The sequence below is a fragment of the Procambarus clarkii genome, chromosome 86 (assembly GCF_040958095.1).
Source record: "Procambarus clarkii isolate CNS0578487 chromosome 86, FALCON_Pclarkii_2.0, whole genome shotgun sequence".
In the NCBI taxonomy this organism is placed as follows: Eukaryota; Metazoa; Arthropoda; class Malacostraca; order Decapoda; family Cambaridae; genus Procambarus; species Procambarus clarkii.
The window spans coordinates 21168026-21310076 of NC_091235.1; the positions used below are offsets into that span (position 1 = coordinate 21168026).

General features: G+C 42.5%; 5 protein-coding genes and 1 long non-coding RNA gene across 13 annotated transcripts; 2 read left to right on the plus strand and 4 right to left on the minus strand.

Annotated features, from left to right (window-relative positions):
• Positions 1-21181: 21181 nt before the first annotated feature.
• On the minus strand, positions 21182-29740 carry LOC123761682 (folate receptor gamma-like). The gene is made up of 5 exons (XM_069317181.1): positions 29583-29740; positions 28385-28520; positions 27991-28182; positions 27423-27671; positions 21182-26727 (listed from the first exon to the last, which is right to left on the minus strand). Exons 1-5 carry the CDS (start codon positions 29621-29623, stop codon positions 26515-26517), a joined length of 831 nt encoding a protein of 276 aa, XP_069173282.1. The 5' UTR covers positions 29624-29740; the 3' UTR covers positions 21182-26514.
• Positions 29741-31262: 1522 nt separating this feature from the next.
• On the plus strand, positions 31263-53430 carry LOC123754012 (protein Asterix-like). The gene is made up of 5 exons (XM_069317183.1): positions 31263-31385; positions 43068-43234; positions 47076-47184; positions 49848-49945; positions 52195-53430. The coding sequence occupies exons 2-5, from the start codon at positions 43182-43184 to the stop codon at positions 52268-52270; spliced, it is 336 nt and encodes a 111-aa protein (XP_069173284.1). The 5' UTR covers positions 31263-31385; positions 43068-43181; the 3' UTR covers positions 52271-53430.
• LOC123754013 (uncharacterized) lies at positions 46921-49975 on the minus strand. Its single transcript, XR_006772344.2, has 2 exons — positions 49842-49975; positions 46921-49540 (listed from the first exon to the last, which is right to left on the minus strand). It is a non-coding gene; the product is annotated as an uncharacterized lncRNA (long non-coding RNA).
• A 3847-nt stretch (positions 53431-57277) lies between the features above and the next one.
• Positions 57278-85251, minus strand: LOC123768181 (ras-related protein Rab-9A). Of its 4 annotated transcripts, XM_045758590.2 has the most exons (8): positions 84971-85230; positions 84061-84125; positions 83090-83149; positions 82615-82764; positions 79487-79678; positions 78527-78685; positions 76664-76748; positions 75373-75627 (listed from the first exon to the last, which is right to left on the minus strand). In XM_045758590.2, exons 3-7 carry the CDS (start codon positions 83141-83143, stop codon positions 76671-76673), a joined length of 633 nt encoding a protein of 210 aa, XP_045614546.1. In that variant the 5' UTR covers positions 83144-83149; positions 84061-84125; positions 84971-85230; the 3' UTR covers positions 75373-75627; positions 76664-76670. The 4 variants fall into 4 exon arrangements, with proteins under 4 accessions (XP_069173283.1, XP_045614546.1, XP_045614555.1 ...); XM_069317182.1 differs by lacking the exons at positions 75373-75627; positions 84061-84125 and adding an exon at positions 57278-62468; XM_045758599.2 differs by lacking the exon at positions 84061-84125 and having other exon boundaries at positions 85168-85251.
• An 8392-nt stretch (positions 85252-93643) lies between these two features.
• Positions 93644-106718, minus strand: Scp1 (Sarcoplasmic calcium-binding protein 1). Of its 5 annotated transcripts, none has more exons than XM_045758647.2 (6): positions 106562-106718; positions 103733-103788; positions 100070-100236; positions 97206-97335; positions 94414-94517; positions 93644-94140 (listed from the first exon to the last, which is right to left on the minus strand). In XM_045758647.2, exons 2-6 carry the CDS (start codon positions 103782-103784, stop codon positions 94012-94014), a joined length of 582 nt encoding a protein of 193 aa, XP_045614603.1. In that variant the 5' UTR covers positions 103785-103788; positions 106562-106718; the 3' UTR covers positions 93644-94011. The 5 variants fall into 5 exon arrangements, with proteins under 5 accessions (XP_045614603.1, XP_045614596.1, XP_045614569.1 ...); XM_045758640.2 differs by lacking the exon at positions 97206-97335 and adding an exon at positions 97499-97628; XM_045758613.2 differs by lacking the exon at positions 97206-97335 and adding an exon at positions 96784-96913 and having other exon boundaries at positions 106562-106717.
• A 21777-nt stretch (positions 106719-128495) lies between these two features.
• Positions 128496-128894, plus strand: LOC138358815 (cuticle collagen 2-like). The gene has a single exon (XM_069316992.1). The coding sequence runs from the start codon at positions 128496-128498 to the stop codon at positions 128892-128894; it is 399 nt and encodes a 132-aa protein (XP_069173093.1).
• The last annotated feature ends 13157 nt before the right edge of the window (positions 128895-142051 follow it).

Genomic DNA, 142051 nt, shown 5'->3' on the forward strand with positions numbered 1-142051 from the left:
ATCGGGCGATTTTCGCCGCTACCGGCCAAAAATCGCGCGATTTTCGCCGCTACCGGCTAAAAATCGCGCGATTTTCTCCGCTAGCGGCAAAAAACCGCGCGATTTTCGCCGGTAGCGGCCAAAAACCGCGCTATTTTCGCCGGTAGCGGCCAAAAATCTGGCGATTTTTTCCGCTACCGGCGAAGATCGCCCGATTTTTGCCCGGTACCGGCGAAAATCGCGCGGTTTTTGGCCGCTAGCAGCGAAAATCGCGTGGTTTTTGGCCGCTAGCAGCGAAAATCTTCCGATTTTGGGCCGCTAGCGGAAAAAATAGCCCCTTTTTTGGCCGCTAGCGGCGAAAATCGGTCGATTTTTGCCGTTAGCGGCCAAAAACCGCGCGATTTTCGCTGCTAGCGGCCAAAAATCGTGAAAATTTCGCCGCTAGCGGCCAAAAGTCGTGCGAATTTCGCCGCTAACGACCAAATATAGAGCGATTTTCGCCGCTAGCGGCAAAAAACCGTACGATTTTCGCCGGTAGCGGGCAAAAATCGGGCGAATTTCGCCGCTGGAGGGCATAAATCGGGCGATTTTCGCTGCTAGCGGCCATAAACCGTGCGATTTTCGCCAGTAGCGGGCAAAAATCGCGCGATTTTCGCCGGTACCGGGCAAAATTCGCGTGATTTTCGCAGCTAGCGGCCAAAAATCGGGCGAATTTCGCCGCTGGAGGACAAAAATCGGGCGAATTTCGCCGCTGGAGTGCAAAAATCGGGCGATTTTCGCCGCTAGCAGCAAAAATCGCCAGATTTTTGGCCGCTAGCGGCGAAAATCGCGCGGTTTTTGGCCGCTAGCGGTGAAAATCGCCCGATTTTTGCACTCCAGCGGCGAAATTCGCCCGATTTTTGTCCTCCAGCGGCGAAATTCGCCCGATTTTTGGCCGCTAGCGGCGAAAATCACGCGAATTTTGCCCGGTACCGGCGAAAATCGCGCGATTTTTCTCCGCTACCGGCAAAAAATCGCGCGATTTTTGCCAGCCAGCTAAGAAATTCGCACGGTTTTTGGCCGCTAGCGGCGAAAATCGCCCTATTCTTGGTCGCTAGCGGCGAAAATAGCCCGTTTTTTGGCCGCTAGCGGCGAAAATCGGTCGATTTTTACCGGTAGCGGCCAAAAACCGCGCGATTTTCGCTGTGATAGGCAAAAAACCGTGCGATTTTCGCCGCTAGTGGCCAAAAATCGGGCGAATTTCGCCGCTGGAGGTCAGAAATCGGGCGAATTTCGCCGCTGGATGGCAAAAATCGGGCGATTTTTGCCGCTAACAGCAAAAATCGCCAGATTTTTGGCCACTAGCGTCGAAAATCACGCGGTTTTTGGCTGCTAGCGGTGAAAATCCCGCGATTTTTGGCCGGTAGCGGCGAAAATCGCGCGATTTTTGCCAGCCAGCTTCGAAAATCGCACGGTTTTTTGCCGCTAGCGGCGAAAATCGCTCTATATTTGGTCGTTATCGGCGAAATTCGCACGACTTTTGGCCGCTAGCGGCGAAATTTTCACGATTTTTGGCCGCTAGCAGCGAAAATCGCGCGGTTTTTGGCCGCTAACGGCAAAAATCGACCGATTTTCGGTGCTAGCGGCCAAAAAAGGGGCTATTTTTTCCGCTAGCGGCCGAAAATCGGACGATTTTCGCTGCTAGCGGCCAAAAACCGCGCGATTTTCGCTGCTAGCGGCCAAAAACCGCGCGATTTTCGCCGGTAGCGGGCAAAAATAGGGCGAATTTCGCCGCTGGAGGGCATAAATCGGGCGATTTTCGCTGCTTGCGGCCATAAACCGTGCGATTTTCGCCAGTAGCGGGCAAAAATCGCGCGATTTTCGCCGGTACCGGGCAAAATTCGCGTGATTTTCGCAGCTAGCGGCCAAAAATCGGGCGAATTTCGCCGCTGGAGGACAAAAATCGGGCGAATTTCGCCGCTGGAGTGCAAAAATCGGGCGATTTTCGCCGCTAGCAGCAAAAATCGCCAGATTTTTGGCCGCTAGCGGCGAAAATCGCGCGGTTTTTGGCCGCTAGCGGTGAAAATCGCCCGATTTTTGCACTCCAGCGGCGAAATTCGCCCGATTTTTGTCCTCCAGCGGCGAAATTCGCCCGATTTTTGGCCGCTAGCGGCGAAAATCACGCGAATTTTGCCCGGTACCGGCGAAAATCGCGCGATTTTTCTCCGCTACCGGCAAAAAATCGCGCGATTTTTGCCAGCCAGCTAAGAAATTCGCACGGTTTTTGGCCGCTAGCGGCGAAAATCGCCCTATTCTTGGTCGCTAGCGGCGAAAATAGCCCGTTTTTAGGCCGCTAGCGGCGAAAATCGGTCGATTTTTACCGGTAGCGGCCAAAAACCGCGCGATTTTCGCTGTGATAGGCAAAAAAACGTGCGATTTTCGCCGCTAGTGGCCAAAAATCGGGCGAATTTCGCCGCTGGAGGTCAGAAATCGGGTGAATTTCGCCGCTGCATGGCAAAAATCGGGCGATTTTCGCCGCTAACAGCAAAAATCGCCAGATTTTTGGCCGCTACCGGCGAAAATCGCGCGGTTTTTGGCCGCTACCGGCGAAAATCCCGCGGTTTTTTGCCGCTAGCGGAGAAAATCGCGCGATTTTTAGCCGGTAGCGGCGAAAATCGCGCGATTTTTGGCCGGTAGCGGCGAAAATCGCCCGATTTTTGCCCGCTACGTGCGAAAATCGCACGGTTTTTGGCCGCTAGCGGCGAAAATCGGTCGATTTTTACCGGTAGCGCCCAAAAACCGCACGATTTTCGCTGTGATAGGCAAAAAACCGTGCGATTTTCGCCGCTAGTGGCCAAAAATCGGGCGAATTTCGCCGCTGGAGGTCAGAAATCGGGTGAATTTCGCCGCTGCATGGCAAAAATCGGGCGATTTTCGCCGCTAACAGCAAAAATCGCCAGATTTTTGGCCACTAGCGGCGAAAATCACGCGGTTTTTGGCTGCTAGCGGTGAAAATCCCGCGATTTTTGGCCGGTAGCGGCGAAAATCGCGCGATTTTTGCCAGCCAGCTTCGAAAATCGCACGGTTTTTTGCCGCTAGCGGCGAAAATCGCTCTATATTTGGTCGTTAGCGGCGAAATTCGCACGACTTTTGGCCGCTAGCGGCGAAATTTTCACGATTTTTGGCCGCTAGCAGCGAAAATCGCGCGGTTTTTGGCCGCTAACGGCAAAAATCGACCGATTTTCGCCGCTAGCGGCCAAAAAAGGGGCTATTTTTTCCGCTAGCGGCCCAAAATCGGACGATTTTCGCTGCTAGCGGCCAAAAACCACGCGATTTTCGCTGCTAGCGGCCAAAAACCGCGCGATTTTCGCCGGTACCGGGCTAAAATCGGGCGATCTTCGCCGCTAGCGGAAAAAATCGCCAGATTTTTGGCCGCTACCGGCGAAAATCGCGCGGTTTTTGGCCACTAACGGCGAAAATCGCGCGTTTTTTTGCCGCTAGCGGCGAAAATCGCTCTATATTTGGTCGTTAGCGGCGAAATTCGCACGACTTTTAGCCGCTAGCGGCGAAATTTTCACGATTTTTGGCCGCTAGCAGCGAAAATCGCGCGGTTTTTGGCCGCTAACGGCAAAAATCGACCGATTTTCGCCGCTAGCGGCCAAAAAAGGGGCTATTTTTTCCGCTAGCGGCCGAAAATCGGACGATTTTCGCTGCTAGCGGCCAAAAACCGCGCGATTTTCGCTGCTAGCGGCCAAAAACCGCGCGATTTTCGCCGGTACCGGGCAAAAATCGGGCGATCTTCGCCGCTAGCGGAAAAAATCGCCCGATTTTTGGCCGCTACCGGCGAAAATCGCGCGGTTTTTGGCCGCTACCGGCGAAAATCGCGCGGTTTTTTGCCGCTAGCGGAGAAAATCGCGCGATTTTTAGCCGGTAGCGGCGAAAATCGCGCGATTTTTGGCCGGTAGCGGCGAAAATCGCCCGATTTTTGCCTGCCACGTGCGAAAATCGCACGGTTTTTGGCCGCTAGCGGCGAAAATCGGTCGATTTTTACCGGTAGCGGCCAAAAACCGCGCGATTTTCGCTGTGATAGGCAAAAAACTGTGCGATTTTCGCCGCTAGTGGCCAAAAATCGGGCGAATTTCGCCGCTGGAGTCTCAGAAATCGGGTGAATTTCGCCGCTGCATGGCAAAAATCGGGCGATTTTCGCCGCTAACAGCAAAAATCGCCAGATTTTTGGCCACTAGCGGCGAAAATCACGCGGTTTTTGGCTGCTAGCGGTGAAAATCCCGCGATTTTTGGCCGGTAGCGGCGAAAATCGCGCGATTTTTGCCAGCCAGCTTCGAAAATCGCACGGTTTTTTGCCGCTAGCGGCGAAAATCGCTCTATATTTGGTCGTTAGCGGCGAAATTCGCACGACTTTTGGCCGATAGCGGCGAAATTTTCACGATTTTTGGCCGCTAGCAGCGAAAATCGCGCGGTTTTTGGCCGCTAACGGCAAAAATCGACCGATTTTCGCCGCTAGCGGCCAAAAAAGGGGCTATTTTTTCCGCTAGCGGCCGAAAATCGGACGATTTTCGCTGCTAGCGGCCAAAAACCGCGCGATTTTCGCTGCTAGCGGCCAAAAACCGCGCGATTTTCGCCGGTAGCGGGCAAAAATCGGGCGAATTTCGCCGCTGGAGGGCATAAATCGGGCGATTTTCGCTGCTAGCGGCCATAAACCGTGCGATTTTCGCCAGTAGCGGGCAAAAATCGCGCGATTTTCGCCGGTACCGGGCAAAATTCGCGTGATTTTCGCAGCTAGCGGCCAAAAATCGGGCGAATTTCGCCGCTGGAGGACAAAAATCGGGCGAATTTCGCCGCTGGAGTGCAAAAATCGGGCGATTTTCGCCGCTAGCAGCAAAAATCGCCAGATTTTTGGCCGCTAGCGGCGAAAATCGCGCGGTTTTTGGCCGCTAGCGGTGAAAATCGCCCGATTTTTGCACTCCAGCGGCGAAATTCGCCCGATTTTTGTCCTCCAGCGGCGAAATTCGCCCGATTTTTGGCCGGTAGCGGCGAAAATCACGCGAATTTTGCCCGGTACCGGCGAAAATCGCGCGATTTTTCTCCGCTACCGGCAAAAAATCGCGCGATTTTTGCCAGCCAGCTAAGAAATTCGCACGGTTTTTGGCCGATAGCGGCGAAAATCGCCCTATTCTTGGTCGCTAGCGGCGAAAATAGCCCGTTTTTTGGCCGCTAGCGGCGAAAATCGGTCGATTTTTACCGGTAGCGGCCAAAAACCGCGCGATTTTCGCTGTGATAGGCAAAAAACCGTGCGATTTTCGCCGCTAGTGGCCAAAAATCGGGCGAATTTCGCCGCTGGAGGTCAGAAATCGGGCGTATTTCGCCGCTGGATGGCAAAAATCGGGCGATTTTCGCCGCTAACAGCAAAAATCGCCAGATTTTTGGCCACTAGCGGCGAAAATCACGCGGTTTTTGGCTGCTAGCGGTGAAAATCCCGCGATTTTTGGCCGGTAGCGGCGAAAATCGCGCGATTTTTGCCAGCCAGCTTCGAAAATCGCACGGTTTTTTGCCGCTAGCGGCGAAAATCGCTCTATATTTGGTCGTTAGCGGCGAAATTCGCACGACTTTTGGCCGCTAGCGGCGAAATTTTCACGATTTTTGGCCGCTAGCAGCGAAAATCGCGCGGTTTTTGGCCGCTAACGGCAAAAATCGACCGATTTTCGCCGCTAGCGGCCAAAAAAGGGGCTATTTTTTCCGCTAGCGGCCCAAAATCGGACGATTTTCGCTGCTAGCGGCCAAAAACCACGCGATTTTCGCTGCTAGCGGCCAAAAACCGCGCGATTTTCGCCGGTACCGGGCAAAAATCGGGCGATCTTCGCCGCTAGCGGAAAAAATCGCCCGATTTTTGGCCGCTACCGGCGAAAATCGCGCGGTTTTTGGCCGCTACCGGCGAAGATCACGCGGTTTTTTGCCGCTAGCGGAGAAAATCGCGCGATTTTTAGCCGGTAGCGGCGAAAATCGCGCGATTTTTGGCCGGTAGCGGCGAAAATCGCCCGATTTTTGCCCGTTATGTGCGAAAATCGCACGGTTTTTGGCCGGTAGCTGCGAAAATCGCACGGTTTTTTGCCGCTAGCGGCGAAAATCGCGCTGTTTTTGGCTGGTAGCGTCGAAAATAGCGCGGTTTTTGGCCGCTAGCGGCAAAAATCGCCACATTTCGGCCTCTAGCGTCAAAAATCGCCCGATTTTTTGGCCGATAGGGTAAAAAATCGCCCAATTTTTGGCCGCTAGCGGCGAAAATCGCCTGATTTTTGGCCGCTAGCTGCGAAAATCGGTCGATTTTTGGCCGCTAGCGACAGAAATCACGCGAATTTTGCCCCCTACCGGCGAAAATCGCGCGATTTTCGAAAATCGCATGGTTTTTGGCCGCTAGCAGCGAAAATCGCACGGTTTTCGGCCGATAGCGGCGAAAATCGCGCGATTTTCGCTGCTAGCGGCCCAAAACCGCGCAATTTTCGCTGCTAGCGGCCAAAAACCGTGCGATTTTCGTCGCTAGCGGCCAAAAATCGCGCGATTTTCGCCGGTAGCGGGCAAAAATCGGGCGAATTTCGCCGGTGGAGGGCATAAATCGGGCGATTTTCGCTGCTAGCGGCCAAAAACCGTGTGATTTTCGCCGGTAGCGGGCAAAAATCGCGCTATTTTCGCCGGTACCGGGCAAAATTCGCTTGATTTTCGCCGCTAGCGGCAAAAAATCGGGCGAATTTCGCCGCTAGCAGCAAAAATCGCCAGATTTTTGGCCGCTAGCGGCGAAAATCGCGTGGTTTTTGGCCGCTAGCGGTGAAAATCGCGCGATTTTTTGCCGGTAGCGGCGAAAATCGCGCGATTTTTGCCAGCCAGCTGCGAAAATCGCACGGTTTTTAGCCGCTAGCGGCGAAAATCGCCCTATTTTTGGTCGCTAGCGGCGAAAATAGCCCGTTTTTTGGCCGCTAGCGACGAAAATCAGTCGATTTTTGCCAGTAGCGGCCAAAAACCGCGCAATTTTCGCTGCTAGCGGCCAAAAACCGTGCGATTTTCGTCGCTAGCGGCCAAAAATCACGCGATTTTCGCCGGTAGCGGGCAAAAATCGGGCGAATTTCGCCGCTGGAGGGCATAAATCGGGCGATTTTCGCTGCTAGCGGCCAAAAACCGTGCGATTTTCGCCGGTAGCGGGCAAAAATCGCGCGATTTTCGCCGGTACCGGGCAAAATTCGCGTGATTTTCGCCGCTAGCGGCCAAAAATCGGGCGAATTTCGCCGCTAGCAGCAAAAATCGCCAGATTTTTGGCAGCTAGCGGCGAAAATCGCGTGGTTTTTGGCCGCTAGCGGTGAAAATCGCGCGATTTTTTGCCGGTAGCGGCGAAAATCGCGCGATTTTTGCCAGCCAGCTGCGAAAATCGCACGGTTTTTAGCCGCTAGCGGCGAAAATCGCCCTATTTTTGGTCGCTAGCGGCGAAAATAGCCCGTTTTTTTGGCCGCTAGCGGCGAAAATCAGTCGATTTTTGCCAGTAGCGGCCAAAAACCGCGCGATTTTCGCTGCTAGCGGCCAAAAACCGTGCGATTTTCGTCGCTAGCGGCCAAAAATCGGGCGAATTTCGCCGCTGGAGGACAAAAATCGGGCGAATTTCGCCGCTGGAGGGCAAAAATCGGGCGATTTTCGCCGCTAACAGCAAAAATCGCCAGATTTTTGGCCACTAGCAGCGAAAATCGCGCGGTTTTTGGCCGCTAGCGGTGAAAATCGCGCGATTTTTGGCCGGTAGCGGCGAAAATCGCGCGATTTTTGCCAGCCAGCTTCGAAAATCGCACGGTTTTTGGCCGCTAGCGGCGAAAATCGCTTTATATTTGGTCGCTAGCGGCGAAATTCGCACGATTTTTGGCCGCTAGCAGCGAAAATCGCGCGGTTTTTGGCCGCTAACGGCAAAAATCAACTGATTTTTGCTGCTAGCGGCCAAAAAAGGGGCTATTTTTTCCGCTAGCGGCCCAAAATCGGGCGATTTTCGCCGGTAGCGAGCAATAATCGGGCGAATTTCGCCGCTAGCGTCCAAAAATCGGGCGATTTTCGCCGCTAGTGGCAAAAATCGCCAGATTTTTGCCCCGGTAGTGGCGAAAATCGCCCGATTTTTGGACGCTAGCGGCGAAATTCGCACGATTTTTGGCCGCTAGCGGCGAAATTAGCCCGATTATTGCTCGCTACCGGCGAAAATCACCCGATTTTGGGCCGCTAGCGGAAAAAGTAACCCCTTTTTTGGCCGCTAGCGGCGAAAATGGGTCGATTTTTGCCGCTAGCGGCCAAAAACCGCGCGATTTTCGCCGGTACCGGGCAAAAATCGGGCGATCTTCGCCGCTAGCGGGAAAAATCGCCCGATTTTTGGCCGCTACCGGCGAAAATCGCGCGGTTTTTTGCCGCTAGCGGAGAAAATCGCGCGATTTTTAGCCGGTAGCGGCGAAAATCGCGCGATTTTTGGCCGGTGTAACGCTGTAAAAGTGTTTGGTTTAGGTTAATACATACATAGAGTACATGAGTCACAGACAAGGATCTGAGAGGCGCCAGTTTGTCGGCCTGAGATCTCACACCTCAAAGCGTTAATGACCTCAAGTGACCTGAGGTCAGATCATGAGAATTTCACCTTGCTTCCGCTAAGCTTATAATTGTAGTCTGGTAGCCTTCAAACATGCCGACGTTTAAGGAGTGGCTTGGTAGTGCCGGAGGCTATCTACTTGTGGGCGGAGTTAGTTCTAGGGTCCCCAATATATACTCGGAGAGCATTAGCATTAAGAGAACAGCAGACGAGCCAGCAGAGCAGACGGCCCTAGCAGGGAGGCTGTCGGCCGGCAGGGCGGGAGTCTCCGTCAACTACAGACCCCCCCCCTCTCTCTATCCAGCTATAGGCACACACTTGGTGAGTTGAGCAGTAAGGTGACTTGGTCGTGTTTTACAAGTGTTGTGTGAAGATCAGGGGCAGTCAATTGTAGTGTTCTCAGATTCTTGGAGGATGACTCACTTTGAATATTAATCTTTAACATTTTAAGTGGATTGCTTATATTATGATACTTAGTATGTGAAATATATGAACTTATTATTTAAATCGTCTTTGTTCCCTAGAGCTTTGAGTTGAGGTGAGAAAGCCTCGGTGGTTACTAGATTCAAGATATTAATGAGTACATGTTTGGAGTTGATACATGGTACAGAGGGAACATACTAATAATGAACTCATGATAACATCCTTTGAGAATTTTGTGATACAGGCAAGTTCCATTCCTTGTCTTGTATGTAATGATCATGAATGGATGGTGGCAGCATTTCGTCTTCTACTATCTACTCTTCTACTTCTACTATCTACTCTTCTCCTTCTACCTATCTACTCCTCTCCCTCCACCCCTCTCTAAACTCTCACTTTCAACTAATGACCCTCCTCGCTCCTCCCACCTCCCTACCTCTCACCCCAAACCCTCACTAATTACTTCACTATTCATTTCTTTCCTCTCGTTTTCTCTTATACGTTTGTGGCAATGATTCTGTATTCTAGAGTTCTCTCTAGAGTTTCGGGTAGCTGATCCAGTTACGGCGCCTTGTAGTCTTAGCACCTAGGTAGTCAAATACCTAGGTTACAAGGTGTTGAACGAGAGAGGCTGCCTTAGGAACTCTGGAGGTGCTCTAGAATAGTTAGCTAACTGAGGACGGAATAACGGACTAGAGAGAGCTGTTTCCCCCGGCCTCGTTACTTAACTGGGGGGTGGAATAATGGACAAGATAGAGTTATTTCCCCCACCCCCCGTTACACCGGTAGCGGCGAAAATCGCCCGATTTTTGTCCGCCACCTGCGAAAATCGCACGGTTTTTGGCCGCTAGCGGCGAAAATCGCACGGTTTTTGGCCGGTAGCGGCGAAAATCGTGCGATTTTTGCCCGCCAGCTGCGAAAATCGCACGGTTTTTGGCCGCTAGCGGCGAAAATCGCGCGGTTTTTGGCCGGTAGCGTCGAAAATAGCGCGGTTTTTGGCCGCTAGCGGCAAAAATCGCCACATTTCGGCCTCTAGCGTCGAAAATCGCCCGATTTTTTGGCCGATAGGGTCAAAAATCGCCCGATTTTTGGCCGCTAGCGGCGAAAATCGCCTGATTTTTGGCCGCTAGCTGCGAAAATCAGTCGATTTTTGGCCGCAGGCGACAAAAATCACGCGAATTTTGCCCCCTATCGGCGAAAATCGCGTGATTTTCGAAAATCGCATGGTTTTTGGCCGCTAGCAGCGAAAATCGCACGGTTTTTGGCCGATAGCGGCAAAAATCGCGCGATTTTCGCTGCTAGCGGCCCAAAACCGCGCAATTTTCGCTGCTAGCGGCCAAAAACCGTGCGATTTTCGTCGCTAGCGGCCAAAAATCGGGCGATTTTCGCCGGTAGCTGGCAAAAATCGGGCGAATTTCGCCGCTGGAGGGCATAAATCGGGCGATTTTCGCTGCTAGCGGCCAAAAACCGTGTGATTTTCGTCGGTAGCGGGCAAAAATCGCGCGATTTTCGCCGGTACCGGGCAAAATTCGTGTGATTTTCGCCGCTAGCGGCCAAAAATCGGGCGAATTTCGCCGCTGTGGCAGTAGGGAAGACCCCCTCAATTATAGACCTGTATCATTGACAAGTGTAATAGTCAAAATATTGGAAAAAATAAATAAAACTAAATGGGTAGAACACCTGGAGAAAACGATATAACATCAGACAGACAGTATGGTTTTCGATCTGGAAGATCCTGTGTAACGAATTTACTCAGTTTCTATGATCGAGCCACAGAGATTTTACAGGAAAGAGATGGTTGCCTTGACTGCATCTATCTTGACCTAAAAAAGGCTTTTGACAGAGTTCCACATAAGAGATTCTGGAAACTGGAACATATTGGAGGGATGACAGGTAAGTTTCTAACATGGATGAAAAATTTCCTAACTGATAGAAAAATGAGGGCCGTAATCAGAGGCAAAGTATCGGACTGGAGGAATGTCAAAAGTGGAGTACCACAGGGTTTAGTTCTTGCACCGGTAATGTTCATTGTCTACATAAACGATCTACCAGTTGAAATACAGAATTATATGAACATGTTTGCTGATGATACTAAGATAATAGGGAAGATAAGAAACCTAGATGATTGTCATGCCCTTCAAGAAGACCTGGACAAAATAAGTATATGGAGCACCACTTGGCAAATGGAATATAATGTGAATAGATGCCATATTATGGAATGTGGAATTGGAGAACATAGACCCCCACACAACCTATAAATTATGTGAGAAATCTTTAAAGAATTCTGACTAAGAAAGGGATCTAGTGGGGGTTCTAGATAGAAAACTGTCACCTGCGGACCACATTAAAAACATTGTGCGAGGACCCTATGCTTCACTTTTTAACTTCAGAAATGCTTTTAAATACATGGATGGAGAAATACTAAAGAAATTGTTCACGACTTTTGTTAGATCAAAGCTGGAATATGCTGCGGATGTATGGTGCCCATATCTTAAGAAGCACATCAACAAACTGGAATAGGTGCAAAGACATGCCACTAAGTGGCTCCCAGAACTGAAGGACAAGAGCTACGAGGAGAGGTTAGAGGCATTAAATATGCAAAAACTAGAAGATAGAAGAAAAAAAAGAGGCGATATGATCACTATGTAGAAAATAGTAACAGGAATTAATAATTGATAGGGAAGAATTCCTGAAACCCAGAACTTCAAGAACAAGAGGTCATAGATTTAAACCAACAAAACAAAGCTGCCAGAGAAATATAAGAAAATTCACTTTTGTAAACAGTGATAGACGGCTGGAACAAGTTTGGTGAGGTGGTGGTGGAGGCCAAAACCGTCAATAATTTCAAAGCGTTATATGACAAAGAATGCTGGGAAGATGGGACACCACAAGCGTAGTTCTCATCTTGTAATTAAAAAATAGGTAATTACACTTGGGTAATTACTAGGGGTATGCGTAGGTGCAGCATAGTGACGCCACAAGGGGTATGCGTAGGTGCAGCATAGTGACGCCACAAGGGGTATTCGTAGGTGCAGTATAGTGACGCCACAAGGGGTATTCGTAGGTGCAGTATAGTGATGCCACAAGGGGTATGCGTAGGTGCAGCATAGTGACGCCACAAGGGGTATGTGTAGGTGCAGCATAGTGATGCCACAAGGGGTATGTGTAGGTGCAGCATAGTGACACCACAAGGGGTATGCGTAGGTGCAGCATAGTGATGCCACAAGGGGTGTGTGTAGGTGCAGCATAGTGACACCACTATTGTATGTGTAGGTGCAGCATAGTGACGCCACTAGGGGTATGCGTAGGTGCAGCATAGTGACGCCACAAGGGGTATGCGTAGGTGCAGCATAGTGACGCCACAAGGGGTATTCGTAGGTGCAGTATAGTGACGCCACAAGGGGTATTCGTAGGTGCAGTATAGTGATGCCACAAGGGGTATGCGTAGGTGCAGCATAGTGACGCCACAAGGGGTATGTGTAGGTGCAGCATAGTGATGCCACAAGGGGTATGTGTAGGTGCAGCATAGTGACACCACTATTGTATGTGTAGGTGCAGCATAGTGACGCCACTAGGGGTATGCGTAGGTGCAGCATAGTGACACCACAAGGGGTATGCGTAGGTGCAGCATAGTGACGCCACTAGGGGTATGCGTAGGTGCAGCATAGTGACGCCATTAGGGGTATGCATAGGTGCAGCATAGTGACGCCACAAGGGGTATGCGTAGGTGCAGCATAGTGACGCCATTAGGGGTATGCATAGGTGCAGCATAGTGACGCCACAAGGGGTATGTGTAGGTGCAGCATAGTGATGCTATTAGGGGTATGCGTAGGTGCAGCATAGTGACACCACTACGGGTATGCGTAGGTGCAGCATAGTGACACCACTACGGGTATGCGTAGGTGCAGCATAGTGACACCACTACGGGTATGCGTAGGTGCAGCATAGTGACACCACTACGGGTATGCGTAGGTGCAGCATAGTGACACCACTACGGGTATGCGTAGGTGCAGCATAGTGAGGCCACACTCTCATGATGAAGTAAAACTGAATGTGACAGGCTGTAAGAACATAGCAAGATATAATTTAAATAATGCTGTGTTCCATAATGGATGACATTATGGACATAGTGTGATTTAAAAGTATAATGTGTTAAACTGTTGCAGAAGGAAATGAGGCCGACGACAGTTGGTGCAGTTTTGGCCCAGAATTGTGCGACTGGTGGCGGGAAATGACAGCCAAGCAGAGTCGCCGACTGAGGCAAGAAGCACACTGATCAATTTGGGCGTAGTCAGTGTTTCGCTCAGTCCAGCGACATAAACATCAAGTGCTCGGCTCGTGGTCCAGAGACAAATGGCAGAAAGGTGCTCCACTGCATCAAGCAGTGTATTAGCTCGACGTTTGGACAAGTCTCCTGAGGGGAATCTTGGAGAATTTGTTAACCTTGGATAGGTTGTCGCCTCGAAATTCGCTACTTAGGCGAATGGTGGATGGTGCGGAAATATGGTGTGAGTCAGTGTTGGAGTGTTATAGAAGACTGACTGGTGAAGACAGTCTTCACCAGTGAAGAAGATTGACCTGTGCATACATTGTCCTATGTTGGCTTCATTGTTTTCCCTGGTTAGACCTGTTTGTGCTGTTATCTCCAGCATATGAGGCAGCTGAATTTAGCTGGGTTCCCACACATTGTGATTCCCTCAAATGAACTCGCTCATTGAGACTGTCGAACGTGTCTACTTGTGTATAGATTCTCGATCCTTTCGGGCTTTATTATACAGTATCTTCATTTTGAAACTGTATGGCATCTGCCTACACCACATCACTGCCTAGCACATTCCATTTAACTATGCCAGACACATTAAAATAACCGTTTTAACGTTTGTGGCTCATTTGGGTACTTGGTTTCCAACTGTTCCCCGTGTGTGTGTGTACCTACCGCCTGTGTTAAATAAGATGTCTTAATCTGCACTATCAATTCCTCAGAATCTTGTATGTGGTAATCATGTCTCTTCCAACTCTTCTATCTTCCACCAATGTGAGGTTTAGTTCACGTAATCTCTCCTCGTATAGCTCATACCCCTCAACTCTGGTACTAGTTTGGTGGCATACCTTTGTCTCATTTCTAACTTGTCCTTGACTAAATACTGACTGCGTGTGTGCTTTTCAACTATTATGATAGTTTAGCTTAAAACGAGAATAACATAGTAGGATATTTAGGGGGGAAAAGGGCATTTTAAATTACATCTTAAACTAATTTCCTTCTCTCTCCTACAGGACAAATTCCCCCGATGATGCAAACCGTTTGCAATGGAACCTGTTGAAGCTGTAGCACATTCAGTGCTGAAGAGCCCCTCTAGAACTACAACATTGAAAACTTCAGTCTCAACACTCTTAACTTAAAACTGTGTTCACATCACTGTATTAAAACTCTGCTTCACCACAGATTTATAATGTTTCTGTAACCTTCGCTCTCTGGGCACCTATCTCCAATTCCAGGAATACTTCCTTCACTACACAACGATATGCTAATGAATTCCTGCAATGGACACGGGTCTTCGTGTATCCCAGTCCTTTCTACTTAAAATGACAAGTTCCAGGGGGCCGGATTTAGGAAGGTACTTACGAAGGTTTTTCCTCTTAGCTAAGAGCGTTTTCCGTCTTAGCGCCTTCGTGGCGGCTACGTCCGTATTCAATTAACTACCCTAAGTGGGAAAAACCTTCGTAAGTTCATTCCGGGATTTAAGTGTGGTTTCGACCACTCGTAGTTTTACGTAAACTGGATAAGTCATTTTTTCTCTACTACATAACACTGGGATCGATTTATGATATTGGAACATGACCAAAATATTATAGCTGGTGAATCTAGTGGAGAAGAGTCCTTCGTGTTAGTTATATATGCATTCTCTGCTTGAAACTTGAAGTAAATATGTGTTTGATAGTAGAATTAGTTTAATAATAGCAAGATATTATACCAGTAGTTATTAAGTAAATAAACACTGGTGAACATGAAATATGAGAGAAGGTGATGAGCCATGCCTGATGGGATCATTTACTATCACCAAATGCCCCTGTTCACCTAGTAGTAAGGGTGTACCTTAGCTATACATACCATTTCTAATTTATTTAGTTTGGTTTTATTTTGAAATTAAATCTGGGTGAGACATAAAATAAAAATATGCTGCACAAATGATGTTAGGTAAGGAAAAGGGTAAAAATGTCACAAACTTTATTCATTGAATACTTAAAGCTATAATTATGACTATATAGATTATTAAAAAAAGAGAGGGAAGTAGGGGTCCAAGACCTCTTCCTGTTATACAATTTGGGTGTGGAACAAGTAATTATCAAAAGAAGGCACCATGCCGGGAAGGCTATGTAGCAGTAAGGCAGTGAGGCGAGGCAGCTACTTATTTGAGAAATGCTTATTTTATTTACCTTATAAGCTGAGGCAACTTATTTTATTTGAGGAATACTCAGCTGATTCCTCTACATTTAGCATGGAACAAATTTGTGTCAAAGACCTCTTCCTGTTACCCAATTTGGCTGTGTGTAACCAAACTAGAAGTGCTCTACAAATCAAGGGACCCAGAATGTGGAATGACCTCCCGAATCATGTCAAAGGCTGTACCTCTCTCAACCAGTTTGAGTTAAACCAAGTACTGCCTAATTAACTCCATGTAACCTAACTTACCTTCTAAATGTCAACCCATGTCGTGCTATTTTTTAAACAACGCTGTTTACCAACATGTGCAATTGCTGATTTATGCTATGTTAACTCCCTTTTTGTATTTTTTATTCCTTCTTTCAACACAATTTATACCTAATCCCGATTACTATTAAGTTTTAGTCTGTTTTTTTCCCCCCACACCTTGCCCGAAATGCTATGAGTATTAGTGGCTTTAGGTATTGTATGTACTAGCTCTGCCTATAAATCCAACATTATGTTTGTAAATCAACTGTATGTACTTTTCCTGAATAAAATGTATTTATTATTTATTTTTTAATCAGTAAGTATTAAAAGAAGGCACCAAGCTGGGAAGGCTATGTAGCACCATTGTGTGTAACAATAAACCAAATTTTTGTTAACAAATAATGCACCTGTATGGGAAAACAAATCCTGTCGGCTGTAAAAATATTGCAGTTATTTAAATGAAAAATATAATGAAAGAAATATTACTGGTTTATTTTTATCCTATCTTTTTGTACTGTACAGTATATCCAAGGAAGTGAAAAATTGAGACATAATGCACAATTTAATGAATGATTAGCATGGATTAGCAGTTCAAAAGAAATGACTTGTATTACATATCAACATGACATCTTAATGATCCATGGTCAACATGGATCACAAAATACAGTACTGTATTTGTAATAATACAAACTATAATTTAAAATCTTTATTACTGATTTTTTTTATTAAGAAGATTAGGTATACACAGCAATGTGCTGCTACCCTATTCTATATGGAATATTAGTGTAGATAAAAAACTAGCTATAAGTTTATCTAATACTCCCATCTCACAGGATGGTTAGACATACTGTACATGGAATCAATTTAGAAAATACCAGCTTCAATACAAAAGACAAATCAACTCTGACTAAACAACTCTAAGCAATTTTCACAAGAGGTAAGCACTGAATCATGGAAACATTTTATTATAATTACTCTTACCAGTTTCTACAAAACTCCTCTCAAACAATGTATTTTTAAACATGTTTAGGTATACACAGCAATGTGCTGCTTCCCTATTCTGTATAAAGGACCACACAGTGTAGATCAAAAACCAGCTACAAGCTCACCAAACATCCTCACCTCACAGGATGGCCAGTCATACATGGAATTAGGAGAGAACAAAATACTTAATGCTGATCTATTAGCCTCCACTGGCAAAATCTGGGTGCAGCACAAGAATATCTTCCAATATTCCTGAGTGTATGAAGTAATTACAGAGCTCAAAATACCTCATACCATTTGGTATGAAGTCACTGATAACAGGACAATCACAGATATAGTGTTGGAGAGTATGTTCTCTCAAGTAGGACTGAAAACAGATGTTTTTTTTTCCACCAAGAGGGCTATAAACCCATGGAACCGCCTACCCGCTGAAGCCGTAAATGCCAAATTCCAGCTAAAAAATATCATTAAGACAATTGGCGGGCCCTTTAAAAAGCCGCCGGCTTTCTGTCCTCTTCGAGGTCACTAGATAGTTAGTAGCCCTTGGGTAAATTCAGTTAATATATACAATAATTGTCAGCGCATCTTCCGAGCAACAAAGACAGCTACGCAGTATCTCTTAGAATTACGTAGGTAAACAACAAATGTAACATATTTGTTTACTACAATGTCGGTGCTGGCTGTAGAAATTGTAAAAACACTGTTTTACTTCGAAATATACTAATTTTATAAGAAAATTCGACGTAAATAGGAGGCAGTAGAGCTCCGATAAGCCAGCGCTAAATCTTCAATATGAAGAATGTTGCTCTCTCTCTGATTTCAAAATGATCTGCTACCAGAAATTTTAGCCAAATATCCCCAGTTTGCTAACTGTAGGTAGTAACTAAGTGATTGTAACCTATCCACCGCTGCCCACTGAATGGGGGGCGGTGTGCAGGACAAACATAAATTTTGACACTAGCTCTCCACATATGTCAGTTGCTTAATTTAGAACCTGTACTTGAGGTCGATCTCGAACCCATTGTTGATGTGATGACTTATATTGAATTTTGTAACTAGCTCATCAAGATTGTAACTTGCTTAGCTAATGAATTGTGGGGTTCAGTCCCTGAGCCCATTATGTGCCTCTGTAATGCTTTCCACTACCGCCCACAAGATGGGTATGGGGTGCATAATAAATGAACTAAACTAAAAAAAAAACTCTCTGATTGGCCAAACGAAACACAGTAGTGACCTCTATCGGCACGCAGGTCAACCAACAATTTTCTTCCTAAGTATACCTTATTGAATCGCACCTAAGCATCTTCTTAGGGCGCACTTAGGAACCTTCGTAGCAAACCCACTTACGAAGAAATACACAGAGCTACCTGAATCTAGGTCCTGGTCGACGACCGGGCCGCGGGGACGCTAAGCCCCGGAAGCACCTCAAGGTAACCTCAAGGTAAGGTCCTTTTATCCGACAATCTGCTGCAAGGTTGATGATGAATAATGAATTCTGTTAATTTGCTAGTTGTGACGTGGATTGTTATGCCCCACATATGCAAGGTCTTGCATTTATCGATATTAAAACGAATTTGCCGTTCTTATGACCATTTGTGGAGTTCATGTAGATCTCTTTGTAAAGTCTCAATCTCATTTTCACTTCCCACTTTACCATAAGTCTTAGTGTCATCTGCAAATTTGATTATGTGGTGAGTAATATTTTCTGTCATTGATGTATAATGACAAAAGTACCCCACTTACCACATTTCTCCAGTCAGATTTATTCTAATTTAGCACGACTCGGGTTTTCATTGTTTTAACCATTGTTTTATCCATTCCAGTATTCTCCCATTTATTGCAAGTGCCTGTAGTTTCCTTCCTAGTCTTTCATGTGGTACCTTGCCAAAAGTTTCAACAAAGTCCATGTGATTAGTCCATAATCATATACTAATCATTATATGATTACATGTTGTTATTATGATTTTATATTATGCAAAGATAGGGTACCTGGGTGCACCTAGGTTTTTCCTCTCTCTCAACTTTCAAATCCCCCTCTCCTTAACTCTCCACCCTCTTTTCTAATCTCCGTTCTCCACCTTTCTCCCCCTTCCCTCTATTCAAACATTTTTCGCCTCCCCCTCCCCCACTTTCTTTCTCGGAAAATGTAATATTTCGAACCACTGACACTGCTAAATATATCTACGGTAAACACAATCTCTATTTCAGATTTGACTTTATGAAAATTGCAGGGGGGTGGGGTTAAGGGGCGCTATAGACGCCGATTTGTAGCACTGGGGCCGCCCCCGTCTGGCCTGGGGGGCGACCAGACGGAGGCGGCCCATAACCCCCCGAAAATTTTCTGGCCAGACGGAAAATGCAGCACATGTAAGGTGCTGCATTTTCCATATCAAAAATCATTTGCCAGTCTTCCGACTATTTGAGAAGTTCATGTTCATCTCTTTGTAAAGTCTGGATATAATTTTCGCTTCTTACTTTATCAGAGATCTTTATCAGATTTATCAGATTTCTGGAGATCTTAGTGTCTTGTGCAAATTTGATGGTGTGGATTGCAATATTCCCATATATGTCATTGATGTTTATGACAAAAATGGATTGGCCCCAAGATGGAAGCTTGCGGTACTCCACTCATCAAATTTCTCCAGTCAGATTCATTTCCATTTTGAACGACCATTTAACCTTTGCTTTGTCCATTCTAGTATTCTACCATTTCACAGGATGCAACTCACAACAGTTAACTAACTCCCAAGTACCTGTTTACTGTTAGGTATACAGAAGCATTAGATGAAAGGAAACATGCCGAGTCATTTCTACCCTGCACGAGATTCGAACCCAGGACTCCCGACTGAGTCGAGAAAGAACCCAACTGTACTACAGAGATCCTTTGATTACTGTTGCCCTTTTCTGATGTTGGCACAAGATCCTGAGTAATCTCATACAAGATCCCATACATGCAAGCTTCACTAAAATTGCAATTGCTTGTTGTATTAAAAGTTCCTTTGATGTACTTGTTTGTCATTAGCTAAATAATTATCTATACAGTTGTCAGTGCTATATATCCATTAACAAATCTATTAAGGGTATTGACTAATAATAATTGATCGTATATTAAAAAAAACATACAAAACATAGTACAGTTGTGGACTTTTACTTTACTTTAACTTTAATTACGTGCAATGGCAAGTTACCACGTCAAAGTGGTGACGTGCAATGTCACTACTTTGATGTTGATGGCTTAATAATTATCAGTTTGAGTTTAGCAATACAGGAACAATGTGTGCAAGCCCAGAGAGTACTTGGTCGAGTAAGGGTCCTTTTATTTATATTTATATACAAGAAGGTACATTGGGTTTTTGAGGATACATAGCATGGTAATTACATTCTTGTAAAGCCACTAGTACGCGCAGCATTTTGGGCAGGTCCTTAATCTAACAGATAATTTTAAGTAGGTAAATTCTAGAGGAATTAATAAAATGATAACAGATACATTGCAAGAAAAAAATGAGATGAGAGAGATTAGTAGGTATATTAAAGCACATCGGTAGCTCTGATTGATTGTATTGATAGCTTGATAGTAATTTAACAAAGATTAATAGGCACAAAACAGCATATTGATAGCACATATAAGAAGACAGCAATGATCATAATGGTAAAGTTGTTTGGATTAGGTACATAAAGATTGGGTAGCACTAGATACAGTGCAATTTTAAGGCACAAGGTAGGAAACTATGAAGATGAAATTAGGTAATTTTTAGTTTTTTTTTTTTTTTGAATGAGGCAAAAGTTGGACAGCTTTTCAATTCATTAGGGAGTGAGTTCCATAGACCAGGTCCCTTTATTTTTGGGGATTGACTCTGGGGATATCAAAGAGATATTTATTTCTGGTGTGGTGATAAAGGGTCCTATTACATGTGTCCAGGGAGAGTTTCAGAGCAGGGTTTGCATTTAAGAACAGGGTTTTGTAAATATAAGTGACACAAGAGAATGTGTGGAGTGAGTTTGTTTAGCATGTTGAGGGATTTAAACAAGGGGCTGAGTGTTGTCTGAAAGCAGAGTTTGTTATTATTCTGACAGCAGATTTTTGCTGAGTGATGATGGATTTGAGGTGGTTTGCAGTGGTTGAACCCCATGCACAGATACCATAATTAAGATAGATATAGATTAGTGCATAATATAGTGAGATGAGAGCAGAGTTAGGTATATAATATCTGATTTTGGAGAGTATACCAACTGTTTTAGAGACTTTCTTAGCTATGTGTTGTATGTGGGTGCTGAAGTTGAGTCTCTTGTCTAGGAATAGGCCAAGAAACTGACCCTTCTGTTGGGTAATCCTTATTGACAGGCTTCACCTGATTCCAAATTACTTTGGTCGTGAGAATCACTCCAATGCAAGAAATGGGTCCTCACCAAAATTTGTATGGCTGAAGGTTTGAAGGCGTTTGGGCTTGGGGCTGTATGTGCCGAGGGCACTTTAGTTGGGTGGCATTATATAATAAGGTTTTACACAAACACCGTCATAAAACCTAATGTTTATTTACAGAACTTACTTACTAATATATAGGTTGCTTACATTATTCTATGATTGATGTTAGAAAAGCTAATATCACATTAGAGAGACATCGGGATGCCTTAATTGACCGATCACATGGTTCACTTGTGGCCAATCCTGTATTAACACTTTCTTAGACAGTAAATGACAAACGGCTTTCCTAACACTGCTGGTTTCAAGGAAAATACAAGAGTTCCTTCTGAATACTTAGAGAGTCAATATAATGGCATGCACAATCACCACAGTAATGACCTGTCAAGCTGACAGTCAACATAACATATACATATATCTAAATGTGTTGTGTGCATAACACACATTCACTGACAGGATGAACAATCATGAGTTTAGTTAATTTATTATATGCCCCATACCCATCCTGTGGGCAGTAGTGGAAAGGGTTACAGAGGCACATAATAATAATACAGTAATAATAATAATAATAATAATCTAAATGCAAGAAGGTACAATGTGTTGGTGAGATTACATAAGATTGGTATTTTTACATTCATGCAAAGCCACTAACACGCATAGTGTTTTGGGCAGATCCTTAATCAGTCCTTTTCGATCCAGGTCCTTATTAGGCAAGATGAAAAAAGGTACTGTACATTGTAGCATGGTTATATATATCAACAAATAAGTACAATATAAGTTGACAGCAATGATTACACTGGTAAGGATATATGTATTAAGTACTAATATTGGGGAAGTGGGTACTGTAGTACAAGATGAAGTTTGAGTTTGAAGCATGAGGTAGGAAACTATGAGGATGAAATTAGATACTCTTTGGTTTTACTTTTGAATAGGGAATAGGTTGGACAATTTTTTAATTCATCAGGGGGTGAGTTCCAAAGACTGGGTCCTTTTATTTCCATGGAGTGTTTGCACAGATTTAGTTTGACTTTTGGGATATCAAAGATATATTTATTTCTGGTGTTGTGCTCATGGGTTCTATTACACTTGCCAAGGAAACATTTCAGATCAAGATTAGCATTTAGGAACAAGGTTTTGTACATGTAAATAGCACATGAGAATGTGTGGAGTGAGTATGTTTAGCATGTTAAGGGGCCCAGTAATCAAAAAATATTAAAATTGTGAAAACTACTAATAAATGTTTAACAAAATTCCAACTTATTGGCTTCAGCATCATGAAAGTTTCATCCCAATATTGATTTTATTGATTTTAGACATGTTTTTAAAAAAGAACAGCTTCTATTAATTGGAACTGATGGATAATGCAGTAATAAAGAGATGCACCTGTCCGACACTCAAAGAAGAAGTTAGTAGTAAGAAGTGTTCACAAAGTGGATATGCAGTTGGTGCCTTTATAGCATTGCTGAGTAATACATAATAAAACAAATAATAATAAGTATGTTATTATGCTCTGTTTTGTTATATATATCATATAAATACAATGCCCAATGTTAATATCTGTTATTTTCACCAGTGTCCACAAATGTATTTTTTTTTAATTTTTTTTTGTCTTCCTTTGTGTATTATCTGATTTTGTTGCAATTTTTACATCCTGTAGAGTGCATACCGTCCTTAACTATGTCAAGATACTAGAATTTAATTGGTCAACAAATACATCAGCCACAACTGGCAAAACTTGGTACTTGGACATTTTTTTTTGGGGGGGGGGGGAGAGGTGATATTTCAGATTTCAAACCATTTTCTTTGTCTCTTTAGGGTTTTTTTGATAATTAGGGACCAGATTACGGCTTTATCACTTATATAAAGTATACATACATCCCCTAAATCATTATAATTATCCCTATATCTGTTTTTCTTCATTTTTTCTTTACTTCATTTCAACACATTGATCTACAACTCACATATTCAAGTACGAATAAAAAACCATGTTTATTAAAACATACAAGTAAATTAATGAATTAGAACTACCTTATTCATTGTCATTAACTTCAAATTCAATTATCTTTACAACTAGAGTTTCCACTTTGAGTCGGCATCAAAAATCCAGTTTGACCGATTCTCACCATTTTTACATAAAATGGGCACAGTCGTCTGTTCTACAATCCTATTTCATTGTTTTTTCATAAACCTTAAATGTCGAGTTATAAATTTTTTGGTATACAATTTGGCGCATATATCAAATGCCATATTTGACTTTTTTTTACAGTAAACTATACTGAACCCTATAATAATAACTAATAAGAATGAAGATTATATGCTCTTCTGAGAGCCTAATAACACCAAATGAACAATTTGTGATATTTAATATTTGATGCTCATTTAAAAATCTTAAATTTTTAATACTTCTACAAATATTTTTCATTTTTTGTTTTTCCACGTTACGTTGGCGATTATTTAGATAAAGTTGGAGCATGTGCCTAGTAGATTATGTACAAATAATTTGAAAGCGTTTGAGCAAGGTGCAAAATTTCATTTCCTGGCCCCCTTATGGGACTTAAACAATAGTGAAGCGTGTTGTCTGAAGAGTTATAGTTCCGATAGATTTTTGTAGAGTGATGATGGGCTCTACATAATTTGCAGTGGTCGAATCCCATGCACAGATACCGTATGCAAGAGGTATAAATTACCCCAGTGCAATGCGAAGAGCAGAATGAGGGAACAATCTATGTTGGAAAATATACCAACCATTTAAGACTTTTGGCTGCGTTATGTGGGTGCTGAAGTTGAGTCGTGTCTATGTATAGGCTATGTATAACTTTTCCCCCTTATTTTTTTTGACAATGTTAACATTGTCTACCTGAAGTTGAATTTCATTTGGCAATTTACTACCAAATAAAATATAGTACATTTGGCCTTATCTATGTTCAGCGAGTTTGTTGGTAGACATCCACGATTGGATTAATTCATTATCGACAATATTTGGCAAGTTTGGGTCAGAATAGAGGAAAGGTAGTATTGTCAGCAAATAGTATAGGGTTAAGAATGTTACAAACATTTAGCAAATCATTGATATAAGAAATAAAGGGCCCCAAGATGCTGCCCTGTGGCATTCCTACTGTCAATGGTAGATAGGGGGGGGGGGGTCAAGTTATTGATGGCTACATAATGGTGCATCACCAAGAAAGGAACTAATAATCCAGAGCTAGGCCTCTGATACAATGGTAAAGTTTAAGAGGTAGTTATGATTTACAATACCAAAGGCTTTTCACAGGTCAATAAAGAGGCCAATTGGGAACTTTATTCTGACAAGGGCTTTATGGATTATATTGAGCAGCCTAATAATGGCATTGGCATCCATTCCCAAAAGAGTATCAAACTGGTAGGGATTTAATAATGTAAAGTTTTTCAAAGTAGAAATAGAGCAGTCAGTAAGCGATTTTTCAAATATTTTTGAAAATAAGTATCAAAAAGAAGGCACCAAACAAGGAAGGTTATGTAGCACCATCAAATGAAAATTTTTGAAAGCATCAGTAGATTTGATATTGGTCTGTAATTTAGGTCAGCTGTCTTGCCCCTTTTGAAATGGCCTCACTCTTGCTTTGAGGATATCAGTAAAAATAAGACAGATTTGTTGAATAGCAGCACTATGGGTAGAGCAGGGGGAGGGCCCCCCCAACACTCATACCAAAGACTATTTCACTAATATGATCCCAGCTGTGGTTTGAATTAGTGATTGCGATTGATTGTGAATGATTGTGATTGAAATGATTGAATTACGAATGTCTGTCGGGCTGACTGGCAAGATGAGTAGTGATAGGATAGCTGCTGATGCGACTTGGTGACATCTGTCTGGGTCTTTAGTAATTTTCTGGCAAGGTCGACACCAATTTACAGAAAGCAGATATTGAATTCGGTTGCAAGTGTGTAACCATCTTTGGAGATTTTTATCCATTTGTAATAATTATTATCCAGGTATCCAAGGATAGATCACCTTCAGTGTTCACCTGACTCAATACAAGATTTCAGACTTGGGCAAAAATTTTATCGAATTAATTCAGTCAAAATCTACACGCGTGCTGGGACTTCCAGGCTATGCACTAGGAGTAAGCACAGTCAGAACCTAAAGAAAAGCATTCTCTGCCACATGTGGGATAGTACGAGATGGAGCAAAGAATGGCATTGAGCAGGGCAAGTTTATAGCAGTAAAAGGACAAATTTAACATGAAAGCAAGAGAGACAAAGGTAGTAGCAAGTTTCCAGTAAGGTCTTAAAATGAAACTTGCCCCATTTTTTTCCCCGATAAGGCAATTCTTGAAGTTTTAGAGGTAAAGGTCACCCTTTCCCCACCAACCCAGGTATATTAAAGTGCAGAAAGATCACCTTTTAGTATGGCAAGTGAATGCAAGTCAGTCTACCAGAATTTAACAACAAAAAATTGTGCACTTTGTGGATGCATTTGGTCCAAGGAGAATATGGAGGAGGAATTTACAAGGACATGCCAGAAGAGTAGTCTTCTGGCCTATATGCAAGGAGAATTGGCCAATTCTGGGTGGATGATTGATGTACACACTTTAAATTCTGTATCCACTCTACAATTGTTAAATATTGGGCAGCAAGGAGAAGGGTGTACAGCAGCTGTGGCCACAAAATTACCAAGATGTAGATGGCAGAATTTAAGAAAGAAAAAATTGCCTAGAGGGTCTTCCTAGTTTGGTAAGGAGGGAGAGATGGTGGCAGGGACAGGACAATGCATGGGACATGTAATGAGGAAGCGAGAGATTTTTAGTCCAGAGAAAGAATCTCTCCAATCTGTGGCAGTCATCAAAAGGTAGCACCAAGCTGGGAAGACTAGCACCATCTGTCCATTATCTTGAATAATCTAAATATTAAAGACTATACTAAAGAATAGAAGAAGAATAAAGAAGAATACTAAAATACTAAAGAATAAAGAAGACTATATTAAAGAATATTAAAGACTATACAAGAAAAAGAGATGGTGTGCAGTTTGTTAGTTTTAACAAAGCCCACGACCTTGCCAACATTCACAGAACATGACTGGGCAGATTTCCAAACTAACTTTTTTTTAAGGGGGAGAGGGGACGTGTGAAACAGAACAAGTAAAATGGCCTTGGCTGCAAGTTTGACAACTCCAATCTGGTTGAGAATCTACCAAAATTTCATTGGGTGATGTCTGATAGAAATAAAGAAGCATTTTATTTCTGGCACATTTCAGATAATTTAATAGAGGTAGACAAGGCACAAGGGCAGAACCAGAATACAGCACACTATTACTCATGTGATCAGGATATTACACTCCGAATTTTTTTTTTTTATTTGTAAACATTTTAATAGAATCGTTTCCCCTCAGCAAGGGCAAGTTTATAGTCAAAAGTAAAGAGTTAATTAATGAACTATGGCAACAAGCCAAGTCTAGGATGCAACTGTCAATATTCTATTGATAAATGCCCAAACAGCAAGTTGTATACTAAACCACATTAGGTTGCAGCTGTGCATCTGGGAACCAGCTATAATCTGTGCATAATGTAGAGCAACAGCATCATTTGGATTGATGGCAGATTGGTTGAACTGTAGGTGCATACATGGTGTTGTCGGTTCAGCATATTTCCAAGCATTGTCCCACACCTAGAATGAAGAGTCAACTTTGTATAAAAATGCAGGTATTAAAGTACAGGTATATTTTAAACTTCACTAAAGGGAATGGTTTATGCAAGACTTTAGGAACTTTTATGAACTCATTTCTTGATTGAGAAAAAATGCACTTGTACAGTGGTAATTTTGAAGCACACCATTTAACCTTACCAGGTACTGGGTGTGTCAGTGTTTAAGGAGAAGGCTGGAAAAAAAGTTGCATAGTTAAGCGTAAACAACTTTAGTAATAATTAAGCCAGTCTGGCAAGTCATATGGAAGGGATACTACCTTTACTGGGTATCAATAGACATGTACACAGGAGGCAGAGTCTTATAGCAGGTACTATTAAGAAAATAGCATCAAAATATTTTAACAATTAAAGTTGCCAAACTGAAATTTGGAAACAATCAAGCCACATCAATCTTTGTGATATTTGTAGATGTTCAGTAACCCCTTTCCCATCTTGGTAGGAAAAATATTAAGAGGGCAGTCTACTCTCTAGGCCTATGAATTTAAACCAACATTGAATAGCCAATTTTAGGGCATTTGGAAAATATAAAATTGGCAAGTCACATGGACAATAATACACTGAACTTTGAATCAAGAAAGGTGGGGAGGGAAGAAGAAGAAGAAGAAGAAAAAAAAAAAAAAAAAAAAAAAAAAAAAAAAAAAGTTGTGTTCAACATACCTTTTCACAGAAGTTCCGGGCAGTCCTATAGATTTCTTTAAATGTTTGACAGGTAGAATTTACGGGGCAGTAATTTGTCAAGCAGCTTCCTTTTGTTGGGCAATCACCCGTCATATTCAACCACCTGAAATTGTTGGTCCAATTGTCTGTGCAAGTGACATCGTTGGCACACGCAGTAAACCAAAGCTCACAATCAATGGCACACAGAGGGACTCCCCAGTATCTTTCCCGCCGCCACGAGCGATTTTCCTGCAGGGAAAATTTATTTAACGTTGCAAAAGGAACTAGCGAGCCAAATCTCTTACATGTCTAGACAAATTTATTTTTTGGTAAAAAAAAAAAAAAAAAAAACCCAAGCCACTATGCCATTTAAATGCTTAGGGGAAGTCACTTTCAGAATACCAAAATAAAAACTTTATAAAATAGCCTTTTAAGTTTTGCACAATGTTAAATTTTTAATGATTAAAAATAATTGTTTAAACATGTTTAAGTTATTAAAACAATGCAGAAACCTTAGTTAAATAAAAGTCTTTTAAAATATAGAATTTAGACGTTCTGCAATACTTACCGACACGACCCATGGGCCAACATTGGGTGAACATTCGTAAAAGCAGTGATCGAGCATGAAATGCCGTTTACATTCCGAGGACATGGACTCTACTCGAGAACAGTGGTCATAATTGAAGTTGTAAGGACTAGACTCGTGAATAAGTCTAGTAGTATTCTCTGTACAGCAGGACCTATTCTTCCACTGATGACACTAAAAAAAAATCAAATATAAAAAGAGGTACTTTCTGTTGAGCAATTTATCATTTAGGTAGAAAGGATATCAAGTTTGACTACTGTCAAAAGCTCTTTACAGCTAAAAGCATATTTTTGAAGGCTTCAGATTTTTTTTTTAATCTACTGTAGTGACAATATTGTACATTAAAAAGCAAGACGTTAAAAGAAATTATCCATACCGTAGTAAACAGACTGCCTTCTGGTCCTGGTGCACTTTTGTGATGTTTAGAATCTATACAAGTGTTTATTAGAGTATCCACATCTCTCGACTTCTGAGCCATGGTCATGGTCACGACCAACGTTAAGCAGAACATTCTAGGACAAAGATAAAAAACTAGGTAAAAGTCATCTATTGAAGTTTCTGGACTAGCTTGTCAAGGACAAACTAGTATGTCTATAGACCTTACACAGTGTACAAAATCAACCAAAATAAACTTTAGTATAGCAAATGACTAAGTACAGTACATGTCTCGCACTCTCCGGAGCACATTATTAAGGTTCGAGCACATGCCAAGGACTTTACTTTCAAGTAGACGACATACCAGATTTAAGTAAATTCAAGTTGTCCTAACTAGTGTATATTCAAGACCTTTGTTTACACACTAAGTGCAAAAGTTCAATTAGTTTTAAGTTTTTTTTAACCTAGTAATAGTTATGGACTTCTAGGTAGTATAGCAAACTTTTACACTTTCAGGTTATAAAAAGGTAATTTTGCTTTCAAATTAAAGTAAACAAAATGTTATTTTCAACAGCAACAATCTAGGGTTTATACTTTACCATTGGACCATTTGTTAGTCAAAGTTACGAAATTCACATCAATTTTGAGACATTAAAGATTTTTTGGTAGAGAAATAGTTTAATCAATAGTTCACAGCATCAATATTTTGCTAGCATTCTCTGGGGAGGAATAAGACAACTTAATAAATAATGGCCAATCGAGGTTTAGACCATAGATGCACAGATTCAAGAAGTGGATTAAAAGGTAGTCAATGATTAGGAACATCACGATTTAATTAACAATAGAACGCTTCACTCAATTTCTCATTGTACTTTATTTGAAGTCTGAAAATTATATGAGAAAGCTGTGGCAGTGTGAGGTGCAAAGTTTGATGGCAATACTTTGGCCATGTTTGAGAACAGATTTTCAAAGTCTGGAGAAAAAGAGTAACTCCAGACAAGCCGCCGGCTTCTGGGCCATGTCGAGACTACTAGAGATGGTGGCTCCCTTGGGGAAGTCCTTTCTACACCAATACCACAAAGTTTCCCCCAAACGAATATAAAACCCAATTGTATCGCCAAGACACCGCGGACACCATACAACGAATCTCAAAGACATCAAGCAGTTTGAAACCACACCTCCCCGCCGCCTTTCATTACCTGACGAAGGTCAAGGGAGTGTGACGGAAAGCTGCCATCATGGACACCGGTGGTGTAGAGGTGGAGAGGAGAGTGATGGTGTGATCGTGGTGGGGAGCCCCTCGTCGCCTCGCTCACTCGAGCTTCGAACACACTATGGTCGGCCTCGAGGGGGACTGGTCAAGTCGTCTGAATTTTGCAACTAGCTCATCAAGATTGTAACTTGCTTAGCTAAATGAATTGTGGGGTTTAGTCCCTGAGTCCATTATGTGCCTCTGTAACCCTTTTCACTACCGCCCACAAGATGGGTATGGGGTGCATAATAAATGAACTAAACTAAACAAGTCGTCTACTGTAATTTCGGATACCGGGCTAGAAACAACTTCGTTCACTGAGAAATTTGTACTTCCAAACCAATTTGTTCGTATATGCGCTGGTTTGTGTTCGCTGCTGTTCTCGTCTGAATAAATACATAACACTTCATCATATAATTATTAGCGCTTCCATTAACAATGCTTAGCGCACTATTTGTATTACTTTGTTTGTTAACAAAGCGCTCTCGTATCAGAGAAGGGAAGGGAAGAGAACTCTCAGGGGGGAAAGCGCTGTAACGTACGGTTATGTTACGTTGTTGGGTACATTAGATACAGTGTTTAGTTAGTTTCATATTTATTTAGTAGTCCTAGATACAGCAGTGTCGTAGACGTTGAGACGGGGCTTGGAGCAGAGCAGAGAGCTGAGTGTGGCCGGAGTCGCGGAGCTCTATGTGGGAGAGCGTTGTAGCTCGATGAGGTCGTAGTCTGCTGTCTGCTCTGTGTCGAGGCTGTAGCATCTTGGGTCGATTAGAACTGTACACGTCGAGTGCTACATTGTTGACTTGAAATTGTACTGCTTTGCTATTCGATTGATTGATTGATGATAAAGATTAAGCCACCCAAGAAGTGGCACGAGTATGAATAGCCTGTAAGTGGTGACCCTTTTGAGCCATTACCAGTATTAAGAGCTGATACTGGAGATCTGTGGAGGTGCGACTGCACCCTGCGTGACGGGAGATGTCTCCCGAGGTTTGCTATTCTCAAATCGCTTGCTTATATACGGTGACTACACCTCACAATAAGATAGGAGGGCAGAAACCGTTACCTGTAAATAGGGATAGGATTATAGCTTGTGTAGTTAGTGCTAATTAGTTATGCCATTAAGATGATGAGATAATGGAGCAAGTATAAGGCTTACTCGCAACAGTGGTGAAGCCTCACTTTGATTATTGACTCCAAGCATTGAAACCTCATTATCATAAGATACCCCCTCGGTACCCCTACTCAAATCTCTGAATATGTTAGACATTAAGTCACTGCACATTCTCTCATGTGTATTATACATATATAAAACGCAAAACTATAATGCCAATCCTGATCTCAAAAGCTTCATAGAAGGATGTAACAGAACCCATGAGCACCACACCAGAAATAAATACAGTTTTGATATTCCTAGAGTACGACTTAATCAAACTAGAAATGCTCTACAAATCAAGGGGCCCAGAATGTGGAATGACCTTCCCAACCATGTTAAAGACTGTACCTCTCTCAACCAGTTTAAGTTAAAAACGAAGCTATACCTAATAAATTCCTGTAAATAAGGTTTCTTGGAATGGCCTATAATGCACGCAAATACTAGTTTACGCACTTTTCGGGTAGTACGCCTGGAATTTCAAAATGGCGTTCAAACGGCGGTTGGTTGTTGAAGGCTCAGCGCGTTCAGTACTGTCGCTGCCGCCAACGCGACAACATGTATCGCTGATTTCCGACATCAGCAACATTGCTCCAGGTAAGAGTGATAATTCTTTTTGACATGTTTATATCTTATATATACACAGTATATAGAATTATATAATATAATGGGGTTTTGCGTATGGAGTTTGCTTCGAACAATGCCTATCAATGTTAGTTTAGTTCGTTTATTATGCACCCCATACCAATCTTGTGGGCCCTTGAGGTGCTTCCGGGGCTTAGTGTCCCCGCGGCCCGGTCGTTGACCAGGCCTCCTGGTTGCTGGACTGATCAACCAGGCTGTTGGACGCGGCTGCTCGCAGCCTGACGTATGCGTCACAGCCTGGTTGATCAGGTATCCTTTGGAGGTGCTTATCCAGTTCTCTCTTGAACACTGTGAGGGGTCGGCCAGTTATGCCCCTTATGTGTAGTGGAAGCGTGTTGAACAGTCTCGGGCCTCTGATGTTGATAGTTCTCTCTGAGTACCTGTTGTACCTCTGCTGGGCGGTAGTGGAAAGGGTTACAGAGGCACATAATGGGCTCAGGGACTGAACCCCACAATTCATTTAGCTAAGCAAGTTACAATCTTGATGAGCTAGTTACAAAATTCAGTATAAGTCGTCACATCAACAATGGGTTCGAGATCGACCTCAAGTACAGGTTCTAAATTAAGCACCTGACATATGTGGAGAGCTAGTGTCACAATTTATGTTTGTCCTGCACACCGCCCCCCATCCAGTGGGCAGCGGTGGATAGGTTACAATCACTCGGTTACTACCTACAGTTAGCAGACTGGGGATATTTGGCTAAAATTTCTGGTAGCAGATCAGGTCCCCCATTTGTTCCGATTTTTTTTCAAATTGGATTTTACAATTCAAGTGTTATGTTATTTACTGCTTTAGCAGATAGGCGGTTCCATGGGTTTATAACCCTGTGGGTGAAAATATAGGTTATGTTTTCAGTCCTACACTGCGGCTTGTTGGACTTGAAACCGTTGTTCCTTGTTTGTGTTCCATATCTGACCATTTGAAGTTGTTCTCTGGATCCATATCTTCGAAACTGTTCAATATTTTAATAGGCAGGCGATGAGTCACAATAACGTGGCTGAAGTATGTTGACCAGACCACACACTAGAAGTTGAAGGGACGACGAGTTTCGGTCCGTCCTGGACCATTCTCAAGTCGATTCAAGTCGATATTTTAATAGTTTCGGTGAGATCCATCCTGGCATGCCTAGTTTGCAGTGTTAGCCCTGTGACCCTCAACCGTTCATGGTATGAAACTAGACCTCATTCTGCAATTATTTTTGTCGCCTGGTGTTCAATTTTCTCCATGAAAGGTTGGGCGCGGGGTGGGTTCTCTGTCGGGCTCCAAGTGGGTTCTCTGTCGGGCTCCAAGTGGGTTCTCTGTCGGGCTCCAAGTGGGTTCTCTGTCGGGCTCCAAGTGGGTTCTCTGTCGGGCTCCAAGTGGGTTCTCTGTCGGGCCCCAAGTGGGTTCTCTGTCGGGCCCCAAGTGGGTTCTCTGTCGGGCCCCAAGTGGGTTCTCTGTCGGGCCCCAAGTGGGTTCTCTGTCGGGCTCCAAGTGGGTTCTCTGTCGGGTCCCAAGTGGGTTCTCTGTCGGGTCCCAAGTGGGTTCTCTGTCGGGCCCCAAGTGGGTTCTCTGTCGGGGCTCCGGGGTGGGTTCTCTGTCGGGGCTCCGGGGTGGGTTCTCTGTCGGGGCTCCGGGGTGGGTTGTCGGTCAGGGCTCCGGGGTGGGTTCTCTGTCGGGGCTCCGGGGTGGGTTGTCGGTCGGGGCTCCGGGGTGGGTTGTCGGTCGGGGCTCCGGGGTGGGTTGTCGGTCGGGGCTCCGGGGTGGGTTGTCGGTCGGGGCTCCGGGGTGGGTTGTCGGTCGGGGCTCCGGGGTGGGTTGTCGGTCGGGGCTCCGGGGTGGGTTGTCGGTCGGGGCTCCGGGGTGGGTTGTCGGTCGGGGCTCCGGGGTGGGTTGTCGGTCGGGGCTCCGGGGTGGGTTGTCGGTCGGGGCTCCGGGGTGGGTTGTCGGTCGGGGCTCCGGGGTGGGTTGTCGGTCGGGGCTCCGGGGTGGGTTGTCGGTCGGGGCTCCGGGGTGGGTTGTCGGTCGGGGCTCCGGGGTGGGTTGTCGGTCGGGGCTCCGGGGTGGGTTGTCGGTCGGGGCTCCGGGGTGGGTTGTCGGTCGGGGCTCCGGGGTGGGTTGTCGGTCGGGGCTCCGGGGTGGGTTGTCGGTCGGGGCTCCGGGGTGGGTTGTCGGTCGGGGCTCCGGGGTGGGTTGTCGGTCGGGGCTCCGGGGTGGGTTGTCGGTCGGGGCTCCGGGCAGGCTTTAGGTACTCAACTGGCGGGCTCTGGGTGGGTGACTGTTCGGGCTCCAGGTGGGTGTCTGCCCGGCTTCGGGTGGGTTCTTGGTAGGGCTTGGGGGGTGTGGGTTCTTGGTAGGGCTTGGGGGGGTGTGGGTACTTGGTAGGGCTTGGGGGGGGTGTGGGTACTTGGTAGGGCTTGGGGGGGTGTGGGTACTTGGTAGGGCTTGGGGGGGGTGTGGGTACTTGGTAGGGCATGGGGGGGGGGTGTGGGTACTTGGTAGGGCTTGGGGGGGGTGTGGGTTCTTGGTTGGGCTTGGGGGGGGTGTGGGTTCTTGGTTGGGCTTGGGGGGGTGTGGGTTCTTGGTAGGACTTGGGGGGGGGGTGTGGGTTCTTGGTAGGACTTGGGGGGGGGGTGTGGGTTCTTGGTAGGACTTGGGGGGGGGGTTCTTGGTAGGACTTGGGGGGGGGGTTCTTGGTAGGGCTTGGGGGGGTATGGGTCCTTGGTAGGGCTTGGGGGGGTGTGAGTTCTTGGTAGGGCTTGGGGGGGTGTGGGTATTTGGTAGGGCTTGGAGGGTGTGGGTTCTTGGTAGGGCTCGGGGGGGTGTGGGTTCTTGGTAGGGCTCGGGGGGGTGTGGGTTCTTGGTAGGGCTCGGGGGGGTGTGGGTTCTTGGTAGGGCTCGGGGGGGTGTGGGTTCTTGGTAGGGCTCGGGGGGTGTGGGTTCTAGGTAGGGCTCGGGGGGGTGTGGGTTCTTGGTAGGGCTCGGGGGGGTGTGGGTTCTTGGTAGGGCTCGGGGGGGTGTGGGTTCTTGGTAGGGCTCGGGGGGGTTGGGTTCTCTGTAGGGCTCGGGGTGGGTTCTTGGTAGGGCTCGGGGTGGGTTCTCGGTAGGGCTCGGGGCGGGCTCCAGGTACTCAACTGACGGGTTCCAGTTCACTCAACTGGCGGGCTCCGGTTTATTAAACTGGCGGGCTCCGGGTGTTTGACTGGTCGGGCTCCGGGTGGGTGACTGTTCGGGCTCCAGGTGGGTGTCTGTCCAGCTTCGGGTGGGTTCTTGGTAGGGCTTGGGGTGGGTTCTTGGTAGGTATTAGGGCTGGGTTCTTGGTAGGGCTTGGGGGTGGGTTTTGGTAGGGCTTGGGGGGTGGGTTCTCGGTAGGGCTTGGGGGGTGGGTTCTCGGTAGGGCTTGGGGGGTGGGTACTCGGTAGGGCTCGGGGTGGGCTCTTTCGGGATCGGGATAGGCTCTCGGGCTTGGGGAACCTCTGTAGGGCTCGGGGTAGGTTCTTGGTTGGGCTCAGGGTGGGTTCTCGGTAGGGCTCGGGGCGGGCTCCAGGTACTCAACTGACGGGTTCCAGTTCACTCAACTGGCGGGCTCCGGTTCACTCAACTGGCGGGCTCCGGTTTACTAAACTGGCGGGCTCCGGGTGTTTGACTGGTCGGGCTCCGGGTGGGTGACTGTTCGGGCTCCAGGTGGGTGTCTGTCCAGCTTCGGGTGGGTTCTTGGTAGGGCTTGGGGGGGGTTCTCGGTAGGGCTTGGGGGGGGTGGGTTCTCGGTAGGGCTTGGGGGGGTGGGTTCTCGGTAGGGCTTGGGGAGGTGGGTTCTCGGTAGGGCTTGGGGGGTTGGGTTCTCGGTAGGGCTTGGGGGGGTGGGTTCTCGGTAGGGCTTGGGGGGTGGGTTCTCGGTAGGGGTCGGAGTGGGCTCTTTCGGGATCGGGATAGGCTCTCGAGCTTGGGGAACCTCTGTAGGGCTCGGGGTAGGTTCTTGGTCGGGCTCAGGGTGGGTTCTCAGTAGGGCTCGGGGCGGGCTCCAGGTACTCAACTGACGGGTTCCAGTTCACTCAACTGGCGGGCTCCGGTTCACTCAACTGGCGGGCTCCGGTTTACTAAACTGGCGGGCTCCGGGTGTTTGACTGGTCGGGCTCCGGGTGGGTGACTGTTCGGGCTCCAGGTGGGTGTCTGTCCAGCTTCGGGTGGGTTCTTGGTAGGGCTTGGGGTGGGTTCTTGGTAGGTATTAGGGCTGGGTTCTTGGTAGGGCTTGGGGGTGGGTTTTGGTAGGGCTTGGGGGGTGGGTTCTCGGTAGGGCTTGGGGGGTGGGTTCTCGGTAGGGCTTGGGGGGTGGGTACTCGGTAGGGCTCGGGGTGGGCTCTTTCGGGATCGGGATAGGCTCTCGGGCTTGGGGAACCTCTGTAGGGCTCGGGGTAGGTTCTTGGTCGGGCTCAGGGTGGGTTCTCGGTAGGGCTCGGGGCGGGCTCCAGGTACTCAACTGACGGGTTCCAGTTCACTCAACTGGCGGGCTCCGGTTCACTCAACTGGCGGGCTCCGGTTTACTAAACTGGCGGGCTCCGGGTGTTTGACTGGTCGGGCTCCGGGTGGGTGACTGTTCGGGCTCCAGGTGGGTGTCTGTCCAGCTTCGGGTGGGTTCTTGGTAGGGCTTGGGGGGGGGTTCTCGGTAGGGCTTGGGGGGGGGTTCTCGGTAGGGCTTGGGGGGGTGGGTTCTCGGTAGGGCTTGGGGGGGTGGGTTCTCGGTAGGGCTTGGGGGGGTGGGTTCTCGGTAGGGCTTGGGGGGGTGGGTTCTCGGTAGGGCTTGGGGGGGTGGGTTCTCGGTAGGGCTTGGGGGGTGGGTTCTCGGTAGGGGTCGGGGTGGGCTCTTTCGGGATCGGCTGTCGGGCTTGGGGAACCTCTGTAGGGCTCGGGGTAGGTTCTTGGTCGGGCTCAGGGTGGGTTCTCGGTAGGGCTCGGGGCGGGCTCCAGGTACTCAACTGACGGGTTCCAGTTCACTCAACTGGCGGGCTCCGGTTCACTCAACTGGCGGGCTCCGGTTTACTAAACTGGCGGGCTCCGGGTGTTTGACTGGTCGGGCTCCGGGTGGGTGACTGTTCGGGCTCCAGGTGGGTGTCTGTCCAGCTTCGGGTGGGTTCTTGGTAGGGCTTGGGGTGGGTTCTTGGTAGGTATTAGGGCTGGGTTCTTGGTAGGGCTTGGGGGTGGGTTTTGGTAGGGCTTGGGGGGTGGGTTCTCGGTAGGGCTTGGGGGGTGGGTACTCGGTAGGGGTCGGGGTGGGCTCTTTTGGGATCGGGATAGGCTCTTGGGCTTGGGGAACCTCTGTAGGGCTCAGGGTAGGTTCTTGGTCAGGCTCAGGGTGGGTTCTCGGTAGGGCTCGGGGCGGGCTCCAGGTACTCAACTGACGGGTTCCAGTTCACTCAACTGGCGGGCTCCGGTTCACTCAACTGGCGGGCTCCGGTTTACTAAACTGGCGGGCTCCGGGTGTTTGACTGGTCGGGCTCCGGGTGGGTGACTGTTCGGGCTCCAGGTGGGTGTCTGTCCAGCTTCGGGTGGGTTCTTGGTAGGGCTTGGGGGGGGGGGTGGGTTCTCGGTAGGGCTTGGGGGGGGTGGGTTCTCGGTAGGGCTTGGGGGGGGTGGGTTCTCAGTAGGGCTTGGGGGGGGGTTCTCGGTAGGGCTTGGGGGGGTGGGTTCTCGGTAGGGCTTGGGGGGGTGGGTTCTCGGTAGGGCTTGGGGGGGGTGGGTTCTCGGTAGGGCTTGGGGGTGGGTTCTCGGTAGGGCTTGGGGGGTGGGTTCTCGGTAGGGGTCGGGGTGGGCTCTTTCGGGATCGGGATCGGCTGTCGGGCTTGGGGAACCTCTGTAGGGCTCGGGGTAGGTTCTTGGTCGGGCTCAGGGTGGGTTCTCGGTAGGGCTCGGGGCGGGCTCCAGGTACTCAACTGACGGGTTCCAGTTCACTCAACTGGCGGGCTCCGGTTCACTCAACTGGCGGGCTCCGGTTTACTAAACTGGCGGGCTCCGGGTGTTTGACTGGTCGGGCTCCGGGTGGGTGACTGTTCGGGCTCCAGGTGGGTGTCTGTCCAGCTTCGGGTGGGTTCTTGGTAGGGCTTGGGGTGGGTTCTTGGTAGGTATTAGGGCTGGGTTCTTGGTAGGGCTTGGGGGTGGGTTTTGGTAGGGCTTGGGGGGTGGGTTCTCGGTAGGGCTTGGGGGGTGGGTACTCGGTAGGGGTCGGGGTGGGCTCTTTTGGGATCGGGATAGGCTCTTGGGCTTGGGGAACCTCTGTAGGGCTCCGGGTAGGTTCTTGGTCAGGCTCAGGGTGGGTTCTCGGTAGGGCTCGGGGCGGGCTCCAGGTACTCAACTGACGGGTTCCAGTTCACTCAACTGGCGGGCTCCGGTTCACTCAACTGGCGGGCTCCGGTTTACTAAACTGGCGGGCTCCGGGTGTTTGACTGGTCGGGCTCCGGGTGGGTGACTGTTCGGGCTCCAGGTGGGTGTCTGTCCAGCTTCGGGTGGGTTCTTGGTAGGGCTTGGGGGGGGGGTTCTCGGTAGGGCTTGGGGGGGGGGGGTTCTCGGTAGGGCTTGGGGGGGTGGGTTCTCAGTAGGGCTTGGGGGGGGGGTTCTCGGTAGGGCTTGGGGGGGTGGGTTCTCGGTAGGGCTTGGGGGGGTGGGTTCTCGGTAGGGCTTGGGGGGGTGGGTTCTCGGTAGGGCTTGGGGGGGTGGGTTCTCGGTAGGGCTTGGGGGGTGGGTTCTCGGTAGGGGTCGGGGTGGGCTCTTTCGGGATCGGGATCGGCTGTCGGGCTTGGGGAACCTCTGTAGGGCTCGGGGTAGGTTCTTGGTCGGGCTCAGGGTGGGTTCTCGGTAGGGCTCGGGGCGGGCTCCAGGTACTCAACTGACGGGTTCCAGTTCACTCAACTGGCGGGCTCCGGTTCACTCAACTGGCGGGCTCCGGTTTACTAAACTGGCGGGCTCCGGGTGTTTGACTGGTCGGGCTCCGGGTGGGTGACTGTTCGGGCTCCAGGTGGGTGTCTGTCCAGCTTTGGGTGGGTTCTTGGTAGGGCTTGGGGTGGGTTCTTGGTAGGTATTAGGGCTGGGTTCTTGGTAGGGCTTGGGGGTGGGTTTTGGTAGGGCTTGGGGGGTGGGTTCTCGGTAGGGCTTGGGGGGTGGGTTCTCGGTAGGGCTTGGGGGGTGGGTACTCGGTAGGGCTCGGGGTGGGCTCTTTCGGGATCGGGATAGGCTCTCGGGCTTGGGGAACCTCTGTAGGGCTCGGGGTAGGTTCTTGGTCGGGCTCAGGGTGGGTTCTCGGTAGGGCTCGGGGCGGGCTCCAGGTACTCAACTGACGGGTTCCAGTTCACTCAACTGGCGGGCTCCGGTTCACTCAACTGGCGGGCTCCGGTTTACTAAACTGGCGGGCTCCGGGTGTTTGACTGGTCGGGCTCCGGGTGGGTGACTGTTCGGGCTCCAGGTGGGTGTCTGTCCAGCTTCGGGTGGGTTCTTGGTAGGGCTTGGGGGGGGGTTCTCGGTAGGGCTTGGGGGGGGGTTCTCAGTAGGGCTTGGGGGGGGGTTCTCGGTAGGGCTTGGGGGGGGTTCTCGGTAGGGCTTGGGGGGGGGTTCTCGGTAGGGCTTGGGGGGGTGGGTTCTCGGTAGGGCTTGGGGGGTGGGTTCTCGGTAGGGCTTGGGGGGGTGGGTTCTCGGTAGGGCTTGGGGGGGTGGGTTCTCGGTAGGGCTTGGGGGTGGGTTCTCGGTAGGGCTTGGGGGGTGGGTTCTCGGTAGGGGTCGGGGTGGGCTCTTTCGGGATCGGGATCGGCTGTCGGGCTTGGGGAACCTCTGTAGGGCTCGGGGTAGTTTCTTGGTCGGGCTCAGGGTGGGTTCTCGGTAGGGCTCGGGGCGGGCTCCAGGTACTCAACTGACGGGTTCCAGTTCACTCAACTGGCGGGCTCCGGTTCACTCAACTGGCGGGCTCCGGTTTACTAAACTGGCGGGCTCCGGGTGTTTGACTGGTCGGGCTCCGGGTGGGTGACTGTTCGGGCTCCAGGTGGGTGTCTGTCCAGCTTCGGGTGGGTTCTTGGTAGGGCTTGGGGTGGGTTCTTGGTAGGTATTAGGGCTGGGTTCTTGGTAGGGCTTGGGGGTGGGTTCTTGGTAGGGCTTGGGGGTGGGTTCTTGGTAGGGTTTGGGGTTGGCTCCCGGTCAGGCTCGGGGTGGGCTCTTTCGGGATCGGGATAGGCTCTCGGGCTTGGGGAACCTCTGTAGGGCTCGGGGTAGGTTCTTGGTCGGGCTCAGGGTGGGTTCTCGGTAGGGCTCAGGGCAGGCTCCAGGTACTCAACTGACGGGTTCCAGTTCACTCAACTGGCGGGCTCCGGTTCACTCAACTGGCGGGCTCCGGTTTACTAAACTGGCGGGCTCCGGGTGTTTGACTGGTCGGGCTCCGGGTGGGTGACTGTTCGGGCTCCAGGTGGGTGTCTGTCCGGCTTCGGGTGGGTTCTTGGTAGGGCTTGGGGTGGGTTCTTGGTAGGTATTGGGGCTGGGTTCTCGGTAGGGCTTTGGGCTGGGTTCTCGGTAGGGCTTGGGGCTGGGTTCTCGGTAAGGGCTTGGGGCTGGGTTCTCGGTAGGTCTTGGGGGGTGGGTTCTCGGTAGAGCTTGGGGGGTGGGTTCTCGGTAGGGCTTGGGGGGGTGGGTTCTCGGTAGGGCTTGGGTGGGTGGGTTCTCGGAGGGCTTGGGGGGGTGGGTTCTCGGAGGGCTTGGGGGGGTGGGTTCTCGGTAGGGCTTGGGGGGGTGGGTTCTCGGTAGGGCTTGGGGGGGTGGGTTCTCGGTAGGGCTTGGGGGGAGTGGGTTCTCGGTAGGGCTTGGGAGGAGTGGGTTCTCGGTAGGGCTTGGGGGGGTGGGTTCTCGGTAGGGCTTGGGGGGGTGGGTTCTCGGTAGGGCTTGGGGGGGTGGGTTCTCGGTAGGGCTTGGGGGGGTGGGTTCTCGGTAGGGCTTGGGGGGGTGGGTTCTCGGTAGGGCTTGGGGGGGTGGGTTCTCGGTAGGGCTTGGGGGGGTGGGTTCTCGGTAGGGCTTGGGGGGGTGGGTTCTCGGTAGGGCTTGGGGGGGTGGGTTCTCGGTAGGGCTTGGGGGGGTGGGTTCTCGGTAGGGCTTGGGGGGGTGGGTTCTCGGTAGGGCTTGGGGGGTGGGTTCTCGGTAGGGCTTGGGGGTGGGTTCTCGGTAGGGCTTGGGGGGTGGGTTCTCAGTAGGGCTTGGGGGGGTGGGTTCTCGGTTGGACTTGGGGGGTGGGTTCTCGGTAGGGGTCGGGGTGGGCTCTTTCGGGATCGGGATAGGCTCTCGGGCTTAAGGAACCTCTGTAGGGCTCGGGGTGGGTTCTTGGTCGGGCTCAGGGTGGGTTCTCGGTAGGGCTCGGGGCGGGCTCCAGGTACTCAACTGACGGGTTCCAGTTCACTCAACTGGCGGGCTCCGGTTCACTCAGCTGGCGGGCTCCGGTTTACTAAACTGGCGGGCTCCGGGTGTTTGACTGGTCGGGCTCCGGGTGGGTGACTGTTCGGGCTCCAGATGGGTGTCTGTCCGGCTTCGGGTGGGTTCTTGGTAGGTATTGGGGCTGGGTTCTTGGTAGGGCTTGGGGGTGGGTTCTTGGTAGGGCTTGGGGGTGGGTTCTTGGTACGGCTTGGGGGTGGGTTCTTGGTAGGGTTTGGGGTTGGCTCCCGGTCAGGCTTGGGGTGGGCTCTTTCGAGATCGGGATAGGCTCTCGGGCTTGGGGAACCTTTGTAGGGCTCGGGGTAGGTTCTTGGTCGGGCTCGGGGTGGGTTCTCTGTAGGGATCGGGATGGGTTCTCGGTAGGGCTCGGGGCGGGCTCCAGGTACTCAACTGACGGGTTCCAGTTCACTCAACTGGCGGGCTCCGGTTTACTAAACTGGCGGGCTCTGGGTGTTTGACTGTTCGGGCTCCAGGTGGGTGTCTGTCCGGCTTCGGGTGGGTTCTTGGTAGGGCTTGGGGGTGGGTTCTTGGTAGGTCTTGGGGCTGGGTTCTTGGTAGGTCTTGGGGCTGGGTTCTTGGTAGGGCTTGGGGGTGGGTTCTTGGTAGGGCTTAGGGTTGGCTCTCGGTTGTCAAGCTCGGGGTGGGCTCTCGGGCTTGGGGTACCTCTGTAGGGCTCGGGGTAGGTTCTTGGTCGGGCTCAGGGTGGGTTCTCTGTAGGGCTTGGGGTGGGTTCTCTGTAGGGCTTGGGGTGGGGTTCTCTGTAGGGATCAGGGTGGGTTCTCGGTAGGGCTCTGGGTGGGTTCTTGGTCGGGCTTGGGGCAGGCTCCAGGTACTCAACTGATGGGTTCCAGTTCATTCAACTGGCGGGCCCCGGTTCACTCAGCTGGCGGGCTCTGGGTGGGTGACTGTTCGGGCTCCAGGTGGGTGTCTGTCCGGCTTCGGGTGGGTTCTTGGTAGGGCATAGGCTTGGTAGGGCTGCCCAGACAAGTACAAGGGGAATGTTGTCTACGCTTATGTCGACCGTGCTCTAAGCCACAGCTCAGGATGAAAGCAAGTCGATGAAGAACTCTGTAGGGTAAGGCAGGTCCTAGTCAACAACGGCATCTCCAATGGTTTCGTTGAAGACATCATAAAAAGGAAGGTGAAACACCATGCAACCTCTGAAGAGTCAACTAACACAACACCTGTACCCCCTATTAGACTATTTTACAGGAACTTCTTTTCCACAGCTCATAAAACGGAGGAAAGGGTCCTGAAAGATATTGTTAATAGGAACGTTATCCCTACAGACAAAAATCAGAAGATACAATTGACAATTTACTATAAAACCAAAAAAACAGCCAACCTACTCATGAAAAACTCTCCTGACACAAAGCAGAACGCCTTAAAGGAGACTAACGTCGTCTATACCTTCGAATGCCCACTTGGGGACTGTAAGCCTCAAAGAACTCAGTATATAGGCAAGACAACAACATCTCTTTCCAGGCGATTAACAATGCATAAGCAACAGGGCTCCATTAAGAAACATATCTCTTCCCACAACCAGGCCATCACCAGAGAAGTCTTAACAAACAACACAGAAATCATCGATAGATACAGCGATAGCAGGCAGCTTGACATCTGTGAGGCACTACACATCAAGAAGTCAACACCAGCAATCAACAGCCAATTGATGCACAACTATATTCTACCCACTTCAAGACTCCGTACCAATATAGAAGCATCAAGAGGAAGTATGGGTCAATAGGCCCTTTGCAGTTACTTCCATTCTTCCCTCTCATTTATCCAATTTATACCCATTGTTCCGTGTTCTGCGTTGGTCAAAAGTTTGTTCACCTCTTCCAAAACTGTTGCAACACATCACCTCACCCAAATGCGAGTATATAAGACAAGCTGTTTAATGTTAGCATAAGTAAAACTCTGTTTAGTGTTCTCAGGTTACAGTTGTGTGTGTATAAACTAAAGTCTCTGAAAATGTAACAAGTTATTACGAAACGCGTTCAAGCCTCGCGTCAGACTAGAAATAAAAATGAATTTTGGAGAATTGATTTTTCAATTACCATCCACAGTAAAAAAGAAACATAAGAAATATTGAGAAAATTTGTGGTAGAATTATTAATCTTACCTTTTCGGTCATATTTAACAATATATACATTATATATAATATATATATATTACTCTTATTACAAATTCGGTACTTACCGCAGTTTGGATCTGGCAACCGAGGTCCCCGTGGCCCGGAATCCTCGGCCTCCACCAGCACTGTTGTGGACCAGCAGACGACATACAGGAGCAGCTCGCCAGCAACATTCCCACTCAAAATGCAGACGTCAAACAACAGCTCTGACCCACGGAAAGTGGATAAGATTGTTAGGTAAGTGAATGTAGGGGGGATATTGTAGTGCAAGATGTTATTATTGTGTAATGATGAGGATCTGTGTGTGTGGGGGGGAGGAAGTTAGTAGGTCATCATATGGACAATTCGTTCTTATATAGGCATGGGTTTTCTTGTCTCTGTACAATGCTTTGGTGTGATGTTTAAAGAATTACTTGTCTGTACACCTATATGGGTGGGATTTAGGGTATTATAGTTCGGTATTTTTGCTGTAGGGGGTATAGGTCATTACGTATACAAGATGCTTAGTTAGCAGACTTAAAACGATAATGATTAATGATAAAACAACCTAATCCATATAACATAACCAAGTCTAACTTAGTAGTTCATTTTTATCAGAAAACTAGCCTTGTTGAAATGATTTTTTACTCCCATTTTGTTTGGAGTTTGAAAAGAAATGGCGAGGGTTAAACAAAGCTCATTTATTTATTTATATACAAGAAGGTATAAAAGATTTTTACTTAATTTTTAGTTTTGACAGATAAGACCATATTAAATCAGATACAAGTCATACCACATACACGATGACTCTCAAACAAATGTTAAAACCTATCTAACCTAGGGTTTCCGGGTTCGATCCCCGGTGAAGGCAGAGACAAATGGGCAAAATGTTTTTCATCCTGATGCCCCTGTTACCTAGCAGTAAATAGGTACCTGGGAGTTAGACAGTTGCTACGGGCTGCTTCCTGGTGGGGGTGTAACAATAAAGGAGGCCTGATCGAGGACCGGGCCGCGGGGACGCTAAGCCCCGAAATCATCTCAAGATAACCTAGCTCAACCCAACCTAAACTAACCAAACCAAGAATCAACCTAACCCAAACCAATGGAGTCCAGTACAGCTTAACCTAAGCTAATACATCCTACCATAACAGTATAGTGTATACGGTTTTAACAAACGGGAAAACGAGCATCGTCGAATTATTTCATGTCCAAAAAGTACCATCCATAAAGTTTGATACGTTAGGATGTATTAGCCAAGATTAGGCTGTGTTAGGCTTGGTTGGTTTGAGTTAGCCTGGGTAAGGTTAGGTAAATTTTCCAATCCATTGGTGAACAGTCATGTGTACAGGGTGACACATTATTACAGACCGTTTTACTAGTGATAAAAAAGCAATGTAAGACTAACACAACTATTGGAAAACAACAGTTGTGTTATCAGTGTATAGTAGTAATTAATAATTTTGTACAAAGTTTGCATAAAAATGTTAGGTGTTTCAAGTAACTCACTAGGTTCTGGTAGACCTTTCATGACCCGTTTAAAGGCCAGGCTGTGTGTGAAGAACTGTTAAAACCATCAACAGGTAATATACAGAAATGTTTATTGAACTAAATGCAGCTGGCCGAAGCAGCCATTGACATGAAACTGTTAGCGGCCAGTTTCATGTTAGTTACGTATTTATGGAAACTCTCCATCAGCGACCACATAACCAGATTTTAAAATGCACTATAATCTTAATTTAAATATATTTTGTTATTACAGTACTGTATCTGGTTTTCTTTACAAAGTACAGTATTTATATCATCCTACCAACAACAGTTGTTTAATTTCCGAGTACCTGTTTACTGCTAGGTGAACAGAAGAATTAGGTGAAAGGAAATGTGCCCAGCCATATCTGTCCTGACTGGGAATTGAACCCAGGATCCCCAATTGGGAGTCAAGGGGGAAGGCAACCGATTTTTACCTGACTTTACCTGAGGGCCACTAACGTATTAGTGGCCTCGACGAGAACAGAAAAGCTTGTCCAAAGTCCCCTCATTTGCCTTGATTATTTTTTTCCAGTTGGATTTTAAAATGTAAGAGTTTGGGCAATTATGTTTGGCAGGTAGGCAGTTCCATGGGTTTATAACCATATGGGGGTAAAAGGCATCTCTTGTTTTCAGTCCTATGTTGTGGTTTGTTGAGCTTTTATAAGACATTATCTGGATCAACATCCTCCAAATTGTTCAGTATTTTAAAATTTCAATGAGGTCTGCTAAGTCATGTCTGGTTTGAAGTGTTGTTAGTGCTGTGGCCCTCAACTGTTCCTGGTATGAGAGTTGATTACACTGTGATACCCTCAACTATAATAAATTCTGTTTTCAGACAACATACAGCCTCTTTGCTCAAACCCCTGGACATACTAAACATTTAATCCGTACTCTTCATTCTCTTCACATTATAAACACTTGCAAAGCTCTGTTCCTTAATACTAACTCAGATTTTAAACTTCCGAATTGTATGAAATGAGAATGTTTGTGATGTTCTGCATGAACATCACTGCTGAAATATCTCTAAGATTCTCTATGCAGGTCTCTATATAGAGAGACCAAATGTGTGGAATTTCCTAACCCAATGTCTTCACTTTAGTATCCCACATTGTGCTAATTACTCATCTAGTGCTGTACTATCTACAAATGCACTTCATCAACATAATTTCTCATCACCCTTATTACTACCTTACCTCTCGCTTAACAATTAGCTTAGCTTAGATGTCACGCTATTGTGATTTCTGTGTATAATGAAGTAAGGGCGAAGAGGTAGAACGGCCTATTGACATAGCTCGAGTGCATGGGGGGAGTTGTGTAAAATCCTGGATTGTCTCTCGGAGAGGCTGCAGGATCCAAGTAAATTCAGAAGAATTTCTGGTTGCAATTCTTATACCATGTCGTAGCTCAGTCGATTAAGGCAGCGTTTGGGATGCTCTTGGACGCAAGTTCGAATTCTCGTCACGGCCCCTTGTAGATTTGTTCTCTTAAGATTAACTGTTTCCCTTGTACAATAATTTAAAATTCACTGCAAATTTTGCGTTAGCTTTAAGATTTGCCTAAAATGCTATGCATGTTAGTGGCTTTACAAGAATGTACAGATAATGGCGATTCATTTGTACAAATAAACCATTGTAGTGAATAATATTGTAGTGTCAGGGGGGCCTAACGGCTGAGTGGACAGCGCTCCAGATTTGTATTCCTAAGGTTCCGGGTTTGATCCCCAGTGGAGGTGGAAACAAATGGGCAGTTTCTTTCACCCTGATGCCCCTGTTACCTAGCAGTAAATAAGTACCTGAGAGTTAGACAGCTGCTACTGGCTGCTTCCTGGGGTGGTGTAACAAAAAGGAGGCCTGGTCGAGGATTGGGCCACGGGGACGCTAAGCCCCGAAATCGTCTCAAGATAACCTCAAAATACTGTAGTGTAGTGGTCAACACAGTCAGCTCGCAATTGAAACGTTCGAGATTGATTTCTGCCGCAGGACAGGGACGTTTGGCACGTTTGCTTTTGCCCGATGCCTGTGTTCACCTAGCGGTAAATAAGTACCTAGGAGTTGGGCAACTATTGTTGGTTGCATCTTGGGAAAGACTAGTAGTTGGCCTAGAGGGGACCTTGATAAACCTAACTGGCTTTGTCCCAATGGGAAATCATACTTAAGTACGATACAAGTAAAAAACTTTTCAAAATCTTTTCTGTGGAGAGCCTTATAGGCTCCAGGGAGCCTCTGGGCTCACCCAGAAAATGGTGTTTCATTACATTCAGTGCTGTATTTTTTTTTTCAAATAATGTTACTTTTGTGAGGGTTTGTGTACAGTAATTATTGAACTTCATTGTTGTTTGTATTTGTAATATGTTCTCTCATCTTCCCTCCTGATTTTCCATAACTAATCACTTCTTGCAAAGAGAATTATAAAACCTGTGTTTATTGAATTCATTTTATTTGCCTTCTCACTCATGCTTTAATGTTACTTATTTGATCAATAACACCTTACTGATACAGTAATAATAATAATACATTAATATTACATTTTTATACATACCAACTGCAATATAATGTAATTTGACCATTGACAGGTACAAACCATCAGCACAAGGGACTCCAGGGGCCCCTGGTGAAGATCCAACTACTGACTACATGAATGTACTAGGCATGATCTTCAGCATGTGTGGTCTAATGATGAGAGTAAGTTTTGGGTTTCTGGCATTATAGGGTCTGTTCTGAAGCCCACGGTATCATCCCTATTGTCTACCACTATCATCCCTATTCATCCTGGCACTAGCTTGCTCAGTTTTTTTTGTTTTCAACTCATATTTTATGAACTACTGTATATTGTATGTAAGTGATGTTGGCATTCATAGGAACATTTTCTGTGGGAGCCATGCTTTTTGTATTGTTTATATTCATGCTTCACTTGTCAGTTTAAGGCACCCATCTTGTGTGCCCTTAGCTGTTCATTCATTCTGATTTAGTTTCTCAACTCTCTGCCTTGTAGCTAGTTTGTATTACCCATTCCCACCAGTAATATTTTTCAAGATTCTGGGTGTTGTCCTAGTCAGGGCTTCTCCTTTTGAGTTGCCATTACATCAGTACTGCTTGGGACTCGGTCCACGTGGCCAGGCCTGTTGCTGGGTATTTTAGTGTGTGTTATGTCTGATTCTGACTCGTGTGCCATGTTGGTGCCTTGCATCATCTTCTGTGTGTACAGTTGGAGTCACACTAATAATACTTCAATACCTGTCACATAGGTCTGATCTTTCTAGTTTTTTAATTGATAGGAGGTTGGAGAACCGTCAACTCAACCCTTGTGACTAACATGGATGTCCATTATTCGGTAATTATTGTGCCGAAGATTGTAATTAAGTCAAAATACATTTTCACTTTACTGAAAAATTTATGGCATGAGCGTGAAGTGAGCCAAAAGTGTGACAAAGCAACAGCAGTCGGCTGAATGCTGGGCATGGGGGAAGAGGGAGGGAGGGTGTGAGACTATCCCTTCCTCATTTCCTCTCTCAAGCTTGGTGAAAAAGTTCTCTCCTTTTGAATGTTTGGTTTCAATAAAGTTGTGTGTGTGTACATCTATAATTTTAATACCAAATTATCCGTGATCAGTATCATATGCCATAATCAAGACGCATCATAAAAGAATTTTTTGCGAATAATTTATTAATAATAATAATTTATTGTGTTGGAGGACTGGCAGCCAGGTTATACATACAGTACATGTTAGGTTTGTATCCAGGTTCCCCCCCCCCTTTCCCCCCTATCCCTAGGGTCTAATTACTGACCCTCCCCAGTATGCAACCCCACAATAAGCTGACTGACTTTTGGGTACCTATTTCCTGCTAGGTGAACAGGTACATTAGGTGATAGGATACACACCCGCCATTTCTATCTTGCCTGGGATTTGAACCCAGAATTCTAGATTGCGAGTCAAGAACGAACTCGACTATACTACCAGTACCCTCAATTTACTGGGATTTATGTCAAGAATGGTTGAGTTTGTGTAAATCCTGGTCATTATGTTATGTTGGGACCACCAATAATTGTCATATACTGTAATTATGATTTTTAAATGGAATTGTTTGCCAATGATTGCTCTATCATATGCCATTGTCAAAATGATAAGTACATACTGTAATAGATCATGTTGGACCACAAATTTTAGATCCATTTGGCATAGGGTCTCCATTTTTGTGCAACTCTGGAGCTCTTCTCAGTGTTACCTTGAGGTGCTTCCGGGGCTTAGCGTCCCCGCGGCCCGGTCGTCGACCAGGCCTCCTGGTTGCCGGACTGATCAACCAGGCTGTTGGATGCGGCTGCTCGCAGCCTGACGTATGAGTCACAGCCTGGTTGATCAGGTGTAATTATGTTTAGAGCAGGGTTCTTCCCAGCTGGTTTCACCATTTGTGTTGTCTTCAAAGATTGCCTTGATAGCATTGCTCTAGTTGTTTGAGCTGCTGCTGTGGGATGTGGTTGCATATTTACACTATATGTGGCCTGTCGTGCTTTCCAGCGTGCAGTTCTAGATCAGGAATCTTCTTAGTTGTATTCCTTGCGGTTTGCCTCTCTTTTTACACCCTTTCTACTTTCTGGAGGGAAAGGGAAGGGAAGGGAATTATTAGGAGAAATCACTAAATCATTATAACTATATAGCATTTGGAAGGGATCAATATAAGGATTTTTGATGGGACATGGGGACGAAATTGTGCCCAACTACTTGGACAGTCGGGGATTGAAAACCGGCTTGCAAAAAAATGGGCCTTCGCTCTACTGTCTAGCCCAAGTGGTTGGGCGGGAAGGGAAGGTAGATCAATCTTTGATAGCTGGCAGTGCAGTATTTTAGCCTCAGTCTGCTTCAGTTGAGTTCTTCGGATCCAGCTTTGGGCCATGTGTAGATCCATATCTCCTGGTTCCTGGCTGGGGTAGGGGTTCTAGTGCATCGTTCGCTCTGGACAGTGCTCCTGTTCACCCTTCGTTTTTGAAGTGTTGACCTTTTAGGCAAGTTGATTGAAACCTCAGGTAACCTCAGGGCTGTCATCTGGTGGAAGAGGGGTAAATCAAGGGCCTACCAGAAAAAGATGTTTAATTATACAGTATTCAATGCTTAATTTTCACATATATAGTACAGTACATGTTTTAAGTAAATAATATCAGACTTTATCTTGGATCATTTTCTTATTTAGGGTTTTAATCTTATAATACTTATATTGAGGAATGTGATTTCTACTCACTTTATGAATTTTAATCCTCCAAATACTGTATTATTAAAACTATGATTATAGAAATTTTAAACATTGTTGTTATAAATGATACTCTATAGTGAACTCATTATTTCTTACTTGCAGTTGAAGTGGTGTGCTTGGGTTGTGCTATACTGCTCCTGCATCAGCTTTGCCAACTCGAGAGTCAATGACGATACGAAACAAATGCTCAGCAGCTTCATGTAAGGTTTATCTCGTTTTCTTCTGAAATTTGTATATTACTAAACCCATAAAGGTACAACCTGTCCTCATAGCATGTCACATTTTAACATATACTTTACTTTACACAAGGCCAAAACCTGGTGTACTAAGGCAAATAAACATTGCGACGGGGTAAATACCCTAACTGTGCAACCTGTCCTCTTACAAATTACGTCTGAATTTGGTCGTTTGCCCATATGGCCGAAAATGGACGTAATTTAAAAATAAAAAAATTAAAATAAATTTTGGATTTTGTTTCAAAACAGTAAGTTAAGGGTCCTCTCGTAGGTTAGGAGGGCAGGAAATTGTCCTCAAGTTTCAAAAGCTATGAAAAATGTTAAATGAAAGTTTCCTCTCCTAACCTTTCCAAGTAAGCCAGAGGACTTAGAGAAAACGCGACAGTATGTCACTTTCGTGAGCCAATTTCATTTCAAATTACGTTCATTTTTGGATATAGCATGCATTCGAACGAAAAGCGACGTTATTTTCAAGAGGACAGGTTGAACCATGATGTGCCTGACCACCATCATATGGTGGGTCAGGTCACCTAAAGTCCCAGCTAGCCTGCCATCCCCGCTCGTTGAGCCAAATGGAACCCCCAAATATTCTATAAGGAAGAGAACAGGACTGGGAGGTGAGCGATTGACTACATGCCTGAAAAGGGCATTTCATTACCTGGATCTGGATTTGTACCTGGATAAGGGGGTTCTGGGATTTCTTTTCTCCAAGCCTGGCCTGGGCCAGGCATGACGTGCAAGATCTTGGTCCAGTAGACTGTTGCTTGGAGTGGCCTGCAGGGCCATATTCCCACTTACAATCTAGTTAGTCCAGCACTTCTTGCAGGAAACTCTAATTTTTTCTTGAAGAAATACTTTTGTTCCAGCCATACTTATTTTATTTGCTGTGAGGATATTAAGGAGCCGTGGTCCTTTGATATTCATACAGTGTTCTATGATTGTTCCTGTGGCACCTTTATTCTTCACTTGCGCTATTCTGCATTTCCTACCATATTGTTCGCTCCACTACCTTACCTTACCTTGAGGTTACCTTGAGGTGCTTCCGGGGCTTAGCGTCCCCGCGGCCCGGTCGTCGACCAGGCCTCTTGGTTGCTGAACTGATCAACCAGGCTGTTGGACGCGGCTGCTCGCAGCCTGACGTATGAGTCACAGCCTGGTTGATCAGGTATCCTTTGGAGGTGCTTAACCAGTTCTCTCTTGAACACTGTGAGGGGTCGGCCAGTTATGCCCCTTATGTGTAGCGGAAGCGTGTTGAACAGTCTCGGGCCTCTGATGTTGATAGAGTTCTCTCTCGGAGTACTTGTTGCACCTCCGCTTTTCAACGGGGGTATTCTGCACATCCTTCCATGTCTTCTGGTCTCATGTGATGTTATTTCTGTGTGCAGGTTTGGGACCAGCCCCTCTAATATTTTCCACATGTAAATTATTATGTATCTCTCCCGCCTGCGCTCAAGGGAGTACAGATTTAGGCTCTTTAGTCGGTCCCAATAGTTTAGATGTTTTACTGAGTGGATTCTAGCAGTAAAGGATCTCTGCACACTCTCCAGGTCAGCAATTTCTCCAGCTTTGAAAGGGGCTGTCATTGTGCAGCAGTACTCCACTCTAGAGAGCACAAGCGTTTTGAAAAGTATCATCGGTATAGCATCTGTTATAATATTGTGCAAATTTTGGACCTGGATATTCATAGTGTTCTATGACTGTTTCTGTGGCACATTTTTTCTTCACTTGCGCTATTCTGCATTTCCTACCATATTGTTCGCTCCACTATGTTATAATACTGTGCAAATTTTGGACCTGGAGTTCAGTCCATGTATACAGTACATGATACCTCTCTTGTCTCCTTTCCAGAGTACATTTTGGGAGCTTCAAATGGTCCCAATAATTTATGTACTTTATTGTTTGTGTGCTGAGTATGTCCTCTGTATTCCCTGTGTTTCAACAATCTCTTGCTCTGATTTGTTATTTTTGGGAGAGCCCTGTCAGTAGTTTTCTGAGCTTACTTGTCAGTCACTATAGCATTGACTTCATGATTTTCCTAAGGGTGACAACACTTGCATAATTGTCTTTTGTTACTGAATGTAATTTAAATTACATTAATCCAACCCATTGTTACTGGCTAATAGTTCTGATTTTCAAAGTAAATTATCATAATTAAACAAATATACTTTTATTTGCTTGTCACAAATAATTTACTAATTATATTAACATTTCAGGTTGTCCATTTCTGCAGTTGTGATGTCCTACCTTCAAAACCCACAGCCAATGACACCTCCATGGTCCAATATATAAACAGTTCTATATTATCGATTGTTTTTGGTTGAATGGAAATGTATAATTGCCTCACCATACTTGTATTAAAATTGTACTGGTGAATGACAGTGACAATTTTAGTTTTAATAAACTAGCTAATGGTGCCAGGTTTGTATTATGATGTGCAATATGGAACAGTGCCAACATTTGATGATGTGCATGAGTTACAAAATGGCTTGGTTTGTTAATCTTTTAATTTGTGTAGCCTGCACTATATAATTCTTGTGTTATACTTCCCATCCAAAAGTTTCTTGTAAGCAGCTTGTCTTTTTTTTTCTTTAATAAATGGACAAATTTGTATTGTCCCATAACATTATCATGTCATTCATGCCAGTGTAAAAGGCAATAGCATGAAGGTCAAAGCTTGAAATATCCTGGAATATGAAGTACCATACGAGTTGATCCTCGAGTGACAACCACATTAGTACAGTTGATAGCCTCCATATTAGACATAAAAGGAAGACTTGATCACCACGTTAGAAATAGAAGAGTGAAAGGGAATTGGGAGTGGAATGGTAGGCAGTCAGTATGGGGGAAGGGAGACTTTTGGAGTACAGTACAGTACTGTCCATTCAGTAGAGCCAGGCTGTCACCTGATCGGATGACAGGCAAAGTTATCAGTCACTAGCACTGATTTTATAGTTTTCTTCGAGGTGACATCAACTGCATAATATCTTTTTGATCATGAAATTACATTAACTCAAACCAGTTACTGCTGGCTAATAATTCTTAGACATATAGGAAAGAGGACAAATCAGAAGAGCATGTTAAGATAGGGCTACCTGAATAGGTTTCAGTTGTGGTTACTCCATCAGAGGGACGTTCATGGGGATAAAGACAGATTCTACAGTAAATTGTTAATTCCTCTTTTAGGACTGCCTCCTCTTCCATTTTGCTTAGTTATGCAAAGTTGTTGTTTTATGGTTACAAAGGAAACATATCATTCCTTAATTTCTTATTTTGACTGTATCAGAATTTAGAATTTCTAAAATATAGTTACAGGTTGTAAGTACAGTATGTATAACAGTTTATACAGTACTATACTTAGTGTATAAAATATATATTAATGCAGGCCATATGTATTATTGTTAAATATGTACTTTTGTATTTCATAGTAAACCTTTTACCATAATATATAATTATCTTCTCCTTTCAATAGTGCATTTGTCATGTTGAATTATATGGTATATCAGGATTTTATCGGTACTACCTTGTTGACTGCGTGTTCCTCCCGTTACTATACTGTATACAGTATCTCTCCTTCCCATTACAGTATTACGCTGAGATGTATCAGTAAGGTGGTTGGGCTCACTGGCTCAAGCAAAGAATATTCACTATACAATACTATATTGAATATAAATTCAGTGGATTTTGTACTACATGGGAACCTGGTCCAAGATAGGGATTTTAATCTAGCCAGTGACCTGTACAATGAATTTGGCATCTAGATAATGCAGAATTCCTCCAAGACTGATAATTTTAAATTAATATTACTAAAAAATTCAAAGTGCTTTTTCCATGGGATTTCTGCATCAAATTATGCTCAAATGTATGTCCTATCATGTGCACAAATAAAGGGTGAATGCTGTGGATCTTGTTGTCCATTAAAATCTGTACAATAAAGCTTTCAGTCACATGCCATCCCTAAGGTGTGGCATTGTTTACAATTTCCCATTTAGAATCCTTTCATTAGAAAGTATTTACACCACAGTATTGTATGTCGAACATAAAAAATATTAAATGTATAAAGATATTGTACACAATGTGATAAATCAATGATATAATCTTTAGAGCAGGACAGCACGATCGAACCAATGTTGTGGATAACCACAGATGTGCACCTTAACCCATGGACTAGGATGTGCAAAAAGTTACACGACCTGGGGCCGGATTCAGGAAGGTACTTACGAAGGTTTTTCCTCTTAGCTAAGAGCGTTTTCCGTCTTAGCGCCTTCGTGGCGGCTACGTCCGTATTCAATTAACTACCCTAAGTGGAAAAACCTTCGTAAGTTCATTCCTGGATTTAAGTGTGGTTTCGACCACTCGTAGCTTTACGTAAACTGGATATAAGTAATTTTTTCTCTACTACATAACACTGGGATCGATTTATGATATTGGAACATGACCAAAATATTATAGCTGGTGAATCTAGTGAAGAGGAATCCTTCGTGTTAGTTATATATGCATTCTCTGCTTGAAACTTGAAGTAAATATGTGTTTGATGATAGTAGAATTAGTTTTATAATAGCAAGATATTATACCAGTAGTTATTAAGTAAATAAACACTGGTGAACATGAAATATGAGAAGGTGATGAGCCCTGCCTGATGGGATCATTTTCTATCACCAAATGCCCCTGTTCACCTAGTAGTAAGGGTGTACCTTAGCTATACATACCCATTTCTAATTTATTTAGTTTGGTTTTATTTTGAAATTCAATCTGGGTGAGACATAAAATAAAAATATGCTGCACAAATGATGTTAGGTAAGGAAAAGGGTAAAAATGTCAAAAACTTTATTCATTGAATACTTAAAGCTATAATTATGACTATATAGATTATTAAAAAAGAGAGAGGGAAGTAGGGGTCCAAGACCTCTTCCTGTTATACAATTTGGGTGTGGAACAAGTAATTATCAAAAGAAGGCACCATGCCGGGAAGGCTATGTAGCAGTGAGGCAGCTACTTATTTGAGAAATGCTTATTTTATTTACCTTATAAGCTGAGGCAACTTATTTTATTTGAGGAATACTCAGCTGATTCCTCTACCTTTAGCATGGAACAAATTTGTGTCCAAGACCTCTTCCTGTTACTCAATTTGGCTGTGTGTAACCAAACTAGAAGTGCTCTACAAATCAAGGGACCCAGAATGTGGAATGACCTCCCGAATCATGTCAAAGGCTGTACCTCTCTCAACCAGTTTAAGAGTTAAACTAAGTACTGCCAAATTAACTCCCTGTAACCTAACTTACCTCCTAAATGTCAACCCATGTCTTGCTATTTTTTAAACAACGCTGTTCACCAACATGTGCAATTGCTGATTTATGCTATGTTAACCCCCTTTTTGTATTTTTTATTCCTTCTTTCAACACAATTTATACCTAATCCCGATTACTATTAAGTTTTAGTCTGTGTTTTTTTTCCCCCACACCTTGCCCGAAATGCTATGAGTATTAGTGGCTTTAGGTATTGTATGTACTAGCTCTGCCTATAAATCCATCATTATGTTTGTAAATCAACTGTATGTACTTTTCCTGAATAAAATGTATTTATTATTTATTTTTTAATCAGTAAGTATTAAAAGAAGGCACCAAGCTGGGAAGGCTATGTAGCACCATTGTGTGTAACAATAAACCAAATTTTTTTTAACAAATAATGCACCTGTATGGGAAAACAAATCCTGTCAGCTGTAAAAATATTGATGCAGTTATTTAAATGAAAAATATAATGAAAGAAATATTACTGGTTTATTTTTATCCTATCTTTTTGTACTGTACAGTATATCCAAGGAAGTGAAAAATTGAGACATAATGCACAATTTAATGAATGATTAGCAGTTCAAAAGAAATATGACTTGTATTACATATCAACATGAGATCTTAATGATCCATGGTCAACATGATTTAATAAGGATAATACAGTACTGTATTTGTAATACAAACTATAATTTAAAATCTTTATTACTGATTTTTTTTATTAAGAAGATTAGGTATACACAGCAATGTGCTGCTACCCTAGTCTATATGGAATATTACAGTGTAGATAAAAAACTAGCTATAAATTTATCTAATACTCTCATCTCACAGGATGGTTAGACATACTGTACATGGAATCAATTTAGAAAATACCAGCCTCAATACAAAAAACAAATCAACTCTGACTAAACAACTCTAAGCAATTTTCACAAGAGGTAAGCACTGAATCATGGAAACATTATATTATAATTACTCTTACCAGTTTCTACAAAACTCCTCTCAAACAATGTATTTTTAAACATGTTTAGGTATACACAGCAATGTGCTGCTTCCCTATTCTGTATAAAGGACCACACAGTGTAGATCACAAACCAGCTACAAGCTCACCCAACATCCTCACCTCACAGGATGGCCAGTCATACATGGAATTAGGAGAGAACAAAATACTTAATGCTGATCTATTAGCCTCCACTGGCAAAATCTGGGTGCAGCACAAGAATATCTTCCAATATTCCTGAGTGTATGAAGTAATTACAGAGCTCAAAATACCTTATACCATTTGGTATGAAGTCACTGATAACAGGACAATCACAGATATAGTGTTGGAGAGTATGTTCTCTCAAGTAGGACTGAAAACAGATGTTTTTTTTTCCACCAAGAGGACTATAAACCCATGGAACCGCCTACCCGATGAAGCCGTAAATGCCAAATTCCAGCTAAAAAATATCATTAAGACAATTGGCGGGCCCTTTAACAAGCCGCCGGCTTTCTGTCCTCTTCGAGGTCACTAGATAGTTAGTGGCCCTTGGGTAAATTCAGTAAATATATACAATAATTGTCAGCGCATCTTCCGAGCAACAAGGACAGCTACACAGTATCTCTTAGAATTACGTAGGTAAACAACAAATGTAACATATTTGTTTACTACAATGTCGGTGCTGGCTGTAGAAGTTGAAAAAACATTGTTTTACTTCGAAATATACTAATTTTATAAGAAAATTCGACGTAAATAGGAGGCAGTAGAGCTCCGATAAGCCAGCGCTAAATCTTTAATATGAAGAATGTTGCTGCTCTCTGATTGGCCAAACGAAACACAGTAGTGACCTCTATCGGCACGCAGGTGAACCAACAATTTTCTTCCTAAGTATACCTTATTGAATCGCACCTAAGCATCTTCTTAGGGCGCACTTAGGAACCTTCGTAGCAAACCCACTTACGAAGAAATACACAGAGCTTCCTGAATCTAGGTCCAGCCCCACTAAAGTGATCGTGAGGCTAAAAGTGAAACAAACAATCTTTGATAGTTTTATTTATATTAAGTATTGCCTGATGTGCTTGAAATATATTTAATATTGCTTAATGGGATTTCAGTGGTTGATTGCTTGCTGATAGTTTGATACCATAAATTCAAATACGAACGCAGAAATATTACAATAACAGTATTAACCAGTATAGTAAAACCAGCAGGTAATATAAACATTAACTTAAAAACCAATGTGCAAGAAATAAAGAAACCAAATTAAACTTGTTAGAAAACTAATATGAAGTGAGAATGACTGAAATATTCCCAGGAAGCAAAAATTAAATTGACACATAAGTGTAACAATTACATGTAAATTTTCTTTATACTGTATGTTATTAAAATAAAACATTTAACTAAAGACAAATATTACAAAACCTATTAAACTAGAGGTCAATTCGACCTAGAATAGAGTTTTTTTTATTGGCATAGATTTGATGTTGTATTGACGTCAGTTATATGTTGGTGTTGGTTCCACTTTTAATCACCATGAATTCGACGTCCATCCAACATTACATTAACGTCGATAAATATCAGTTAAATTTTGGTGGGGGGTTCCATTTTTAATTGCCATGGATTTAATCGATGTTGCATTGACATCCATCCGACGTCGTAGGAGGCAGGGAAAGAGATGCAGACCAGGAAATCCTAAACCAGGCCCAACTAGGTCTGAACCTGGGACAGAACCAACTGGGACACTGGGAACCAACTCAGTAGGCAGAATGGCAGAAACAGATTGTCCGCATGTAGCAGAGTTGATGAGCACCCTTCAAACTCACACATAGCAAGTGCATGTTCAATAGATCATTTCACTGTAAGCCATGCCACAGCACTGCTAGGGAGTTGCCAGGGACTAAAGGCATCTAACCAGGACACCCATGCACTAGGGAAATGTTTTTCAGAAGAACTGACACCAAATACAGCCTACAAGATGAACCTATGTAGGATGCGCTATGTAGGGCATCAGAGGAGTCCCGTATAAACAAGCACATGACCCCTAGTGAACCCTATAAAAGGACAAACTTAATGCCCCAACTGCAGGATTTGCAGAGGTGTCAATGACTCGTGCACTACTCCATGGTGAGCCTCTCCATCTCAGTGGCCTGGCCTCTCAGAAGCAAACTCCCAAACACACCAGAGAAGCCACTCTGTTAGTGCAGAGGAAATGCTAAACAAGTGTTTAGAGAAAGGTTGCCCTACACATGCAGCTTTTATCAAATATGTAGACCATGTCCACACAAAAACTGAGGCTTGTAAACACACACACACACACACACACACACACATGTAGCACACAGTAAAGACAAAAACAAATTGGCCCTCACAGGACAAAATCCAAAAAGATGGCTGTCATTTATTTTTTAAAAGAAGTTGGACCTACCTACGGCCAGCAACTCGGGAAGATCTAAACTCTTAGACATCAGTGACAGAACCGGCTAATGGTCAGGGCAAAAGCATAGAGTTCTCAGGGCTCCATCTGTAGCAAGCAATTTTCATTACTGTGTTCATGATTGTTTTGAATGAACTGTTTTATGCAGTCATTTGACTTTTGGTATTTCATTTTATGTGAACCTTATATTTGTCTATATTGCTTCACTGACTTTCTGGATGATTTTTCATCGAGTATGATTATAACAGGCCCCCAGCTCTCTGCACCTCTGTGGGGTGGTCAGGTTGTCTGTTTGGTCCTCAGAAGGCCAAAACGGACTCTTATCTATGACTGATGTGACCCAGAAATGTCTTCAGGGAGCCACCAAACATTCTCCTCACTCCCCCCTCCCCCCAAAAGGCATTGATTGCAAGGAAATGACTCTTTCTGGAGAAGCCACGGTGGCTTTCTGAATATATATTGCTGAGGTGGCTCCATACTAAAGGTTACATCAGTCATGGAAGTTCTGGTAGGCTTCCCAGGAATCAGAACTGGAACTTGGACCCTTCACAGAAGTGCAGAGTGAGTAACAATCTGCCACCCCACTGGGAAAAAACCCAGAATGACAGCAAAGCTTTACAGGAAATTGGAGGTTCACAGAAAATGAAGTCTCAAAACTGCTAAACATCTCTGCAAATAATTTACATAGAGCAATGGATTCAATCAAACTGCCTCTAAACGGGTTAGCATTGATTATTGCATCAGGCAGCCCGGCCCCAGCCTTCAGTCAACTTCCCACCTCAGTTCTGGAACTGATGAATAACCCATAATGAACCAACCAATCTGAAGGAAGGGGGAATCAGAGGTCCTCCAGAATGAGGCATTTCATTACATTCATCGCTGGGTTTCTGGAGGAAGCCCCCCCAAGTGGCTCCCTGAAGCTAACTATCCACAGAGAACAAAAACAGGAAGACTTACCAGAAAGGAGGCAGCAGAAACTAGGACGAAGACCATTAGAAAATGGTCCAAACCAACACACAACCGACTGAGACCAGAAACACTGACTAAATACCCGGCCGCCAGAACTCTGTTAAATGCCAAAACCCTCAAGCCCGAATATCAGCCCTGAACGTGTTAGAGAAGATGTCAGCCAAAACCATGTATTTGTGAACATCATGGGCTTGTAGGTAGACCACAGGCTGGCTAGACTTAATGACACTGTAGATGACTTAAGGAATGTGAGCCTAGAAACAAGAGAACCCAAGAAACAGGGTAAACAAATGAGGTGTCCACTGAGGCAGAACCAGCAGCAAGCAGGTAGTGGGAAGAGCTGGCACCGGATGCAACAAATAATGAACCCCTGACCGGACCAACCAAATATCAATCACCAAAGGACCTTTCATGCAGAACTCCAGAAGCCCACTGACCCACTCTTCACCAGAAAAGAAAGAGAAAGCTGCAAATGAACAAGGTGCAACATGGAGGGGGGCGAGGTCACCTGTCACTACACCAACTACAGAAGGACCTACATGAATCCCTAAGGGAATTAGCCTTTGGTGACGAGTGATTGCAATGTCGAGCAAAGGAGGAAGCAACTTCTTGAAGTACAATGATCCAGGAATCGGATCCACCCAAGGACCTATCTTGACCAACAACTGGCAAGGTCCCCACCTGACCAGACCACCTCTGAAGGGGTACAAAACCCCTGAAAGAACAACTGATCAATAAGATAGCAGGAAAAAGCCAATGCAGAAACAATCTCAGCAATGACCTACTCCAGAAAATGGGGGAAAAAAAGAGGATGTGGCAAAAATGTAAGAAAAGATGAAGAGTTTAAAGCCAAACTCCCTGGACCAAAATGCTCTGTCGACATGTAAGCCGGGCCAAATAAAATGCTGCCACTGCCTATCAAAGGAGAGGGGCATGAACCAGGAGAGGGGAGGGGGGGGAGGGAGAGAAGACCAAACACAGGGTGAACCACACCTGCAGAAGAGCTAGGTGGTGTGGACTTGGTCCAGGTGGAGGTCACCAACATAAATTCTGGGTCCTTAAACAGCATGGGGGTCAACTCTGGGACATCCAGCTAATCAAGATGCTATGAATGCCTAGCACAAGCAAACTAAGTTTGCAAAGTGGCAGGTGCCTGAAACATCTCCAACTGGAAAGTGGAACTTGTCAACCCCAACCTAGAGAGAGAATGCAAGCCCTATAAGACTCAGGGTTACCCAACTAATCCAGCAGGTAGTATAGTGGGGACCAAAAGAATGATCATCAGGTAACAAAGATGATGAATACACCTTAAATTCACATGCAGCATGAGTGAGATCACTGAGCAGATCCATACAGACCATACAGATCACTGACCCAACGGGTAGCATGGTGGGGCCTAAAAGAATGATCGCCAGGTAACAAAGATGATGAATACACTTTACATTCACATGCAGCAAGCGTGGGATCAATGAGTGGATCCATACAGACCATGCCAAAGACCAGCGAGGGATTCCCAGGGCCTGAAGGATAGTAGTCAAGCAGACAGTCCTTGCACTGTGGCTGCTTGCCAGAGAAACACAAACACTGTCCACAGCCAAAACTACTAGCCTATGAGTGGTGACTGCAGTGCCATATAAACAAACATGCAAACCTCAACACAACCAAAGAGTGCCCCCAGCCAAGAACTGTAATAGGGAAATCAAATATCCTCTAAGGAAACAATACACAAACTAAATGGCCCTTCCTCCCAGGACAACAGAGTCCAAGGATGGCTATTAGCTTGAAGCAGCAAAGCTTGCCTGCAATTTATTGGACCAGAAGCACTACTAGTAGTACCGAATGGTGCAGCATCAGTGACAGAACTGAGGTGGGGAGGCAACTGAGGGTTAGGGCCAGGCTGCCAGGTGGTGGAAATTGGTACTAACAAGTTTGAGCTAGTTTTAGCAAATCCCTTCTGTATAAATTGTTTGTAGAGTTGTTTGGGGGCTTTGAGGTTTCATTTTCTGTGAACCCTCCAGTTGTTAATAAAGCTTCACTGGCTTCTGAAGTTTTTTTTCCCTGTGGGGTGGTGGATTGTCTCTGTATTCACCTAGTTGTTCTTGCAGGGGTTGAGCTTCGGCTCTCTGCTCCCGCCTCTCAACTGTCAATCAATCCGCATACAGATTCCTGAGTCTATTGGGCTCTATCATATCTACATTTGAAATTGAGTATGAAGCCTGCCTCCACCATATCACTTCCTAATGCTTTCCATTTGTTAACTACTCTGCCACTAAAAAAATTCTTTCTACTGTATATATGGCTCTTTTGGGTACTCAATTTCCACCTGTCATCTCCTTTCCTTTAGTGTGTGCACCCCCCCTATGTTAAATAAACTGTCTTTATCTACCCTATCAATTCCTCTGAGAATCTTGTATGTGATGATCATATCTCCCTTAACTCTTGTGTCTTACAGTAATGCGAGGTTTAGTTTCCATAGTCTCTCCTCATAGCTCACATCCCTCAACTTAAGTACTTGTCTGGTGGTATACCTCTGAACCTTCTCCAATTTAGTTTTGTACTCGACAAGATACAGACTCCATGTTGGAGCTGCATACTTCAAGACTGATCAGACATACATGCTGTTCAAGGTTCTGAATGATTCCTAAAACAAGGTTCTAAAGACTGTTCTTATGTTGGCCAACCTGGCTTATGCTGCTGATGATATCCTCTTGATATGGGCTTCGAGAAACAGGTCTGGCGTGATATCAACTCCCAGATTTTTCTCGCTCTCTGATTCTTGAAAAATTTCATCTACCAAATAGTACCTTGTATCTGGCCTCCTGCTCCCTACAAAACAACAACAATGGAATATCTTTATTTATCTTCATTACTTTAAATTTGCTCGGGTTAAACTCTTAACAGCTATTTATTGGACCATTGCCTTATGCAAAGAATCTAAATCCTGCCTTAACCCTTCTCATAACTTTGGCATCACCAGCAAACATTGAGTGGCACGAGTTAATACCATCTGGGAGATTATTTACGTATATCAGAAACAGGATAGGTCCAAGTACATAACCCTGTGGAACTCTGCTGGTGACTTCACACCATTCTAAGGTCTCACCCCTCACAATAACTCTCTGCTTTCTATTGCTTAGGTACTCCCTTATCCACTGGAGCACCCTACCAGATACTCTTGCCTGTTTCTCCAACTTATGCACCAGCCTCTAATGGGGCACCGAGTCAATGGCTTTCCGATAGTCCAAGAAAATGCAGTCTGCCCGCCCTTCTCTTGTTGCTTGAATCTTTGTTACATAGTTGTAGAATTCTATTAAACCTCTGAGGCAAGATTTGCCATCCATGAATACAAGGTGGTGGTGTGTCATGAAGTCCCTTGTCTCCATATGTGCTACTAGGTTTTTTCTCACAATCTTCTCGATCACCTTGCATGGTATACAAGTTAGGGACACTGGCCTGTAATTCAGTGCCTCTTGCCTATTGTTCTTTTTGCATATTGGGACTACATTAGCTGTCTGTAAAGGGAAGACTAGATTCTGGTTCCCAGTAGGCAACAAATCTGACCATTCTAAAGTACAGTAGGCAACTTTAGTATGGAGCCATCTCAGCAAGATAGCTTCAGGGAGCCACTGGGGGCTCTCAAAAAATCCAAGTGTCCATATATACAGTATGGACAGTACAGTACTATAATAAATAAATCAATTTCCATTCTTGAATCAATAAATCTGGGAAATATTGTCCAGTAGAATTCTGAAGTGTAGGAACATAATTCCAATTGTCAGTATTAAAAGTTACCTGACAACTGGACCTGAGTTGCCCTGCCAAGAGCTGCCGAGACACTTCTCGCTGTAAATACCACATCCTGAAACTATACAGTATCGAGTACTGCTATAAGTGCATAAGTATGTTTACTCTGATACAGTATTTGCTGTGGTATATAATATAAAATAAAAAGATGAATACATATTTTGCATCCTTTCACATCCAAATTATTTAACATACTGTACAAAAAAATCAAAGCTTTTACAACACAGGGTGAATTTTGACCTGTTTGTTAAAATTTTGAAGCTTAGAAAGAAATGAAGTAAATAATTATTAAAAGAAGGCACCAAGCCCGGAAGGCTATGTAGCACCAAGAAAGAAATGAAACAACTCTCAAGATGTTTCTCAAAATCTCCAGTGATAAAGTTTCTTAAATAATCAATGTTTTATTTACTAAAAGAATGGTATAATGGACTTATTTCAGTGAATTTCTGGAATAAAATGACATGTGTAGATTTTGCCCAAAATAGCTAACAAATAAATTGTTGCTGTTACTGTAAAATAAATTTAAAATATTATAACTAAATTGGAAATTCATTAAAGCTGGACATTGAACTCACATTTATCATCTACAATAAACTACTTAAAAAAAATTAATTGCATTGTACCGTGACCTGTTACATACTGTATGTTCTTCACTTAACAGCAGAAACTTGCACATATACATCTGAAGATGCAGAATTTTTAACTATAAAAGATTATATGGTAATAATAATGCAGACCTTTAAACTATACATGATTAAATGCTAATAATGATACGTAATTTCAAAAGAAGGCACCAAGCACAGAACACTACAGTCACAGTTGACCAGACCACTCGCTAGAAAGTGAAGAGATGACGACTTTTCGGTCCGTCCTGAACCATTATCAAGTCGGCTGTGTCACAATCACAATCGACTTGATAATGGTCCAGGACAGACCGAAACAACGTCGTCTCTTCACTTTCTAGTGTGTGGTTTGGTCAACATTTTTCAACCACGTTATTGTGACTCTTCATCTGCACTAGTCACAGAATATTTCAGTTCCTAGATAGTACTCAGGCTGCCAATATGAGAGCAGAAAATACATAATATGATCGATGTTAAAAGGAATATGATTCACCAAAGGTTTTATTAAGAGATATATAGCTCAAAGTAACAGCAGGAAAGTAAAATTTTTGGTCATTCAAAATATCAGGACATTTTAAGAAGTACGTGCATGCCTGTTACCAAAACAATGCAGTTGTGCTAGTAAGGTGCAGATCTCTGTTCCAATAAATGCCCAGGTGATAATCATGTGTAGCCAATACATCACCAGCCAAAGACATTTCCCACTTGTTTCATTGGCAAGAGAAAGGCCACATTGAATAGTACGTATGTAATTTATTATTTTTAACGGCTAGCATGTACAGCATCTCTCTAATGGTTTTGAATGGAGTTATGAATGATAAGAGAAGAAATATGAGTAAGGAATTTGCTTGCGAGAGATAGGATAGGCATGAATGGCCTCTTTAGTGGTAACATTCACAAGGTCATTAGAGGCAGCACCAATTAAAATTGAGTTAAAATTTGTCTAAAGCCATGAGAGTAACTACAACTAAGGCTGAGAGTAACTAAGGCAACTACAGGAGTTGACCATAACAACAAATGAATGTTGGCACATGAGAAGTATGTCTATACTGTACCGCATATAATACTGCAAAAACCAGGTGAGTAGCTTTTACCATACAGCTTAGCACTTTCTAAAATTTAATAAGTGGGATTCTCTACAGCAGTATGATAGGTACAATATGAGGAAGTACAATATGAGAATCATTGCAGACATGCAGAGAGAGAGAAGCCTGCAAGCAAGCAATCCATGCAGTAAAGTCTACAAAGAAGAGCAAGTAGGGCTTTCAATACAAGTAGCAGACAAGGTGCTGTACAAGCATGAAGAATCTGCATGAAGTTTTGAAGACAATGGGGGACTATCATGGGCAACCAGGAAAAAAAGAATAGTACTTAAAATGCCTTGGGAAATGCCTTCATATTGGCGATAGTGGTCTCCAATAGTGGTTCAGTGACAAAACACACTGGATATATTACAGATCTTCTCCAATGCCAACGACATACAACTGCATACGATGTAACACTCAATGAGTCTAGTTCCAACTCGCACACAAGAAGATACAGCCTCACTACAGAGCAGACATTCTTATTCAAGTTACCTGCTATCGTCTTGCATTCGAGCTCTCCAATCCCGCCCTCATTCGAGCTCCATGATCTCGCCCTCCTTAGAGCTCTCTACCCCCCTCAGTCTCGCTCAAGCTCTCTGCTATCAGCTACAGGCCTTGCTCAAGCTCTCTGCTCTTAGCTACAGGCCTTGCTCAAGCTCTCTGCTACAGGCCTAACTCAAGCCCTCTGCTACAGGCCTCGCTCAAGCACTCTGCTCTCGCCTACTGGCCTCACTCGAGTTCTGTGTTCTCGGCTAAAGGCCTCACTCAAGCACTTTGCTCTCAGCTACAGGCCTCACTCAAGCTCTCAGCTCTTAGCTACAGACCTTGCTCAAGCACTCTGCTCTCGGTTACAGACCTTGCTCAAGCCCTCCATCTCTGGCCACTGTCAGCACTACGCCCTACCTGACTGCCAGCAGCATGTAACAAGCATCCCCGTTTCAACCTATCATATCATTTGTAACATCCAACTACTGTAACCAAGATTGTATTAAATATAAAAAAACATTATACTGTACTCTTTTAATTTTGTCACTGAAAATCGTTTATGTTACAAAAGAATAATGTTAAAGTCACAATAAATATACACAACTAATATCAAAATATATAATATAAGATATGCATGATATATTGTTCTCTAATTAATCTCAATTACACACATAAATACGGAGAGAAATTATAATATCTATCTCACAAAGATCAATTATCAATAACACCAGTTTGGTCGAGGAACAGTACTCTAGTCATTCCATGTTTTCTGATTTATATAAACAAGAAAGAGGCTGTTGCAATGATGAGCAACTTCTATATTCTTTTATCACAATCAATAAGCGCCATTTTCCACCTTTCCAAGATGAGGAGGCACTTCCCTAAGGTGAGAAGTTGGAGACTGACACCCAAGCCCATCACCTTGCTATACTGAAGATGGATGGGGGGGGGGGGCTCTTTAATTCTCTTTAATTCTTATTGTTGGGGACAGGAAGCTTGCACCTGGGCTTATCGAGGTCCCACTAGGCCAATTACTGATCTTTCCCCAGGAGGCAACCCATAACAGCTGCCTAAATCTCTGGCACTTATTTGCTGTTAGATGAACAGAGTCATCAGGTGACAGGAAACATACCCAAACATTTCTGCCTTGCTTGGGGATTGAACCCAAGAGCCTAGATTGTGAGTCGAGGTTGAAGGTCAGTGATCGGTTGGGTTGCTTTATCACTTCAAATTATTTAGAGCAATGTTAAAATGTTTAAAGATTAATAAATACTTTGATAAAAAGGAAATTAACAAAATAACATGTCTGATTTTTTTAAATTGAAGTGCTCTTCAATTTAAAAAAAATCAATTTAAAAAATCAGTACAGTACAGTACTTTAAATTTTCACTTCTAGTGCTATATAGAGTAAATACAATGCAACCCATTTCACTTGCTGTACCACCAACCTGTCCTCTTAAAGTACATCACATTTTTTTTACATAAAAATCCTCAACAACCAAAATATGATGTACTATAAATCATGGTGGCTCCCTAAAGTGACATGCTGTCCTGTTTTCTATTCATGGGTCCTCTGTTAGGTTAGGTTCAGGCAATTTAGTACATTATTTTTGGTGATGTGTGACAACTTGGGAGGATGGGCGGGCACCACATCTTGTATTTGTTTTATATCAAGTGCAGCCTTCTACATTATCAAGTTTACGGAAATGCAAGTGGGTAGTTTCCTAAAATTTCAGGAGCAGTGTTAAAGCCCTAATGCTGACAAACATGTATAATATAATGAGCATGAATGCTAAAGAATGTTGCAGATTAGTTTGGTTATGTACATATTTACTGTGAAGCTCGTGGAATGACTGGTCTCAGCTGCCTATGGAAGCACTCTTACTGGAAAGTCAGCTACTCATGCTACAGCAAAACACTGACTCATTACAAGTGTTTTTAACCTCTATATTGCCAAATCAATTATTTTAATTTTAGCACAGTACATGTAGTAAAATGTACCATGCATGTATACTATAATCAAGTGACAATTCACAGTAGCATGCAGGGGGCAACAGTAAATTATGTACCATCACTTTAAGCACAAGGGAGAGTAGACTGCAGTTACCTTATTCACATCAAAATTTAACCCTATCTTTTTATTGGTTCTCCTTTTCAATCTTTTATGGAATGTTTCAATGTTCTATAAAAAAAGTCATTAACACCTGAAGGTGTCTGTGAAATGTCTGAGGAATATTTTGCGAGGTTGTTAACTTCAGAATAGGCAATGTCAAGAAAGATTAAGACATCAAATAAAATATATGTGAGCTTCTACACTTCTAACATGTTAAATGATGGAGAGTTCCTTCAGCCAGTGTACCCAATGGTGAACAAGTAATTATAATGAACATGAAAAGATGGAATGAGAAAAATAGTGCAATGAATAGAATGACACATTCCTTTCCGAGTGGCACCTCGGTTGTTCTACCAGCCAGGGCTGTCCACCCAGGTCAAAATAAACTTTTCAAAGGGTGGAAGAGCGGAGAGCATACTACAATTCACCTACCAACACAAACTGTTCAATATAACACTCAAGAACAGATGAAATTTGGCAGGAATCTCTCATTGAAATACCTGCCAACCCCCGCTGTCGTCTGTGCAGTCAAAAGTCATAGGCATTTAGGCGTTACAATCAGCGGGAAAACCTTGGTAGCAGTGCCTCACGGCCCAGTTAGGATCAGGGCCCCAGGCCAAATCAGGAAAATAAACTAATCCTCATAAGACTTACTGAAGTAGTAAGTACTAAATCCTCAACATTCATCTCACAAACAAGAGTGGGTGCTTAGCTTCAACAATAGCAAATACTGGGAACCTCTGTCATCTGTACCGAAGTGTTGAGCCTGCAAACAACCCATACCCTCATAAGAACAAATCCACAAGGGCCGTGACAAGGATTCGAACCTACGTCCGAGAGTATCCCAGACGCTGCCTTAATCGACTGAGCTACGACATAGTATAAGAATTGCAACCAGAAATTCTACTGAATTTACTTGGACCCTGCAGCCTCTCTGAGACACAAACCAGGATTTTTACACAATTCCCCCATGCACTCGAGCTATGTCAATAAGCTGTTCTACCTCTTCGTCCTTACTTGTTCATTTGATGCATCACACTATTGTGATTTGTGTGTGTCATACCCTCATAAGTTACAGTGTGGAAAGTAAACTCAACTACCATCTACAACACCTGCACATACACCAGTGCGAAAACTACATTTCCTGTATCTTGCACCCAACAACAGACATGTCAGAGACAGCAGCAGCAAGGCTTTTTGATCAGTAGAAACAACAAAGATGAAAATCTCTCTGAAGCATGGCAACTGGACAAACCACACTCCAGGTGACAACATGAGGCAAGACTGCAAGATAAGCTGCAAGATAAACACACACTGCAAATGTTCACAGAATCCATACCCCAACAGTGGGAAGTAGACTAAACGAAAGAAAATGTAAATCAGTCACAGGTATACTCTGAAATGGGGGAAACCTGGCAAATGAGTTTCCATACATTTACTCCAACAAGACTTATGTGCTAAACCAAAATATACTGTATACTGTATATAATCTCAACACCACCAAGGTAGTGGCCCAATTCAAGTGTTTTAACTCTGCAAAATAGATATTCATATAAACTGATATATGCCCTAGGAAGTATTGATAATTATTACTGTATTAGTTAAATATAATAATAGAAAAATATTTATATATCTGGCAGCACCAACTACCCAGTGGGCCTTTTTGGTCCCATTAACGTTAACTGTCATCAGTGGACAACGTCAGAAGCGACCAAAAATGCCCACTGGGTAGTTTATTCTAGCTGATGTCACACTATGTTTGATGCCTCACACCAATGACAGACAATTGCAATCAAACAAATTTACACTTTTGTAATCAGCAATACATAACCTATTTGCTGCTACAATCAAAATATGCAAACATGCTGTAGTGAAAGGTGAGAGTGGCTCAATCCCTTCACTTAACTGATTTATGTACTAATGAATTCCTGAGAGTCACTCCTTTGGTCTGATTTTCTTATTATCTATGCTTGCCACGGTACATCTTGCCTTATCCTCATACAGTGGTAGGGATGGTTTTTGTAGAGTATAGGCAAGTGCTGGCTACTTTATATATTCCAGCTGCTCCTGCTAGTTTGCTTGAACATAAATGAGAGGAAATAGTTACAAGCTATATCATTTTAGGAAATTTCTACATATATTTATCTAAACAAAGTGCTAAGCCAGGATGACCATACAGTATAGCACTATACAAGTAGCAGACGAGTCAAAATCTCCTACGTAACATGCACGATGCCTATACAGGAGAGAAAGACTTAAGCTTATCTATATGTAGAATTCTGATTCATTGAAGATTTTATCTAGACAAATTTGGTGTTTCAACACAACTGTTGAAATTTCAACACGACTGTTGAAAAGCAAATTTTCTGATCACCCTGAAAATTGGAACATTCTACAAGGAGGTGCATGACCAAGTAGAAAAATGCAATTTGGACAACATGAGATTATCTGCTCCATAAAGTGTCCATGAGTTATCCCTATATAGCTGATATGATATGTAATGAATTACAGACTAGAAATCTGAATAAGCGGTGGGCGTTTAGAAAACAGGATGTGTGAATGCTCTCTAACTACAGTAATAAATAAAGAATAGCAATTAAAAGCACAATTTACTCTAAAGGCATGAATTTGTTTCATTTGAGTTAAAACTTCATACACACTTGTACAGTATCTTCTAGTCCTTATTCTTGTCTGGGAAAGACAATGGTGCTAATATGCTAATAATTCCTATACAGTATTTAATATGTAAATATGCCTCAATAATGATTATCTCAGGCAAGGCCACCGAGGCTGGAACTGCAGGCCTCAAGGCCTCCATATCCTCACAGAGTTGCACAGAGAGCTCCTCTACGAGGACCCCCACACACAAAACCACTGCCAAGTGCATATGCAACCTGTGGTCCTCTGCCAGCAGAGCCCCTGGAGAGCACGGACAGCTGCACATGAAGCTGCCATTTGCCCATGTCCTTGGTGAGTGCTGGAGAAACAGGCAGTCCTTGAGTGAAGCAAAGAAAGTGCTGTCCAAGAATATCTGAAGGACAGAACTTGCCTCCTGCCAATCAAGCATGCAGGGCCAGCAGAACATTTGTCAAGCTCCAAGGAAAAGACAGGGTCATCAGCCAACCAGGATGAAACTAAAACCTCACAATGCAACCAATAAGCTGAGATAGACCCATACTCAATAGAGGTTGGGTCCATCACTGAAAAAGAGGTCCAAATTGTGCAGGAGGCACCGAAACATGCCCACATGAATGCCCGTACTGAAGGCGAAATGTAGGATGATGGAAACCTCCAGAGATACAACAACTCTGAGGTACCGAACAGAACCTGGAAGCACTGAACAGAACTTGGAATCAAACCTGAGGGAAAAGGGGAAACAGCCAAGCAGTCAAACTCATACATGAAAGGGGAGGAGGGATAAGAAAATTCTCCTACTAGACCTTACACAAAGAGAACAAAGGTCAACAAAGGGGTGGACTCAGGGACCCTCTTTGAGCTCCCCATCAGCCCTGGAAGCCTGCCATGAAGGCTCTGAGGCAGAGCCATAGTCCTTACCTAATACCCGAGACAGAAAGGCATCCACCCAAGAAAAAGGTATAGAGCTGGAGTGTGGCAGAAGGCAGATGCCCCAAAACCCCTGGGGGGACTCAACCACAGTCCCACCCCTGTGGGACTGCTGCTAACCAAGTAGGAATTCCAGACACTGGGGCTGCTCACCAGAAGAAAAGACCAAATACAACAGAAACAACCACGCACGCTTTTATTGTCTTAATGGTGATAATGGCAATACCAGAAGTGATGCTAGTGTGTATATGAATGCGAGGCTCTCCACACCGATGGTCTGGCATCTCAGAGGCAAGCTCTCAAACATATTAGAGAAGGTAACTATGTCAGTGCAAGGGCATCATTGCTAGCAGACACCCAGGGAAGAAAACCATGAGTGCATGCAGGCTGAAGTGCAACAAAGACAAGCTCATACAATAAGCCAGAGGGATATTACACACACGAAGCTAAGCTAAAATAAAGGAACACAACAAGCAAATGACAAATAAACAGCAGGACAAATAAAGTCTAAAGACTGCTGGCATTTAACTGGAAGGAGATGCCTTGCCCACGACTGGTGGACCAAAGCACTACAGGTAGCAGTTGCCAGCAATACATCAGCAACAGAACTGCGAAGGGAAGCCAGCTGAGGGCAGGAGCCAGGATGCCTGGTGTAGCAATCAGTACTAATGAGTTTCGAACTAGTTTGAGTGAATCTCTTGTTCTCTGTGACTCATTTGCAGAGTTCTTTGGAAGTTTTGAGGCTTCATTTTCTGTGACCCATCTAGCTGTCTGTAATGCTTTCTTGACTTTTCGGATGCTTTACCGGTGGGGTCACTGCACCTCTGTGAACGAGTCAGGTTCTGACTCTGGCTCGCAGTAAGCCAAACAGAATTTCTGTGACTGATGTGATCCCTTAACTTGGAGCAATCTCAGTAAGATAATGCCAGGGAGTCACTGGTGAATTTCCCCAGAAAGTCTACACGGGAAGAACAAATCTTCAGGCCACAAAGATGGGTAAAGTGCAAACACAGATCTTCCTCAGAAAAATTCAAAACTCTTGAGACTTGCCCCCATCACAAAAGTGAAAGGGCTAGGAACATAGCATACAGGGTGGCCTGGGCTGCCACTTGGTAATAGGTAGGAAAAACAGGATTGGTATAATTACACAGTGGGTCGGTGGTTGCCTTGTTGCCTGCCACTTGTGTGCCAGTTACTTTTAATTTTGCACTTGCTTGTTTTGTTACACCTGTTATTCCTGGTGGGGTCTTCTCTCAGTTTAGAAGATCATTTCTAATCTCTAGCTCCCCTCACCTCTTTGAGGTGGGTTAGGTTTCCAATCTTGTCTCCCAATAGGTTAGAGCAAGCTTTTGGGGGCTGGTGTAAGACAGCCAAACCTAAGACACAGTTCGACTAGCGCTTAACTCTGGGAAGCCACTGGTGGATTCCCTCCACACAGTCTTATACACTGTGTCATGAATTTATGCAGGGTGTTTTCGAATGAATCTGTACAGATTTAGAAGTACTGTACAGTGTACCTGTACATATATAACTCTGCAATTGCCTAAACACCCTATTGGATTGCTTTCTATACATCTGATAATGTTTTAATCCTTATGCATCAACATGCCTAAATATCAGTACTTTGGTAGTTACTGAAGTACAGTACTACATATTGGGAGCTTTAACACAATTGGTTTTCATACTATGCCTTACTGCCATGTTTCTCATACTATGATATATATGATGAGATATACTTCTCATACATAGTCTTACTGCTATGTTACTGGCTATAAGTTAGTTGGCATTACCATCCTGGTACATACCATGAGATAGGAATGGTTCCCAAGGATATCATGTATTTTACCCAACGTTATTATACAGGGTATGTGGAAGCTGGTCAGAATTGCATTTCTCCTTTGTAAATGCACATTAATGACACTATGTAAAAAGACACCTCAAACACTGTTTATGTAGGACAGACGTAAATACGCATAAATCTGCGTACTTATGTTTGTAGGTTAGCTTAGCATATTAAAAGCACTACAATCACCCTTCTGTGGTTGATTGTTCAACAAATCACTGAATTATATGTTTAACAGATCTGTAACCCTGTCCATGGGGGACAGAAGAAAATGTATAAATGCTGATTAGCATTGTAAATGTGTGATGATAATTGTCCAGCCACTATCAGTTGCTGTCAGGAAAGTTGTACAATTGTTCCACATGATCTCAAATGCCATATTGTGTTAAAGTATTCATTTGATATATTTAGGATGGGAAGGGGGAAGAGAAGGGGGAATTATCAGGGAAAAGTGGCAAGCCATTATGACAATATAGCACTTGGAAGGGATCAGGATAAGGATTTGAGATGGGACTGGGGGAAAGGAATGGTGCCTAACCACTTGCATGACGGTCTCGCATGAAGCGAGACCGTAGATATACTGTTAGGGAGGGAGGGGGGGGGGAGTGTTAAAGTGTGAGAATCTAATATTAAATAGTTTATTATGAATTTTTTATCAATTTATTAATTTTTGTTGTGTTTTAATGCAATTAATATGCTGAATAATAAAAATATTGTATTCAGACAAATCGCATTATCCATCAGGCTTTTATTGTCTTAATGGTGATATTGGTAACACCAGAAGTGATGCCAGTGTGTATATGAGTGATGACAATGATTTTAGTGATAGTGATAAAGATAATGACAGTGACAGTGATCAAGTTTACGTGGCAGGGGAGATTCAAGTAGCATTGTCGGGGTGTCAAGGGAGTCGACAACCATCCCCCAAAAATTCATTTACAATCTAATAAAATAGGCATGCCTGCGACAATTTTCGCTTTTCTTGCTTTAGTTATTATTTGAATTATTTGTAATAATTACAAAACTATTTTATTATAACATATACTAGATTTCTAATTATGGAATAATTAAATTTAGCAAAGACAAAACTCTTATGTAATCCTCCCAGTCTATCCCTTTGGAAATGCTCTAGAAATTGTAACCACCTTTCAGATCATTTATAGTTTTTACCATGAACAGACAAATAATTATCAACCAAAATATTTTCAGCAGCATAACAGTAGTGACATTTCTGGGTTTTGTGCATGCTGTCTTTGCATGCCTGCTTTGTCTTTGCACGCCTGCTTTGTCTTTGCATGCCTGCTTTGTCTTTGCACGCCTGCTTTGTCTTTGCATGCCTGCTTTGTCTTTGCATGCCTGCTTTGTCTTTGAATACCTGCTTTGTCTTTGCATGCCTGCTTTGTCTTTGAATACCTGCATTGTCTTTGCACACCTGCTTTGTCTTTGCATACCTGCTTTGTTGATGTTAATGGAAAATGCTTACTATGGAAGGGAAGGTGGGGGGGAGGACCTTCAAGGTTAACAGAAAACCTATATTGGGCACACATTAAAATAACAATAAAAAAGCCTATTAAATTTATGGATCTATGCTATTTTATGTAATATATCTACAACTTTGGTTTAATGAGTATTCCTTACCTCAGTCTGTGAATTACATAAAAGATTTTAATAAAATAATATTGGTCCTTGGGAAAATACTGCTGTATAACATTTGCACACATTTTCATTCGTCTTAAACATCAAAAATTGTATGATGAAACCAAGTCAGCATAAAATTAATATTAGTTAAATATGATTGAAAAAAGTCACACAGATGATTGTGTCATCTAATAGTACAGAGATGTACTATTAATGAATAGGAATTATAGTACACCTTTGCCTATTTCTAGACCCAGTGAATCTATGGCATTAGTCATTACACACACAGAAAACTTTCTTAAAGCTTATGTCTTCTTTTTGTTTTTTTTGCATTTCAAAAATCCTTAAGATATGGCAAACCAACGAACGTGTACAGCTTCTACTATAGCAAAAAACCTCAGGAATACATTATATATATATATATATATATATATATATATATATATATATATATATATATATATATATATATATATATATATATATATATATATATATATATATATATTATATATATATATATATATATATATATATATATATATATATATATATATATATATATATATATATATATATATATATATATATATATATATATATATACACACTTCTATACTTAATGAAAACAAGTACACCGCATTACATACACATTATAATTATTTTCAATCACTTGAAAAATATCACGAGTCTCCATGAAGATGCTCTAAAATATACATTCAACTACAGTACCATATTCCTCAGGACTTGATGAAGAAAATAACACTCACTTCTCCAGTGAATGTTAGCCAAAATAACACTATCTGGTCACGCAATGTTTTGATCTCACCTGAAAAAAATAATCACTATATTCATATAAAATCATGAAGGCATCAACATTTAAGAGAGCATTGCAATAATTTCTAAAAGATATAGAGAAAAACATAAAACGGTTGAAAGGTTAATAACAGTATTTGGAAAGCACTTGTATGTTGACAATATCGAAACAAAATCTCCTCAAATAGCAATGTGTGCGCCTAAATTCTCCTCCCACTCTCATACAATCTCACTGATAACACTATAAGAACACATGTAACTTTTATAATGAATGAAATACAGTATCCAGAGGCTAAAACAGTTTCCCATTAGCTTTGAAACTGTAGGAGAATCATCTGTCTGATGATTCAAATGATAGGTGGTGCTATGAGCAAAGTATCATGATTAACACATTTTTAAATTTCCTGGAGAGCAGTGTGTCATGTTTTATTTTACCATAAGAAAAAACAAATTTGAAATTTTTGTTTTCAAAATATTAATGCCTCTCCTCATCCCCCTTGTCTTGCCTCTCCCCTCATCATTCCCTTGTCCTGCCTCTCCCCTCATCATTCCCTTGTCCTGCCTCTCCCCTCATCCCCTTGTCCTGCCTCTCCCCTCATCATTCCCTTGTCCTGCCTCTCCCCTCATCCCCTTGTCCTGCCTCTCCCCCTCAGCATCCCCTTGTCTCCCCTCATGGATAGAGGGATAGATAGTTGAACAGATAGTTGGAAAGATGGACATATGTGGACTGATAGATAGACAGAGATGTGGACTGATAGATAGACTGATAGGTGGATAGATAGATAAATGGATAAATGGGAGACAGGCCCAGACAATTTTGGGTACTCTCCTCCCAAATACTATAGGAGAGAATGTCTGTTTATCTGTCTTGGGACTAGCCTAACCCAAATTTGTGAGGGGGAATGGTCTGAGGTACAGGACAGACATAGACTGGGTCCAGTATGCCTAAGTTAAATACTTTAAGAAATATTAGCAGTTATAAACATTCCTATGCCATTTTCATGGAAGTAATGCCACTGACATTTAAACAAAGACATGCAATACTGTACCTTAAGCTTAAGACGAACATGCACAGAGTCGGTGGTGCGGACCATTACCGTCCAGCTGCACTGTATCTGGAAGTGGCATTCTCTCCTGGAAATGCAACAAGGAGACTATATTTTGGAGCAACATAATTTCTTATTTCATGAACAAATATACTGGTACATATAAATAATTCAAAAGTTCTTCCATTCAAATTTTTATTTGTATACGCTAGTTGTTGCAGAATTCATTCTTTCTACACATTGGTTACCATAATCCTTGCACTCGAGCACGTATATGAAATCTTTGACATTTGACATTTGTTCTGGTTTTCAAAATTCTTCATTTATTTTTGATTATTTTCCTATTTTTTATTTAAGAAACATGGAGCAGCCTACCTGCCGACCACTGAACAAACCTTTTGCTTTAAGACAAATGATAAATAAATATTGAACAAATTTGAAGAATGAAAAATGTCATAAAGGATTGTTCAGTGTATGTACAGTAGGCTGCTCCATTATTTAAAACATCGAATATCATATTGATGTTTTTCGGTGGTAAAACAGATTAATTTGATTTCCATTAATGTCAATGGGGACATTCGTTTTGTATGACGTCCATTTCACATGACGACAACGGCGCCAGAATGGATTAAATTCGTCATTCGAGGTACCACTGTATAAGAAAATTAACTTTTACAGAGTGGTAGACGGTTAGAACAAGTTAAGTGAGAAGGTGGTGGAGGCCAATACCGTCAGTAGTTTCAAAGCATTACATGACAAAGAGTGCTGGGTAGACGGGACACCACGAGCGTAGCTCTCAACCTGTAACTACACTTAGGTAATTACATACATACAATACATGTATGGTTAAATATGACTGCATTGCTGATCTTACATTGTAAGCATTCTATGCTTCTATTTCTTCAGTACAGTATCAGTACTAAGAAGAGTAATCAGATTACCAAAATTCATGGTAAAGAAATTGTAGTAATTATTGAAGGATTTATTTTCTACAATGTTTCGTTCCTCTCTGGAACCTCTGACAAGACAAACAACTTGTTCCCAGGATGGCTGATCGAGGAAAATGCCAAGCATTTTCATCAGCATATGAAGACATGTGGAGTGGATCTGGTGTATGATAGATGGTCATAGGGCCTTTAGGTTGGTCATGGCATTAAGTGTGTATGAAAATATGTGGGGAAAGCATTCTGCTGATACAGAAGATGCAGAGGAGCACGTTTTCAAATTTGAGGAGAGCACGCAAGATGATCCTTAAACTCTGATCAAGTATGTTTATGCTGCTGAAACAAATTTGTACTGGTGCCAGCTGCAGTTATATACAGTATATGTATATTTGTGAATGTGATGGTACGGTTAGCTTCAAGGCAGGCAAAGAGAGGTTGTCTGTGTTTTCCTGTGTAAATGCAGCTCATATGCACAAATTCAAATGGCTTGTGACTGGAAAGTCTAAATTGAAGGCTGTTGAAAGGAATGAGATGTGTCACTGTGATTTATAAGGCTCAGGCTTGTACACAGATTAAGAATAATATTTTGTGACAGGTTTTCAAATTATTCTGTACCCAAGGAGAAGGACTATTTTAATAGTTTTGGCCAACCAAACTTAACTTAAACATCATTCCAAGATTATATGTGGAGGAAAACCTGGACTTTTGGTTGAGTACCCATATTATGATTTTTTATTATAAGAACAATACAGTATACTAAAGTGCTTTGTTTAAAGCATTTTGAAAAATTGCATAATATTGTGATGTATTTTTAGATATAAACTTATTCTAATCGTTAATTTAGATTGGGTTTGCAACAATATGATCCAGATTTTGGAGATTCCACTGAATGTAAATTAGCTACATATAATTAAATCCTTACCTGCCTTCCTTCAATATTGGCCCATCGTCTTAAACACATCATAAAAGATGCTTCCACATTAGTGGCATCTTTAGCAGATGTTTCAATGTAAGGAAGATCTCCATTCTCTTTGCACCATGCTTCTGCATCTTCTGATGTTACTCTTCGTTCAAGATCAATCTGTTCAAGAAAATATATTTATCTCTTAGATTATAATAGATTGAGAGCTCATGAATTTTTTTATAGATAAATCATTTAAAAATCCAGCATTGTATGTAATAAATTGCCTCTTTTTGGTTTGTCCCTTCGTTGGCTCCCTGGAAGGTGCTTGTGGTTTAAAGGGTCTGGCGGGCTGCCTTAGGCTTGAAGCAAACCACATGGTTAGCTGAGGAGCCACCAAAGGGAGCCCTCCCAGAAATACTGTATTGAGTGTCATGAAATGCTACTTTATGAAGGGGACCCTTTAATAGTTCCTGGAGTTTAGGTAGGTAGGTTTAGTTTAGGTAGGTAAAGATATAATTATTCATTCAGTGCTGATTTATTAATATAAAACCTATAATGAATACTGCAATTATATTAAAATCCCAAATAACTCAGGAGATATTAATATAAGAGGTAAGATAACAAGAAAAAGCACTAAGCCATTATGACTATATAGTACTTGGAAGGGGAATGAAGATAAGGAGTTAAGATAGAACGGAGGAAAGGAATGGTGCCCATCCTCTTGGACGGTCAAGAATTGAACACCAATCTGCAAAAAGCGGGACCATCACTCTACCGGTTGTGAGAAAAAGCAGATAACCAGAAATTCCAGAGAGACTCCCACAAACTGGCAAAACAGCAGAATAAAAGACAAACTATTAGATAGGAAAATAAAATTTCTGGGCGTGCTTTCAGAGCTAAAAAGTTTCATATAGTAATATTAATGGAAGAAACATAGACTATCATAATACCATGTTATCAGTTTTAAATAGGAGTTACCTTATTTCCAACTACAAGAAAGGGGAAATCGGCTTTGACATCAGCATAGTAAACAAACTCCTTACGCCATGTGTCTAAGTTTTGAAAGCTTGAAGGATCATCGACAGAGAACGTCAGAAGACACATGTCAGAGCCTCGATAAAAAGGTGTTCGTAAGCTTTTGAATCTCTCTTGGCCTGCAGTGTCCCAGATCTGCAAAAAAAAGAAAAAAATCTATACAAGAAAATATGGAAATACCGATTCAATCTAGAAACTCTTAGATTAATGTTTTCAATTGACAACTTCTGAAGGTTATTTGTGCATCAGACACAAAATACTGAGAAAAGGTTAATTTTTCCTTAGAATAAAGACCTAAGGTGGCAAATGCCACAAGATGGATTCTTTTTTTTAAAGTTTTCAAGCTCTTCAAAGCTTCAAGAAGCATAAAATTTCTAATAAACAATGATTAATTCTCGTGTGAAAACAAAATAATAATTTTGTTAATCATATACTGATAGGATTTGAAATTAAATTATACAATGGCAAATATATAAATTGAAAATATTTGTTAATCTAGGCATGAGAAAATTTAAAGCCACCAGAATGAAAAAAAAAATTGTCAAAGATGTTTACCACTGTAATGCACCCCTATAAAATATGACAAGCTCCCAGTGCAGAGAGAAAAAAAAAAATTATTCCTCCAAAATTGTTTCCTCTTCTTTTATTGTTAAAATGATCACAGGAAACTAAGAAAAAAAAATACTGTATGTGACAGACTTGGGCCATAATGGGAAGAGAAAGTCCGGCAATATTCCCGCGCTGATACGCTTGCTCCAGCCAAGCAGTGTGGCGGGGGCTGCCACTAATACATAATTATTACATAACTAGTTCTATGTCTTTGAATGGTTTTATAAAAAAAAAATTCTGTAATATTATTCAATAGTGTGTGCAGTAATTTGAGAAATTTATATACGGTTAAATGTGTGGAACTTCAGCATGCATAAAAACATGGCGCTTATATCTAGTGACACGTATATAAAATTCTTAGATCAATAAAACAGTGCTTTTTGCTGTTATTACACTACATACACATGTTATATACACCATTTTTATATTACTACTACTTTGATCATTTCTTTCTCTTTTACAACTTGTGCACATTTCTTTTATTTCCACTTTGTGCTTTCCCCAGCCCTTTATTAACCTGCTCTATTTGAGTTATCAATGAAGCATCTCTGAGCATACCTTTGCCTAACTCCCCCTTTGGACTGGCCTGCAGGATTACTCCGAGCTGTTCTCTATATCAGTCTATTTTTCCTGTTAATTTCTTCAAAATCACCACTTTTCATTTTCCCTATCTCATTATCTTCCGCTAGTTCCTTGATTTGTGCCTCCTCTCTCTTTAGCTTATTAGTCCTGCTGGTAATTTCCTTACCTTGCTGTAAAATGCTTCCCTTTAAATTGCAAAATTCATTCTTGCGACCTTCATTTTCTTGTGACCTGTACTAATTTAAGAACTTTTCCTTCATAATTCCTAGAAAGTCCTTATTAATCACTAACCTGCCAAGAAAACCAACTTTTATTATTTCTTGCACCGAGAAACCTTAGAGACATTCATCTGGTGGTGTGCTGCCCTTCCTGTGGTGGTGGCCATCTTGGTTACCTGGTTGATACCTGGTTACCTGGTTGATGGGGTTCTGGGAGTTCTTCTACTCCCCAAGCCCGGCCCGAGGCCAGGCTCGACTTGTGAGAGTTTGGTCCACCAGGCTGTTGCTTGGAGCGGCCCGCAGGCCCACATACCCACCACAGCCCGGTTGGTCCGGCACTCCTTGGAGGAATAAATCTAGTTTCCTCTTGAAAATGTCCACGGTTGTTCCGGCAATATTTCTTATGCTTGCTGGGAGGACGTTGAACAACCGCGGACCTCTGATGTTTATACAGTACAGTGTTCTCTGATTGTGCCTATGGCACCTCTGCTCTTCATTGGTTCTATTCTACATTTTCTTCCATGTCGTTCACTCAACACACATTTGTTGGTTGTTGACATTCCTTTGTTTGAAATATCAACTTTACCAATGCAGATTGTTCACTCATTTTTGCCTATTTCTATTGTCTTAGACATATAATGGTGGATAAGCTCCTAAGCCACCCATAAAAAATTTGAACACAGTTTTGAAATGTTCATTTGCTTGTGAAAATACATGGTAGTTTCCAAAAGTAACCAATGCTGCACTGGCATTTTTATTCCATTGTGCTTCTGCATAGGTAATTCCCATGATACACCAACACCCTTTACTTCAGGCTGACCAAATATTGTTTTGGAAGCAAATGTCTTATCAGTTTCTGTTTGGTTTACAATATGGTTTCCAGTGTTCAGGAAGCGCGTTAGGCTTATCAACGTCTTCTTAGTTACCTACTTATTGCTGGTTGAATGTATGAATTGGGTGGGAGGTAAATCTCTGATGAGGCCTTACGTGCTAATGAAGCCATTTAAAAGAAAATTTCTGATTATTGCTGATTGCAAATTCAATCTCTTCCAAGTATACAATACAGTACTGTACTTATGAAAATGTTCATGTTTGGGGCACATGACACTCAAGACACTGGTTAGTAACAAGAACGCATCATGAAATTGAACCCATGACCAATTGGTTGCAAGTAAAAATGCATAACTGGTTGAAATGTGGAACAGATTTAAGTGTCCAAATTTAAAATGAACCTTAAAAATCTAATCAGAAAAAGGTGGGTATGGTACAAGCCACAGGCTTCCTGTCTGTGACATCACCTTAAAAAATTATGGTTGTCTGATTAATTCAGGCACTCTACCGTACTATACTTAAGTATGGTACTGTGCAGTACTTTACTTCATTAGCATCCCAACTAAATTTATGAGAATGGTAAGAACAGAAATAAACAACAACAGTATACAGGAAAAAAACAATTATAGAGCTTTACATCTATTAAAAAATACGTGGCGATAAAAGGCTGAAAGTGTTTTTGATGACAGGTCAACAAATCTGAACTATCAAACAATTCATTGATAAAAAATATTTGAATAAATTGCAGGCGATGAGTCTGAATAAATTGAATAAATTGCCCTAAAAAATATACTAGGAAGCTAATCAACCAAACATATTTTAATGGCTTACCTGTAATGTATATGTTTCGCCTCCAAGTTCAATCTCCTTATTCAGAAACTCAACACCAATAGTGTGGAAGGAATGCTCATCAAATCGATCAGTAACGAAACGATTCATAAGACAAGACTTGCCGACACCACCATCTCCAAGGATCACAACCTGTAAATGCATAATGTTGATTATCCTTTGATTCGTTCAGTAATAGAGTGTTCAGTGTAGTAATAGAGTTCATTCTATAGAGTGCACTCGGAGCATCCATACAGGTATTAGTTCAGCAACAGTCCTTTCTCATTATTTTTATATACAGTATATTACATTAATCAATGGGCAATCAAGAACATAAAGAACTGTACTGAATGTACAGTACTGTATATCTACAATAATACTGTATTGAAATTTTTACAGGTATTACTATTATTGTTTTGGTTTAAATTATATGAAGGCTTATACATAAATCTTTCTTCAAGATAAATTGAATACCTACCTTAAGAACTGTTGAGCGGCCACGGCTGTTCTGTCTTCTATGATTATTGTTCATCTTGTCCTGCAAGAAAAATACAAGCAAAAAATTAATATAGCAAAAATAAAATTTCAAAATGTCAAGCTTTAATAAAAGCAATAATAAACTTTAATAAAAGTCTGAGTCTGATTTGAGCATATTTTCACTGCTTCATCTTTACTTTATTTAAACTTAAGAGACCTGTTACCAAAAGGCCCTTTTTCTGTAATACTATCTCTGGTAGGCAATGCGACTTATCTGTGAGGATCTTGATATACAACTTTATACATTTCCAATCAACTCAAAGCTACATGCTGTCAGCCAGTTATCAAGGCGTGTCACCGCAGTGACACGCCTTGAGAATCATGAACCCTAAGAGGATTGATAGCCTTTCCTATACCAATCTGCAGGATGAGCAGGGAGGTAAGCTGTGTGTCACTTGTTTGTGCTGAGGACTGAAAAAGCTGTGTGCCTCCTGTTTTATGCTAGGTCCTGAACAAGCAGTGCACCTGTTGTCTGTGCTGTGGTTTTGAACAAGTCATGTGCATGCTTTCTATGCTGGAGATTGAACAAACCATGTGCCTATAATCTGTGCTAGGGACTGAACAAATAGTGCACCTGCTGTCAGTGATGGGGAGTGAAGCAGGTACATGTGAAAATAATATGGTTAGTTCTTAATGAGCCTATGAGGCCTATGGAGGGTGCCAGATGCTGGTATTCAAACATGTTCCATTGACAGGTCTTTGATCATGTTGAACATTGGGTCATATCATAAAAACTGGCGAGTGTTAACATGGTCTGGTATTCACTCACAGGTGTCTATGATATGACACTGACTCGGTGTCACATCATGGAAACCAGTGAGTGCTAACATCTGATATTTATATGCAATGTATTAATAATTTGTGTGGTGCATTTTGCAGGTGATTTGAAAAAAGATTTGTCTATTTGAATACCTATTATTACTCTTCCTAGCTCTCTTCCAGTCTGTCAGCCTCAGCTAGGGGGATCCTACATCTACCTGAAAGAAAAAACTAATTTATTTATTTTCAACATCATTTTCTGACGAATAAGAAAACAAATTTCCATATGATTTTTATAAAGGACATGCCCCTTTTGTTGAAATTGTTGGTCACAAAAATGTTCTCCAAATGTTGACCAGACCACACACTAGAAGGTGAAGGGACAATGACGTTTACAATCAACTTGAGAATGGTCCAGGACGGGCCGAAACCTCATCGTCCCTTCACCTTCTGGTGTGTGGTCTGGTCAACATTAGCCACGTTATTGTGACTCATCGCCTGTATGTTCTCCAAATGCTTATTTATGGATATCTACCATATTAACATGTCATTGTGGTATAAACATATGCAAGTGCTGCTCTTGTAATTTTTTTTGTTTTACTAAATGATGTAGGAATTTTTTTTTTTTTAACCAGCCAATGTACGATGACCAGAGATCGTCCAAATACGGGTGACACTATCATAGTCTTGAATCCAACACAACCACAATCTTAAGGATAGGATGTGGTTCATTATTCACAATCAAATTACTCGCTAGAATACAAAATTTTCTGCGATGGAGTCTGCTTGCCAACGACACATAGAATGGAACCGTTTACCACAGGCTCTGTCGACCCTTGGCTGATCGCTTCAAGTGTGCGCAGAATAACAATGTAAACGAGATATTTACCAAGCTGACTGGAAATAAATATTGTACAGGGTACTAAGAAAATATACGAAATGAGTGAATAATCAAACTGTGCCACACCCTACTAGATATGCAGAATTGGTCGCCTACACGATTATCATCACTTATTCAAGATAAAATCAGCAGATATAGACAAATAAATACTAGACAACGCACCTTACTGCAGCCAATAGGGGCCACAGGTTGAACAGAATGAAGGAGAGACGAATAGGCCAAATATTCTTCTTCTGAACAGATATGGAGAAAGAAGACAAGACGGGGAACAAATAAATATGTCGTATAGCTGGCGTGTCAACAAGAAGATGGAGAGGAGGTAAAGAGAGGGGGGGAGGAAAAAAGAAGACTTTCTCTACTTGCAGCCAGGCGACAGCCACCTCGCCCGGGGTTTGTTTACAGCGTCACACGTCAGGTGGTCTCGTGATGCACCGCAGAAAACGGCACCAACTTGCTGGGGGGACCCCTATACACCTCCTGGCTCTGGGGGGACCCCTATACACCTCCTGGCTGTGGAGGGACCCCTATACACCTCCTGGCTCTGGGGGGACCCCTATACACCTCCTGGCTGTGGGGGGACCCCTATACACCTCCTGGCTCTGGGGGGACCCCTATACACCTCCTGGCTCGGGGGGACCCCTATACACCTCCTGGCTGTGGGGGGACCCCTATACACCTCCTGGCTGTAGGGGGGACCCCTATACACCTCCTGGCTGTAGGGGGACCCCTATACACCTCCTGGCTGTGGGGGGACCCCCTATACACCTCCTGGCTCTGGGGGGACCCCTATACACCTCCTGGCTGTGGGGGACCCCTATACACCTCCTGGCTGTGGGGGACCCCCTATACACCTCCTGGCTGTGGGGGACCCCTATACTCCTCCTGGCTGTGGGGGACCCCTATACACCTCCTGGCTGTGGGGGACCCCTATACACCTCCTGGCTGTGGGGGACCCCTATACACCTCCTGGCTGTGGGGGGACCCCCTCTATATCTCCTGGCTGTGGAGGACCCCTCTAATTTTTTTTTAAATTTTGCCCCGAGGGGCGACTTTATTGGGCAACGCCACTCATCTTGTGAGTGGACATACCGCCATGTACAACACTCCCCAATAGGAAGAAAACCCGCTGGGTTATTCATCCTGTCACTTGTACCCAGACACAGCTGGGACTTGCTTAACTGTCTCAAGTGAACATTTCCTCAAACAAGAAGATTAACATCTGTCAACCCTTAAAAGCTTACGTTATCTTGCGGGTGCAAAATGGGGGAATCTTTTAAGAACAGTATCAATATTTGACAAATAGTGTTTTCCTAACTCAAACAATGTGGGGTTTATTATTCTACACATACTTCTGATGTCTCTCAGGTGTTTACATTCACGTAGATAGTGGTCAAGGCGGCGTCCATCACTCATCACAGATTCTGCAACTTCGCTGATCATCTGTTGTTTCCATTCCATATCTCCATAGATATTTGTATCCAAGACGGATTCTCGCTATTACTGATTCTCTCCCTCGTCCTCCTCCTCTTCGGTCATAATGCTTGGGATTGCCAGCTGCAACCAATGTTGTACCATCGTACAGATTCACTGGTTTGTGCTTCTATCCTCCTTTCCTCAGTTACCTTGTCACGGTGATGTTGCCTGACAATACCTCTAATTTGTAGTAGAGTCTTGGGTATGAAGTATTCAATATGGTCTCCTTCAGCAGCCAGTACATCTGCTCGTTCATTCCCACATATTCCAACATGGGAGAGGATCCACAGAAACTTGATGACTCTTCCCTGATTGGTAAGTACTCTCACAGCTCTCTTAATTTCAGCGACTATTGCAAGATTTTCTGCCCGATTTTTACTTAGGTTTTGCAGTGCTGCTTTTGAATCGGTGCAAATCACTGCACCATTAGTGTTCCGTTCAAGAAACCTTAGCGCCATAACAATGACAGTGAGCTCTGCTTGTGTTGAAGAGGCATAGTTCTCAATACGCGCTTTTTCTTCATTACTGCGTTGGAAAGCATTATCCTTAATTACCGTATATGCTGCACCAGCCCTGCCATTGACAGGATTAGATGACCCGTCAGTGTAGATTTGATCTAGTTCATCTCCGGCTTCTTTATAAATTTCCTCGAGATACTTGTGCCTCATTTCTTGTGGTATCATGTTTCATTTTTTCGTTGCCATTTCATTGATGATAATCTTGCATGAGTCCCTACCCAGGGAGGTAACCTCTCTACAGGCAGGAGCTTACGGGCTTGCTCAAGCAGGTGAAGTTCTTCGAGGTAGCAGACTGATCTGTGATGCCATTTTTAGCTTCTACTGTTTCCCCTCAAAGTAGCACAGAACTCAGTTTTTTCTTAGCAATATCATTGTAATGGGGATCTCTCTACACCCTCTGGCTGTGGGGGGACCCCTATACACCTCCTGGTTGTGGGGGACCCCTCTACACCTCCTGGCTGTGGGGGACCCCTCTACACCTCCTGGCTGTGGGGGACCCCTCTACACCTCCTGGTTGTGGGGGACCCCTCTACACCTGGCTGTGGGGGACCCCTCTACACTTCCTGGTTGTGGGGGACCCCTCTACACCTCCTGGCTGTGGGGGACCCCTCTACACCTCCTGGTTGTGGGGGACCCCTCTACACCTGGCTGTGGGGGACCCCTCTACACTTCCTGGTTGTGGGGGACCCCTCTACACCTCCAGGCTGTGGAGGACCCCTCTACACCTCCTGGCTGTGGGGGACCCCTCTACACATCCACACTTACACTGATACAACATTCACGTTTCATGGAATTATATGAACAAAAAAGAGCTTCCAAGAGGTACAGAGCTTGTCACCTTTTGCATGAAAAACTGAACAAGATGGATGTTACAGCAAATTATTAATTTTAAGTTTTAGTTAAAGTGTTTTTCCCACATTTTACCCGAAACACTGTGCATATTAGTGACTTTAGGCTATGTACTAGCTTTATCTAGAATTCCAACATTCTGTTTGTAACTCATCTTATATGTATGTACCTGAATAAACATTTATTTATTTATTATTATTTATAATGCTGATTGAGGATCTAAACCAACATTTTCCCTTTTTTAACCATTAAAAAAGGCCATTGTTTTGATTACTAACTATACTGATTCGTTTTCACATTTCCTCTTTCAATTAAAAGACATATATGATTTAAAAATAAGACAATATATATATGGCTATATCATATGGAACCTAGGATCTACAAGTCATTGAAGACTACACAGTAAGTTGGTGCTACAGGAAAAAAAAAATCAGGAATTATCAAACGAACCTTTGACTTCAACGGTTCGACACTGTTGAAGTCAAAAGCTGTTGAATAAAGACACTGGCTATTCAACTGTACAAGTCTCTGGTACGCCCCTATCTCGACTACTATATCCAAGCATGAACACCTCATCTTCAAAAAAAGACATATCTGTTTGGAGAAAGTTCAATACAGAGAGACAAAAAATCATCCCAAAACTATAATTCACTGTGTCGGAGGGACAGGAAGCCAGAGTGTATTCATACACTGTTGGCTTTTATAGAGGTACCCCCCCCCCCCAACAAAGGCCGAATTACTGACCCCGCCCAGGATGCGACCCCTCAACAAGCTGACTAACTCCTGAATACCTATACTCACTGTTATGCGAACAGAGATATTGGGTGAAAGGAAATTTGAAAGGACCCCCATACGCTTAACGTTGATTGAACGCTTAAATTAACTAACGCTTTAACTTAGGTTCTGTGGCCACTATAGGTGCTGTTACTGCTTTATGTAATACGTCCACAACAGTAATCAAATTGATCTAAGACTTCACTGATCATCATACTTTACAGCATAGGTACCAAAACACTGATGAATTTTACAATTCAGTCAGATAAAATAATCAGGACAAATGGGGATCCTTGACAAGCCGCCGGCTACTTGCCTTCGTCCAGGACACTCGAGAGATAGTGGCCCTTAGGTAAATTCAGGTAAATTCAGTTCCAGAGGTCTATTAGTATATATGACACTTTCTACACACCAAAAACATAAAATGTTTTTATTATCATGCTGAAGGTGAGCAGGAAATGTTTATTTCAATTACACACGACTTAAATTAATATAATATGCAATTTAAGAAATATAAAATATAACACCTGAAAATGTAAAAATTTAATGTAGATAAATTGCAGTGTAAATTAAACAATTGCAAGGGGAAGGAAATAAGGGAGGGGGTCACGAAATAGAGAAGACAAGCAATAGCGAGGAAGGAAATAGTGGGAATGCAGGAAATAGTGGAAAGGCAGGAAATAGTGAGAATGCAGAAAATAGTGGAGCATGAAATGTTACCAACTTAGTGTGCAAAATGGTTTTAAACCAAACCTGTATGAGTGAAAACTTTCTGGCAGACAATGCCTTACAAACTGTGTACAAACAGGGGGGTAAAAATAGCCTAAGCTACTCTATCCCTTTGAGATGTATTTATTGCTTATCTCAATAAACATACTTGAACTTGAACTTGTGTACAAACATATGTTTGTTACGATGATCATTCCCACAACTGCGTCGAGATCTCTGGTGACATCTTGACTGTATAATACATCACCATCACCAATGGGTTAATATGGTACTTTAATCATCATGATGATTTTCAACACCGTGATTCTCTAACGAAAGCGCTGATTGACTTAAGATTTTCTCATTCTCACTGTGTCTGTTCAACATCATACTTACTGTGTTTAACACCATATTTACTGTGCCCGACACCGTACTTATTGTGTCTGTTCGACATCATACTGTGTCTGTTCGACACCGTATTTTCTGTCCCTGTTTATTCCCATACTTGCTACAACTGTTCAGGACGATCGATGGATGATGAGGACGGGTCGTGATGATGATGATGGGTCGTGATGATGATGATGTCTCGTGATGATGATGATGGGTCGTGATGATGATGAGTCGTGATGATGATGATGGGTCGTGATGATGATGGGTCGTGATGATGATGGGTCGTGATGATGATTATGGGTCATGATGATGATGATGGGTCGTGATGATGATGACAATATCGAGGACGCTACTCAGAAGATGGAGGAAACATCAGTATAAGGCTGTCGTTCCACCTTAGATGTTAATAAATAAACAATTTGAAGATAGATCCAAGCAAATGTTGAAAGAAATGGCACCCAATCTTTTCTTGCCGAATCCAAAAATCAATAAAATCATCGTATTGTATCCAAATTTTTGTTAAAAATTGGCAAACAAAAATGTAATCAAAAAATTAATATTCAATATTAGCCTACTCTCCATCGAAATTGCATTTAAATAACTGCTATATCTAATATCATAATATTTGAATAATATTCTGAATGACTTGACTCGATTATTTAATATTATACTATTACCCATATCAATTACAATGTAATACTCAGTCATTGACAGTGTAATAAAATCATTCAACATTTATAAATCTGAAACAAGCAATGGTAAACATCGCACCGGGGACTGATTTAAACGTTTCGTGGCCTTTGTAACTCTTGTTGGTGAGGAATGGGTCAGCTAGGATAGTGAGATTTTCATCCAGGATGGTGAGACTAGAGTCAGCTAGGATAGTGAGATTCCCATTCAGGATAGTGAGGCCGGAGTCAGCTAGAATAGTGAGATTCTCATCCAGGATGGCGTGGAATGGATCTGCTAGGATAGTAAGGTTTTTATCCAGGATGGTGGGTCAGCTAGGATAGTGAGGTCCTGAGACAGGATTGTGAGGCAGGGATCAGCCAGGATGGTGAGGTATGCGTCAATCAAAATTGTGAGGCAGGAATCAGCTAGGATAGTCAAGTTTTCAGCCAGGATGTATTAGCTATTGCTGAGCTCCATAACCCACAACCATTCCGCTGTAAGCTGGAAACTCACTGTATTGCATATAAATGGATAGATGAATTAAAACAATAATTACATAAAGTATTTGTGTTCAAATATGATGCAGAGAATCATTGCATTTACACTCCGTTAATAAAAACATGACAGGGGTGATGTGGTCTATTGTTGTTCAGAATTGGACTCTAATATTGCAGGTGAATGCTTTTGTTATATACTGTATAAGAATAGTATACTGTATAAGAATAGGTATGATAGTTTATGTTTGTGTGTGTGCGAGCGCGCGCGTGTGTGTGTGTACTCACCTATTTGTACTTGCGGGGGTTGAGCTCTGGATCTTTGATCCCGCCTCTCAACTGTCAATCAACTGGGGTTCAGATTATGGAGCCAATTGGGCCCTATCAAACCTACATTTGAACTTGTATAAAGTCAGCCTCCACCACATCACTGCCTAATGCATTTCACCCATTAACTACTCTGACACTGAAAAAGTTCTTTCTAACGTCCTTGTGGCTCATTTGGGTACTCAGTCTTCATCTGTGTCCTCTTGTTCGCGTACCACCCGTGTTAAACGTTTTATCCTTATCTACCCTGTCAGTTCCTCTGAGAATTTTATAGGTAGCGATTATCTCTCCCCTTACTCTTTTGTCTTCTAGTGTCGTGAGTGTCATTACACATCCTGAAGGTTTGATCAAATTATGATGGCGGTATCATGACGGTATGATGGAGGTATGATCAAGATGTAATCAAGAGTTTCGATGACATCGTCTCCAAATTTAGGAAATATGGTTCGAGATATGCTAGACAATGATGTTTATTTCAGAGGGTAAACATGCCATGGAGGCTTGTTGCCCCTTCAGCAAAAAATATGAGTTCTGTAAATTATTTGTTGCCTTAATTTGCCGCTCAGAATAACATGATAATTATGTTCCTCGAGGGGTACAACTAACAACCACAACCAAACATTCTCCATGTGCCAACAACACCCACCAACAACCAGAGCAATCCATGAACATCTCATGACTTCCTTGAACTTTCACACCTTTTCTGAACCTCTCTTACCATCTCTCTGAATCTTTCACACCCTGTCAGACTCTCTCCAACCTTTTAACAAATAGTCTCTTTTTAGATTTTCTTCTTTCCCTTCTCCTAATTTCCTCTAACTCCCTTCCTCTTCCTTAGTCCCTTACATTTATCATTTCCCCTCCCAACCAGACTTAACAAGCTCTCGAGAATTTAATTTCCAGTCAGGTAACATGGGTGGTAAGTCCACGTCCCACGAGGCTTATCAAAGCCAACCACCTGTATGAACCTTTTTTCAGGGAAGCCCAGACAGCAAGAAAAACATTGTTGGGTAGGTCTGAAATTTTGGCTCAGTTGGATGTCCGAATGATTGAAAGTCTAAGAAAGAAATAGCCTAAGCTACTCTATCCTTTTGAGATGTATTTTTTCTTGTCTCAATAAACATATTTGAACTTGAACTTGAAAGAGCTGTATCTTTATCACTTATTATTACTAACATCTTTATTGACAATGTTCAGTAGCACCAAAGGGCTACTGAACACTCAATTGTCGACCTCTATTAGAATAATTACGTGCAATTCTTCTGAATTTATGTGTTGGTTGCTATTATTAGAGGTGGGACTATTTTAATGATCAGTAATTACTATTCATCAAATATATCTGAAAAACACAAAACAATAACATAGGTATTGCAGTTATCATTTTTGCCTTTTCTATGTTTTCCCACATCGTGACTGGCACCTTTAAATAGTTAATTTGATAATTATATTGGCCAACACTGCATATATTAGCTAATTTACTTAGCTGCTTTTGGTAGAGGAGAAGCTCAGCTGCTTTGACTGACTGATTGACGAAGACTAAGCCACCTAAGACGTGGCACGGGCATGAATAGCCCGTAACTGGTGGATTTTTTGGAGTGAATGTGATCTTTGGTCGTGAATCAGATACTTTGGTGGTGCGCTATTGTTGTAGAGTATTGGAATGCGTAATAATTGTTATTGTCGTAGAATATAGTCGTTTATGTAACATATAATCACATGTTAACACAAATGTATTTATATAACTGTCAAATTATTAATGTAGATAGTGTGTAGTGAGTCAAATTATTAATGTAGATAATGTGTAGTGGGTAAAGATGTAATCCATGTAAATTCTGTTAGGGCGCCGAGGTCTACAATGAGGAAGATCGAGTAAAGTGAACCCACGACTTAAGTTCTTCATCCACCCTCAGCTAATCTTAATATATATGGAAATAATATTTACGTTGCCTCATGTTTAAAATAATGTTAGTAATAAAATTATGTATTTTTAGTTACAATGTGCATAAAAGCATTAATTTAGATGATTACCTATGTTAATGCAAATTCATTCTATATCCTAGCAGAGCGTGTAAATATCAGTCCTCCAGAAGATTCAGACTTATGAAATGGAAATATGCACAGAAGTATAACTTGGATCGCGGTGTATATACAATAAAAGTTACTTTAGTTCTGGGGAATATTTTGGACTGAAGTATACTTTTTGGTTGGTTAGTTATTGTGGTAGCCTTAATAATTATCAGCCTATCATCCAGAGGGTGATAGGCCTTAAGCCCAACATTCTAGTTACTACCCTAAGGTAGTTCTCAAATGTTGCAGTTTATGAATAAAAACTTAAGTGAGGTAAATGTTGACTGGGGTAAAATGAGAATCAATACCAAAATTTTAGCCAGTTTAACTGCAGTCTTTAGTATTTTAGCTTAAAAGCTTAATAGTGTGTTGACTATTAGGGTCAGCCTTCCATTTGTTAGGCTAATTATAATCCAGCTCAATTTCACACCGTTTCCACATCCGCTGCCCAATTTCCCAAGGATCACTTCAGAATTGATGTATAGCCATTATATTCTATAATTTGGCAGTCAGAACTAAAACCTTTAACATATAGTTGCTCAAAGGATAATTGAACCAATATGCAAAACATTTCAACGTTTATTTGGACAATAATATAGAGATGATCGCATCAGCAGTCGACCATGCCCGATGTTAGTCTAGCCAGTAACCCGAAGGCTTTGGCTAGGGGCAGCACTTGCGATCCCCACTCCAGGAACCCCGGCTAGGGACGCCAGCGACTGGGTCGGCTGCCGCAGGCGGTGTTGGTGCCTGTCATTGCGGCTTGGCGTCAGAGGGAGATGAGTATAAAAAATGATGCGGTGAGGTACTGGGCACTGGTGGGTGTGAAGGGCGGGCGCGAAGGCCGGCCCAGGTTGCGCTTGCGCGGGATGTCCACCCACAACGCCGGGCCTCGCGCGCGGGTAGCGTCTGATAGTCTTAGAACGCGTTCTTACTGCACCTCCTTCAGGGGTCCGAAAAGGTAGACGGCGTTGGCGGACTCGTCGGGGTTGGAGATGAACTGAGCATACAGTTCCTGATACCGGGCAAGGCTGATGCCACCAGCCTTCTTGTCCTCATCCTGTGCATAGAGAAATACCGCACAATGAAAACCTCTAGAAATAACTCTTTTGTAACTTGCTCAAAAATTTTAGGCAAATGATAACTGCTTGTAACTAGTTCACAAATATTTAGATTAGAGGACACTGAGGTCCATTTCCTAAACCCATCATATGACCGTAACCTTCCTTTCAGCACTCACAACATGAATGTGGGATCCATTAAACTAAACTAAGAAAGCGTAATTCATATTAAACAGAAAAGATTATGCTAACATAAAAGTGTAGCCACTTACAGTAGCGAGCTTGTTGTAGGCATCGTCGATCTCCTTGATGTTAGCGAAGGCAGACCTGGAAATGCAGTCCAGCCTGTACTCATCAACACCAACGAGGCCGTCACCTGTGGAAGTCGCGGCCCACACGCCAAGTTAGAAGCAAGTTCGGGAAGAGGACGAAGCAGTAATTCTGACTTGACTCTTAATAAATAACTGAACAATCGACTGCACGAGGTCTAAACCCCATATTAACTTGGGTTATTTATATTTGTTTGTAATTTAAATAGCGTATTAATTTCAAGAATTGAGGCACTGGCCTGCCTTTAGTCTCAGCTACGGCTTGCATATTAACAAATAAGTACACTGGTCTAAGTAAAAGACTAACTTTGATAGTATTTACATAGTAAAAACGCTAGTAGTGCAGATATAAACAAAATTGTTCCAATACAGAAAAAGACACAAGGAGCCTAAAATAGATTTATTATTGGTAATGAAGTCTCAATTTCTTCAAATAATACTAAACAAAATTCAGTTCTAAAATTCGGATTACTCAATAAATAGTTCACGAAAACAGAAATTAAAACCTGAAAATAATAATAATAAAAGTAGCAGAATAAGTTGTGTGCACAGCCGCCGCATCGAGGCTCAAGCTACACACTAAAGCATAAAAGCTATGCACATAGAAGAGCAGAAAGGCATCAGAATCCTTTTATTTGCAGGCAAGGGAGGCATCTGATTCTATCGGAATGAATTTAAGAGAACAGTATTCTAGAATTCATTAGATTAGCCATAGCCGTCCGATGCCTGTGAGCTCTACACAATTAAAAATACAAAAATAATAAAATAAGCACACATAACATATCTGCGTGTCAAAGCGTGAGGCCTATACAAATACCTCTCAATCATGTCATTTGTTGACAAAGCTCTTAGATCAATGTCATGCGCTGACAAAGCTCTAAGATCAATGCCATGCGCTGATAAGCTTTTTGGTCAATGCCATGCGCTGACAAGCTCTTAGATCACAGCACTAATTCACAATCACAAATAAAAACTTGAGGTTATACTACTAATCTAACAGAAAGACAAATTTAAACAAAATCTATACAAAATCTATAATTCTACATTTAATATTGTATTCTGAATTAGTGCCTGTAAGAATGGTCTTTGGTTAAGCATGAAGCAGAAGCTAAATTTTGAACACGTGTTAGAAAACAGGAGAAACTGTTAGAGGGGGGACCTGTGAATAAAGCCTGACGCAGAGGGTTAGCTTCGGGTGGAATGTCTCCCGATAGTTAGAATCTGTCTGAAGCGTCGCAAAAAAAGAAAAAAAGCCAAAATTATATAAAAGTCGCAGTTATAAAAGAGAGCAACAGCCATGTGGTAAAATAAGGTTATTAGCTAAAAAGTACCTGATATGAAACATCGAGACGAATATCGCTGTAAAAATATCTGTAGAAGCTTCTTGTAGATTGAAAAAAACCCACTTGCAAAAGAGGTAATAAGTTACTTTTACGTAATAAAACTGCTAAAAAAATAAAAAGAGTAGTCAAAGTCCTTGGCTCTGTCGATAGGTCGTATCTACGGTAACCTGATCAGAGAAGGCCAGCAACATTTTTGTAATGATCTTCACAATTAAAAATAATAATAATAATTCTTGAGGCTACTTTAGTTAGCATTGTGAACCCTTCTCTGATAACCAGCTATCTACGGGCGACGGAATAATAAATAAAGAATATATATTTATATATATATTACAGAGATGGAAGACAAGAGATAAAGAATGAAGAAGGTGATTGTATATGATATATGTGTACGCGTTGTGAAAGTGAATAGCTAAGCGTTATGGATATGACTGGGAACCCCCAAAAAAAACTAAAAAATAAAAAAATTAATGTATGCTTCGCGTATTTAGATTTTTTTCCAGCGACTATCACAGTGATACATAGAAAGATTTGTCATTAAGTCTCAAAATTCTGAGTATACGTTAAGAGCGTCTAACATTGATTTCATTTATAATTGAATAATACAATTTTCAGGAACCTTATAGCTTCTGAAGTGTAGAAAGCTTCAAACAAAGAACTTTCAAACAGGAATAAACAAAATTCATACCGTGAAAGCAGGTACAAAAAATTATATAAAGAACACTATTACTACGTTGGGAGTTTCAGCAGCAAATGTAGGTTCTACAGATCCAGGTATGTGGTGCCAATTTCAACATTAGCAAGAAATGTCCGTTGCTAATTATTGCACAGTTGTATTTATAAGCTTTGGAATGCACAACAGGGGTATTATAGCTAATGCAAAGATAACTGCACAAATTAATACGTTTGTGCTCAAGCCAAAGAGAGTACATGGAAGCATTTAATAGCCTAGTCCTCATTTACAACGTACCGTTAACGTCAACTGTCTTAAACTGGTTAGCAATGAAAACCTTGAAAGCCGCAGGGAAGGTGTCAAAGCCCTTGCCCACACATACGTTCTGTACAGCTTTCTTGAACTCGTCAATTGTCACTTCACCATCCTGGAACCAATAAGGGTAATCTGTGAATACCGGTGAAACTTCTTTACCAGCACACCTGATCTGAGGATTCCTAGTAGGGACAATGTGAAGTTCTATTTTTCCTAAAGGAAAGGGTGCTCGACAAAATAAAAAATAATAATAAAAATTAAATGCCTCGAAGGTGTGTGTTTGGTTTGAATCTTTGAGATGATCCGACTCGGACAAAAGAGATGAAGTGAAAGGAAAACAAACGCTACAGATGAAGATATATATATATAAAAACCGAGATGAATAACCAAGTCGTCGCACATACCGTTCACATCAACAGTTTTAAACTGGTTTACAATGAACATCTTAAAAGCATTGGGGAATTCATCGAAATTCTTGCCAACACAGGCGTCCTGAACTGCCTGCTTGAATTCCTCGCCGGAAACTTCCCCATCCTGGAAGTAGGGTTTTATAAGGTGAGGTTTGGGAAGAAATTGTCCCTAAACACATTGTTTGGTTAGGTTTTTAGGTTGTGAGTATGCTTGTTGTGTGATCCAATACCCTTAGAGTTGAATGAAAGAGTGTTCCGATACCTCTGTAAAGAGGGCAATAACGTACCGTTCACATCAATAGTCTTAAATTGGGCGGAAATGAAAGTCTTGAAAGCAGAAGGGAAGCTCTCAAACACCTTGCCGCTGCAGTGAGTCTTAACGGCCTGCTTGAACTCATCATCAGACACCTCTCCGTCCTGTAAACGCCAAATTTAGAGTTCAAATTACGAAATTAAAGCGCGATAAAAAAACCCCACTTCATAGCCAACGAAAGGCTGCAGGAATGGCGATGAGGGTGTTAACTGCAAAGGTTGGGAAGGATGCACATCTGTTGCACGCCAAAGAGCGTGTGTTGCTTAACGTACCGTTCACATCAATGGTCTTGAACTGGTTAGCAATGAAAGTCTTGAAGGCGCCGGGGAAAGCTGAGAAAGCCTTGCCACTGCAGTTCTTCTGCACAGCCTGCTTGAACTCCTCAACGGTGACCTCACCGTCCTGGAAACGTCAAAATTAAACTACTGGAGAACCTGATGAAATAAACCTATTCCTTTTGACGAGACGCCATATGCTGAAGAAACCAGAGTCGAAACTGGAGAAAACAGTTCTTTTCGGGAGTGCCAGGAGCTGGCAGTGCTTTTACGCTGTCAAGAGTGACTTCAAGGGCTTGTATTTACTCCTTCAGAGTGGTTTACCGCATTTTAGCGGTGCCTCGTTATACTGCTGTAGCCACGTTCCGTCTAAGTGATCGATATAAACATGCTACACTTTTCTTCGAGTGAGAGTGCAAGCGTCGCTGATAAGCGTATCCGAGCAATGAATAACAGTATAAACTCTGAATTAGGCCTCTTCAGTGTATTAAGAAACAACTTGGAAGGACTCTAAAAGAAAGACTAGAAAAACCGCTGAAAGTCGATCCTATATAAGCTTTAGGGCGTAGATTTGAAGGAGTATTAGAAATCGATCCTATATATATTATATATTAAGGTATTAGGAGTCGATCAGTTACGAGACACTCTGCAAACTTGTGTTAGATACTAGGTGTCAGTGTCTTCTAAGTAATACTAGGCGTCAACCTGGCAAAAAAAAAAGAGTAAAGAAGCCGGTCTCTACAAGACTAGAAAGTTCGACAACCAAATTAGCAAACTTGAGCAAGCTTAAAGACATTAATACACCACTTTCAACTCTCCATCGAAATTAACTTCATCTTGCGATTCTCAGGAAAGGATGAAACACGATGAACATAAAAAGGTAATACAACTTCACAACAATGGGTGATATATAATGAATGACGTACTAGGACTGTACACTGCTAAAGCAATACACGCTTTAAGCTGAAATATCATATTGGCAAACATTATGCGATAGGCTGCTGGCCAAACTGCTATGGCAACACAGTGCTGCGACACATTGGTTAAAACAGTGCAGTCAATCTGCAGCAGCTGTTAGTGCCTTCGCTATTGCACATCCGCTACCTACCGTTGATATCAACTGTCTTGAATAGTCTGCTAATAACAGTCTTGAAGCACGCGGGGAAATCATCATAACTCTTGCCAACACACAGGTTCTGGACCGCTTGTTTGAATTCGTCCACAGTGACTTCTCCATCCTGTAAACAGCATTTGTAATCCCTACACTCCTCTGCTGTTCATCCTCAATCTCTTTCTGGGCGCCTCTTCCCTTCCCTTCCTTACACTTCAAGGCAATAACCCTCTTTGCTTCAAGACAATGCTGCCCTCTGTGTGGTGCCCAGTGTCTTAGCTAGATGGCAACGTCTTCTCGCTCCTGCAGTTATCTTTGTCATGAGGTCTATAACTTACTGAGTACCCTGTTAAGACAGCTTTGTCGTGCTGCAGGTATTGCTAGCCTAGTCACATTATGGCCCTCGCCCTGCTCTCTCTCACCTGAGGGTAGTATCCTGGCGTTTGATATATATTAATAAGCGGGCTACCAGAGCTTTAGCTATTATGACTTAAGAAGATTTGACCTATGATAGCTGTTAGTATTAAAAAAAATTGGTAAAGATAACTCCTAATGGTGACAGGTTAGCCTGCACATTTTATGTGCATTTTATCTGATCTGCCTGCACTCTTTATGTGCAGTTATTGGTAAATCTGAGAAAGACAGATGCTGAGATGAGACATACTTCATTACTATTTACGGTTCTTTGATAATACTACCATTATCATAGTTAATTCTAAAATACCAGTGCACAATTTGGCTCACTAAACAAACTCTTATTTTGTGACTGTTATTACCCTATACAAATAGCCTTGCATAAGAACCTCAACATATATAAACTACTTATACTCTTGCAGACTCGGTCTACCTTTCCCCATCCTTCCATCAACCTGTCATTAACCTGTCATTAACCTGGAAATATATCCGCAGCTTCAAATGACCTGAACCTTCTAACCTTTCATTATAGCCCTGCCTTTGTTATCCACTGATTCCTGAAAGTATGAAATCTAATTTCTAATAAATGCCCATTTCAAGAGTTGTCCTAATAATTTAATAATGTTGCTGTTCCATTTAGCCTTAAAAGCTTACCCTTAAATGGGGATATACTACACTTCCATAACCTTATGATCGCCCAGGTCATTTATGCCCCCCCCCCCATCAGTGAGTCTCCCTACTTTACCTTGTTGAAGTCAGCAAGTTCGGCAATCTCGTTCCAGAGGTTGGACATGATCTTCTGGTTGTTGGCATAGGCGGCTTCGTTGAATTCACCGCGGCCCTCGATCAGGGTGTTCCTGAGTGCGAGACACTCAAAATCGTTCTTGTCGAGGAAGCCATTGTTGTCAATGTCTGGGAAAGATAGAATTTTAACAGGTCAAACGCGTTTAATGCCTAGTATAGTTAATAAATCTGGATTACAGTTCACAAGGGCGAGCAGTGAATGAACGATTTTCAGCCTTCCTACCATGCCCAGGATTCGAACTCAGATCCTCTCAGAAGCGAGGCGAGGTGGTTGTGGTGCTAACTACAGGGTGCTGTTCTGTTCAGTCATTGTCACAGAGTGGTCAATGCTTTCTAAGCTCTAAATAATCTTAGCTACTGACTAGTAGCCATAATTATAATTGACTTGAATTTCGTCAACTTTTGTCGGGATACCTTTTTTATATTGCCAACTATATGCAGCAAAAAGAGTATATATAAAACAAAACAAACTACAGCCATGGGTAAATATATCAGCATCTGTACTAATCACGACCACAGTGAATAGGTGATTGGGTTCAGATATGTTTTATTTGCAGACTGAATTTTTATATTTACTATTTAAATTCTGACCAACTTTAAACACTGTTACTATACATCCTAAAACCAGCATGATCAATTAATTCATTGTTCAAATTTGCGGTAATTTTTTTTAATGAACACATGTGCAGTTTAATTAATATAGACTATAGAAATGACAACATTTATTCTAATCAAAGGATACTTGCATTTTTATTGTTAATATTTATAACAATTCGTCCTTGTATACTAGACTGAAAATAGAGCAGCCTAAATTGTACCCAAGGCGAAAGAATGCGCACCACAAAGAGAATATAACAATGAATTTGGCAGCCTGGCAGCATTGGCCACACGCTTGGAGAAACGTTAAACCACTACACCAAAATAACCCCCGCTGCCCGCTTGCTAGACTTTGGGGGGTTCGTTGCCCGCCAGATTCCGCTGTTATATATGAGAGGCAGAGAGTGTGTGTGCTTGCTGCCACCATCCCTGACTTAAACACGCGATTTAAATCTATGGAAGAAAAGGACTTCATTCAACTAGATTTACTGGTTAGGGAAAGACGAGGCTGATTGAGTTACTGAGAGATAATTGATCTACCATCAGTAACGACGAGGTCAGCAGGAAGAGTATGGGGGAAGGGGGGGTGGAATGAAGTTTAGAATCATATTAAGTTTCATTGAAATGGCGTTGTTTACAGACAACACACCATATACAGTATATATATATGTATATACTGTATATATATCAGGCTCCGGGACACGCAGGATGCGACTAGACATAAAACTTACCGACCACATACAAGGTCTCTAATGGTCTGTCTTACCAATGCTGGGGGCAAGATGGGCTCGGAGAAGAAATATAAAAGTCAGACAAAGGAACAATAAGGAATCTAAAATATTATAATTTATAAAATGAAGTAATAAGAAAATAATAATGATGGGAGTCTTCAGATGAAACATAAATATGTGATTTAATAAAATAGAATGACACGAAAGGGTGGAAGAAGGAGAGGCGGAAGGAAACTATCGGGAGAAATGGCTAAGCCACCACTACTATATAGCACTGGGAAGGGGGCAGGATAAGGATTTGGGATGGGACGGGGGGAAGGAATGGTGTCCAACCACTTAGACGGTCGGGGATTGAACGTCGACCTGCAAGAAGCGAGACCGTCGCTCTACCTTCCAAGTGGCGGAAGGAGAGGAAGAAGAAAAGAGAGGAAATAACCCCTCCCCATCCCCCAGGCCACGCACACATTAGGGAGTAGGTAAGGTAAAAGAATATCGCGCGGCTGGTGCGCATCAGGCCTTGGAGAGGGTCACCTTTAGTATAGTGAACTCTGGTCAAGATGACAGCGCCACAGGCAAGTAAGCGCAACAGTCCTCTTTCAAGGTCCTCACTGACAGAGGGGAAACAAGAGGGAACGAAGATTGAAGGACGGGTACGACGTAGAGGGTAGGAAGAGAGAAGTCCAGGGAGCGAGATACGGGTGAAGGGATATTGAATGGGAATTTGAGGAAGTATTGGGATGGAAGGAAGGGGGGCATGGGACAGGGCATATCTGACCGGGAGGGGTAGGTGCTCTCCCCTGTGTTTCGAGGACACGAGTTGGTGCTCGGTGTCACAGTAAAGTTTCATTTATTGATGACTTAAAGGCCATGACTTGCCCATGGGCGGGGGTAGGATCGCCAAGTCTAGCATCAAACACATATGAACTCTGGAACAATCATTCCTACTCTAAGAACTAGCAAAAGTGTTTATTTTCTATTGAAAATACTTTTAAGCTGGACATGGCAAGAAGTGCAATATACAAAGTTAGCCTGAAGGAAGTGTGTGACGGTATCGTGTGATAGAGAAGGAGAAGAGCAAATAGATGTAAGCTACTCCTCAAGGTTTCTGCTGCTCTAGCAAAGATGCTGCCAGATTAATCAAGTTATAAATGACTTTGCAAATGCAAGGAAAATAACACTAGATTCTAGAGTTACGGTTATCTAGAAAAGCTGAGCAGTGGTTGTCAGTAAGGAGATGATTATTCGCATCGTCTCACACTTAATGAAGTAGACAGAACTATTACAGAATCATACATGAAGAATGCCTGTATATCTGTATTAACGTTATACGATTAATAGGTTCTTCCTCGGAAAACAACAACTACAGAATAACGTAAACACTGTTATAAAATGAATATGAACTTTAATTTAATATTAACAATTGTATAACTAACTTCACAAAAGTGTGACTTGCTTAGCTAAAGGAACTATGGGGTTCAGTCCCTGAGCCCATTATGTGCCTCTGTTACCCTTTCCACCACCGCTCACGGGATGGGTATGGGGTGCATAATAAATATATGAATAGATGTATCCAATATTATAATCAACATATTAGGCTGTATTCTTTATCATATTCTGCGTATCAGAATGTATGCAGTATTATATTTAGCAAATTCCTTGAAGTATTTTAGAATACAGGTCTATTAGAATGAGGTAGGTCATATTTAGACCTGATGTAGAATGACAATAGCTGGTAAAAGGTAAATAGATAAAGTTTGTAGTATTTGCCAAAATGATATGGGTTCGCATTTATATATAGAAACTTTTCCTCTGGTGAACGTTAGTTTTCACAAAACGCTTGTTAATAGAATCCCTTATTTGATTATAATACTTAAATGAAAAAGCTATTCCTAAGTAATTATCAGTAAGGTTAGGCTATATATAAAATATTTAAGATCTGAACGATAAGCTAAATTTACTCTCGTTATGATTTTTATAAACTCGTGCAAGACTATGATAGCATAAGGAAACAAACTTATAGTTATTAGTGTTAGCAAGTTCGATACAGGAGAAATTGAAGTGAAATTTGTGAATTCAAGTGGAATCTAGACTATGACAGTCAGACGACTAGCAAAGGAGACAAAGGATGGTGTGGGATAGTCAGAATTATGTATAAGACCAAATTAAATATAAGATTGATTGATGAAGATTAAGCCACTCAAGAAGTGGTACGGGCATGAATAGCCCATAATAAATGTATGGAGTAGTGTGAACATAAATAGGCTATTGCTACTCACCGTACATGTACCTGACTACATATTTCACACGGTTGTCCCAGGAGTAAGCCATTTTGCTGAAAACACAAAAAAATGTAATCAGTTGAAAAACGAGGCACAGATCCACAATATTTGGTTTGAACAAAGAACAATGATAATAAAAAGGCAATTTTGTTTACAGATTAAAAACATTTTTACTAGAAATTAAGATATCCCGTAAATAAAAATATCACCATATACGCTAGTGTGACAGGAATATACGATATTTGGATATTTAGAGAGTAGTGGTGCGGTGGTTTGCGGTACGATGGGTTGTGAAATGTTGCATTATTCAGAACTGGCGAGAAGCGGAGCGCCTCTCACAGCATGGCAGTAGAGGTTGCCTAACCTCACCGCTGATTCCATTTATCGCCGCCTCATATATATTGATAACTAACGATTTTAGCTGACGTGAATGATTAACATTATCATGGGCGTTCTAGTTTTGGGGTGTGAAGTAAGCTGAATATACAATTTTATGTATATTTTCATCTTCGAAATATACACTGATAAATATATACCCCTTTCTTGGTGTATATACACACTGGGATTATGTTAGTCCTGTACTTGGTTTAAGACAAAAATATATTTGCTGGTTGGTCAGTGAGCTGCAGTGGTGGGCTAAATAGCCTGTCAGGGTTTGATTGGCTTTAAGCGCAATCCAAATCAAACCAGCTGTAAAAATATTTATAATTCAACTTATAGTTAAGTACAGTACTATGAACTCTTATGGAGAGAACCAAAACTTAGTGTTACTGCAAGTATTTTTGTCTATCCAGAATCCTCTTTATTGAGCTGAAAGTGCACAATTAGCACAGCATTATCTTATAGATATTAGCATTCTATAGTGGGGAGACAAGGGAAAACAAGTTTGTAGTTACATCGAATCTGTAAACTGATTTTACAATTAAAGAATTACTATAGCCACGTTCGTGTTTGTGTTCATAAAAAGGATATACGCACAGAGAGGGTACCCTGCTTCTCGGTGTACTGTATATATACTTGGAGTTTACTTTTAGTCCTGGATTATATTCAGGACTGAAATATACTTGTTGGTTGATCAATAAGCTCATGTGGTGGCCTTAATAACTCTCCAAAAGATCCCAGGCCTTAAGACCAATCCCAGACTAATACAAGTTTTCACGTGGATGTAAACACAAAAATGTATTCCGTTTCTTGGTGTATATGCACTGAGTTTACTTTAGTTCTGGACTAGGTTTCATTACTAAAATATACTTGCTGATTGGTCAATAAACGCTAATGACGGCTTGAATATACCTTCCGCGGTTGATAGGCTTTAAGCTCAACACCCAAGATCTTACATATGGTAAATGCCCAAATAAACAGTTTTCAGAGAATATTCAGAGAAGCTTGTAAAAGTGTTCCACTAAACTTAATTTTATGTAAATGTGACTCCTACTAAATTTGCCAATTACATTACATGAACTTAAAACTTATCTTTACTATTACATGCTAATAAATTTGAAACAAAATTTCACGTAGAAAACTCATTACAACTAAATTTCCACTTTATTATCGTATACACAGAGTAAAGTGCCCAATTGTAAGCCTGAACGGAGGAGTATCAATAAATGCGGTGAAGCACCAAGGAAAATGAGCGTTGCAGTGAGCATGTGAAGCAAGAGTTAGCTATCACAGCTGCCAGGACTAGAGAGCAACAGGTGTACAGGTGATACAACCTAGTGAAAACCCCTATTATTGCTTTACAATTTTTTATCCTTACGGGGTTATATTATAAAGTTATACTAATTAGAACGATAAATATTCGTAGTTAAAATCAATCTTTAAAAAAGGGGGTTGTCCTGGAATGAACGAGGAGGAATGAAAATATGATGAAGGAGAGATAGAGAGCGCGTGGCTCCCAGCGAGAAGTAACAGGTGGGTGGAGCGGCCTCGCTGGCGTCCAGGTGGGGCTGACAAGCCAACCCGTTCTCGCACTTGCTTATAGTCAATATTAGCTTATTTAATGAGTGCATATGTGACATACTAATTGATTCAAGTTCAACCCTTGATGGGTTGCCAGAATTTTATGTCTCACTTTCCAATATCTTCATTTCCTACTTTTAGAAGCTAATTCGATGCGATCTAACTAATAATTCAGCGACCGACTGATCTACTTTACATAGTTACTTATTGGTTATCTAGCTATTAAATTCAAGGTGAGACTAATAATCTACCACCACCTCTTGTGAAGTTAAGCGTTTTATATTGACAACAATTTTCTGCTCTATGTAGAATCAAGATAATTTTACAACAGTTTTACAACCAAGCAAATCCAATGTTATTTTAAGCTTTAAACTTTGTTACTCTAGCGAGAAAATGCATTAAAATATCAGTTGATTAATTGTTGTATTGAGTTTCCAGTGATGAACTATATCATGTGAGCGGTTCCTCTTTAAGTTGTGTAGCGCACTTGTTCAACACATAGAGTTGAATAAACGTGTTGCTTGACGCTACACAAGTGCTTATGAGATACAAGAAAATTACAAATTAGCGGAGATTTTGACAACAATGTCACTCAAATTGTACAAGTCGAAGCAATGTAAAACTCTCAGATATTGAAAAAAATGCCACTTGTAGAAATTTAGAAAAATTAGCCAAAAAATAATTTGTTAACACTTCACATTCACTGATAGTGAACACTAGACTGTTCTCGCAGTTAACACTTTGTGTTCTCACTTGTACACAGAGTGAACGTCACTACTGTTAGTAGCCCTTGAGTTCTTCCTCACATTGCACTGTACTCCTTCACTCGCAACTGAGTCTGTTCACTGACTCGAGCTAACTCACCTAATTGGTTTGTCGTCTAAACCTTAAAGGACCTCTTGTTTCTCAGAAGCCGAAGCCGCACGATGCCGCTCTCGGTCTGGGTCCTAGGCTTATATACTCCTGGCGGGCGGTCGCTCCTGCGCGCTGATTGGTCAGTCCTAGCCCTGCCATCTTTACCCCAAAGTCGAGGGCAGGGCCAGGTACAGTTGTCTTCTTTTAGCAACGCCAAATATATACACCACCTGCATATTCTGTTACACCTCTTGCCAGCAGTGGTCCCCCAGATGGTGATTCTCTCCCTTTATCCAATCCTTCCTCACATTCCCCAACACCCCATATCTCTGTTCTTTCATTCCCCCTTCGTTCACCAGCTGGGCTTTCCCATGCTCATTAAAAATAAAATAAAAAAATCACTGGTTGGTAGAATCGCAGGTGATCCGAATACCTGGCTGGCTCCTCAGGTAAGTCTTGGTAAAAATATCCGGGCGCCGTGGTATTGGAGACCCGAGGTGTAGAGGCTTCTCGTCGGAGCCAGAGGGCGGACGTCTTCTCCACCAGGCTCATGGCACCTGCACTTAACGTCGACAAAACACTATAAGGCTGCCAAACACTAAGTTGAAGAAATAGATAAAGTCCCCGACATTAAAAACCTCTCTGTAGGAGAAAGAGACAGAGAGAGAAGAATTCAAAGCAAGAGCCGATAGGACGAACATAAAACAACTAGACGCAAAACATGCAGAAAAAAGTAACATTTGTAAACAAACACAATATATATATATATATATATATATATATATATATATATATATATATATATATATAAATGTCGTACCTAGTAGCCAGAACTCACTTCTCAGCCTACTATTCAAGGCACGATTTGCCTAATAAGCCAAGTTTTCCAGAATTAATATATTTACTATAATTTTTTTCTTATGAAATGATAAAGCAACCCTTTTCTCTATGTATGAGGTCAATTTTTTTTTATTGGAGTTAAAATTAACGTAGATATATGACCGAACCTAACCAACCCTACCTAACCTAACCTAACCTAAATTTATAGGTAAGGTTAGGTTAGGTAGCCAAAAAAAGCTAGGTTAGGTTAGGTTAGGTAGGTTAGGTAGACGAAAAAACATTAATTCATGAAAACTTGGCTTATTAGGCAAATCGGGCCTTGAATAGTAGGCTGAGAAGTGCGTTCTGGCTATTAGGTACGACATATATATATATATATATATATATATATATATATATATATATATATATATATATATATATATATATATATATATATATATATATATATATATATATATATATATATATATATATATATATATGTCGTACCTAGTAGCCAGAACGCACTTCTCATCCTACTATGCAAGGCCCAATTTGCCTAATAAGCCAACTTTTCATGAATTAATTGTTTTTCGACTACCTAACCTACCTAACCTAACCTAACCTAACTTTTTCGGCTACCTAACCTAACCTAACCTATAAAGATAGGTTAGGTTAGGTTAGGTAGGGTTGGTTAGGTTTGGTCATATATCTACGTTAATTTTAACTCCAATAAAAAAAAATTGACCTCATACATAATGAAATGGGTAGCTTTATCATTTCATAAGAAAAAAATTAGAGAAAATATGTTAATTCAGGAAAACTTGGCTTATTAGGCAAATCGGGCCTTGTATAGTAGGCTGAGAAGTGCGTTCTGGCTATTAGGTACGACATATATATATATATATGTTGTACCTAGTAGCCAGAACGTCGTACTCGGCCTACTATGCAAGGCTCGATTTGCCTAATAAGCCAAGTTTTCCTGAATTAATATATTTTCTATAATTTTTTCCTTATGAAATGATAAAGCTACCCATTTCTTTATGTATGAGGTCAATTTTTTTTTATTGGAGTTAAAATTAACGTAGATATATGACCGAACCTAACCAACCCTACCTAACCTAACCTAACCTATCTTTATAGGTTAGGTTAGGTTAGGTAGCCGAAAAAGTTAGGTTAGGTTAGGTAGTCGAAAAACAATTAATTCATGAAAACTTGGCTTATTAGGCAAATCGGGCCTTGCATAGTAGGCTGAGAAGTGCGTTCTGGCTACTAGGTACGACATATATATATATATATATATATATATATATATATATATATATATATATATATATATATATATATGTCGTACCTAGTAGCCAGAACTCACTTTTTGGCCTACTATGCAAGGCCCGATTTGCCTAATAAGCCAAGTTTTCCTGAATTAATATATTTTTTCTAATTTTTTTCTTATGAAATGATAAAGCTACCCATTTCATTATGTATGAGGTCAATTTTTTTTATTGGAGTTAAAATTAACGTAGATATATGACCGAACCTAACCAACCCTACCAAACCTAACCTAACCTATCTTTATAGGTTAGGTTTGGTTAGGTAGCCCAAAAAGGTAGGTTAGGTTAGGTTAGGTAGGTTAGGTAGTCGAAAAACAATTAATTCATGAAAACTTGGCTTATTAGGCAAATCGGGCCTTGCATAATAGGCTGAGAAGTGAGTTCTGGCTACTAGGTACGACATATATATATATATATATATATATATATATATATATATATGTCGTACCTAGTAGCCAGAACGCACTTCTCAGCCTACTATGCAAGGCCCAATTTGCCTAATAAGCCAAGTTTTCCTTAATTAATACATTTTCTCTATTTTTTTTCTTATGAAATGATAAAGCTACCCATTTCGTTATGTATGAGGTCAATTTTTTTTATTGGAGTTAAAATTAACGTAGATATATGACCAAACCTAACCAACCCTACCTAACCTAACCTAACCTATCTTTATAGGTTATGCTAGGTTAGGTAGCCGAAAAAGTTAGGTTAGGTTAAGTTAGGTAGGTTAGGTAGTCGAAAAAACATTAATTCATGAAAACTTGGCTTATTAGGCAAATCGGGCCTTGCATAGTAGGCCGAGAAGTGCGTTCTGGCTACTAGGTACGACATATATATATATATATATATATATATATATATATATATATATATATATATATATATATATATATATATATATATATATATATATATATATATATATGTCGTACCTAGTAGCCAGAACGCACTTCTCAGCCTACTATATATATATATATATATATATATATATATATATATATATATATATATATATATATATATATATATGTCGTACCTAGTAGCCAGAACTCACTTCTCAGCCTACTATTCAAGGCCCGATTTGCCTAATAAGCCAAGTTTTCCTGAATTAATATATTTACTATAAATATTTTCTTATGAAATGATAAAGCAACCCTTTTCTCTATGTATGAGGTCAATTTTTTTTTATTGGAGTTAAAATTAACGTAGATATATGACCGAACCTAACCAACCCTACCTAACCTAACCTAACCTATATTTATAGGTAAGGTTAGGTTAGGTAGCCAAAAAAATCTAGGTTAGGTTAGGTTAGGTAGGTTAGGTAGACGAAAAAACATTAATTCATGAAAACTTGGCTTATTAGGCAAATCTGGCCTTGAACAGTAGGCTGAGAAGTGCGTTCTGGCTACTAGGTACGACATATATATATATATATATATATATATATATATATATATATATATATATATATATATATATATATATATATATATATATATATATGTCGTACCTAGTAGCCAGAACGCACTTCTCAGCCTACTATGCAAGGCTCAATTTGCCTAATAAGCCAAGTTTTCATGAATTAATATATTTTCTCTAATGTTTTTCTTATGAAATGATAAAGCTACCCATTTCATTATGTATGAGGTCAATTTTTTTTTATTGGAGTTGAAATTAACTTAGATATATGACCGAACCTAACCAACCCTACCTAACCTAACCTAACCTATCTTTATAGGTTAGGTTAGGTTAGGTAGCCAAAAAAGTTAGGTTAGGTTAGGTTAGGTAGGTTAGGTAGTCGAAAAACAAATAATTCATGAAAACTTGGCTTATTAGGCAAATTGGGCCTTGCATAGTAGGCTGAGAAGTGCGTTCTGGCTACTAGGTACGACATATATATATATATATATATATATATATATATATATATATATATATATATATATATATATATATATATATATATAGGGGGGTACCACCTCTAGCTGGAAGAAGGGGGACCCATAGCCTCGGAGGAAACCACGCATAACGCATTAGAGGGAATGTATATATATATATATATATATATATATATATATATATATATATATATATATATATATATATAATGTATATATATATATGTCGTACCTAGTTGCCAGAACGCACTTCTCAGCCTACTATGCAAGGCCCGATTTGCCTAGTAAGCCAAGTTTTCCTGAATTAATATATTTTCTCTAATTTTTTTCTTATGAAATGATAAAGCTACCCATTTCATTATGTATGAGGTAAAAAATTGTTATTGGAGGTAAAATTAACGTAGATATATGACCGAACCTAACCAACCCTACCTAACCTAACCTAACCTATCTTTATAGGTTAGGTTAGGTAGCCGAAAAATTTAGGTTAGGTTAGGTAGGTTAGGTAGTCGAAAAACAATTAATTCATGAAAACTTGGCTTATTAGGCAAATAGGGCCTTGCATAGTAGGCCAAGCACGACGTTCTGGCTACTAGGTACAACATATATATATACATTATATATATATATATATATATATATATATATATATATATATATATATATATATATATATATATATATATATATATATATATATATATATATATATATATATAGCTCTTCGATCCCCCCTTATTAACATCGTTTGTAAAATGTATTGATTCCATACATATTTTCCTCTATCATATCTACTCCATATATTTTTCTTTTACACACACACACATAAACATCCCTAGGTTGTAACCCGTAGAAGATGTCTAACTCCCAGGTACCTATTTACTGCTAGGTGAACAGGTACATCATGCGAAAGAAACTCTGCCTATTCGTTTCTGCCTGGGTCAGGAATCAAACTCGGGCCCATAGTACTATGATCCCCGAGTACTGTTCGTTTGTGTGTGTGTGTGTACTCACCTAGTTGTACTCACCCAGTTGTGCTTGTGGGGGTTGAGATCTGGCTCTTTGGTCCCGTCTCTCAACCGTCAGTCAACTGGTGTACAGATTCCTGAGCCTATTGGGCTCTATCATATCTACGTATGAAACTGTGTATGGAGTCAGCCTCCACCACATCACTTCCTAATGCATTCCATTTGTCTACTACTCTGACACTGAAAAAAAAATCTAACGTCTCTATGGCTCATTTGGGCACTCAATTTCTCCCTGTGTCCCCTAGTACGTGTGCCCCTTGTGTTAAAAAGTCTGTCTTTATCTTCCCTATCAATTCCTCTGAGAATCTTGTATGTGGGGATCATGTCCCCTCTAACTCTTCTGTCTCCCAGTGACGAGGTTTAATTCCTGTAGTCTCTCATCGTAGCGTGTGTGTGTATTCACCTAGTTGTAGTCACCTAGTTGTGCTTTTGGGGGTTGAGCTCTGCTCTTTCGGTCCGCCTCTCAACTGCCAATCAATTGTTTCTAACTACTGCTACTACTACTATTTTTTTCCACATCACACACACACACAACCCAGGAAGCAGCCCGCGACAGCTGACTAACTCCCCGGTACCTATTTACTGCTAGGTAACAGGGGTTTAGGGTGAAAGAAAGTTTAGGGTGTGTATGTGTGTGTGTGTGCCCAATGTTTCTCGCCGACGCCCGGTTCGAACCCGGGACCACAGGATCACATGTCCAGCGTGCTGTCCGCTCGGCCGGTGTGTGTGTGTGTGCGTGTGCGTGCGTGCGTGTACGTGTGTGTGTGTGTGTGTGTGTGTGTGTGTGTGTGTGTGTGTGTGTGTGTGTGTGTGTGTGTGTGTGTGTGTGTGTGTGTGTGTGTGTGTGTGTGTGTGTGTGTGTGTGTGTGTGCAGTCGATATTTATACTATACTATATTTATACTATATAGCCTGCCCTTGGAGAGACGAGCCCGTGTCCATGACATCCCAACACAATACATGTTCGAACGCTCTCTGAAACACAGGTATCAACCACCCCCCACCCCCCCTTCGCTAATGTAAATATTACAGATGTAATACTCAGTTCTGGATGAGTATCTGTTGTATGTTTAGCAAATTATATGTAACTTCTCTTTAGTCATTTCTGTCTTAGTGTGAGGCTATAATGCCAGGAGTATAGCATGTTTTATTATTATTATTTTTTTTTCTACTACAGACGTGGCCACACATTTACAATGCTAACCAGCATATGTAAATGTATATAGCATGGTAGTGGAACTATAGAAGACACAGGTGAGGTCGACTAATAGTTGTGCACTCACGTAAGGACCATAAAATTTGTCTTTTCCTAACTTAGTATAACATAATCTAGCAAAATCTAACGATATATACAGATTTGACAATTAGAAAATGAGGTTTAAGTAAACGCCTGTTCACGATTTTACCGTATTATCAGTATACATATTTCATCATATCCAATTCATAGACATTTTTAAATACCACCCTCCTAACACAGTTTAAAGTATTCCCTTCATACACACTCTACCGTACGCCCCTTGTGTACAGATTATACCTGTTAGGGGGGACAAGGGATGGGGAATGGTCAAATGGCAAACAAGACTCGACACAGCTCTTTAACCATATGTATTTTCACCCCTTTTGATGCTCGGTTTACGACTCTGATGAAACGCGCAGTTTTCGTTTGTATTTGGATACTTCAGTTATTACTTAGGGGTGTAAAACAGTCCTGTAAGCGTTACATTTCAGGCATATGAATGCTATTTGCCAAAATACAAATTACAGTGCAGTTCTTCTAACTATCGTTAGAATGGTAAGGGGAAATTGAAATGAGAAAGCATCGCGTACTTTTTTCCCAGTGAGAAAAGTAGCAAGATTGACATTGACAAGTGCCTATATCCCCCAGTATACACTAAATATATTTTTATACTTCTGCAAATTGACTTTGGAGTTTGAAATTGGACTCGAGGTAAATGCTATAGAAAAAATTGTCCTGAGGATTTCAAAATATGGACGTATAGCAAACGTCTCAAGACGTGCATGTTAGCTAAGAAGCTCCTTAATTCTTGACAGTTCTTGATCCAAAGTGAAATGCTTTGGCGCTGGAAGTTGGCTTCTACACAGCCTTCAACTTTGGAATGGACCGAACACGTCGCCTGACGCTGGCATTTGCCGCAAGGGTTCTAGTTAGGCTTCTCCCTTACTTGAATTCCACACCATACTGCTATGTGCCACAAGGTTCTTATTAGGCTTCTCCCTTACTTGAATTCCACACCATATTGCCATGTGCCACAAGGGTTCTAGTTAGACTTCACCCTTATTAGAATTCCACATCATAATATATTCAGGAAAAACTGTTGTTAGGGACAACGTTTTCTTAAATTGTGAGACTTTCCTAAGGAACATGGATAAGTGTTTATCCATGTTCCTTTACAGGAAATGTATATGTTTATTTCTCAGAATGTTTGGCAATATGTTTATTGTTCGTGATGTGTTTATATATGTATGAACACGTTGTACTGAACGGGGTGAGAATAGCTTGAGCTTCCTCATCCCTTGTGTGTATTTTACCTCATAGATCTTTATGAGTAGGGGTAGATCTTTAAAGAAAATGAGATCTATAGTTGATATCCTAAAAATCATCTTATCCTTAAAAACTAAGACCTCCAATTTAACCTCTTCCCACAGTGTCGACATTCCTAATGTTTACAAAGAGCAAATCATATATAAACAACAGCAAGCTGATAATGAACGAACTAGTTTTCAAAGAAAGTAAAAAGTTAATGTCAAAGTTAGTACACAAAAAACGTATGATAGAACGTAGCCAAAACAGAGGAACATTAGGACGGCCAACGCTCTCTGCCCACCAAGGTCTATATGTGTATATATGTTTATATATACAGCTGTGGCCAAGACTATCTGGCATTGTGAACTGTGCTCGTGTTGGTCCAGGCCGTTGTTCTCTTGTGTTGGTGCAGGCCGGTGTTCTCTTGTGTTGGTGCAGGCCGGCGTTCTCTTATGTTGGTGCAGGCCGGTGTTCTCTTGTGTTGGTCCAGGCCGTTGTTCTCTTGTGTTGGTGCAGGCCGGTGTTCTCTTGTGTTGGTGCAGGCCGGCGTTCTCTTATGTTGGTGCAGGCCGGTGTTCTCTTGTGTTGGTGCAGGCCGGTGTTCTCTTGTGTTGGTGCAGGCCGGTGTTCTCTTGTGTTGGTGCAGGCCGGCGTTCTCTTATGTTGGTGCAGGCCGGTGTTCTCTTATGTTGGTGCAGGCCGGTGTTCTCTTGTGTTGGTGCAGGCCGGTGTTCTCTTGTGTTGGTGCAGGCCGGTGTTCTCTTGTGTTGGTGCAGGCCGGCGTTCTCTTATGTTGGTGCAGGCCGGTGTTCTCTTATGTTGGTGCAGGCCGGTGTTCTCTTGTGTTGGTGCAGGCCGGTGTTCTCTTGTGTTGGTGCAGGCCGTTGTTCTCTTGTGTTGGTGCAGGCCGGTGTTCTCTTGTGTTGGTGCAGGCCGGTGTTCTCTTGTGTTGGTGCAGGCCGGTGTTCTCTTATGTTGGTGCAGGCCGCTGTTCTCTTGTGTTGGTGCAGGCCGTTGTTCTCTTATGTTGGTGCAGGCCGTTGTTCTCTTGTGTTGGTGCAGGCCGTTGTTCTCTTGTGTTGGTGCAGGCCGCTGTTCTCTTGTGTTGGTGCAGGCCGTTGTTCTCTTATGTTGGTGCAGGCCGCTGTTCTCTTGTGTTGGTGCAGGCCGTTGTTCTCTTATGTTGGTGCAGGCCGTTGTTCTCTTGTGTTGGTGCAGGCCGCTGTTCTCTTGTGTTGGTGCAGGCCGCTGTTCTCTCGTGTTGGTGCAGGCCGCTGTTCTCTTATGTTGGTGCAGGCCGCTGTTCTCTTGTGTTGGTGCAGGCCGCTGTTCTCTTATGTTGGTGCAGGCCGCTGTTCTCTTATGTTGGTGCAGGCCGCTGTTCTCTTATGTTGGTGCAGGCCGCTGTTCTCTTGTGTTGGTGCAGGCCGCTGTTCTCTTATGTTGGTGCAGGCCGTTGTTCTCTTATGTTGGTGCAGGCCGCTGTTCTCTTGTGTTGGTGCAGGCCGCTGTTCTCTTGTGTTGGTGCAGGCCGTTGTTCTCTTGTGTTGGTGCAGGCCGTTGTTCTCTTATGTTGGTGCAGGCCGCTGTTCTCTTATGTTGGTGCAGGCCGCTGTTCTCTTATGTTGGTGCAGGCCGCTGTTCTCTTATGTAGGTATCCTCGCCACATCACTGCATGGGGACGAGGGAAGGAAATTAGGGGAGGGAGGGAGGTAGGAGATCGATAACAGCATCTCCTGTAGCGGAGGTGGGCGACCGAGTAAGAACGAAAACTCCGTACTAGATAATAATCTACGACCCATGAGCACGCTGCTAACACTGACGGCTCTCTTCAACTGTCAACGCCTAGTATTATACCAATCTGTAAGTTCTATAGAAACAATAAATGTACATAGACTGCTTATGCTAGACTAAAGAACAGGCAAAGTTTCACACAAACAGAGCTCCACTACTAATTAATATATTAGAAAATACAGGTTGGGTAATTCTTGGTAACAAAAATTTATTCTTTAGGCAAACTTGATAGCTTGTAAAATAGATAGTAATAATATCATAACAGCAATTATAAATAATACAATTGATTCACGGAAGCTGAATGCAACAAATATTAACTATAAATATAGTTAATATTCAGTTTAGTTAAAATAACAGTTTACTGTCGATGGTAATTGAAAAATCAATTCTCCAAAATTCATTTTTATTTCTAGTCTGACGCGACGCCTGAACGCATTTCGTAATAACGTATTACATTTTCAAAGACTATTTCTTTGAAAACATCACAGCATTCCATTTGTTACTCATCCAATAGAGTATAAGTACGAAGAATTTATGTGTAAATTAAGTCTTTGAAAATGTAATACGAATTACGAAAAGCGTTCAGGCGTCAGACAATTAAAAAAATGAATTTCGGAGAATTGTTATTTTTATTACCACCGACAGTGAAGAAAAACACAAGAAATATTGAGAAGATTCGTGTTAGAATTATTAATCTTACGTTTTCGGTCATATTCAACAACATATGTTTACAAGAAAGACTGCTACCAAAATATACTAATATACATACATATATATATATATATATATATATATATATATATATATATATATATATATATATATATATATATATATATATATATATATATATATATATATATATATATATATATATATATATATATATATATATATATATATATATGTCGTACCTAATAGCCAGAACGCACTTCTCAGCCTACTATTCAAGGCCCGATTTGACTAATAAGCCAAGTTTTCATGAATTAATGTTTTTTCGTCTACCTAACCTACCTAACCTAACCTAACCTAGCTTTTTTTGGCTACCTAACCTAACCTTACCTATAAATATAGGTTAGGTTAGGTTAGGTAGGGTTGGTTAGGTTCGGTCATATATCTACGTTAATTTTAACTCCAATAAAAAAAAATTGACCTCATACATAGAGAAAAGGGTAGCTTTATCATTTCATAAGAAAAAAATTATAGTAAATATATTAATTCAGGAAAACTTGGCTTATTAGGCAAATCGGGCCTTGAATAGTAGGCTGAGAAGTGAGTTCTGGCTACTAGGTACGACATATATATATATATATATATATATATATATATATATATATATATATATATATATATATATATATATATATATATATGTCGTACCTAATAGCCAGAACGCACTTCTCAGCCTACTATGCAAGGCCCGATTTGCCTAATAAGCCAAGTTTTCATGAATTAATTGTTTTTCGACTACCTAACCTACCTAACCTAACCTAACCTACCTTTTTCGGCAACCTAACCCAACCTAACCTATGAAGATAGGTTAGGTTAGGTTAGGTAGGGTTGGTTAGGTTCGGTCATATATCTACGTTAATTTTAACTACAATAAAAAAAAATTGACCTCATACATAATGAAATGGGTAGCTTTATCATTTCATAAGAAAAAAATTAGAGAAAATATATTAATTCAGGAAAACTTGACTTATTAGGCAAATCGGGCCTTGAATAGTAGGCCAAAAAGTGAGTTCTGGCTACTAGGTACGACATATATATATATATATATATATATATATATATATATATATATATATATATATATATATATATATATATATATATGTCGTACCTAGTAGCCAGAACTCACTTCTCAGCCTACTATGCAAGGCCCGATTTGCCTAATAAGCCAAGTTTTCATGAATGAATTATTTTTCGACCACCTAACCTACCTAACCTAACCTAACCTAACTTTTTTCGGCCACCTAACCTAACCTAACCTACAAAGATAGGTTAGGTTAGGTTAGGTAGGGTTGGTTAGGTTCGGTCATATATCTACATTAATTTTAGCTCCAATAAATAAAAATTGACCTCATACATAATGAAATGGGAAGCTTTATCATTTCATAAGAAAAAAATTTGAGAAAATATATTAATTCATGAAAACTTGGCTTATTAGGCAAATCGGGCCTTGCATAGTAGGCTGAGAAGTGCGTTCTGGCTACTAGGTACGACATATATATATATATATATATATATATATATATATATATATATATATATATATATATATATATATATATATATATATATATATATATGTCGTACCTAGTAGCCAGAACTCACTTCTCAGCCTACTATTCAAGGCCCGATTTGCCTAATAAGCCAAGTTTTCCTGAATTAATATATTTACTATAATTTTTTTCTTATGAAATGATAAAGCAACCCTTTTCTCTATGTATGAGGTCAACTTTTTTTATTGGAGTTAAAATTAACGTAGATATATGACCGAACCTAACCAACCCAACCTAACCTAACCTAACCTATATTTATAGGTAAGGTTAGGTTAGGTAGCCAAAAAAAGCTAGGTTAGGTTAGGTTAGGTAGGTTAGGTAGACGAAAAAACATTAATTCATGAAAACTTGGCTTATTAGGCAAATCGGGCCTTGAATAGTTGGCTGAGAAGTGCGTTCTGGCTATTAGGTACGACATATATATATATATATATATATATATATATATATATATGTCGTACCTAGTAGCCAGAACGCACTTTTTGGACTACTATGCAAGGCCCGATTTGCCTAATAAGCCAAGTTTTCCTGAATTAATATGTTTTCTCTAATTTTTTTCTTATGAAATGATAAAGCTACCCATTTTATTATGTATGAGGGAAATTTTTTTTTATTGGAGTTAAAATTAAAGTAGATATATGACCGAACCTAACCAACCCTACCTAACCTAACCTAACCTATCTTTATAGGTTAGGTTAGGTTAGGTAGCCGAAAACGTTAGGTTAGGTTAGGTTAGGTAGGTTAGGTAGTCGAAAAAACATTAATTCATGAAAACTAGGCTTATTAGGCAAATCGGGCCTTGCATAGTAGGCTGAGAAGTGCGTTCTGGCTACTAGGTACGACATATATATATATATATATATATATATATATATATATATATATATATATATATATATATATATATATATATGTCGTACCTAGTAGCCAGAACTCACTTCTCAGCCTACTATTCAAGGCCCGATTTGCCTAATAAGCCAAGTTTTCCTGAATTAATATATTTACTATAATTTTTTTCTTATGAAATGATAAAGCAACCCTTTTCTCTATGTATGAGGTCAATTTTTTTTTATTGGAGTTAAAATTAACGTAGATATATGAACGAACCTAACCAACCCTACCTAACCTAACCTAACCTATATTTATAGGTAAGGTTAGGTTAGGTAGCCAAAAAAAGCTAGGTTAGGTTAGGTTAGGTAGGTTAGGTAGACGAAAAAACATTAATTCATGAAAACTTGGCTTATTAGGCAAATCGGGCCTTGAATAGTTGGCTGAGAAGTGCGTTCTGGCTATTAGGTACGACATATATATATATATATATATATATATATATATGTCGTACCTAATAGCCAGAACGCACTTCTCAGCCTACTATTCAAGGCCCGATTTGCCTAATAAGCCAAGTTTTCATGAATTAATGTTTTTTCGTCTACCTAACCTACCTAACCTAACCTAACCTAGCTTTTTTTGGCTACCTAACCTAACCTTACCTATAAATATAGGTTAGGTTAGGTTAGGTAGGGTTGGTTAGGTTCGGTCATATATCTACGTTAATTTTAACTCCAATAAAAAAAAATTGACCTCATACATAGAGAAAAGGGTTGCTTTATCATTTCATAAGAAAAAAATTATAGTAAATATATTAATTCAGGAAAACTTGGCTTATTAGGCAAATCGGGCCTTGAATAGTAGGCTGAAAAGTGAGTTCTGGCTACTAGGTACGACATATATATATATATATATATATATATATATGTCGTACCTAATAGCCAGAATGCACTTCTCAGCCTACTATGCAAGGCCCAATTTGCCTAATAAGCCAAGTTTTCCTGAATTAATATATTTTCTATAATTTTTTTCTTATGAAATGATAAAGCTACCCATTTCATTATGTATGAGGTAATTTTTTTTTTATTAGAGTTAAAATAAACGTAGATATATGACCGAACCTAACCAACCCTACCTAACCTAACCTAACCTATCTTTATAGGTTAGGTTAGGTTAGGTAGCCGAAAAAGTTAGGTTAGGTTAGGTTAGGTAGGTTAGGTAGTCGAAAAATAATTAGTTCATGAAAACTTGGCTTATTAGGCAAATTGGGCCTTGCATAGTAGGCTGAGAAGTGCGTTCTGGCTACTAGGTACGACATATATATATATATATATATATATATATATATATATATATATATATATATATATATATATATATTTATATATATATATATATATATATATATATATATATATATATATATATATATATGTCGTACCTAGTAGCCAGAACGCACTTCTCAGCCTACTATGCAAGGCCAGATTTGCCTAATAAGCCAAGTTTTCCTGAATTAATATATTTTCTCGAATTTTTTTCTTATGAAATGGTAAAGCTACCCATTTCATTATGTATGAGGTCAATTTTTTTTTATTGGAGTTAAAATTAACGTAGATATATGACCGAACCTAACTAACCCTACCTAACCTAACCTAACCTAACTTTATAGGTTAGGTTAGGTTAGGTAGCAGGAAATGTTAGGTTAGGTTAGGTTAGGTAGGTTAGGTAGTCGAAAAAACATTAATTCATGAAAACTTGGCTTTTTAGGCAAATCGGGCCTTGCATAGTAGGCATAGAAGTGCGTTCTGGCTACTAGGTACGACATATATATATATATATATATATATATATATATATATATATATATATATATATATATATGTCGTACCTAGTAGCCAGAACGCACTTTTTGCCCTACTATGCAAGGCCCGATTTGCCTAATAAGCCAAGTTTTCTTGAATTAATATATTTTCTCTATTTTTTTTCTTATGAAATGATAAAGCTACCCATTTCATTATGTATGAGGTAAATTTTTTTTATTGGAGTTAAAATTACTGTAGATATATGACCAAACCTAACCAACCCTACCTAACCTAACCTAACCTATCTTTATAGGTTAGGTTTGGTTAGGTAGAAGAAAAAGTTAGGTTAGTTTAGGTTAGGTAGGTTAGGTAGTCGAAAAACAATTAAGTCATGAAAACTTGGCTTATTAGGCAAATTGGGCCTTGCATAGTAGGCTGAGAAGTGCGTTCTGGCTACTAGGTACGACATATATATATATATATATATATATATATATATGTCGTACCTAATAGCCAGAACGCACTTCTCAGCCTACTATTCAAGGCCCGATTTGCCTAATAAGCCAAGTTTTCATGAATTAATGTTTTTTCGTCTACCTAACCTACCTAACCTAACCTAACCTAGCTTTTTTTGGCTACCTAACCTAACCTTACCTATAAATATAGGTTAGGTTAGGTTAGGTAGGGTTGGTTAGGTTCGGTCATATATCTACGTTAATTTTAACTCCAATAAAAAAAATTGACCTCATACATAGAGAAAAGGGGTTGCTTTATCATTTCATAAGAAAAAAATTATAGTAAATATATTAATTCAGGAAAACTTGGCTTATTAGGCAAATCGGGCCTTGAATAGTAGGCTGAGAAGTGAGTTCTGGCTACTAGGTACGACATATATATATATATATATATATATATATATATATATATATATATATATATAAGCTGCAGAAGTATAACCTAGCATGAGAAACCTGTGAATTTCACAGTATATCCCCTGGACTGCTGCTTACTTGTTCTATTGAGTTGATTCATCTTCAGTGATGTCCAGTTCTACTTTGTCTTCTCTTGTTGTGATTGAGATCAGGTCGCAGCGCAGAGTCTTTATCTTCTCGAAGGAGTCATAGCAACAGTCTTGACAAGATCAGTGACACCAAATAAAGAACAGTTTGGCAATTGAGATATGTCAAATGTGTCAGCGTGTGAATGTAAATATGTCAGAGCGGCATATCATATGTGTCAGCGTGACGCTAGGCTAACTTGTGTCAGACGCCACTGGGTCTGCCACAGCTGGCATGCGCATGACAAGTGGCAGGCAATCAGCCAGCAGCTGTTCTGTTGCTGGCTGATCTTCATGATATTCTGGAGAGATATAAGAATTTTGCACCTAAAGTGAAAGTTTAAAGTTGTTATTTGTCTGAATGTCCATTTGTAGCCTCATATTTTTAACACGATCCTTAATTCTCAAATGTAGAGCAGATTTATACAACATGATCACTAAGTAACGGGAACTTGCTTAGATAATGATCTGTGTTATATTTGTTTACGATATCTAGGTCTATATTTGTAGTTACGTATAAAAGTATTTGAATTTGTGTGTATATTTGGTATAATATTGCGTTTGTATAGATAAAAATATACATGCTTTTCCCCCCCATAATGTTAAGTGATATGTTGATTGTTTTTTTATGTATATAAATATATGTGAACACGTATTGATCAGAGTGAGAATAGCTTGAGCTGCCTCATCCCTTGGTGTACATTTACATACATCTGAATAAACTTATTTCAGTTTTAATTTCAATTTCACAAACCATTATGTACGAGAGTGAAAAAGTGGAAGGCAAGGGGGGGAGGGAGGAGGCCAGGGATAGTGGATGGGATAGTGGTGAGGGATAGTAGAGGGAGGTAGTGAGGGTATGGAGATGGAAGAGGGTTTTCGAGGGATGGAAAAGGAAGACACTTTCCATAATCGTCCCTGACAATAGAGCTACTAGCTGTCCTCAACGGTCACTGCTTCTCACTATTCGCCAGACAATATCCGAAAAGGTCACCCACACAAATATATGTCCAGCGCCGAAGCAGAACTTTTATCCCAAGGAATATGCAAGAATGTATAACTAAACATTGACAATTATACAACCAAAAACATACAAATATAACTATAAATGTACAAATATTTCTTAATAAAAACTAGAACCAAACATTCAAATCATAGGAAGACAGGAATGTCACTACCATAGTTAGGAATGGCGAGTGGCATGCGACGACAGGTGGCATGTGATGACAGGTGGCATATGATGACAGGTGGCATATAATGACAGGTGGCAAGGCAGTGTACGGCAGGTGTGGGCTGGGTAGGGCGGTGCTGAGCAGTGCCTGTCACCAAGAAAGATAATGAGAATCTTGCTCTTCTCAAAGCTGTCACACTTGAAACAATTGCCTCCTCCATCGAGAATTTAAGATCTCACGAGCACTGTGTCTACACCGACGGCTCAGTCCAATCTTCTACTGGACGGACTGCAGCGGCATGTAGGTTTTATAGAAATAATATTTGCACAAAGACTGTCAGTGTCAGGTTAAACAACTGGCTGACCTACACACAAGCAGAACTAGCAGCATTACAAGTAGCTAGCAGTACATTAAAAAACATTGGAGGAGGAATAATATTTTTGATTCAAAGTCTGCTCTTCAAGCAATCGAAAACTTCTCCTGGAAGATCGACAGCAAGAACCTCATACTCCCAATTTTAAATGATCTAATTGCTGCACAGAGTAAAGGGTCTCGAATCTCTTTTATATGGATACTTTCACACATAAATATAACTCATCATAATGAGACAGACATTGCAGCCAAATTAGCGTGCAACAAAGATGAAGTTGAATTAGATCTAGGTATCCCCTTCTCTACTGTCAAAACTGTATTGGTCCAAACATTCAGATCTGATAGGAAAGAAATTACTGACTCCCAACGACCTGAAAGTACTAGTATTAAAAGCTATGATTTGTTCAGATCTGAAACCTATATCTCTGGGCAGCACAAAACGTCCACTAGACTGTGCGACACAGTGGTTGCAAGGATCAGGTTGGCTTACCGTTACCTGTGGCAGGTGGCTACAGGTGACGGATCTCCCAATCCTGAGCACTCCAGGTGCAAACTCTGTGAGCAAGAACTGCGGCACGATCTCCCACACTACATCACCAAATGCCCAGTTATTAGACCTTTCAGACCAGTTGGCATGAGGTACCTGGAGCTTTGCAATTACTTTATTCACTCTCGTATTCTTGAGGATATCCTCATATATCACCCAAAATTTGCCAGTGCAGGCTACTAAACATATGGCCCTGTATGACTAACCATCCTGTGTGATGGGGATTTTTTAGCATCACCTAGTTAGCTTTTTTGACACACTGTACTCCACTTCATATAGTCTAGGGTAGCTGCACTAATGCAGATGTACCTCATGTGTTAATAAAAAAAAAGTGCTTGGCGCTGCTGGGCTGTGTGGGACTGTGCGGGGCTGTGCGGAGTGGTGCTAGCGGTGCGGGGTGGTGCTGGGCTGTGCGGGGCTGTGCTCGCGGGACGGGTCTGTGGTGGCGAGGCGGGGCGGTGCTCGCGGTAGGGGGCGGGGCAGGGTGGTCCTGGGCTGTGCGGGGCAGGGGGTGCGGGGTGGTGCGGGGCTGTGCGGGCAGGGTGGTGCGGGGCTGTGCGGGGTGGTGCTCGCGGTGCGGGGCCGAATGAAGGGGTGCGGGGCGTGGCCGGGCTGGGAGGATAGGGGCCGGGCAAAGCTGGCGGGTGATGGCGGGAACTATCCCCTTTATATTGTACCTGTGTGCTGACTAATCTTGCTGAGCGTGTGCACACATAATGATGTGTGAGTGTTTGTGTAGGCGTGTGTGTTGGTGTAGGCGTGAGTGTTGGTGTGTGTCTGTATTGGAGCAGGTGTGTGTGTTGGTATAGGCGTGTGTGTGTTGGTGTGTGTGTGTGTGTTGGTGTAGGTGTGTGTGTTGGTGAAGGTCTTTGTAGTCTGGTGACTTCACCAGAACAATTCCACTTATGTACTTACATTAACCAAGACGTACTTAATGAACAATTCCACTTACGTACTTACGTGGATCAGGAGGCACTAACAACAATCGAGCCGCACTTATATAAGTGAAGACGTTCTCACATCGCCAGATTACGAAAATAAGCAAAGGTGTTCGCATGTAATAAAGTTGAAAATGAAATAGTTGCAAGTCTGCTAATAGTTACAACCTAAACTGTTCTTTACTAGTGGTCATTTCTATCAAAATAAATGTAATTTCTTAAAAAGAAATTAATTATGCCAATTTCGGCGCCGATACCGATAGGAACTAAAGCTTTTCCGGCAATTATCAACCAATTAGCTTAACTTTTAAGTAGTTTGAGTTCCGTAAAAAAGCAATCAGCTGAAATTGTTTATGTCAAATAAAGCTGCTTTTGTGTGTGTGTGTGTGTGTGTGTGTGTGTGTGTGTGTGTGTGTGTATGTGTGTGTGTGTGTGTGTGTGTGTGTGTGTGTGTGTGTGTGTGTGTGTGTGTGTGTGTGTGTGTGTGTGTGTGTGTGTGTGTGTGTGTACTCAATAAGTTGTGCTTGCGGGGGTTGAGCTCTGGCTCTTTGGTCCCGCCTCTCAACTGTCAATCAACTGCTGTACAGATTCTCGAGCCTATTGGGCTCTATCAAATCTACATTTGAAACTGTGTATGGAGTCAGCCACATCACAGCATTCCATTTTTTAACTACTTTGGCACTGAAAAAATTCTTTTCAATATCTCTGTGGCTCATTTGGGTACTCAGTTTCCACCTGTGTCCCCTTCCTTGTGTTCCACCCATGCTGAAGAGTTGGTCTTTGTTCACCTTGTCAATTCCCCTGAGAATTTTGTAGGTGGTTATCATGTCTCCCCTTACTCTTCTGCTTTCCAGGGACGTGTGTGTGCGCGTGAATGTGTGTGTGCGCACTTGAATATGCGGGTGTGTGCACCTGGGTACCCACATATACACGTACCAGAGTTAGTGACTAGTATAGAGTCAGGGACCGCATATGTTATCGTCTTTAAGGCTTGGTTGGTATTTTCCAGCGTGTTTATAGCAAATATCTGCTGGAGTCGCCATTATTTGTGGCAAATATATGTTGGGTTGCCATTGGGTTTTGTAAATATTGGAGTGGTTTCCATTTTTTTGTAAATAACTGCTGGGTACCTTACCTACCTTGTGGTAGGGTAGGGTACTCACTATATTATGTAAATATATGTTGGGTTGCCATTGTATTTTGTAAATATCTGCTTTGTTGCCGTTGTATTTCGTAAATAGGAAGGTGGCCGTTATTCAACACCATGCTTCTCCTAGAGCATGATCTTCAGGTGCTGGTAAGTACACAGGGGAGAACGGTGCCCAGTCGTTCCTCCCTGCCCAGGAACTTATTGTTTTACATATGTCTACTGGTGAGCCATTTTTTATTACAAGTGCATGAACGACATTAGTTACTGTCAATATCTTTTGTGTAAGTTCCATAGTATCCTTATATTGACAGGTCTCACACGTACGATGTTGAAATTGAAATTGAAATAAGTTTATTGAGGTAAAATACACACAAAGGGATGAGGTAGCTCAAGCTATTCTCACCCCCGTTCCGATGTTAGTTATGGGGGAAAAACTTGATGCATGGCAAGAATATTTCCCTGAATTAGGGATAGTAAACTCAACAGACAATCCCGACCCGCTGGGAAAAACTCCCTCCTGTCCTATTCTGTTATATATACCAAGAAAAAAGGATAGCGAGTCCTCAGACAATTAACGCCTCAGTACACATGTCACGCTATCTTGTTCCGTGGAAGTGCTCCAACATCTTCAGGTTATCTTGAGATGATTTCGGGGCTTAGTGTCCCCGCCGCCCGGTCCTCGACCAGGCCTCCACTCCCAGGAAGCAGCCTGTGACAGCTGACCAACTCCCAGGTACCTATTTACTGCTATATACTTGGTCAGACATGGCCAAAGTTTGATTCTTAATTCGCGGTGTGAAGACGACCTTGTGCACCAGTCCTTCTCGAGAACTAAGATCAATTAGAAGAGTTTCCTGTTGTCGGTGTTCATGGTCGTAGGACGAAGCTGACTCTTGAGACTCCAGCAGCGTAGTCAGTTAATGCCGCGGCAACAACCTAAGGATCTCCTCTCGTATCCCCACTAAGCCTCATTCTTGGTGGAAAACAAGGTGCGTATTTACCGAGATCTTTCGTACTCTTTTTTCCCACACCAAGGACGCTGATGTGGAGGAGTTGAATGTGGACACAGAGCTCATGACGGGCGGCAGAGCCACGACGGAATTATATTTTTTAATATTTGCTGTTGTGATGTGCATGTTGACCAGACCACACACTAGAAGGTGAAGGGACGACGACGTTTCGGTCCGTCCTGGACCATTCTCAAGTCGATTGTGATGAGGGATTGATTGATTGATGAAGATTAAGCCACTCAAAAGGTGGCACGAGCATGAATAGCCTGTAAGTGGTGGCCATTTTGAGCCATTACCAGTATCAATAGATGATACTGGAGATCTGAGGTGCGGCTGCACCCTGCGTGACGGGAGATGTCTCCCGTCCGTGATGAGGGAGGTGATGCAGACAATAAATTGGCAAGAGAGAGGTGAGGAGCAAGGCAAAAGGTATGAACGGTATGGTGTAGTAGAGGGGATAATAGTAGAACTGCAGAAGGCCCATTGGCCCATACGAGGCAGCTCCCACCGAATGAGAAGGGGATAGTAATAGGAATAAGAAACGTCGTCGTCCCTTCACCTTCTAGTGTGTGGTCTGGTCAACATACCTCAGCCACGTTATTGTGACTCCTCGCCTGCATAAGGTCAGTCAGCTCTGGGGGTTAATCGCTCACAGTCAAAAGTCATGTCAATCAAATTCAATCCATCTCAGGACACTTGAAGCTCCTCGCAGTTTCCACTTAACCAACGAGTTTCCTCTGTAGCATTGGGGAAAAGAGCCTAAGAGGCCTAAGGTGCCTAAGAGGTTAAACCTTGTCAGACAAATGTTAAGAAAATGGCTACTCTCTCTTCTGCACCTGACAGCTGTAATATCTTGATGGATTAGGACTTCACTGGGAACCTGTTCTATATTGCCTCTAAGAAGTTTTGACTGACGGAGAAAGCCTACGTTCATGAAGAGAGTAGGAGTTCAGAAATTGGTCTCCCAGTTGCATTCTTCACGAGTCTCGATCTGTGCAAAGTGTTACAGTTCATCCTCCTGAAATGAGAGTACTTACAGCAACCACTTGATCAATTGGACCAATATGTACTGTTGGAAGTGCTGACTTCCAACAGTACATTCCCAAATTCCAACAAAATTTCGGATAGTCTCCTCTGAATACCAAAGTAGTTTATCTATGTGCGAAAATCACATCTCCACATTGGTTTAGTATGACATTTTCTCAGATAAAACTATTACATGACATCTAACAAGCTGACGTAAATTAACAATTTATCTCAAGCATACCGATTTCCTGGACTGATTTTTTTTTATCCATAGTTCTTGCTGTGAAATTTGCATATTATGCAGAGTGTACATATACCTCTCGCAGCCCTTCAATCATGGTGTTTGTCCTGGACCTCCACTCCACGACGGAGGCCCCTGTGCCCACCACACCCTGGGGGCCGGCTGACAATCTGGGCGCGGGGCCCCCTGTGCCCGACACACCCTGGGGGCCGGCTGACAATCTGGGCGCGGGGCCCCCTGTGCCCACCACACCCCGGGGGCCGGCTGACAATCTGGGCGCGGGGCCCCCCGTGCCCACCTCACCCTGGGGGCCGGCTGACAATCTGAGCGCGGGGGCCCCCGTGCCCACCACACCCCGGGGGCCGGCTGACAATCTGGGCGCGGGGCCCCCTGTGCCCACCACACCCTGGGGGCCGGCTGACAATCTGAGCACGGGGGCCCCTGTGCCCACCACACCCCGGGGGCCGGCTGACAATCTGGGCGCGGGAGCCTGAGTAGCCGGATGGAACTAAAGAGAGCCGACCACACGTAAATAAGATATAGAAATAACTCCATTAATTAGGGTGTACGACATGGATAATTAGGGAATATGATAATAACTAGTATGCATAATTGTAATAACTAGGGTGTACGATCATATTAACTTGGTTACACAAAGCAAAAAATTCAATATAAATGTTTCGAGGATATAAAATAAGATTTAAGGGACTCTGAAATGTTTCGAAAACTGGCAGTAATTTTTTTTTAAGAATATTGTTACTTTTTCTTCATAAGTAAATGTAAAGAAACGATGGACAGTAGTATGAAGTAAACTTTCCACTTAATATTACTTCAAAGCTTAAATATTTTTTATAAATGCTATAATGTACTTTAAACCTGAGCAGTGTGTGCTACGGATGTTCACCGGGAGGAAATACAATAGTACATAATAGAGTCTGTTTCAAAATACACAGAATTTACAAAAGGCAAAGGTGAAGGACAATCCGCTTAAGAAAGAACACATATGTGTCACAGTTGCCGCAGTATTGACTCACTGCACATACACTCACCGTGAATACTATTAGGCATTCTGCCGACACATTCAATGAATTGATTATTGTTGCGTCTCCTGCCATTTCAATTATATTCAGGCGATAACGTGGCTAAAGTAGTTTTACCCGACCACACACTAGAAGATGAAGGGACGACGACGACGTTTCGGTCCGTCCTGGACCATTCTTAAGTCGATTGTGAGAATGGTCCAGGATGGACCGAAACGTCGTCTTCCCTTCACCTTCTAGTGTGTGGTCTGGTCAAATTATATTCATATTGAGAAAGGTCGAAAATCATCATAATCCCATACACGAGGACAAACAGACCCACTTATACAGATACAAGAATATACACCCCATACAGGAATACTTAATACGTGAGGTAAACCAAGTTTCACCTCCATCCTGCGTTCATCTTTTCTCTGCAGACACACAGACCAAGTGAGAGCAATAATTAGGCCAACACTTGTGGGCCACAACTGTTTGTTTAATTAAGAAGCGTAGAATTTATGGGGGATCATAAAAGGTTAATCTCCAATAGTTTTGGTCATTTTAAACTCTTCAGTTTTATATTATATATAGAATGAGAGAGAGAGACGGACGGGCGGACGGATGGACAGATACAGACAGACAGTACTTAAAGCAGCGAGTCACTGTGAGGGGTGAGGTCATCACCGTAAGTGAGGTCGAGTCACTGTGAGTAATCAGCAATCAGGAAGCTGATCTACCGGTAAACCACTTTACTGCCAAGATGCAGGTCCCTGATCCTGAACGTCAGCCTCCACATTTTGCCCCAAGCACTGTGTCTAGGGTTATCTTGAGATGATTTCGGGGCTTTAGTGTCCCCGCGGCCCGGTCCTCGACCAGGCCTCCACCCCCAGGAAGCAGCCTGTGACAGCTGACTAACTTCCAGGTACCTATTTACTGCTAGGTAACAGGGGCATTCAGGGTGAAAGAAACTTTGCCCATTTGTTTCTGCCTCGTGCGGGAATCGAACCCGCGCCACAGAATTACGAGTCCTGCGCGCTATCCACGAGGCTACGAGGGTGACTGAAGTGGTTATACAGCAGACTGAAGTTCTCCATCTCCTTAAAACGCTATAGACACAAAGCTGTGGGGCCAGATAAGGTCAGTCCAAGACTACTATGTACCTGTGCTTACCTGTTGGCTCCACCTTTCACGTGCCTCTTCCAACTGTTCCTGGCTCAAGGAATGTGGCCTTTCTTATGGAAGAAGACAGACGTTGTTCCAGTGCACAAAAAGAACAGCCGCTCAGTGGTTGGTAACTACAGACCAGTGTCACCGCTGTCCATTCATGGTAAAATCCTAAAATCATTAATCGCTCAGCAAATTATATCATTTTAATATCATCATCGGCTAATAAATGATCGACAGTATGGTTTTAGAAGACCGACCTGCTACTGATCTCTCGCTAAATCTCTCTACTAAGTGGCATCAGTCACCGGATGAGTCCAAGAATTATCCTCAATGGAGAGGAATAAAAAAGCTACGCTCTCCTTAAGTTGTACTTACGCTCTCCTTAAGTTGTACTTACGCTCTCCTTAAGTTGTACTTACGGTCTCCTTAAAAGGATGTATTATGGTCTAAACAATTGACTTAGTCTCTAAATCAAAAAGTTAACTTCCAATTCTCATACATTCATGTTAGTCGTGTCTCACATGGTGGTTAAGTAATTGCTTTATAGTGTAGTAATGTTGTGTTATGACGCGTGTGGTGAAGAGGTGGGGGCTGTGTGGCTGGTGTGTGTGTGTGTGGCTGGTGTGTGTGTGTGGCTGTGTGACTGGTGTGTGTGTGTGTGTGGCTGGTGGTCAGGTGTGTGTGGCTGGTGGTCAGGTGTGTGTGTGGCTGGTGTGTGTGTGTGTGAGGGTCAACACCAACCCCGCCTCAACCCACTTACCTTAATGGACGCACTCTCCCTCCTACTCTCTAACACTCCGAGGGGGGTGACTGTGAGAGGCTGGGAAAAGGATGATGGTGGGGGGGGCAGATGGGGTAGGGATGATGAAGGAGGGACAGGAAAGAAGGATAGGTAGAAGGATTGGTAAGTGATGAAAAGGGAAGTGTGATTGGGAAGCGAAAGGGTGAGGATAAGGCAGCGTGGGTTCGTGGGAGCATTCTTGAGAGATAGGAGGGAAGGGGAGAGAGACTGGGAGGAATGATTGGAAGGTAAAGCGTTGAGGAGAGAAAGACGTGAACGGGGAAGAGGAGGGGATTGGAGGGAATTGTCATGGGAAAGCGCCAAGCCATTACGACTATATAACACTAGGAAGGGGTCAGGATAAGGATTTGAGAATGGGGAAAGGAATAGTGCTAAACCGCTTGTATTAGGAGTTACTGAACCGACCGGGGAGCCGGTCGGCCGAGCGGACAGCACGCTGGATTTGTGATCCTGTGGTCCTGGGTTCGATCCCAGGCGCCGGCGAGAAACAATGGGCAGAGTTTCTTTCACCCTATGCCCCTGTTACCTAGCAGTAAAATAGGTACCTGGGTGTTAGTCAGCTGTCACGGGCTGCTTCCTGGGGGTGGAGGCCTGGTCGAGGACCGGGCCGCGGGGACACTAAAGCCCCGAAATCATCTCAAGATAACCTCTCAAGATAACCACTTGGACGGTCGGGGATTGAACGCTGACCTGCATATAGCGAGACCGTCGCTCTACCGTCCAGCCCAAGTGGTTGGACGAGAGGAGGGAATGAGGATGATAATTCTCAAGCAAGCAGCTAATCCATGCCTCACTCTGAACTCTTCGAAGTGTGAAATAACCGTGTTTAATCAACACATTATAGATCAAGTAAAACATGTTTTGCCATATATCGTCATAACTAAACCTGAAGATAGCACACTCCTAGGAGCTCCTCTTTATTCGAATATGCCATCAATGAGATCCTTGGTAAGAACATCGCTGACCTGAAGAGGATGGATAATTAGATTGAAGACATTGATGATCACGATACACCTCACCTCATCACCAGATGCATGTCCCTTCCCAGGTTAACCTACTTTCTGAGATGTTTGCCATCTCATAAACTAAGGAGAACCTTTCTCTCAATGACTCAGAATGGAAACTGTCTTTCCAGCCAGACTTGGGGTCCTCCACACAGCCACCCAGAATGCTAACCGGTCTTCCTGTCCTCCTCCACACTATCTGAACATTTGGCGAGGGAAATTCTACCAGATAGGGTAGATTGACAGGTAAACAATTCCTGTTTTGTACACAAGCAATCCAACTGGGACAGCGCCATCCTAGACCGGGCAGTTCTATGGGTGTGGATAGTGCAACAACACCATGTGAGATCTCCCGCCTCACAGCAGTGAGCTGGAGATACCAGTTACCTTGGCGTTGTTTGGGTGTGGTGAGCCAGGATAATACAGGTATATTACAGGTGAGGGGAGTCTGGATGATAGTTGAGGGGACAGGTGAGGAATGGAGTAGAGAAAGAGGGAGAGGGTTGAGGATTTTAAGGAGGGGAAAGAGATAGGGGTAAGGGGCTTGTATTAGGAGTTACTGAACAGTCATGGGGAAAAAAAGAGTGGTTTAATGGACTGTTATGGAGAGGAAGGTAAGAGATGAGGTGGGGTAAGGTAGGACAGGGAGGCTCTCAGCCTGTGTTGACCCTACACTCACCCAAAGTGGGAATTGCCCTGTTTGTTTACCCTGTTTTCCTGCCGGGAGGGCCTCAGTTTATCCCCGTGCGGCCGTATTTTTTTCAAGCCTGTTCACTCATTGTTCCCTTACTCACGTCCCCTCACTCCTCATGAACACAGCTGAGTATGGTATCAGCAGAATACTATACTCACCTTATTATGCTTGAGAAGGCTGAGCTTCTGCTCTTTGGTCCCGCCTCTCAACTGTCAATCAACTGGTGTACAGGTTCCTGAGCCTACTGGGCTCTATCATATCTACATTTGAAATTGTGTATGGAGTCAGCCTCCACCACATCATTTCCTAGTGCATTCCATTTATTAACTATGACACTGAACAAATTCTTCCTGGTGTCTCTTTGGCACATTTGGGGTCTCAGTTTCCGTCTGAGTTCCCTTGTGCGAGTACCATCCGTGTTAGTCTGTCTTTATCTAACTTATCAACAGCTGTTTTCAGAGGTCATATATAATCATTTGGAGAAGAGAGAGAGAGAGAGAGAGAGAGAGAGAGAGAGAGAGAGAGAGAGAGAGAGAGAGAGAGAGAGAGAGAGAGAGAGAGAGAGAGAGAGAGAGAGAGAGAGAGAGAGAGAGAGAGAGAGAGAGAGAAAGAGAGAGAGCTATGAGAAGGGAAAGCTCTCAGACTGCTGCTTAGCATCGTAGAGTAAGCCAATTGAGAGCTAGAAGTGTCTAGTTCGTCAGGCAGGAAGTCTATAAGTACATAATTAAATTGTTTAATTATGTCATTGGGGCAATTGCTCTATAGTTAACAGAGGAGGACATAGATGTTTGAGATGTTGTTGTTTTAGATTTAGCTACTCAGAACGAAGTGTCCATGTAGTACGGGCTATGGCGAGCCCGTGAGATGTTTGAGAGTTAGTAGGAATGGTAACGAGCAGAGTTGTTTATTATAGCTTGCCATGCATCATGGGAGAGAAAGTGTGTACTACACTTACACACTTTCGTAACTTAGATGACCATACTATTTCGCTCCTCAGTGTTTACGATTTAAGCAAGATGTGATCACGTCTCACACACTGCAGCAGATAGATCAGTTTCATTACACACAGAAATCACAATAGCGTGATGCATCAATGAACAAATCCAGTAAGTACAGTAGAACTTCGGTTTCAACTCTTTTTACCATGTCGTAGCTCAGTCGATTAAGGCAGCGTCTGGGATCATCTCGGACGTAGGTTCGAATCCTCGTCACGGCCCTTGTGGATTTGTTCAGATCAGTTTCAGTCTGTCCTGTACAGAGTACTTACAGAGCACTCATGTATGTGTGTGGGATTGGGTGGTTATAAATAGGAGCTGCCTCGTATGGGCCAATAGGCCTTCTGCAGTTACCATTATCCTTATGATCTCATGTTCTTACTGTTGAACAGTGCTGAATATTTATATGTGAAATAATTAGGTATATTACGAGGCCCAGAGTAATCATCCACATGTCGTACGGGATGATTTGTAATAAACTTTTATCATCACCCCAAAAATTTATAAAGCTAAATGTTAAAAAACTTACAGCAAACTTTGATCTCATAATATTATCTATTTTTTTTCTTATTCTGATGATATCGAGCCCTGCTGCTACTGTGTCTCATCTGGGTAGACAACCATCTCCAAGGTGCCAGCATCTGCCCAGAGGTTGTGCTAAAAAGAGGAGATCTATGGAATTCCCAAATCTGGTTATACAGCTTTTCTTATAGATTGCCACGTAAATTTTTAATAAGAGCCGATGCAGTATTTAGAATATTTAGAACTTGTAATTACATTTGAAATGTAATTCGAGAAAACGTTAAGGGTTCGAATCTTGAAATATATGAGAATTAACGAAACAAAACATTCTCTTGGAGTAAATTTGTTTCCAATATCGTGTTTCTAGAGGAATCCCGCGCCCGAGACAGCAATTAAGTAATGAAGGAATGTTAGTGTTTGAGAGAGAGAGAGAGAGAGAGAGAGAGAGAGAGAGAGAGAGAGAGAGAGAGAGAGAGAGAGAGAGAGAGAGAGAGAGAGAGAGAGAGAGAGAGAGAGAGAGAGAGAGAGAGAGAGAGAGAGAGAGAGAGAGAGAGAGAGAGAGAGAGAGAGAGAGAGAGAGAGAGAGAGAGAGAGAGAGAGAGAGAGAGAGAGAGAGAGAGACAGAGAGAGAGAGAGAGAGGCAGAGAGAGAGAGAGAGAGAGAGAGAGAGAGAGAGAGAGAGAGAGAGAGAGAGAGAGAGAGAGAGAGAGAGAGAGAGAGAGAGAGAGAGAGAGAGAGAGAGAGAGAGAGAGAGAGAGAGACAGGGAGAGAGTGAGAGAAAGAGTAAGAGTGAGAGGGAGAGAGTGAAAGAGAGACAGTGTGTGTATGTCTGTGTGTGTGCGTGTGCTCATGTGTGTGTATGTGTGTCAGACTCAATCTTCGCCAGGAGAAGACTCCCCCCGAGCACCTGGCCGGCGGGACTCCCCGCTCTCCAACACCACGCCACAAAGCTTCTACATTTTATTAGCCAATTAACTTGAGGTTTGACGGCCATTATGCCAGAGCCAACACGGGCGCCGGACGCCAAACAATTACAAATTGTTATTGGTCGTATACACCAGATTTAATGCCAGGGAGTCCTATGTGTGTGTGTGTGTGTGTGTGTGTGTGTGTGTGTGTGTGTGTGTGTGTGTGTGTGTGTGTGTGTGTGTGTGTGTGTGTGTGTGTGTGTGTGTGTGTGTGTGTGTGTGTGTCTGTGTGTCTGTGTGTTCCCGCCCATCTATGTGCATGCGAGGTGTGCTTCAGCTCCTGGGTCCCACCATTTATGGTTTCTGGGCATCTAATATTGAATGCCCCCTTATGTATGTTTGTTTGTCCTCGCCATGATCGTAGAGCTCTCTTATAGTGGGGGACAGCCTCACTGTATGACACAGTAGTGGGGGACAGCCTCACTGTATGACACAGTAGTGGGGGACAGCCTCACTGTATGACACAGTAGTGGGGGACAGCCTCACTGTATGACACAGTAGTGGGGACAGCCTCACTGTATGACACAGTAGTGGGGGACAGCCTCACTGTATGACACAGTAGTGGGGACAGCCTCACTGTATGACACAGTAGTGGGGACAGCCTCACTGTATGACACAGTAGTGGGGGACAGCCTCACTGTATGACACAGTAGTGGGGACAGCCTCACTGTATGACACAGTAGTGGGGGACAGCCTCACTGTATGACACAGTAGTGGGGACAGCCTCACTGTATGACACAGTAGTGGGGGACAGCCTCACTGTATGACACAGTAGTGGGGACAGCCTCACTGTATGACACAGTAGTGGGGACAGCCTCACTGTATGACACAGTAGTGGGGACAGCCTCACTGTATGACACAGTAGTGGGGGACAGCCTCACTGTATGACTCAGTAGTGGGGGACAGCCTCACTGTATGACTCAGTAGTGGGGGACAGCCTCACTGTATGACACAGTAGTGGGGACAGCCTCACTGTATGACACAGTAGTGGGGAACAGCCTCACTGTATGACACAGTAGTGGGGACAGCCTCACTGTATGACACAGTAGTGGGGACAGCCTCACTGTATGACACAGTAGTGGGGGACAGCCTCACTGTATGACACAGTAGTGGGGACAGCCTCACTGTATGACACAGTAGTGGGGACAGCCTCACTGTATGACACAGTAGTGGGGACAGCCTCACTGTATGACACAGTAGTGGGGGACAGCCTCACTGTATGACACAGTAGTGGGGGACAGCCTCACTGTATGACACAGTAGTGGGGGACAGCCTCACTGTATGACACAGTAGTGGGGGACAGCCTCACTGTATGACACAGTAGTGGGGACAGCCTCACTGTATGACACAGTAGTGGGGGACAGCCTCACTGTATGACACAGTAGTGGGGACAGCCTCACTGTATGACACAGTAGTGGGGACAGCCTCACTGTATGACACAGTAGTGGGGAACAGCCTCACTGTATGACACAGTAGTGGGGACAGCCTCACTGTATGACACAGTAGTGGGGACAGCCTCACTGTATGACACAGTAGTGGGGACAGCCTCACTGTATGACACAGTAGTGGGGACAGCCTCACTGTATGACACAGTAGTGGGGAACAGCCTCACTGTATGACACAGTAGTGGGGAACAGCCTCACTGTATGACACAGTAGTGGGGACAGCCTCACTGTATGACACAGTAGTGGGGGACAGCCTCACTGTATGACACAGTAGTGGGGAACAGCCTCACTGTATGACACAGTAGTGGGGAACAGCCTCACTGTATGACACAGTAGTGGGGACAGCCTCACTGTATGACACAGTAGTGGGGGACAGCCTCACTGTATGACACAGTAGTGGGGGACAGCCTCACTGTATGACACAGTAGTAGGGACAACCACATTTTAGAGGGAGGAGCGTGGTGGTCACCCATGTACCGTCCCTTCACGGTACACTGAGGTAACACACCCTACACTATAGCTCCACCAAGTGCACCCTAAAAGTAGGTAAATGAAACCCTCTCAAACTAACACCATCAACACCGTTAACAAACTAACAATGACAACTGCCTCCTTAACTAACGCTTCTAACATCACGGTAACCTTTTACGGACACCGTCGCCGCTGGCAAGTCACTAAAGCTATTTCCTACAGCAACATTATATCTCAGGTAAGACTCTCTCTCCTGGGTCTGCAAGCCCTTACGGCAACAAGTATCCACGAAGCCGCCCTAGAAAGCATTTCTAAAAGCATGCTGAGGGACTCCTGCCCGGCCGGTCTTATTTTTGGGTGGAGCGACCGACTCTGGGAGGGGTAAATACTCCCGTGAGTGTATATATATATACCCCGCTTTTCGGTATATATATATATATATATATATATATATATATATATATATATATATATATATATATATATATATATATATATATACACCTGAGAGCTTGCTGTAGCCCTATGTTTAGGGCTGAAGTATATACGTGGTCATTTGTTAGCATAGACTATTTGTGGTGGTGTTAAATCACTCTCCAGAGGGTGATAGGCCTTCAGCCCAAATCCTTCAGTTCCTAATACAACCATTAGGAGCTGAAGGATTGGCTAATACAACCACTAAGACTAATACAGTCACTCTATACATCTGTATATTGCTACTCATAATATATGTGTATACACTCGCCCTTCCATACACACATAGATTGACGGATAGATAGATAGATAGATGGACAGACAGATGAGTAGATGTGTGGATAAATGGATGGATAGGTAGATGGATGGGTAGACGAATAGATAGATGGATAAACTGTTGGATGCAAGTCGGATAGAAAGATGAGGTACATGGATAGATATATGGAAAGATAAACGGATAGATACAAAGCTAGACGGAAAGATATATGAATAGGTAGATGGATGGATAGATGAGCAGATTGACGGATAGAATTGGACAGATAGACGGATAGAAAGATAAACACACGAGAGATAGACAGACTGGGGCCACAGTGGATAACCTCCCAGGTCTATACTTTAAGTAAAAATGTCTATTTGTCTGTCCAACGATTCATGCCTGGCGCTTGGGTCGAGCTTCACCCCAAACTGACAGAGGGAATAGTCTGAGGTCCGGGATAAACATAGGCTGGTCGGAGTCGACACAATTCAAAAGAGAACAGCGTGTCAGGGGTCTCATTCAGACCCCCACGACGATTTTTAGAGACCCTGAATACAATGTGTAATACAAAAAATTACAAGTAAATTACAAATTTACCAGACGGAAAAGAAGAATTATTTAACGTGAGATCAGCGAGTGATATGCAGCATTAGAGGAAGTAAAGAGTGATAATTCTAGGCGTTTAATAGCCATCAGGCGGGGAAAGCGAGCTGGAGCTCGACCTCCGGATGCACATATATGTTAGTGTAGGCGAGTACACATATACACAAGGTGAACAACACCAGGTTTACTGTATACCGCGACACTGTTTAAAAGATTAATTCTCGCTCCGTCTCTTTGAAGTTGTTGAAGCACTTGTATCAGATACACAATGTTTAAATATCCTGCTTTTTGAGGCCCTCCTATACTACAGTCTGTGGGAGGTAGCTGTGCTTGAGTGCGTAGAAGGGGCTGTGCTCGAGTGTGTAGAGGGGGCTGTGCTTGAGTGTGTAGAAGGGGCTGTGCTCGAGTGTGTAGAGGGGGCTGTGCTTGAGTGCGTAGAGGGGGTTGTGCTTGAGTGTGTGGGGGCTGTGCTAGTGTGTGGAGGCTGTGCTAGTGTGTGGGGGCTGTGCTTGTGTGAGGGGGCTGTGCTAGTGTGTGGAGGCTGTGCTAGTGTGTGGGGGCTGTGCTTGTGTGAGGGGGCTGTGCTAGTGTGTGGGGGCTGTGCTAGTGTGTGGGGGCTGTGCTTGTGTGTGGGGGCTGTGCTAGTGTGTGGAGGCTGTGCTAGTGTGTGGGGGCTGTGCTTGTGTGAGGGGGCTGTGCTAGTGTGTGGGGGCTGTGCTTGTGTGTGGGGGCTGTGCTTGTGTGAGGGGGCTGTGCTTGTGTGTGGGGGCTGTGCTTGTGTGAGGGGGCTGTGCTTGTGTGTGGGGGCTGTGCTTGTGTGTGGGGGCTGTGCTTGTGTGAGGGGGCTGTGCTTGTGTGTGGGGGCTGTGCTTGTGTGAGGGGGCTGTGCTAGTGTGTGGGGGCTGTGCTAGTGTGTGGAGGCTGTGCTAGTGTGTGGGGGCTGTGCTAGTGTGTGGGGGCTGTGCTTGTGTGTGGGGGCTGTGCTTGTGTGTGGGGGCTGTGCTTGTGTGTGGGGGCTGTGCTTGTGTGTGGGGGCTGTGCTAGTGTGTGGAGGCTGTGCTAGTGTGTGGGGGGCTGTGCTTGTGTGTGGGGGCTGTGCTAGTGTGTGGAGGCTGTGCTAGTGTGTGGGGGCTGTGCTTGTGTGTGGGGGCTGTGCTAGTGTGTGGAGGCTGTGCTAGTGTGTGGGGGCTGTGCTATTATGTGGGGGCTGTGCTTGTGTGTGGGGGCTGTGCTTGTGTGAGGGGGCTGTGCTTGTGTGAGGGGCTGTGCTTGTGTGTGGGGGCTGTGCTTGTGTGAGGGGGCTGTGCTTGTGTGAGGGGGCTGTGCTTGTGTGTGGGGGCTGTGCTTGTGTGAGGGGGCTGTGCTTGTGTGTGGGGGCTGTGCTTGTGTGTGGGGGCTGTGCTTGTGTGAGGGGGCTGTGCTTGTGTGTGGGGGCTGTGCTTGTGTGTGGGGGCTGTGCTTGTGTGAGGGGGCTGTGCTTGTGTGAGGGGGCTGTGCTTGTGTGAGGGGGCTGTGCTTGTGTGAGGGGGCTGTGCTTGTGTGAGGGGGCTGTGCTTGTGTGAGGGGGCTGTGCTTGTGTGTGGGGGCTGTGCTAGTGTATAGAGGGGGCTGTGCTAGAATGTGCGAGCACTGCTAGTGTGTGGGGGCTGTGCTAAAGTGTGTGGGAGCTGTGTTACAGTGTGTGAGAGCTGTGCTAGAATGTGTGGGGGCTGTGCTAGAATGTGTAGAGGGAGATTGTTGTGCTAGAACAATTATTGTTCAATATTTTCATGCTTTGTTGACAAACAAAATATCACACGTTAATATTATGAACCCACATGAGGTTATCCTGAGGTGATTTCGGGGCTTAGCGTCCTCGCGGCCCGCTCCTCAACCAGGCCTCTGTTACACATCCCCAGGAAGCAGCCCGTAGCAGCTGTCTAACTCCAGGTACCTATTTACTGCTAGATGAACAGGGGCGTGAGGGTGAAAGAAACTCCGCCTCTCTGTTTCCGCCTCCGTCGAGCATCGAACCCGGAACGTTAGGACTACGAATATACCACCTTGTTTTGATCCCTTACCACTTGCTTTGATCCCATAGCATTTGTTGACGCTTTTAAAATTCTAGTGATTAAACCCAGTAGTCAATTACATTTAGTAAACACGTTGAGCCCAAATGAGCGACAATTACAGCTTGTTCATGGTAAATCATACTAAGCTTAATCAGAGTTGAATTACATTAATTTTTTTTACGAAGAGTAATTTACAATTAATTAGAAAATGCTTTTTTGATTACAGGCAATTTAGAGTTTTTTATTTTTTTTGTGGGTGGAGAAGAGGCGTTAGGGGGGGTTGAAAGACTGGGAGGGGAAGGTGTGGGGAGGGGGTGCAAGAAGGATGGGTAGGGGGGAAGATGGAGGGGGGGGGGAGATGGAAGGTAAGGGGGGGTGGGGGAATTCCTCCAACGTTCATCCGGCTCTTATGGTATCCAAAAGCAAAAAAATAACTGAATGTCATTATATCTTACAAGCATAATGTTCATGGCTAATTTATTTCAAATCTCTATTTTTTATTTTTCATAATGCAAATGACTTCGTATGCAAATGACTTCGTATGCAAATGACTTCGTATATCTATGACAAAATAGTCATTTATAACAATATTCGTTCATAACATTTTATAACAAACGGATATATTCATTTACAACACTCACATTACTGAATACGATTACTTGGAATTCAATTGAGGATACGGCGATAGCCAGATCCACTTGTGTAATTAATATATTCGCTGAGAAATTATTGTTAATCTTTGATCTCTATAGTTTCAACGGCCACAAACGTCTCAATTAAAACGCTGTGTATATATAGTCCGAATAGCAGTAATCTATTATTTCGGATAACTAGCAAAGCCATCGCCTGATATTTGAATTCGAATATTTGAATTCAAAGAATATTTGAATTCGAATATTTGAATTCAAAGAATATTTGAATTCGAATATTTGAATTCAAAGAATATTTGAATTCGTCGAGAAAGTCTTTGGAGTAGGACGGTGGTATCGAACCAGCGTCCAGATCCACGCCCACCTTATTGTGATTTCACTGTGTAATTGAATTCGTTGTTTGCAACACCGTAGAGTTTTGAGCTACGAGTATAGGCTTCTAGAATGGTCAATATTTGCTCGCGGCTCACAATGGTCTGTATTATCCCTCATAATATTCATTGTCTGAGGCTAGACTAATGAAAAAT

Coding starts and splice junctions, on each gene's coding strand:
- LOC123761682 (XM_069317181.1), bottom strand. CDS start 29,623: ATGATGGCAGCTTTCCGTCACACTCCCTTGACCTTCGTCAG. Junction 28,183..28,384: donor AAGGCAGTCTGTTTACTACG/GTATGGATAATT, acceptor ATTTTTTTTTAG/TGTCATCAGTGGAAGAATAG. Junction 26,728..27,422: donor CCCGGAACTTCTGTGAAAAG/GTATGTTGAACA, acceptor TCTTCATTCTAG/GTGTGGGACAATGCTTGGAA.
- LOC123754012 (XM_069317183.1), top strand. CDS start 43,182: ATGCAGACGTCAAACAACAGCTCTGACCCACGGAAAGTGGATAAGATT. Junction 43,235..47,075: donor AAAGTGGATAAGATTGTTAG/GTAAGTGAATGT, acceptor GACCATTGACAG/GTACAAACCATCAGCACAAG. Junction 47,185..49,847: donor TGTGTGGTCTAATGATGAGA/GTAAGTTTTGGG, acceptor TCTTACTTGCAG/TTGAAGTGGTGTGCTTGGGT.
- LOC123768181 (XM_069317182.1), bottom strand. CDS start 83,143: ATGAACAATAATCATAGAAGACAGAACAGCCGTGGCCGCTCAACAGTT. Junction 82,765..83,089: donor GCCGCTCAACAGTTCTTAAG/GTAGGTATTCAA, acceptor ATGCATTTACAG/GTTGTGATCCTTGGAGATGG. Junction 76,749..78,526: donor CCAATATTGAAGGAAGGCAG/GTAAGGATTTAA, acceptor TTGCATTTCCAG/GAGAGAATGCCACTTCCAGA.
- Scp1 (XM_045758647.2), bottom strand. CDS start 103,784: ATGGCTTACTCCTGGGACAACCGTGTGAAATATGTAGTCAGGTACATG. Junction 94,518..97,205: donor TAAAACTGTTGATGTGAACG/GTATGTGCGACG, acceptor CGACTTCCACAG/GTGACGGCCTCGTTGGTGTT. Junction 94,141..94,413: donor CCTACAACAAGCTCGCTACT/GTAAGTGGCTAC, acceptor CTCTATGCACAG/GATGAGGACAAGAAGGCTGG.
- LOC138358815 (XM_069316992.1), top strand. CDS start 128,496: ATGGTGTTTGTCCTGGACCTCCACTCCACGACGGAGGCCCCTGTGCCC.